The following is a 144,179-nucleotide window of genomic DNA, read 5'->3' as shown; positions in this document are numbered from 1 at the left end:
ACTTCTACTCTTTTGGCCCCCACGGCCTTTGCTAATCTCAGCCCTGCTATCAGGGCTTCATACTCGGCTTCGTTGTTTGAAGCTGAGAAGTCGAACCGTAGGGCTGCCTGGAGTCGAAGTCTGGTCAGGGATATCATTGCAACCCCCGCTCCGGATCCGTTTTCGTTGGAGGCTCTGTCCACGAATACTCTCCATGTGGGGACCGATGGTACTGGTGCGTTCGCAGTTGCCTCGGCTTCATTACATTCAGTGATGAAGTCCGCCAACGCTTGTCCCTTTATAGAGATGCGGGGTATGTAGTGTAAGTCGAATTGACTTAACTCCATCGCCCATTTGAGGAGCCTTCCGGACGCCTCTGGCTTTTGCAGGACTTGCCGGAGTGGGTGATTGGTCAACACCTTGATTGGGTGCGCTTGGAAGTACGACCTTAATTTTCTTGAGGCCATTAGGAGGCAAAAAACTAATTTTTCGATGATGGGGTACCGTGTCTCCGCCCCTATCATGCGCTTGCTAACGTAGTACACGGGATGTTGAGTTTTCTCTTCTTCCCGGACTAAGGCCGCGCTGACTGCGTGCTCGGAGACGGCCAGATATAGGAACAGGTCCTCTCCGAGGACGGGTTTTGACAGGATTGGAGGCTCGGCCATGTGCTCTTTCAGTTTTTTGAATGCCTCCTCGCACTCATCAGACCATTCAAACTTCTGGCACTTCTTTAGTATGTTGAAGAAGGGGATGCACTTGTCTGTAGACCGGGAGATGAAACGGCTCAGGGCAGCAACCTTTCCGGTTAGGCTCTGCACATCTTTATGCTTCTTGGGGGATGGCATGCTCAGGAGAGCCTGAATTTTTTCTGGGTTTGCCTCAATCCCCCTCTGGCTAACGATGAAGCCCAGGAACTTTCCTGATTTGACCCTGAAGGTGCACTTCTTTGGGTTGAGCTTCATTCTGTATCTCCGGACTACTTTGAAACATTCTTCTAAGTCGTCCGCATGGCTATTGCACGCTTTAGACTTGACCAGCATGTCGTCCACGTACACCTCCATGTTTCGCCCCAAGAGGCCTTTGAACATCTGGTTGACCATTCTTTGGTAGGTCGCACCAACGTTCTTCAGTCCGAAAGGCATGAACAGGTAGCAGTATACCCCTTTATCGATTCTGAAGCTAGTGCACTCTTGGTCCGCCGTGTGCATCTTTATCTGGTTGTACCTAACGTATGCGTCCATGAAGGATAGTAGCTTGAATCTGGAAGTGGCGTCTACCATCTGATCGATCCTGGGCAAAGGGAAACAGTCCTTCGGACAAGGACCGGATTGGCTAACCATTCCGGATAGTATATGTCGCGGATCATGCTGTTTGTTAAAAGCTTATCCACCTCTTTCTCTAAGGCCTCGGCCTTTACTGAATCGAGGGGGCGTCACTTTTGCTGGACTGGTGGCATGCCCGGGTTGACATTGAGGACATGGGTGATCACATGGGGACTTATGCTAGTCATGTCCTCTTGGCGCCATGCAAAAATGTTGATGGCGCCCTTCAGTGTCTTTATTATTTTCTCTTTTTCCTCCGGTTCTAGGCTTTTTCCTAGCCGGAGTACCTTGGTGGAGTCAAGGTCGCACACTGATACCTCCTCAACATTCTCCATCGGTTCTACAATTTTCTCGGACCCCACGCGGGGATCCAACTCATCTTCTTCAGCCATTTCTGGCTCAATGGTTTCCCGGACCATCAATACGGGCAGGTGGGTTGCAACGTTGTAACATTGCCTCGCCTCCCCTTGATTTCCTCTCACCGTTCCTATTCCAGCTTCCTGGGTTGGGAACTTTAAGCACAAGTGTCGTATGGACGTGACTGCGCCGAAATCTACCAAGGCCGGTCGGTCGAGGATCGCGTTGTAAGCGGTTGGGCAGTTTACCACCACGAAAGTACAGTACTTGAACGTGCTCTGAGGGGTGTCCGGGCACAAGGTGACGGGAAGTCTCACTTTCCCCATTGGGATAAGTGTCGTTCCGTTAAACCCCGTGAGTTGGGAACCACTTGGTCAGAGGTCTCGGTCCGTCAGGCCTATTGCAGTAAAGGCCTCTTTGAAAAGTAGATTCACGGAACTTCCGTTGTCAATCAAGACTCTGGCCACCACTTTGTTGGCGATGGGGGTCTCTATGACCAACGGGTCATGGTGGGGAAAACGCACACTCTTGGCGTCTTCTTCCATTAATGTGATGGGTTGATCCATCAGCCAGGGCCTTTGAGCTGGGAGCTGAGTAACCTCCCAAACCTCATTGTGCTTCACGGCCCTCGCGTACCGCTTTAGTTCTTTGCGGGTTGTTCCTCCGATATGGGGTCCTCCTGAGATCATGGCCACTCTCCCATTAGGTCTGGGTGGCAGACCAGGGATATGCTGGGCATCTCCGGTGGGAGCAACTAGAGCCAATATTCCTGTCGCACTCCCTGGTGTTCCCTGTGGCAAAACTCCAGTCGCCGGACTTGGGTTGAGATGAGGCAACCGATTCTTGATCCACTCGTAGAGGTGTCCCAATCGGATTAGGTTTTCGATCTCATCTTTGAGATTCTTGCATTCATTGGTGCTATGCCCAATGTCGTTATGATACTCGCATCTTTTGTTGGGGTCCCTCCGGGAACTATCCTTGTACAGAGGAGGTGGTCTCCGGTAGTGTGTATTTTGCCTAGTAGCAAAGTACACACACTCTTGGGAGTCCGTCAACTCCGTGTACTAGGTGTATGGGCGAGTGTACCCCCTCTTTTGTCGCTTCTCCTCCGTCCGGGTGCTGCCTTTGGAGGATTTTTTACTCCTCGAGCCATGAGAAGGGCCTGCCAGGCTGGCAGTCGGAGTGGAGTGCGAGGGGGCTTGTCCATTCATACCCGAGGGATTTCCAAAATGGGACGATGCAGGGGCCAAGGCCTGGCCTTGACTGTATCTGGGAGTAACAGAGAATTGTATGCCGCTCATCGGTGGAGCCGCGGTCGGGACAGTACTCGACGGCTAGGCTCCGGGCATATACCCTGCTATCCCGGTGGGATAATATCCTCCATAGGCCACTATTTGGGCCTCTTCAAGATTGATGTATTTTTGGACTCTCTTTTGGAAGTCCTGAAGGTTTGCAACTCCTTCTTGTTGTAGTTCGTTCCAGAATGGAGTCCCTGTACGGATGCCTGCCTGGAGAAGGGCAAGCTGTTGTCCGTCATCAACTTTCTTGGTCTTTGAGGCTTCCTCTCGGAACCTCTTTATATAGTTCTTTAAGGTCTCCGTAGGCAGCTGCTTGATGTTAGTCAAGGCACTGACCTCCAGGTTAACCTTTCTTGTGGCGACAAAGTGTCTCCGGAAGTTGGTCTGTAACTTATTCCAATAGCCCACGGATCCTGGCTCCAGTTTCTTGAACCATTCCTCTACGGACCCGCTTAGAGTAAGCGGGAAGCACAGACATTTTGCGTCATTGCTGACTCTCATGACCGTCATGACACGGTTGAACCGCGACAGGTGGTCGCTTGGATCGGAGTTCCCGGTATAAGCTGCCATTTCGGGTATCTTAAAGTTCTTGGGGAGCTCTGCTTCCAAGATGTGCTTGGCACATCGCTCCCGGTCCTCACAGTTGGAGTGAGAGTCGTCGCCTTTCTGTCTCAGGGAGACTCGGGCGATATCTTTTCGGAGTATAGCGAGTTCCGCCATTATTCCTTCATTTAACGTTCCCGTGGAGACTGCAGGTCCGTATCTCTTTTGGTCAAGGTGATCCCGGAGGTCACCTTGATTCCCATTGTTTTGATCTCTCAGATCGACGGGGGGACATTTCTGTCGTCTCCTTCCTCTACCTCCGGGCTCCTAGTGCACGGAAACGCTTTTTCGGTCCTCTCGATCCTGAGGGCCAAGACTCCATTGTTGGAGTTTGCCCCTCTGCGGACCATTCCCTTTCGGGAAATCTGAGCGGACCTTTCGCGGATCCAGCGCCTTTTTCTTTTTCCCGGGGGTAGAAGTAGGGTTTTTCTTTTGGTTCCCTTCAGCGGAATACCTTATAGGGCTTGGTTCCCTAGATTTTTGCCGTTGGATACTTGGTGAGGATTCCTCTGGTTCCTTTCCAAGTCCGGCAGACATGGCTTTGGGATGCACGTGGATGCCAGCTGCCTCCATGGCTTTTTGCATGGCCAGCATTACCTCTTGCATCTTTTGGTTTTGTGCTTTTTGGGCTGCGATCTCAGCTTCATGATCGATAGCCTTTTGTCTTAGAAGCACCAACTCTGAGTAGCTACCGTCATCGTAGGCGTACTCATCGAGGTTTCCCTCGTAATCATCATCAGGAATTCCTTCTTCTTCCTCGGAGCCCTCAGCTGCTCTTGAGGCTACGTCTTCCTCATTTGGATCTTGAGCATCTTCTAGAAGGCGAGGTTGGCGAGTGCTTCGAGTCTCCACCATTGTTGTAACGTGTTGTGGGTTTACAGAAGCTTTCTTCAGCTCTCAATGAAAGCACCAAAATGTTGACCGAGGTTTTCGGCAACCAATAAAATAATAATAGATTAAAGAGTTGTAAGAAATTAAGAGAAGGATTTTTACGTGGTTGGGGCGTTAATGAGCCTTAGTCCACGAGTTTGTATATTTATGAGTGTATTTAATACAGAGTATGTTCTTGGTGAGTCTTTACTCTTCTTGCACTTATGCAACCCAAAATTCTCGACCCCCATTAATGAGCTTTGAGGGGGTATTTATAGTGTTTTTGTGGGGTGATTCCAAAAATTATAGTACAAGTATTTCTGTGACTATCAATAAAGTTGGGTATTCCCAATGAATATACCATGAGTAATGCATGGTCAAATCCCTAGGTGCTGTAGGGATTTTATGTGGAATGTCCTTATTGCCTTTTGACTGATGTGACTCTTCACAGTGTAGCCGTCATTAGACTTAAGTGATCATAGCTTTGTAGGTGCAGATCGGGGGTTGTGTCGTCAGACTTTATTGCGTGTGGCAGTTCCAACACGTTTCCTCCCATGCGGCATTAAATGCGAGATGACTTCTCAGAGGAAGCCTGACATCTCCCGGAGGTGCTTGGATATCACTTAGGCCTCCGGGAGCATAGGAGGCTTTGTATGCCTTCTCCGGGAGGTAACTCCCGGATAACATATTTCTTCACAAAGACTTAGCCATTAATTTGAATGTTTAAGACCTTCGTGTCCACGTGTCCCTGTCTGGTTGGTCCACGTATATTGGGCAAAATCAGGGGCAACAACTCATATATATAAATATTTACATATATAACATATAAAAAATAGTATTTCAAGAATACTTACTCTTAATATAAAATTAATTTGTGTTGTTAATTGATCCAATAATATTGACCAATATTCAGTATGATTTTCTCTATTTATATACATATCACTTTGAATGATTAGCAATTATAAAGTATTTATTAATTATATTAATTAATCAAAAAATAAAAAATTAGGAGAATGAAAAAATTGTAGGAACTCAATAGATAAAAAAAAATATAAATAGTAGTTAATAAATTTTTCATTAATTTTGATGGAAGTAGAATATGTATAGGATATTAATTTAGTTAACTGTATAAGTGAGGTTTGAGTGTATATTTAATTCAGATATTACAAATTTTTTATTAATATTATTAAATGAAAAAATTATAGAAAAACTACAAAATAAAGTAGAAAATTAGAAAGAGATGAAGTCACCTCACTTATTTTTGTTTCAGGATTATATGTAGATATAAAAATTTATAAATAGAGATAACTCAAAGTGTGTTTTTGCAAGGCCGGTTGATCTCGGGCAACATCATGATTGCTTATGAGATTATGCATCACTTAAAGAGGAAATGAAGAGGGAGAGATGGTTATATTGCACTCAAACTAGATGTTAGTAAAGCCTATGACAAGCTTGAGTGGGGTTATCTCCGAGCTATGATGGTAAGGATGGGCTTTGATGGTCGTTGAATTAATTTAGTTATGCAATGTGTATGTTCTGTTTCCTATACCATTTCACATGGTGGGAAGGAGTTGGGGCCCATTGTTGGTCAAAGAGGGTTGCGCCAAGGCGATCCTTTATCACTGTATCTGTTTATTCTTTGTGATGAAGGTTTCTCTAGTTTGTTGCAGAGTTATGAACAAAGTGGCATACTCACGGGGTGTAAAATTGCTCGATGTGCGCCGGTAATCTCTCAAAATGAATGAAACTTGCTAAAACCAATCGAAGAATTGGAAGAGGTTATTCTCGACCCAGAAAATCCCTTAAAATGTGTATACATTGGGAAGAACCTGGATGAGCAGCTCAAATAGCAACTAATAAGCTTTTTGAAGGCGAACCGGGATCAATTTACCTGGAGTCATGGGGATATGATAGGGATCGACCCTAAGATTATCTGCCATCACTTAAATGTTGATCCAAACTACCCGACAAAGAGACAAAAAAGGAGGCCCCTAGATTCCGAGAGGTAAGGGGCACTAAAACAAGTTGTTGACGAGTTGTTAGTCAATAATTTTATACGTGAGGTGTTTTATCCCTCGTGGATAGCCAATCCTGTTCTCGTCCCGAAATCTAACGGAAGTTGAAGAACTTGTATTGACTTCTTTGATCTGAATAAAGCGTGTCTAAAAGATTTTTCCCACTTCCCCGGATCGACTAGTTAATAGATGCAACTGCTGGGCACGAGCTCATGTCATTTATGGACGCATATTCTGGATATAACCAGATAAAGATGTACGTCCCAGATCAAGAACATACAAGCTTCGTAACCAACATGGGACTCTATTGTTATAAAGTCATGCTGTTCTAACTAAAGAACGCTTGGGCAACGTATCAGCAATTGGTAAACAAAATGTTCGCAAACCAAATAGGGCGAAACGTGGAGGTTTACGTCGATGATGTGTTGGTAAAATCAATAAAAAAGTAAAGATCATACCTCAGACCTCGCGAAATGCTTTAAAATATTAAAAAAGTATAACATGAAGCTAAACCCGAAAAAATGTTCCTTTGGAGTCTCCTCGGAAAGTTTTTGGGATTCATAGTTAACGCGAGGGGTATTGAGGCAAATCCTGAAAAAATTAAGGCATTAATAGTTATGCCATCACCCACAAAGCCTAAGGAAGTACAGGCCCTAACAGGAAGAATGACGGCACTTAACAGGTTCATTTCGAAGTCAACTAATAAGTGTGTGCCGTTCTTCAACATATTGCGAGGCAACAAAAAGTTCGAGTGGAAAAAAGAGTGCAAAGAGGCCTTTCAAAACATAAAAAGGCATCTAGTAACGCCTCTAGTTTTGGCAAAACCAATAACTGGAGAGACGTTATTTCTCTGTTTAGCCATCTCGAAAGATGCGATTAGTGCAGCTATAGTGCGAGAAGAGGGCAAGCACCAGCAACTTGTTTACTATGTAAGTAAAAGGTTACTAGGGGAAGAATCCAGATATCCCCCTCTAGAAAAACTTGCGTTGTGCCTAGTCCATGCATCTTGTAAACTACGACCATACTTCTAGGCTCACCCTATAAAAGTTTTAACCGATCAGCCCTTGAGACAAGTTTTATCAAAACCAGATGCTTTTGGAAGATTGATTAAATGGTCGATTGAACTGGGGCAATTCGTCCATCAAGGGCCAAGCTTTAGATGACTTCTTGATAAAAGGTATAACTCCAGAAGAAATTCCACCTGATCAGCGAGACGCGGAAGCCTGGAAGTTATATGTGGATGGCTCATACAACAAATAGGGTTTGGGTGCAGGGGTAATATTAATATCACCAAAGGCTTTAAGTTTCACTATGCTCTGAGATTCCAATTGGAAGCATCTAATAACGAGACTGAATATGAAGCCTTGATCGTCGGCTTAAAGATAGCAGAGGCATTGAAAGTCAAAAATCTCATTTGTCATAGTGATTCGCAGTTGATCGTGAACTAGGTCCTCGGGGAATACCAGGCCAAGTATGGCAAAGTATTTAGAGAAAGTTCAAAAGAACTCGAAAAGGTTTGATTACTTTAAAATCAAAAAAATTCTAAGAGAACAAAACTCCAACGCCAATGCCTTAGCAAAACTGGGCTCGCAGAATGACCTGGATGAATTGAATCTAGTCCCAGTGGAGATGCTGAGCGAGCCAAGTATATGTGAAACTGAAGAGGTCGAGATGAAGATAGCTCTCCAACATGGATGACACCTATTATCAATTATTTACTCAATGGACAACTTCCAAATGACAAAAACAAGGCGCAAAAACTATTGTATTTCGTGCCTCCCTACACAATGATCGAAGGCAAACTATGTAGAAGAGGATATTCAATGCCCCTGCTTCGGTGTGTTCTCCTCACAGAAGTAAACTAAATCATTAGAGAAATTCATGAAGGCTTCCGTGGGGATCATGCAGGTTGGCAAAGTCTGTCTAAAAAGATCATTAGACAAGGATATTACTGGCCAACGATCAATAAGGACACACACGATTTTTTCAAGAAATGTGATAAGTGTCAGAGTTTTTCACATATATTCCTCGCGTACCGCCAACAAAACTTAGAATGATGACCTCACCCTACACATTGGCTAAATGGGGGATTAACCTAATTGGGGCATTACCCACTGGGCGAGGAGGAGCTAAGTATGCGGTAGTAGCAATCGACTTCTTCACTAAATGGATAGAGGTCGAGCCCCTTGTTTCCATAACCTGCAAGAAATTCATTGACTTTGTTGTTTAGAACATTATCTGCAGGTTCGGAATCCCCATGAAGATAGTATCCGATAATGGAACCAAATTTGATGGCGACTTGTTCACTAAATTCTGCGAGAGGAATAAAATAATTAAAAACTTCTCGTCAGTATCTAGGCCTCAGGCAAACGGACAAGTGGAAGCCGTTAATAAAACCCTAAAGGATACTATAAAGAACAAGCTAGTGTTGGAAATTATTTTACTAGGATCTTAGATCTACTCACAAGTATGTTGATTAACACCCTAAATATGAACTTCTAAAACGATTATAAATAAACACATATAAAGTATGAGAAACCTTACATTGGGTGCAGCAGAATAATATGTCTTCTTCCACTCAGATGTCTAACCCTTGTATCCTTTCTGTCGCAGAGTATTATCAAGATCTGAGCCCGAATGTCCTTCTTGTTGAATTTCTTTCTTCACGATCTTCCACACTATGATTGAGGTACTACTTGCTGTGTGTGGGCACTACTCTATCACTAAGAGGGTTCGAAACAATCAATGAAGAAGAAGAAAGGAGAGTGGCGGCTAGGTTTAGTGTGATGGCTCGGGTTTTTCTCTGAAAGGAATAAGATGCAAAAGTTACTTTTTCCTGAAGCCATCACTATCTATTTATAGCATGCCACATAGGGTTAAGTTTGAATTATTTGGCATTAAAATAATGAAAATATTAAATGATAAAGCTTACATAAGTGGCCGGCCATGGCTTAGTGGATTTGGGCCTCACTTTTCCAATTTTGATGTTTTATCATTTCTGCATCTCATTTTCTCAAAATTGCCAATTTTCAAATTCAACCATTTAAATGTCAATTTCAACTGTTTAATAACTATAAATAATTATTAAATAATATTGTCATTTATCATATTTATTAATTAGACCAAAAAAAGTATCTTAATTAACAAATATACCCTAAAAACTCTTTCTTTACAGTTTCACCCTTGCTTAGTGAAAAATTCACAAATAGACATAGTCTAATTTGAGAATTACAATTGATTAATCAAAACCAATTAAATGAGTCTTACAAGTAGTATTGTCTCAACTAGTGTGGGGACCATGGGTCTATATATCCGAGCTTCCAATAAGCAGATAAAGAATTTACATCCTAAATTCACTGACTTATTAATTCTTCGTTGAATCCACGCATAGAACTTAGAATTACACTCTTAGTATATAGAACGCTCTATATGTTCCACCATATAGACACGTCATTTGTTATCCATTTTTATAATCCTAATTTTATCAATGATCCTCTATATAGATGATCTACACTGTAAAGGGATTAGATTACCGTAACACCCTACAATGTATTTTATCCTTAAAACACTTAACCCCGTATAAATGATATTTCAGCTAAGTGAAATGAGTACTCCACCATTTATTTTTGTAAAGTCCTTTTTTGGCAAGTTAGTTGACAAAATAATTTTTCCATTTATGGTAAGATTGTTGAGCATTCATATTCGATTTCTTGCCTTATAAATTCGGATTGTAGTTGCCTTTTTCCTTGTTTGAAAAGTTGCACTTTCAGCTGAACTTTCCTTTGTTGAAAAACTTCTCAAAAGAGAAGGAATTCTCTTTTGGAAAGTTGTCTTTTTTAGGGAAACTTTGATTATTGACTTTTCCTTATTGATTTCGATTGTATCTTGATACAATCAGAATATCTAATCTGTTTTTGGCAGGAATCAAGCATTGATAGAAGATCGGACCCGATTTTAGCAACTTTCCCGTTTCTGGTCAGATCTGCTGCGTCAGCAACTGAAGCTGATGTAGCAGATCGTGTTTCTTTAGGAAAGTTCTTGTACAACTGTAGATTCAAACTTGTGGTTGCCTCTTTGGTTTCTATGTTCTATAAATAGAGCCTAGAGAGCAACCATTCGAATTACCTCTTCCATTATTCATTTTTTGCATTTATCTTTCGAGAGAAGAGAGTGTTTCTTTGTTTTGTGAGAGCCTAGTTGTTCATCTAGGTTCTAGTTGTTCTATTTCTGTTCTTACTCTGTCCTAGAGGTTGTGAAGAACTAATTGACTGAACAAGAGATTGGTCTTCGGGAGAAGACTTAATAAAGCCTTACTTCGGGAGGAAGTAAGCACTTGGTCTTCGGGAGAAGACTTGTTGAAGCCTTACTTCGGGAGGAAGTAAGCACTCACACTTCAAAGACGAAGGGAGTTCGGGCTTGAAGGTGTTTCAAGAAGTCAGATTCATAAAGTGGATTACAAAGGATTGCGGCAATACTTTAGAGGGAGTCTAAACTTGTTTAAGTCAATTGTCTTTGTAATTTTGATACTTTATTAATTGATTTCATTCTCTGGGCGTGGCCCCGTGGAGTAGGAGTGTTCGAGAGAACACTGATACAACGTATAAATCTCTTGTGTCAAGTTATTTATTTTTCTGCAAATATTTTATATTCTGTTTGTTCAGTTTTGCTGTAGCAGAATTACTTTCTGCTGGTGCAAACGCTTACAGTTTTTATATTTTCTTATATACAACTGACATTTGCAAAAATAGGGTTTTTCATTTGGTATCAGAGCGGGACACTAAACTCTTAGTGTGGTCCTATAACGTTTTTGTGTTAAAATGTCATTTTTTTGCAGAAGGAAGTTCTATTTCTAGACCACCGTTGCTTAATGACTCTAACTATCCTTATTGGAAAGTTAGAATGAGGGCCTTCATCAAATCTCAAGATGAGAAAGCTTGGAGAATGGTTCTATCAGGTTGGTCTCTTCCAGTTGAGACAGATTCTTCAGGTAATACTACTATAAAATCTGAACTGGAATGGTCTATTGAAGATGATAAACTTTCTACCTACAATAGCAAAGCCTTCCATGTTATTTTTAACGGTGTAGGTGAGGGTTACATTAAACTTATATCATCTTGTGTTTCTGCTAAGGAAGCTTGGGAGATCCTTCAAACTCAGTTTGAGGGAACTTATAATGTGAAAAGATCTAGATTTATCATGCTTCAAACTAAATTTGATGAGCTTACAATGTCTGATAATGAAACTTTAACTGAATTCTATGAAAAATCATCTGACATTGCTAATGAATATTTTGCTCTTGGTGAAAAGCTTGATGACTCTGTTCTTGTGAGAAAAATAGTTAGAGTACTTCCAGAATGGTTTGATATTAAACTTTTGGCAATGGAGGAAGCTAAAGATTTTAGCACAATGAAGGTGGAAGAATTGATGGGTTCCTTACGTACTTTTGACTTAAATCAACAGATTAAACAAAAGGACAAACCCAAATCCATTGCTGATAAAGGTAAAAGTATTGCTTTGAAAGTTGCTGATAATGAAAATTCTGATAGTGAATGTGATGATGAGATTGCTTTATTAACAAAGAATTTTCAGAAATATATGAAAAAGATGGGAAATAAAAAGAATATTTCGAAAGTTTCAAAAGGTAATACTTTTATTAAACCATCTGTCTCTAACAAAAAGGGAATTCAGTGCAGGGAATGTGAAGGTTTTGGGCATATTCAAGCTGAGTGTGCAAACACCTTGAAAAAGAATAAGAAAAGTTTCAATGTCACTTGGAGTGATGATGAAACCGAAAGTGATGAAGATAATTCTGAAAATGTTGCCCTAACCTCTGTTATGACTAATGTGTTGTGTGATTCACAGGTGAAAGCTAGATTGGTATGTTTGAATAATACCACCGAACAAGAGGAATCAGATTCAAATGAGTCTGAAATCTGTGAAGAGTCTATTGCTGAATCATACAAAGTCATGTATGAAAAATGGATTCAGGTTGCTTCTGAAAATAGAGAGTTGAATAAATTGAATAAAAAATTGTCTCATCAAATTGAAATGTGTGAATTGAAAATAAAAGAGTATGAGACAAGTGTTTGTGATAAAGATGAAAAAATCACTCTCTTAAAAAAGGAACTTGAAAATTTTAATAAAAATGTTCAAATGCTTAACCCTGGATCTTCTATTTTTGAAAAAGCTCAGAATGCAGGTCAAAGAGGTTTCGCAGGCATTGGATCAAATGGGATGGAAAGTTCTGGAGTCACGAAGTTTGTAAAATCTAGTGTTCCAACGAACCACTCTGAGGCTACAAAGTCTGCTGCAACAGTTTCACAGCCTGTTGTAGCAAGAGCTGTTTCTGATGTCGCAAAATATCCAGGATTTTCGAAAAGAGTAAGATCTCAGGTAAAAAGATTTGTTCCCACCTGTCATTTTTGTGGTAGAAAAGGACATATCAGACCTAAATGTTTCACGTTGAAAAATATGTTTAAAACAAATTATTTTGATAATTTGGAAAAATCTCAAAAGAAACATAAAGGTTTGAAACAAATATGGGTGAAAAAGAATTGTCTAGCTGGTTTTTTTGATAAAACTGCTGCATCTCAAATGTGGTATTTTGACAGTGGTTGTTCTAGACATATGACAGGTGACAAGGACTTTTTGACTAACATTCGTCCTATGCAATGTGGAGAAGTCACTTTTGGTAATGGCTTATCTGGAAAAGTTGTTGGTATGGGTACTCTAAATTTTGAAGGGTTACCTAGACTGAAAAATGTGATGTTAGTTGAAGGATTGAGGGCTAATTTACTTAGCATTAGTCAAATTTGTGACCAAGGGTTTACTGTGTCATTTGATAGTGATCATTGCTATGTTCTTAATGATGATAATGAATGTATCTTGCAAGGATTTCGATCCAATGATAACTGTTATACCCTAACCCCTGTGTTTACTTGTCATTCAGCTATCAACAACACCACAGATTTGTGGCATGCCAAGCTTGGGCATATTAATTATAAAAACCTGAAAAAATTGTCAAATGCAGGTATTGTTCGAGGACTTCCCAAGCTTGGTAAGGAAAGTGTTGGTAAGTGTCAACCGTGTCAACTTGGGAAGCAATTAAAAATCACTCACAAGCCTGTGTCTGATATCAATACCTCAAAAGTATTGGAATTGCTTCACATGGATCTTATGGGTCCAATCCAAGTTGAAAGTTTGAATGGTAAACGATATATCTTTGTTTGTGTTGATGATTTCTCTCGTTTTACTTGGGTAGATTTCTTAAGAGAAAAGTCTGACACTTTTGATGCCTTTAAAACTGTTTGTTTGAGATTAAGAGTTGAGAAAGGTTGTAATATTGGGAAAATTGTTCGAATTCGAAGTGATCATGGTAAGGAGTTTGAAAATTCTGTGTATGATGATTTTTGCAAGTCTACAGGTATAACTCATGAATTTTCAGCTCCCAAAACTCCTCAGCAAAATGGAGTTGTTGAGAGGAAGAATCGAACATTGCAGGAAATGGCAAGAGTGATGTTAAATAGCAAGAAGTTGACAAAGCGCTTATGGGATGAAGCTATTAACACAAGTTGTTATATTATAAACAGAGTGTTTATTCGTCCAGGTACCTCAAAAACATCTTATGAAATCTGGAAAGGTAAACGCCCCAACGTAAGTCATTTTCATGTTTTTGGATGTGTGTGTTATGTTTATAGAGATCGTGAGCATATTGGTAAATTTGATGCTAAAAGTGATGTTGGTGTGTTCATTGGATATTCCTTAAACAGTAGAGCTTATCGTGTTTATAACATGAGAACTCAAACTGTTTTGGAATCAGCTAATGTGGTTGTTGAAGATTTTAAAGATTTTTCAGAATTTTCCACAGAAGCCAAGATAGATAGTCTCATGGATGCTCCTCCAGAAGCAGCAAAAGCAGATCCTGATGCAGCAGAACCCATTTCTGATACTGCGAATGACGAATTTGCTGCTGCAACTGAGACTGGAGAACCAGAACCGTCTATCTTGACTCATCCAAACACCATCACTGACTCTATTCAGAAAGAACCAAGCACCAGAGTCAAATTGAATCATCCAAAAGATCTCATTCTTGGAAATCCTGAAGAAAGCATGGTAACTCGCAGAAGGTATGTTAATCTGATCAGCTTTCTTTGTTTTGTTTCTCAATATGAACCGAAAAATGTGAAGGAAGCCATGACCTTCGAGGAATGTCTGAATGCAATGCAAGAGGAACTCAACCAATTTGTTCGCAACAAGGTATGGATTTTGGTCTGAAGACCAAAAGGTATAAATATAATTGGAACAAAGTGGTTATTTAAAAATAAAAGTGATGAGTTCGGTACAATTGTGAGAAACAAGGCTCGTTTGGTGGCACAAGGGTACACACAGGTAGAAGGTATTGATTTTGATGAAACTTTTGCTCCTGTTGCAAGATTAGAATCTATTCGTTTACTTTTGTGTATTGCTTGTATTTTGAATATTAAATTGTTTCAAATGGATGTAAAATCTGCCTTCCTAAATGGTATTTTGAATGAGGAAGTTTATGTTGAGCAACCAAAAGGATTTGAAGATCCTCAATTTCCAGACCATGTGTACAAGCTTGTGAGAAAAAGCTTTGTATGGTCTGAAACAAGCTCCTCGAGCTTGGTATGAAAGGTTAACTCAATTTTTACTTTCTCATGATTATCAAAGAGGTAGTGTGGATAAAACTCTTTTCATCAAGCATATAAAATCTGATTTTATCATTGCTCAAATTTATGTTGATGATATAGTTTTTGGTTCTACATCTAACCATGAAGTGCAGGTTTTTGTTGATCAAATGAAAAGTGAATTTGAAATGAGCATGGTTGGTGAGCTTACTTTCTTTTTGGGTTTTCAAGTGAGACAAATGGAGGGAGGTACATTTGTATCTCAAAGTAAGTATGCTAAGAACCTTGTCAAGAAATTTGGTCTTGAATTGGCTAAGCAGGTAAGTACTCCAATGAGCACCACATTAAAATTGACAAAAGATGAGAATGGAGTAAAGGTAGACACTACACTTTATCGTAGCATGATTGGAAGTCTTTTGTATTTAACTGCTAGTTGTCCTGATATTTGTTACAGTGTGGGAGTTTGTCCTAGATAGCAAAGTAATCCTATGGAATCTCATGTATCAGCTGTAAAAAGGATTATTCGATATGTTAATAGCACTCTTGATTATGGAATTTGGTACTCGAAAGATACTAATTCTAATCTTGCTTGTTTTAGTGATGCAGATTGGGTAGGCAATGCTGATGATCGAAAGAGCACAAGTGGAGGGTGTTTCTTTCTTGGGAATAATCTAGTATCTTGGCATAGCAAGAAACAAAATTCCATTTCTTTGTCCACTGCCGAAGCTGAGTACATAGTTGGCAGTTGTTGTACTCAACTGTTATGGTTGAAACAAATGTTGATTGATTATGGATTTGAATTGGGTGTTTTGACTATCTTCTATGATAACACTAGTGCCATAAATATTTCCAAAAATCCTGTTCAACATTCCAGAACAAAGCACATTGATATAAGGCATCACTTTATCAGGGAACTTGTTGAAAATAAATCTTTGCAATTAGAATATGTTGATACTGAAAAACAATTAGCTGATATTTTCACAAAGGCCTAGATTCAAGTCGCTTTGACTCCGTCAGAAAGTCTTTGGGAGTTTGCATTGTTTAAATCTCTCTTGTTCATATTTTTGTACAATATTGTTAAGTGATTCTTTTCTAGCATTTAATCTTCTTTCATTGTAATTTGCAAATCATGTTTATGCGTTTGGATTATAATTAGTTAGGATCTCATTCTTATCATACTTTGTGATGTTGTGTTAAAAGGTTCGTGTTACTCTTTATTTGTGTCTAGGATTAAATAATGTACTTATACAGAGTTGAGCAATTTTTGTTTCAGACTTGTCAGGCCCCTTGCTGGAATAGAGCTACCCATACTGAGGTGTGAAAGCCATCTTTTGAGTAAGCTGGAACATTGTAATTAGCAACTATGATGAGGATGCACTACCATAGAAAAGGGCTACCTTCAGTATGGTGTGATAGCATCCAGTTGCGGGATCAAACTGAAAAAGGCGAAAATGAAAAATCTTGCCAAGGACAATGATCCTATTTTCACTGCACACACTTATGTCTGACAAGTGTGTTCAAATTTGTAAGTCTCCTGTAATGACCGCTCTAGTAATTTTTGATTAGTAAAGGCAATTAGCATTAATTTTTATGATTTTATTATTATTTGTAAATTAATTTAATTGTGGACCCTTATATTTAGAAATAAATATTAGAGTTATAATTTCTCAATTCCGGAGATTTTATTAAACTCTAGGGGTATTATTTAGCTTATATGTGTAATATGTTATTTTTGTAATTTTTGCTCGGCGACAACGGAAAATGCGATGGATGGCTAGATTGATCACATGGGTAAGTTTAGAACCTTATTTTATGGTGGGAAATATTTTAGAGAAAATAAATTATCGGGGTTGAGCGGGGTTATGGATTTTGACCATTTTACCGCTAGCTTTAGAAAAACCTTAGTATTGGGATAAAGGGCATTTTAGACATTTAATTAAATGGTGGGATAGGTGGCAGCCAAGTTTTGTGACACCTAGTATACTAAATATTCAGCAAAGAATAGAAAATCCTTTATGCATTTTAGGAAAAAGAAAGAAAATAAAGAAAAGTCATAAAATCAAGAACTCTCCTTTCCCTCCCTCTCTCTCTTCGAACCCAGCAGAAGCAAAGGAATTTTGGAGCTAAAATTCTGTGTTTTCTTCAAGGAATTCAAAGGAAATCAAGCTAAGATAAGCCCTAGTCTTATCCCTCTCTAGCTCTTGAATTTTATGGAAGGTTGAATATGAGATTTCTAGGTTTAATGGCTGTTAGGCTTTTATGTGCTTAGGGTTCAATTTCTAGGGATAGTTTGAGTTAATTTAAGTCCCTAGCAGCTGGTTTTGATGCTTGATATTAGTTTTAAGCAAGCTTGAGTTTTGAAACTCAAGCTTTGAGATTTAATGGCAACTTGAGTATTGGTGATTTATTCTGTGAAATACTGGCTGGGTTTTATTGTTTATGCATTGAATAGGTGCTCTGGAAGGTTTCATGGCAATTGGTGGAAGATTGAGCAACAAATGAAATGCTTTGGGGAAACTGGTGCAAACCGGCTAGCCGGTTTGCAGTGCCACAAAAACTGGCTAGCCAGTTTTGGCAGGGTTCCCCGGGCCTTTCATTTTCTCAATTTTTGCCATTTCGATGCCTCGGTTGGGTGTTTCCCCATTTCCAGAGTTAGAATAACCCTTTAAGAGCATAGCAGAACCTAAGGTTTTGGTTTTGGATGTCCCGGGATTAGGGTTCTAATCGTGTGACTTACCCGGTTTCAATATGTGATTAGGGCATCCATCTAGCACGAGAATTCCGTCCAGATCGGCCAACACACTTGAATTCGAAAAACAGGTAAGAACTGTGTATAATGTATGATGTGATTATCTGAATGTATGTATGTGTTAATATGTATACATGCTTATTTGTTGTGATTCATACACTACCAACACTTGTACGGTTGCGGTACGGAGTGCATTGGTAAGGTGTATGATGTTTGGAAGTACAACATAGTGTTACTAGCACTTGTACGGGAAGGTACAAGGTGTCTGTGGTACAACACTAGATAGTACTCAAGGTGCGGTCATACCTTACCCACACTAATACGAGGGTATACCGAGTGCATGTGGTACATGGTACATGGTCGTATCTTAGTTAGAACGTTCATACTCATCTGTTAAGCTCTGTAAATAGGTGTATGGGCGCCTATTTACAGGTCGGAAATTATATGATATGTTATATGCATTTTTTACTGAGTCTGTTGACTCACAGTTTCTGCTTCCATGTGTAGGTAAAGGAAAGGCGAAGGCTGAACAAGAGTGAACCTGAGCTCGGGTGAGATTGTACATGTCATGCAGCGCGACCTGGAGTGTTCGGTCTCGGGACATCTGGGAGTTGTATTTTGAAAATCGCTGTGCGACTAGTAAATTTGTGTATTTTGGAATGTATATTTTGAAAAGTAAATTTCACAAAGTTTGAAAACGGGATCCCGGAATTTGTAAATATATTATTATATTACAAAGTTTAGTATTTAATGCAAAAGTTTTAATTTGTCACGTTTTTTGAGAAATTTCTTTGATTAGCAAAGATTGCACAATAATTGAAAAAGCACTGTAGCGTGCCTTGGCATTCGGGCGTTACAATTTTGGTATCAGAGCCGCCAGATTTGTCTACCGAAGCTTGCTATGACATGTACAATCTTCATCAGAGAAAGCTCGGTTCACGGTTCAGTAAGCCCGTACTTGTTTAGTACTTTATATAAATGTAAATGTGAAAGTATGTTAGGAAGCATATTAGATTTCAATTAAATATATTTCTTTAAAAAGAAAAGAAAGTGTGATGCCTTTTAAGTTATTAAGAGCGGTGTTAAGTTTTGATCGCTGTCTAACCTGCCTGGCTTATGGATTCGCAGGCTAAGTCCTATTAAATGGACGCCCCGCGAAATACAAGTCAGGGTGATATGGTTGAGACCGGAGGCGGTCAGAGCAATCCCCAAAATCCTCGTGGCCGCGGCCGTGGCCGTGGCAGAGTTCAGGGTGGTCGCCCTGTAAATCCATCTCAAGCTCCTCCTGATTGGGAGCAAAGATTTGCGAAGATGCAAGATAGAATCCGCCAACAAGATGAAGAGATCCAAAGATTGAGGCAGCAGGGTCCTCCTGCTGTGCCTCCTCAAGTGGTTCAGGCCGTTGCAGTTCCTGCGGTGCCAGCAGAACAACCTGTTGTTGGTAACCGTATGGAGCCGTTGTATGAAAGATTCCGGAAACAGGCACCTCCAGTGTTTCCGGGAGGTCCTGATGTGATGAAGGCCGAGCAGTGGCTTTCAGTGATTGAACACATCCTCAATTTTATGGGAGTGGTTGGAAATGACCGGGTGACCTGCGCCACTTTTCAGTTTCAGGAAGACGCTCTCGTGTGGTGGGAGTTGATAACTCTCACTCGAGACGTCACGCTGATGACCTGGGAAGAATTCAAGGAGTTGTTTAACTCCAAGTATTATAACGAAGCAGTCCGCAGTGCAAAGCGGAAAGAGTTCACCAAATTGGTTCAAACTGAGGGAATGTCGGTTACTGAATATACGACAAAGTTTGACCGGTTGGCCAAGTTGGCAGCGGGAATTGTGCCAACTGATTTTAGCAAGAAAGAAAATTATTTGGCGGGTTTGAGTGCAAAGATTCGGCATGATCTAGTGATTACTACCACTGAAGCAACCACGTATGCAGAGATGGTTGAAAAGGCTTTGAGAGCCGAGGGTGCAGTGAAATTCCTTCAGGAGCCCCGGGTGACTCCGAGTGTTGGTGGAACCCCCACTGTTCCTACTCCTGTTTATGGTAGGGATGGTGGTGACTCCACCACCGAGCAGAAAAGAAAAGTTGTTCTAGCTTCTGGTGGCTCAGGGCAAAGTAAGCGGTTCCGTGGGAACCAAGGCAGAGGAGGACGCCAGGGTTACTCTTACCCTGAGTGTCCACGGTGCAAGAAACATCATCCGGGAGAGTGTAACTGGAAGACATGCTTCCTGTGTGGCATGGTGGGGTATTTCAAGAAAGATTGCCCCCAGGCAAAGAAAGAGGAGCCGAAAGCTGAGGTGAAACTGGTTCCGGCTCGAGTGTTTGCCATCACCCAAGCTGATGCTGCAGCCAGTCCTTCTGTTGTGACAGGTCAGCTTCCCGTCAACAACTTATTGTTTACAGTATTATTTGACTCGGGAGCTACACGTTCATATGTAGCTACAAGAGTAATTGATCTTTTGGGTAGGCCTTGTGATATTTTAGAAAGAGGGTTTGGAACCCTAATGCCTAGCGGGGAATTGGTTATCTCTAATAGGCGTATTAGGTCTATGCCAATTAGGATCGAAGATAGAGAATTGAGTACTGACCTCATAGAATTGAAATTAACTGAGTTTGATATTATACTGGGAATGGATTTTCTATCCAAGTATTCGGCCAGTATAGATTGTAAGCGGAAAATGGTAACTTTTCAGCCAGAAGGTGAAGATCAATTTGTTTATGTTGGATCAGTTCAGGGGTCTCGGATCCCGGTTATTTCTGTATTAAGGGCTAGGGATTTACTATGCAGTGGCTGTGTAGGATTTCTAGCGGTGGTTTTTGACTCCAGCAGACCTGAAACATTTGGGCCTGAGGTAGTCAGAGTGGTGAAAGATTTTCTTGACGTGTTTCCCGAGGAGTTGCCGGGATTGCCTCCATAGTGAGATATTGACTTTGTAATTGATCTGGCACCTGGAGTCGAACCTGTTTCTAAAGCTCCATATAGGATGGCTCCAGCAGAACTCAAGGAGCTTAAGTTGCAGCTTCAGGGGATGCTTGATATTGGGTTTATTCGACCCAGTGTATCGCCCTGGGGAGCTCCGGTTCTCTTTGTGAAAAAGAAGGATGGTTCCCTCAGAATGTGTATCGATTATCGGGAACTTAATAAGTTGACGATTAAGAACAAGTACCCGTTGCCCAGAATCGACGATTTGTTCGATCAGCTTCGGGGAAAGACAGTGTTTTCGAAGATTGATTTACGGTCTGGTTATCATCAACTCAGAATTCGGGAGGAGGACATACCAAAGACTGCTTTTAGAACCAGATATGGGCACTAAGAGTTTCTGGTAATGTCATTCGGATTGACTAATGCTCTTGCAGCCTGTATGGATCTTATGAATAGGGTATTCAATGATTTCCTCGATAACTGCGTTATAGTGTTTATCGATGACATTCTTGTATACTCTCAGTCAAAAGAGGAGCACGAGTATCATCTCTGAATGGTATTGCAGCGACTTAGGAATCACAAGTTGTATGCAAAGTTTAAAAAGTGCAAATTCTGGTTGTCCGAGGTGTCCTTTCTAGGTCATATTGCTGGAAAGAATGGAATTATGGTTGATCCAAACAAGGTAGAATCAGTGAAGAATTGGCCGAGGCCCTCTGTGACGGAAGTTCGAAGTTTTCTCGGGTTAGCAGGGTATTATCGACGTTTCGTCGAAGGATTTTCTAAACTTTCTATGCCCCTAACCGAATTGACCAAGAAAAATCAGAGATTTGTATGGTCAGATAAGTGTGAAACAAGTTTTCAGGAGTTGAAGCAACGTTTGATAACAGCTCCGATGTTAGCTTTGCCATCAGATCAAGAAAAATTTGTGGTTTATTGTGATGCTTCCAGACAGGGTCTGGGATGTGTTCTGATGCAAGCTGACAGAGTCATAGCCTATGCCTCTCGTCAATTGAAAGATTATGAGCAGCGTTATCCAACTCATGATTTAGAGCTCGCTGCTATGGTTTTTGCTTTAAAGATATGGCGACATTATCTTTACGGTGAAACGTGTGAAATTTATACAGATCATAAGAGTCTCAAATACTTTTTTACCCAGAAAGATCTGAATATGAGGCAGAGAAGGTGGTTGGAGTTGGTTAAAGATTATGATTGTGAAATACTGTACCACCCCGGGAAAGCCAATGTTGTGGCCGATGCTTTAAGCAGAAAAGGTCCCGGGCAAGTTTGTACTACAGTTATGATAGCCCCTCAACTAGCCTCGGAAATGGTTAGTGCAGGGATTGAGTTTGTGGTCGGGAAATTACATAATTTAACACTCCAATCTGATCTGTTGGAGAGAATCAGAAAGGCACAGCTGGAAGATCTCGAGCTAGTCAAGGTTCGAGACGAAGTAATGGCTGGTCGGCCTAGAGGCTTTTCAGTCTCGAACAGTGGAATGTTGTTATATAAAGCTCGAGTTTGTGTTCCTAGTGTTGATGAGCTTAAGAAAGAAATACTGGATGAAGCTCACACCACGCCTTATTCGTTGCATCCGGGAACCACCAAAATGTATCAGGATTTGAAACCCTACTTCTGGTGGTATGGGATGAAAAGAGATGTGGTGGACTACGTGTCCAAGTGTTTAACCTGCCAGCAAATTAAAGCTGAACATCAGAGGCCGGCAGGGTTATTGCAACCTTTAGTCCTTCCAAAATGGAAGTGGGAGGACATTGCAATGGACTTTGTAACTGGTTTGCCTAGAACTACGGGGATGTATGATTCAGTATGGGTCATCGTAGACAGATTCACAAAGTCGGCTCACTTTCTACCAGTGAAAGTTACATATTCAGTGGATCAGTACGCTGAATTGTATGTGAAGGAGATAGTTCGTCTCCATGGAGCTCCTAAATCTATTGTGTCAGATAGGGATCCAAAGTTCACATCGAAGTTTTGGGTGAGTCTTCAGAAGGCTATGGGTACCAAGTTAAAGTTTAGCACAGCCTTTCACCCTCAGACCGATGGTCAGTCAGAAAGAACTATACAGATTTTAGAAGACTTACTGCGAGCCTGTGTCATGGACTTTGAGGGTTCATGGAGTAAGTACTTGCCTTTAATTGAATTCTCCTACAACAATAGCTACCAGAGTACAATAGGGATGGCTCCCTATGAGATGTTATATGGTAGAAAATGTCGTTCTCCTATTCATTGGGACGAGACGGGAGAAAGGAAATACTTGGGTCCAGAATTAGTGCAGAGGACCAATGAGGCTATTGATAAGATCAAGGCTCGGATGCTTGCAGCTCAAAGCAGGCAGAAAAGTTATGCTGATCCGAAGCGTAGAGATGTTACATTTAAGGCAGGGGAACATGTTTTCCTGCGGGTTTCACCAATGAAGGGTATTAGACGCTTCGGGAAGAAGGGTAAGTTAAGCCCTAGGTTCATTGGGCCATTTCAGATACTCGAGAAGGTCGGGCAGGTAGCGTATCGGCTAGCCTTACCACCAGCATTATCGGCTGTTCATGACGTATTTCACATTTCCATGTTAAGGAAATACGTGTCGGACCCGACTCATGTCTTGAGTTATGAAACCCTTGAATTGCAGCCAGACTTAACCTATGAAGAACAACCTGTACAGATTTTGGATAAAAAGGAAAAATTTCTTCGGAACAAGACTATTGCACTGGTTAAGGTGCTCTGGAGGAACAGTAAGGTGGAAGAAGCCACCTGGGAATTGGAGTCAGATATGAGGACTCAACATCCAGAGCTATTTAGGTTAGATTTCGAGGACGAAATCCTATTAACGGGGGGGATAATTCTAATGACCGCTCTAGTAATTTTTGATTAGTAAAGGCAATTAGCATTAATTTTTATTATTTTATTATTATTTGTAAATTAATTTAATTGTGGACCCCAATATTTAGAAATAAATATTAGAGTAATAATTTCTCAATTCCGGAGATTTTATTAAACTCTAGGGGTATTATTTAGCTTATATGTGTAATATGTTATGTAAAGCCCGCTTAGTTAATTTGGAAATTAGCAGTTGTTTATGTTTAATTATGAAATTATTTATAGATATTTAAATAATTTATTATTGTTATTTACGGAATTCAGAAATGCATGATTATGTCATCAGTAGTTTTTATATTTCGCATTTCCGGTGTCCGGTATTTTGGAACTCGGCGTTTGGCTCAGTAGAAATCACAACTTAGTATGTTAGTAGTTTGGGGACGGGTTTTAGACATTGGGAATGTTGGGAATGGCCGGGAATTTAGAATTTCCCAAAAATACCCCTTTAGTATGATTTATGTGATTTTATGGTTGAGGGGCAAAATGGTCTTTTTGCCCCAATGACTTTTTGTCTTTTAGTGACTTTTATTTGGAAATTAAATGTTTATTTTAATTGTTTTGTGGCTGAAATAAATGAGATAAATGACTTTGTTTTATTCTCCAATTTTTACAAAATTTGGCTAAGTGTTGAAAAGAAAGAAAATTTCAAAGAAACACTCCCTTTTCTCTCTCTTTTTCGGCTGAAACTTGGGGTTCAAGAGCTGGAATTTTTGTGGTGATTCAAGCTTGGATTGCAAGCTCTAGTAATCCTTTGTTGAGGTATTTCTTTATATAATTTCTCTACCTTGTTTTCTTGAGTTTGTTTGATGAAAAAGTTGAGAAAATGCATGTTAATTTGAAGTTCTTGCTGCTGTGTTTAATTGTTGTTTCCAGTAGCTTAATTAGGTTTTAAATGGTTGGATTATATAGGTTTTAATGCATGCTAGTGGTGTTGTTTAAAGCTTTGAATTTCCTATGCAAATATGTGATTTTTGAGTGAAATGGTTCATTTTGTTTCTGTGAAATTCTTTGAGTGTTCTTGTATGTTTTCAGAAGCTTATTCATGCTTATTTGAGTAGAATTAAATAGGTTTGGATGCATGTTAGTGGATTTAACCAAGTTTGAGTTTTGGAACTCAAAGCTTGGTCTTTAATGGTGAATTTTGCCTCTGTGTTTTCTGGGTGGTTTTGAGGCCTTAGATTTGTTCTTTGGGGTGTTTAGAACAGTGCGGAAAGTTTGGTACCAATTGGGGTTGAATTGGTCGAGTTATGAGAATTTTAGTTGGCTGCACAGGAACCGGGCTCGGTTGTACATCCGGAATTCGGATGAGGGTTACGAATTTTCCCGAGCAGATTCCGATTGGGCAATTGGAGCAGCCTGTGCCGGTTGGGGAAAATTTAGGGACCCTAGTTTTCCTCGTTTTTATGTTTTTAGGGGTATTGCCATGCTTTTTATCGATAGGGAAACTTTTAGTTCCAAGTTTTAGTCCCCGGGAAGTGATTTAGCGTGTCACTTATAGCGTTGTGATTTTTATAGTTTAGGAGCCGATGTCCGCCGCTCGGCTTCGGTTCCGATCGGGTTGTTGGCACACACGAAATCGGAATCCAGGTAAGATTAGTATAACAGTATGCATATGTAGATTACATGTTTAGCATGCATGTAGGAAGCCTATTAGATTACATTAGATATGTATGTTGGCTTCGAACCATCCAACCCTATCACGTCGGTACAAATTTGGAGTATGACCAACGGCTGGAGTATGACCGAGTTCGGCCGTCAGTCGACATTTGGTTGGTGGTTCCGTACTATTGACGTATCCGTCGGTACAGTGAGTATGACCAACGGCGGAGGAGTATGGTAGTTCGACCGATCAGGAGGATATAGTAACACGTCGGTACAGGCTGGAGTATGACCAGCAGCCAGAGTATGACGGGTTCGACCGATCAGGTTGTTACGTGTCAATAGTACCGTCCCTGTAAAGCCCGCTTAGTTAATTTGGAAATTAGCAGTTGTTTATGTTTAATTATGAAATTATTTATAGCTATTTAAATAATTTATGATACTGTTATTTATGTTATTCAGTAGCTTGCATATTTTGCATTTCCGGTGTCCGGTATTTTGGAACTCGGCGTTTGGCTCGGTAGAAATCACAACTTAGTATGTTAGTAATTTGGGGACGGGTTTTAGACATTGGGAATGTCGGGAATGGCCGGGAATTTAGAATTTCCCAAAAATACCCCCTTAGTATGATTTATGTGAATTTATGGTGGAGGGGCAAAATGGTCTTTTTGCCCCATTAGTATTTTGTCTTCTAGTGAAATTATTAATGGAAAATAAATGTTAATTGTTTATTTTAATGGCTGAAGTAAAATGGTTTAAGTGGCTTATTCTTTTATTTTTCTCTCATTTCACACTTAGCAAAAATAGAATTTTCAAGAAAAAAGGAAACTCTCTCTTTCTTTCCCTTCCATTTTCGGCCAAGCTTTGAGCAGCAAGGAGGGGGTTTTCTCCTTTGATTTTGGCTTGTTTTTCATCATCTCTTAAGGTCCATTGCAAGCTAGGTTGGTTCTTGTCTTTCCCTCTTTAATTTCTTGAAAAAAATGTGTAAAAAGTGATAATGCATGCATGATTTTGGTATATGTTGCTGCTGTGATTTTGTTGTTGATATATGTGGTTTAAAGCATGATAATTGATATTAATTGAGCTATGTTGAAAGCATGTAGGTTAGATTGTTAAAGCTTTGAGTTTTCTTTGCAAAAGTTATAAATTTTTGAAGGAAATGGTTCATTTTGTTCTGTGATGTTGCTGTTGTTTCTAAATGTTTTCAGAGGTGATATTATGCTAGTTTAAGTAGATATAAGCTAGTGGAATGCATGTTTAGGTGGATTTGCTCAAGCTTGAGTTTGGAACTCAAAGCTTGAGCTCCAATGGTGATTTTGTGTATGTGCTTTCTGGGTGGTTTTGAGGCTTTAGATTTGTTCTTTGGGGTGTTTAGAACAGGTCTGGAAAGTTTGGTACCAATTGGGGTTGAATTGGTCGAGTTATGAGAATTTTAGTTGGCTGCTGCCGAGGCAGGAATTCCGGTTGTGCATCCGGAATTCGGATGAGGGTTCTGAATTTTCCGGAACCGGAATTCGAGCAGGGCAACCAGGTCTGGAGACAGGGAAAATTCGGGGACCCTAGTTTTCCTCGTTTTTATGTTTTTAGGGGTATTGCCATGCTTTTTATCGATAGGGAAACTTTTAGTTCCAAGTTTTAGTCCCCGGGAAGTGATTTAGCGTGTCACTTATAGCGTTGTGATTTTTATGGTTTAGGAGCGTAATCCGTAGCTCGGCTTCGGTTCCGGTCGAGTTGGCCAAGCACACCTGAAATCGGAATCCAGGTAAGATTAGTATAACAGTATGCATATGTAGATTACATGTTTAGCGTGCATGTAGGAAGCCTGCTAGATTACATTAGTTATGTATTTAGGCTTCGAACCATCCAACCCTGTCACGTCGGTCTGCAGTGGAGTATGACCGGCATTGTGGGAGTATGACCGGCAGTTCGACCGATCAGGGCCGACATTTGGTTGGTGGTTCGGTGCTATTGACCTATCCCGTCGGTACGATAGGAGTATGACCGGCGGAGTATGACCGGTTCGACCGATCAGGGAGGATACTTGTCAATAGTACCGTCCCTATGAACATTCAAAACTCGGTACCATGTTGGACATGGCAAGTAGTGGCTCATGTACCATGTTGGACATGGCGGTAGGCGGGACTCGATATCGTGTTGGACACGGCGGTTAGTTTTATGTATGATATTATTATGCTTTTCTTGCGAGTACGTCGACTCACAGTTTATGTTCATGTGTAGGTAAAGGCAAGGCTATAGCTGATGGACCGTGAGCGAGCTTATGAGATTGTACATGTCGGGCGGTTAGGCCTGGAGCGTACGATCCTCGGGACAGCAAGGCTGAGTTTTTTGTAACTGGTCGTTAGACGACCTTATTTTGATGTAAAAGTTAAACAGTTAAAACGTTTGTAAATGATTTTATAAATCGGGATCCCGAGACTTTTATAATATGGTTTATAAGTTTAATTAAAAAGCAAAATTTTAATTAATCACGTTTTCCATAAACCTCGTTGATTAGCAACGAGCTGCACAGTACGTTTAAAAATCACGTAATACGCCTAAGATAGTTAGGGTGTTACAGTCCCTATGAACGTTCAAAACTCAGTACCATGTTGGACATGGCAGTAGTGGCTCAGTACCATGTTGGACATGGCAGTAGCGGGACTCAGTATCGTGTTGGACACGGCAGTCAGTTTTATGTATGATATTATTATGCTTTTCTTGCCGAGTACGTCGACTCACGGTTTATGTTCATGTGTAGGTAAAGGCAAGGCTATAGCCGATGGACGTGAGCGAGCTTATGAGATTGTACATGTCGGGGCGGTTAGGGCACAGGAGCGTACGATCCTCGGGACAGCAAGGCTGAGATTTTTGTAACTGTCGTTAGACGACTTTTATTTTGATGTAATAGTTAAACAGTGAAACTTTTTGTAAATATTTTTATAATCGGGATCCCGAGTCTTTTATAATATATTTTACAAGTTTAATCAAAAAGCAAAATTTTAATTAATCACGTTTTTCCATAAACCTCGTTGATTAGCAACGAGCAGTACACGATACGTTTAAAAATCACGTAATACGCCTAAGGTAGTTAGGGTGTTACAATTTGGTATCAGAGCCGCCAGGTTGTCTTCCGAAGATCGTCACGACATGTACAATCATCATCAGCAGTTAGCTCGGTTCACGGTTCAGTAAGCCTTTATTGCTTTAGTAGTTTATTTTATTCAGTTATGAAAAAGAAAAGCCTGTTAGGAAGCATGTTAGTAGCCTGATAGTAGAATAGGCGCATGTTTCATTTCTAATTTCCAAATTAAGCGGCATTAGTAAGCTCGCCTTGAATACGACCTGATATGCCAACTCTTGGTTTCGCAGGCGGTTCTAATCGAGATGGACGCCGGGCGGACTACCGAGTCGGGGCAACTCCGGAGGGTCGAATCAGGGACAGGGAGCTCAGTTTCCCCCGCCACCGGGGGCGGGGGTAGAGGTCCCAGGCGGGCTCGTGGCCGGGGTGATGAGAACCCGCCACGGGCTGCCCGAGGCTCCCGCGGCCGATCGTGGAGCCCGGCCGGGAGTTACGGTTTGCGGAGATGCAAGCCGGATCGAAGAACAAGACCTCGAGATTCGAGAGGTTGAGACGGCAGTCTTTCCCGCGGTTCTGTGCCCGTAGTTCCGGTGGCACCTGCCCCCGCGCCTGGTGAGATAGTGGTGGCGGCCCATAGATTGGAACCATTGTATGAGCGGTTCCGAAAGCAAGCACCTCCGGTATTCCTGGGAGGTCCGGATGTAATGAAAGCCGAGCAGGTGGTGACGGTGATTACCGAATCTGAATTTCATGGGTGTCACGCAGATAACGACGAGTGGTGTGCGCCACGTTTCGGTTCAGGAGGACGCCACAGTATGGTGGGACATGGTGTCTCAGATCGATGACGTCACCACCATGACTTGGGAAAGGTTCCAAGAACTCTTCAACGCAAAGTATTACAATGAGGCGGTCAGAAGCGCCAAGAGGAAAGAGTTCGTTCACCTGACCCAGCGGGAGAACATGAGCGTCACTGAGTATACTACTCAGTTTGATCGGTGTGCGAGGTTAGCCTCGGGAATTGTGCCGACCGACTTCAGCAAGAAGGAGAAGTACTTGGACGGGTTGAATCCCAAGATCAGGCATGACCTGATGATCACCACCGACGACAGCACCACCTATGCTCAGATGGTGGAGAAGGCACTGCGAGCGGGGGCGCGGTGGGGTGCATGTCGAGAATCGGCTAGTACTCCGATTAGTGGCGGAGCTCCCTACCCCTCTGCATCAGGAGCTATAGCAGGGGAGTAGTGGTTCGGCCATTGATCGGAGGAAGAGGGCACCCAGCTGGCTTCGAGGCGGCTCGAGTCGAAACGAGAGGTTCGGGGGAACCGAACGAGAGGAGTCGTCCGGTGGTAATGAGACCCGATTCTCCTATCCCGAGTGCCCTAGCCGCAAGAGGCACCATCGGGGCGAGTGCAAAGGTCGGGGATGCTTTCATTGTGGCATGCCCGGACACTGAGGGAATGTCCCCGGCTCGGAGCCCGCAGGCACCAAGAGCTCGGCCGATACCCACTCCGGCCCGGGGTGTTCGCTATCACGCGGTGATACCGATGATGCTAGCCCATCGGTTGTTACGAATCGGCTTTTTATTAACAACTCGCTTTATTCAAGGTCTTTGTTTGATTACGGGGCTACACATTCTTATGTGGCGGCCAGGGTCTTTAGTAAGTTGGGTAGACCCTTTGATAGATATGAATCAGGGTTTGGAACCCCGTTACACAGCGGAGAATTGGTTATCTCCAATAGGTGGATTAGGTCTATGCCGAATCGGGATAGATGGTGTAGAGAGTTAAGCGGCGATCGATAGAGATGAGCTTAGTCGAATTTGATATTATTTTAGGAATGGATTTCCTATCTAAATATTCGGCGAGCATTATTGTAAGAGGAAGATGGTGGTCTTCCAACCGGAAAGTGAAGAACCGTTTGTATTTGTGGGTTCGGTTCAGGGATCTCGGATCCCGGTGATCTCGGCTATGTCAGCGAGAGAATTATTGCACGGCGGGTGCTTAGGGTTTTCGGCGCGTGGTGGTGGACACCACTCGGCCGGACACCGTTCGGCCGAAGGACATCGAGTGGTTCGGGAATTTTTGGACGTTTTCCCGAAGAACTTCCGGGGGTTACCACCTCGGCGGGAGATTGACTTCGTGATTGACTTGGCACCGGGGGTGGATCCGGTTTCCAAAGCCCCGTATAGGATGGCTCCGGCTGAACTTAAGGAATTAAAGATTCAGCTCAAGGGTTGCTTGACATAGGGTTCATTCGGCCCGGTGTGTCACCCCCGGGAGCCGGTTTTGTTCGTCGAAGAAGAAGGATTGGTCTATGAGGATGTGCATCGACTACAGAGAGTTGAACAAGTTGACGGTGAAGAATAAATATCCATTACCTAGGATCGATGACTTGTTCGATCAGCTTCAGGGGAAGACGGTCTTTTCTAAAATTGATCTCCGTTCGGGTTACCATCAGTTGAGAATCCGAGAGGAGGACATTCCGAAGACGGCTTTCCGCACTAGGTATGGACACTACGAGTTTCTGGTTATGTCATTCGGACTAACCAATGCTCCTGCAGCATTCATGGACCTGATGAATAGAGTATTCAACGATTTCCTCGATATCTGTGTGATTGTGTTTATCGACGACATCCTTGTGTACTCTCAATCAGAAGAGGAGCACGAGTTACATCTTCAGATGGTACTGCAACGGCTTCGAGAACATAGACTTTATGCCAAGTTCAAGAAATGTGAGTTCTGGTTGTCTCAGGTGTCCTTCCTAGGGCACATTGTAAGTAAAGATGGGATCAAGGTGGATCCCGGGAAGATTGAATCCGTCAGGGATTGGCGAGACCGAAGACGATGTGAGAGATCGAAGCTTCTTGGGATTAGGCGGTACTCTAGTAGGTTCATGGAGGGGTTCTCCAAAATTTCAATGCCCCTAACCGAGCTTACAAAGAAGAATCAGCGGTTTATCTGGTCAGATAAATGCGAAGCTAGTTTTCAGGAGCTGAAACAGAGATTGATTACTGCTCCGGTGTTAGCTTTGCCTTCGGACAAGGAGAAGTTCGTAGTCTACTGTGATGCATCCAAACAGGGTTTGGGGTGCGTATTGATGCAAGCCGATCGGGTTATCGCTTATGCCTCCCGTCAGTTAAAGGATTATGAACAGCGATACCCGACTCATGATTTAGAATTAGCCGCAGTGGTTTTTGCACTGAAGATTTGGCGGCATTACCTGTATGGAGAGAAGTGTGAGATCTATACCGACCATAAGAGCCTCAAGTATTTCTTTACTCAGAAAGATTTGAACATGAGACAAAGGCGTTGGTTGGAATTAGTGAAGGACTACGATTGCGAGATCCTCTATCATCCCGGAAAAGCCAATGTAGTTGCGATGCCACGAGCGAAAGGGTCCGGGCAAGTAGCTAGCATGGTTCGAGATCTCACCCCGGCTAGGCCGAGGATATGGTTAGATCCAGCATTGAGTTTGTGGTAGGTCAGCTTCACAACTTGACGCTGCAATCTGATCTATTAGAAAGAATAAAAGTCGCTCAGATGACAGATCCGGAGTTAGTGAAGATCCGAGATGAGGTACTGGCTGGTCAAGCCAAAGACTTTTCAGTGTCAGACAGTGGGATGCTTTTGTATAAAGCCAGGGTTTGTGTCCCGAGCAGTGTGGAACTTAGAAATGAGATCTTTGAGGAGGCTCATTCTACTCCATATTCTCTGCATCCCGGCACCACCAAGATGTACCAAGATTTGAAACCGTACTTCTGGTGGAGCGGTATGAAGAAGAATTTGGTAGAATTCGTATCGAGATGCCTCACTTGTCAGCAGATCAAGGCTGAACATCGAGAGACCGGCGGGGTTGTTGCGGCCTCTAACCCTACCGGAATGGAAATGGGAGGATATTACGATGGATTTTGTGGTCGGGTTACCCGGGACCACGGGTTTGCATGATTCCATGCAGGGTAGTGGTGGGCCGATTTACGAAATCCGCTCATTTCTCGCCGGTCGAACAACATTTACGAGTGGATCGGTTGGCGGAGTTATATGTCGGGGAGATAGTGAGACTTCACGGGAGTACCGAAAGTCTATAGTTTCGGACGAGGGATCGAAATTCACCTCCAAATTTTGGCAAAGTTTGCAACGGGCAATGGGTACGAAGCTGAAATTCAGTACAGCATTTCATCCTCAGACAGATGGTCAGTCCGAAAGGACAATTCAGATATTGGAGGATATGTTGAGAGCCTGTGTTATGGACTTTGAGGGTTCATGGAGTAAATATCTACCGTTAATAGAATTTTCATACAACAATAGTTATCAGAGTACGATAGGGATGGCACCCTATGAACTGTTGTACGGTAGGAAATGTAGATCCCCTATCCACTGGGATGAGACAGGGGAGACGAAATACCTAGGTCCAGAGTCAGTTCAGCGGACCAATGAGGCAATAGAAAAGATAAAAGCTAGAATGCTTGCCTCACAGAGCAGACAGAAGAGTTACGCAGATCCGAAGCGTAGAGATGTTACATTTAAGGCAGGGGAACATGTTTTCTTGCGGGTTTCACCAATGAAGGGTATTAGACGCTTCGGGAAGAAGGGTAAGTTAAGCCCTAGGTTCATTGGGCCATTTCAGATACTCGAGAAGGTCGGGCAGGTAGCGTATCGGCTAGCCTTACCACCAGCATTATCGGCTGTTCATGACGTATTTCACATTTCCATGTTAAGGAAATACGTGTCAGACCCGACTCATGTCTTGAGTTATGAAACCCTTGAATTGCAGCCAGACTTAACCTATGAAGAACAACCTGTACAGATTTTGGATAAAAAGGAAAAATTTCTTCGGAACAAGACTATTGCACTGGTTAAGGTGCTCTGGAGGAACAGTAAGGTGGAAGAACCCACCTGGGAATTGGAGTCAGATATGAGGACTCAACATCCAGAGCTATTTAGGTTAGATTTCGAGGACGAAATCCTATTAACGGGGGGGATAATTCTAATGACCGCTCTAGTAATTTTTGATTAGTAAAGGCAATTAGCATTAATTTTTATTATTTTATTATTATTTGTAAATTAATTTAATTGTGGACCCCAATATTTAGAAATAAATATTAGAGTAATAATTTCTCAATTCCGGAGATTTTATTAAACTCTAGGGGTATTATTTAGCTTATATGTGTAATATGTTATGTAAAGCCCGCTTAGTTAATTTGGAAATTAGCAGTTGTTTATGTTTAATTATGAAATTATTTATAGATATTTAAATAATTTATTATTGTTATTTACGGAATTCAGAAATGCATGATTATGTCATCAGTAGTTTTTATATTTCGCATTTCGTTAATAGGTATTTTGGAACTCGGCGTTTGGCTCGGTAGGAAATCACAACTTAGTATGTTAGTAGTTTGGGGACGGGTTTTAGACATTGGGAATGTTGGGAATGGCCGGGAATTTAGAATTTCCCAAAAATACCCCTTTAGTATGATTTATGTGATTTTATGGTGGAGGGGCAAAATGGTCTTTTTGCCCCAATGACTTTTTGTCTTTTAGTGACTTTTATTTGGAAATTAAATGTTTATTTTAATTGTTTTGTGGCTGAAATAAATGAGATAAATGACTTTGTTTTATTCTCCAATTTTTACAAAATTTGGCTAAGTGTTGAAAAGAAAGAAAATTTCAAAGAAACACTCCCTTTTCTCTCTCTTTTTCGGCTGAAACTTGGGGTTCAAGAGCTGGAATTTTTGTGGTGATTCAAGCTTGGATTGCAAGCTCTAGTAATCCTTTGTTGAGGTATTTCTTTATATAATTTCTCTACCTTGTTTTCTTGAGTTTGTTTGATGAAAAAGTTGAGAAAATGCATGTTAATTTGAAGTTCTTGCTGCTGTGTTTAATTGTTGTTTCCAGTAGCTTAATTAGGTTTTAAATGGTTGGATTATATAGGTTTTAATGCATGCTAGTGGTGTTGTTTAAAGCTTTGAATTTCCTATGCAAATATGTGATTTTTGAGTGAAATGGTTCATTTTGTTTCTGTGAAATTGCTGGGTGTTCTTGTATGTTTTCAGAAGCTTATTCATGCTTATTTGAGTAGAATTAAATAGGTTTGGATGCATGTTAGTGGATTTAACCAAGTTTGAGTTTTGGAACTCAAAGCTTGGTCTTTAATGGTGAATTTTGCCTCTGTGTTTTCTGGGTGGTTTTGAGGCCTTAGATTTGTTCTTTGGGGTGTTTAGAACGTGCGGAAAGTTTGGTACCAATTGGGGTTGAATTGGTCGAGTTATGAGAATTTTAGTTGGCTGCTGCGAGCCGGAATTCCGATTGTACATCGGAATTCGGATGAAAATTCGAATTTTCCGAACGGAATTCGGATTGGGCAATAGGTCTACGGTTGGGGAAAAATTCAGGGACCCTAGTTTTCCTCGTTTTTATGTTTTTAGGGGTATTGCCATGCTTTTTATCGATAGGGAAACTTTTAGTTCCAAGTTTTAGTCCCCGGGAAGTGATTTAGCGTGTCACTTATAGCGTTGTGATTTTTATGGTTTAGGAGCCGATGTCCGTAAGCTCGGCTTCGGTTCGGGTTGACGACACCTGAAATCGGAATCCAGGTAAGATTAGTATAACAGTATGCATATGTAGATTACATGTTTAGCATGCATGTAGGAAGCCTATTAGATTACATTAGATATGTATGTTGGCTTCGAACCATCCAACCCTGTCACGTCGGTACAGGCTGGAGTATGACCAGCAGCCGGAGTATGACCGGTTCGGCCGGTGACATTTGGTTGGTGGTTCCGTACTATTGACGTATCCCGTCGGTACAGGCTGGAGTATGACCAGCAGCCGAGTATGGCCGGTTCGGCCGTCGGGATGATATAGTAACACGTCGGTACAGGTGGAGTATGACCAGCGGCGAGTATGACCGGTTCGACCGATCAGGTTGTTACGTGTCAATAGTACCGTCCCTATGAACGTTCAAAACTCAGTACCATGTTGGACATGGCAGTAGTGGCTCAGTACCATGTTGGACATGGCAGTAGCGGGACTCAGTATCGTGTTGGACACGGCAGTCAGTTTTATGTATGATATTATTATGCTTTTCTTACTGAGTCTGTCGACTCACAGTTTATGTTCATGTGTAGGTAAAGGCAAGGCTATAGCTGATGGACCGTGAGCGAGCTTATGAGATTGTACATGTCGGGGCGGTTAGGCCTGGAGCGTACGATCCTCGGGACAGCAAGGCTGAGATTTTTGTAACTGTCGTTAGACGACTTTTATTTTGATGTAATAGTTAAACAGTGAAACTTTTTGTAAATATTTTTATAATCGGGATCCCGAGTCTTTTATAATATGTTTTACAAGTTTAATCAAAAAGCAAAATTTTAATTAATCACGTTTTTCCATAAACCTCGTTGATTAGCAACGAGCTGCACAGTACGTTTAAAAATCACGTAATACGCCTAAGGTAGTTAGGGTGTTACATGTTATTTTTGTAATTTTTGCTCGGCGACAACGGAAAATGCGATGGATGGCTAGATTGATCATTAGAACCTTATTTTATGGTGGGGAATATTTTAGAGAAAATAAATTATCGGGGTTGAGTGGGGTTATGGATTTTGACCATTTTACCCCTAGCTTTAGAAAAACCTTAGTATTGGGATAAAGGGCATTTTAGACATTTGGTTAAATGGTGGGATAGGTGGCAGCCAAGTTTTGTGACACCTAGTATACTAAATATTCAGCAAAGAATAGAAAATCCTTTATGCATTTTAGGAAAAAGAAAGAAAATAAAGAAAAGTCATAAAATCAAGAATTCTCCTTTCCTTCCCTCTCTCTCTTCGAACCCAGCAGAAGCAAAGGAATTTTGGAGCTAAAATTCTGTGTTTTCTTCAAGGAATTCAAAGGAAATCAAGCTAAGATAAGCCCTAGTCTTATCCCTCTCTTGTTCTTGAATTTTATGGAAGGTTGAATATGAGATTTCTAGGTTTAGTGGCTGTTAGGTTTTCATGTGCTTAGGGTTCAATTTCTAGGGTTAGTTTGAGTTAATTTATGTCCCTAGCAGCTGGTTTTGATGCTTGATATTAGTTTTAAGCAAGCTTGAGTTTTGAAATTCAAGCTTTGAGCTTTAATGGCAACTTGAGTATTGGTGATTTATTCTGTGAAATACTGGCTGGGTTTTATTGTTTATGCATTGAATAGGTGCTCTGGAAGGTTTCATGGCAATTGGTGGAAGATTGAGCAACAAATGAAATGCTTTGGGGAAACTGGTGAAAACCGGCTAGCCGGTTTGCAGTGCCACAAAAACTGGCTAGCCGGTTTTGGCAGGGTTCCCCGGGCCTTTCATTTTCTCAATTTTTGCCATTTCGATGCCTCGGTTGGGTGTTTCCCCATTTCCAGAGTTAGAATAACCCTTTAAGAGCATAGCAGAACCTAGGGTTTTGGTTTTGGATTTCCCGGGATTAGGGTTTTAATCGTGTGACTTACCCGGTTTCAATATGTGATTAGGGCATCCAGCTAGCACGAGAATTCCATTCAGGTCGGCCAACACACTTGAATTCGGAAAACAGGTACGAACTGTGTATAATGTATGATTTGATTATCTGAATGTATGTATGTGTTAATATGTATACATGCTTATTTGTTGTGATTCATACACTACCAACACTTGTACGGTTGCGGTACGGAGTGCATTGGTAAGGTGTATGATGTTTGGAAGTACATCATAGTGTTACCAGCACTTGTACGGGAAGGTACAAGGTGTCTGTGGTACAACACTAGATAGTACTCAAGGTGCGGTCATACCTTACCTACACTAATACGAGGGTATACCGAGTGCATGTGGTACATGGTACATGGTCGTATCTTGTTAGAACGTTCATACTCATCTGTTAAGCTCTGTAAATAGGTGTATGGGCGCCTATTTACAGGTCGGAAATTATATGATATGTTATATGCATTTCTTACTGAGTCTATTGACTCACAGTTTCTGCTTCCATGTGTAGGTAAAGGAAAGGCGAAGGCTGAACAGGAGTGAACCTGCGGGTGAGATTGTACATGTCATGCAGCGCGACCTGGAGTGTTCGGTCTCGGGACATCTGGGAGTTGTATTTTGAAAGTCGCTGTGCGACCAGTAAATTTGTGTATTTTGGAATGTATATTTTGAAAAGTAAATTTTACAAAGTTTTAAAACGGGATCCCTGAATTTGTAAATATATTATTATATTACAAAGTTTAGTATTTAATGCAAAAGTTTTAATTTGTCACGTTTTTCGAGAAATTTCTTTGATTAGAAAAGATTGCACAATAATTGAAAAAGCACTGTAGCGTGCCTTAGCATTAGGGCGTTACATCTCCTCTACTAAATTAAATTGATAATCCTTGTTCACAATCTTTAGTAACATGCATATCTTTTTCCTCAACATCAATTAAGTATGATTTGTTCCTGAGATACTAATTAGTTATTTTCTTTAAAAGCATAACATGTATTTTATTTTGTCAATTTTCAATGATATTTGATTACATTGCTTGTTTAGAATTTCATATATGTATTGTACACATTTTATTTTATTTTCGGTTTCTTAAAAATAAAAAGGAGAGGGAGGCGTGTGACTTGATTCATGGGCTAAGGAAATTTTGTGCTTAATTGGTAAGTATCAATATTTATTCTTCCTTGATTTATTTTTGATATGTTTCCATTTAAAGATTGATCTTTTATATGGTAATGTGTCTTTAATCTTGAAAGATTGACTTATTTTTGGAAATATTGTTGGTAATTCTAGTTTCCTTTTGTTTTTTTTTTTAAAAAAAAAGGAAAGGAGTTGCAAGAGAATGGGCGGTTTCCTTTTGTGTTCTTGGGCTGGTAGTTTATCTTTTTAAGTTGGTTTCCTCTTTTGATCCTCTCTCACATGATAATATAAACCAACTTCCTTTGTTTTTTATAACCTAGCTACCCGATCCCTATTTTTTGTGTTCTTGCTTCTTTGTTTCTCATTCTTACTTTTAGAAATTCATTGCTTCAACTAAGAACCTAGGGCATCCAAGGAAAATAGTGGAATCCGAACAAGCCCCCTCAAATGCTCTTCTTGCTGCTCCAATCGTCTTGCTGCCATGGAGGAGGTTCAACAAGAGATGTCCAAGCAGCTGTCCTCATTGATCAAGCTTTATAGGGCATAAGTTTTCTTTCTTTTTGTTTTTGTTGGACATATTTCTATATTTTCATTTCTTTTTGTCTTTGGCTCTTATAGATAAACAAAAAGGGGGAGTAATTGGGTTTTTAATTGTATACTCAACTGTCTAGGGGGAGTTGAGGTTTGTGTTTGTGTTTGTGTTTGTGTTCGTCTTTGGTCAAAGTTAGCTTTTTATTTTGGTTTAATGTTGTGCTTCTCAGGGGGAGATTTTATGTTTGTTTCGCTAACTTTGTTTTGTAGGTGTTTGTTAATTAATAATATTTTGATTATCTAAAGTGCCAAAGGGGGAGATTGTTAGGTCTTTTTTTTGGCAATTTAGTTGTCAAAATATTTTTTAATTAATGTGCATTTTATTGAGCATTCAATTTATTTTTATCAACTCTGGACCCTTTTTCCAGGGGGAGTTGTGTTTGGTACTTGTGAACTTATTTGGATTAAAAGTTAGCATGTTGTTTTGTTGTTTTACAATTTCGAGTGTGTTACTCAGGGGGAGTTGTTATTTGCTCTTGCTAACTTTAACTTGCAGGTACTTTGTGTTAAAAATTATTTTGTTCATCTAAAGTGCCAAAGGGGGAGATTGTAAAGTCCTTTTTTGGCAAGTTAGTTGACAAAATAATTTTTCCATTTATGGTAAGATTGTTGAGCATTCATATTCGATTTCTTACCTTATAAATTCGGATTGTAGTTACCCTTTTCCTTGTTTGGAAAGTTGCACTTTTAGCTGAACTTTCCTTTGTTGAAAAACTTCTCAAAAGAAGGAATTCTCTTTTGGAAAGTTGTCTTTTTTAGGGAAACTTTGATTATTGACTTTTCCTTATTGATTTTGATTGTATCTTGATACAATCAGAATATCTAATCTGTTTTTGGCAGGAATCAAGCATTGATAGAAGATCGGACCCGATTTTAGCAAGTTTCCTGTTTCTGGTCAGATCTGCTGCGTCAACAACCGAATCTGATGTAGCAGATCGTGTTTCTTTAGGAAAGTTCTTGTACAGCTGTAGATTCGAACTTGTGGTTGCCTCTTTGGTTTCTATGTTCTATAAATAGAGCCTAGAGAGCAACCATTCGAATTACCTCTTCCATTATTCATTTTTTGCATTTATCTTCTGAGAGAAGAGAGTGTTTCTTTGTTTTGTGAGAGCCTAGTTGTTCATCTAGGTTCTAGTTGTTCTATTTCTGTTCTTACTCTGTCCTAGAGGTTGTGAAGAACTACTTGACTGAACAAGAGATTGGTCTTCGGGAGAAGACTTGATAAAGCCTTACTTCGGGAGGAAGTAAGCACTTGGTCTTCGGGAGAAGACTTGTTGAGGCCTTACTTCGGGAGGAAGTAAGCACTCGCACTTCAAAGACGAAGGGAGTTCGGGCTTGAAGGTGTTTCAAGAAGTCAGATTCATAAAGTGGATTACAAAGGATTGCGGCAATACTTTAGAGGGAGTCTAAACTTGTTTAAGTCAATTGTCTTTGTAATTTTGATACTTTATTAATTGATTTCATTCTCTGGGCGTGGCCCCGTGGACTAGGAGTGTTCGAGAGAACACTGATACCACGTATAAATCTCTTGTGTCAAGTTATTTATTTTTCTGCAAATATTTTATATTCTGTGTGTTCAGTTTTGCTGTAGTAGAATTACTTTCTGCTGCTGCAAACGCTTACAGTTTTTATATTTTCTTATATACAACTGACATTTGCAAAAACAGGGTTTTTCAATTTTCATTTGGTCAAGCTCGAAGGAAATCATCCTTTACTTTCTATTTTCCAGATAGAAGCTATAGATTCCATATTTATGTTAGCGCTCCCACTCAATTGCACTACCGTGTTCCCAAAATGTACGTATCACCCTAACCCAAAAGTAGGCTTAACTAACAAATCAAAGAACACGAGTAACACTCTTGAGATTGAACCTAATCATATCAGGATTAAGATCGTTTGATCTAGGATCAACTAGGTGATATTGACTTGAATAGATATTACGGTAAGTTTAATAAATCTATGTCAAAGTTCAATATCGGTCCCTTCTGATGCATACTCCATGCATCCAACCCAAGCTTTACTTTAACCAATGCTCTGGAAAGAGCATAGCATTTCTCCAAATGCAAGTAAACTTTGTTGTAGATTGTCATATCAATAAAACTCCAGTGTTCTGATAAATCTAGGAATCTTTAATCACATAGTCATGTTTACTTTCCACTGTGTTGACAACACAATAAACAGGATCAAGTATGTGAAAAGGGTTTGGATGAATTTATAAATCAAGTAGACAAACAATTGATAAGATGAACCAAAACATACAAATGAATGAAAAATACTTCTGTTTCTTTATTGATATTGAATAAAATGGATTACATTGAAATGGAACCCAACAGCTAGACGCTGCCAAAGGCAGATGGGTTGACGAGCTATCTCAGGTGCTTTGGGCCCACAGAATTACCGAGAAGACAGCTACGGGACACACTCCTTTCTCGCTAGCATTTGGCTCGGAAGCAATGCTGCCTGTTGAAGTGAACATATCGACTCACATAAGAGAGATTTATAATCAAGTAGAAAACCAGGAACTTTTAAAATTGTCCTTTGATCTTCTTGAGGAAAAACGAACTGTCGCAAATCACCAACTCCGCATACCAACACCGAGTTACAAGATACTTCAACAAGAAAGTCAAGAAAAGACTATTCAATGTTGGAGACTTGGTGCTAAGACGAGTCTTTACAAATACAAGAGACGCATCTACTGAAGTGTTCAACCCGAATTGGGAGGGTCCATATGTCATCGAAGCAGTAGTTGGAGTCGAAGTTTATAAATTGGCTCGACTTGATGGCTCGCTAATAAAGAACTACTGGAACGTAGAACATTTAGGACCCTACTACCAATAAATAAATGATGTAACTCGCATTACTGATGTAAACTTTAAACTTCAGCTATGAATAAAGAGAATCATTTATATTAAGTAATTACAAAGTTTCCTTCTTTAAAAATTACTTAAGGGGCATTTATGTATGATTAACCAGAATTTATCTGGAAATACATTGTATAATGCAAACCCATCATTTCAATTTTTTTTTTTTTGAAATTCAAAGGTTCTCGACTAAACTTCTTTGACAAAAGTGGAGTCAAACTGTTATAACTCTCTGACCAAACTTTTTTGACGAGAGAGGGGTCGAATCGTTATAACATCTTGATCAAAACTTTTTCACAAAGAAAGAATTAAACAACTATAATTTTTGATTTATAACCTATCCGACAGGAAAGGAAAATCAAAAGTTATAACTCACGTATAAAACTGAATGCTACCGGTTCTCACGAGCTAGGAAAGTACAAAACGAGACATCACGATGCCTTGATAAAAGTACTTAAATCTAGAAAATGGATAGATCATATAACTATTTATACGAGCAAATTAAAAATATACAAAGTGATAAAATCCTTAAAGTGTATTTAAGTTTTCTTAAGGCAGATTATAACTGCTATAGCGAGGCAGAATTGACAACTGCTCGAAAATCAAAAAGTTTGGTAGATTACTGCAATGGAGAAACCCAAAAGTAATGTATATTTAATCAAAATATAGTTGTTTACATTGTGAATAAAAATGCAAGCAAACACAATTGTATTAAGTTCAAATGAAAACAGTACAAGACATTTAAGATAAGGAAAAACCTAAAACCAGTTACAACTTTGTCTTTACAAAAATGCCACTAGGGGCAAACCATTAAGTCATCTTCCTAAACCAAGGATGAGAGGGGAAGCCGATGAACTCGAGAAAGACCGTCTGCACATAGCTTGAAAAAGACCATCTACACGTAGCTCAGAGAAACACCGACTACACATAGCTTGAGAAAGACCGGCTACATGTAGAGAGCCTTAATCTCTGCACAGACCTCATTCCCCTCATCATCACAAGATCCCATTTCCTGAAGCCGAGATCTTTTTCCCAGCCTCAGGAAATTCCTCGATCCCAGAAAGAGGTTGGTACAAAGATCTTCTGGCGCAGGTTTGGGTCTTGGGTTGGTCGGATTCTCTGATAGAAACCAAGCTAGCTTCCTTCCCAAATTCATCTGCAACCATGCCAACCTTCCTCTGGAATTCTTTATCAGCCTGGGGTGGACCTTTTAAATCGCCCACAAGATCTATGATCACTTGTGAGGATTGCCCATGGCAGGCTATGGGGTTCCCATAGTTTGGATTGGTTGGAAGCTCCTCAGCCTTGGAACCCATCGTTTCCAGCTCCGATTGAGGCTTGAAGTCTGTAGGAATACATGGAAAATGGTTGGAGCATCTAGGTATTATGAGTTTGAAAGAATGAACTTCTGAACTCAGAAGGGACATTTTGGCAGGAAAGAAATGATCCATTATGAAAATGGATCTCACTAAAGAGCCAGAAGGTTTGTGAAAAATGACAAGCTTGAGCCGCCCTTTTATACACGAAGTCCAGTGACAAGAAAGCCAAATATTAAGAAATCTAACGGTTGGAAGTTGTGCAAAATATGAAGAGACGATTCATAATGACTCTCGAAATTGTACAACCGCCAGAGTTGAAGGATGCATTTTTCCAAGAAAAGATCTTGACAAAAATGCCCTCTATAATTATTAAAAAGCTCTTTTTACTAAAAAAGAAATTTTTAAGAGGCAGTTGTTATACTCGAAATTCGGATGGAGGACACGTGTCAAGATTAAGGGAATGAGAATCGGTGCAATATCTTTTTATGGAATAACTCATTACTTACGTAAGTATCAGAGTATATTTGTAACCCGCTGATTGTAAGGTCTTAGGCGAGGAATCAATGTACCAACTGGTACTTAGTGTATTAGCGAGAAACCATATGTCGCTGAATATGAATAGCGAAGCACCGAAGAAAGTGACACATACCAACTATAAAAGTCCTTAGCTTGCAATGAACAAACTAATTGTAAAAGTCGGATTGGCTCGAAGAGCAAGTAAGCGAGATGACCATCTCGCTATGAGAAGACTTCCTATAGCTTCATCCAACTAACAGGAGCGAGGCTTACAACCCTAGCGAGTTAGAATGACCTCTTCATAAATAACCGCAATCGACACAAGACATACATTGTTGACCTCGGAAGGAAGAATGGCCCTAGCTCGCTATTGAGATCACTATAATCAAGTTTCTGTCGAGACATCTCCAGATTCAACAGTTAAAGACGTGTTTAATACATGATAGTGTTAACCCAATAAAAGCTGTTGAATCACAACTATACGGTTTTCAAATCATAAACCGCATTTACACTACATAATATGTAATCAAATCCCACAATTTTAGGGATGATTGCTGTAAAATTATTTCGGTCAACTTTGTAATTAACGGCCCACTATGTAATTATATATAGTGGCAGAAAAATTTAAAAAAGGGACGAAAAAATTCATATGAAAGAGGCCCTGAAAAATACTCCGAAATTTGAATAAGATTGACTCGTGGATAATGCAGAATTTTAACTGCAAAACCACATAAAAAACCATGTGTTCATATTCTTTATTTTGATAGCTTTAATTTTTTCTGTGTGAAATCAATATTGTGAGGCTCAAATTTGGTTAACGAAAATCCGCGTTAACAATAACGACAAAAAAAAAAATCCCCACTCATATCGATAATCTATCGAAAACACGTTGATAATTAATCAATAATAACTAAATTCCAAGCTTTTTTTTAAAACTTGAACTATCGATAACTTATCGAGAACATATTGAAAAACTGTCGATAAATGTCTTCCCTGACCTTAAGATATTTGGATCGAGAATGTATCGATAAAGCATCGAGAAAATTACGCACACACTGAATACTCAAGAAAACTAGATCTCACGATTTCAACGAAGAATACATCAAAACTAAATAAATAAAAACAACACTATATAAATCTACTGAAAATAGAGTATACTTTTATAATTATTTTAAAAAAATATTTTATAAAACACTTACCCATTAAGTCACGAGCTCTGACCTCTGAACTTTGTGGTGGGACGTTTTGGGTCTTTGACGGGCTTCCATGGATGACCGGAGACCGAGGATGCTTCCATGACAGACATTTGGGCATCCACAGAGGACCGGGCGAGTTGAGGGCGGCGAGATCTTTGGGCGGATGAGAGGGATCTAGAGGAAGAAATAGAGGGAGAAGGTGGTGGCTCCTTTTGGATGGGATGATGAGAGAGACGTAGAGAGAGAAAAAACTTTTTTAGGTTTTTTAAGTTTTTGAAATAAAATAAATGAGAAGGGTTTTTTTTTGGATATAATGTATAATTATTAGAATAAAATGGTATAAATTTATTAGGAAAGTAATCTTTGTAAATGAGACTTTTTTTTTTTTTTTTTTTTTTTTTATGAATAGTAAATAAAATTTCCCTTTTAGAAATGTTAATAGCGGGAGCTCACTTCTCTGTTCGGCGAGTCAAGGGGGTCATCAAACTTAGAAAATGATAGAAGAAGAAGAAGTCCCTTTGCTTAAGTACCAGCAAGAACCACGAAGTGAGTATCTGGTTACACGAACATGGCTGGAATCAAAAAAGATATGGCAAATAGCTGGACCCTCCATCTTCAGCCGCCTTGCCATGTTCTCCGTCACTATAGTTACCCAATCATTCGCCGGACACTTCAGTGACGTGGATCTCGCTGCCATCTCCATCGTTACCACCGTCATCGTCGGCATCACATTCGGATTCCTGGTAATCTTCACTCATCAGTATGTTACTACGCGTTTACCCGTCTGTTGGTGTGCATATATTTGTTCTTAATTCTGGAACTGATCGATTATCGCCACGGGAATGGGAGTTTTGTTTTATTTAGTTAGGCATGGCGAGCGCGCTCGAGACTCTTTGTGGACAGGCTTATGGAGGGAAAAAGTACCATATGATGGGAATTTACATGCAACGTTCTTGGATTGTGCTCTTTATAAGTTCGGTTTTATTAGTGCCCATGTTTATATTTCCAGCTCCGATCATGAAGCTCATCGGTCAGACCGAGGCGGTTGCGGAGAAGACTGGTCTGGTGGCTAAATGGCTTATTCCGTTTCATCTGAGCTTTCCGTTTCAGTTTTCGTTGCAGAGATTCTTGCAGAGCCAGCTGAAGATGGCTCCGATTGCTTGGATTTCCGGTGGCGTTCTAGGGCTTCATGTTATTTTAAGTTGGGTTTTTGTGTATAAGATGAGGGTAGGTCTTGTTGGCGCTGCTTTGACTATTGACTTTGCCTGGTGGCTCTCGGTCTTGGGAATGCTTGGATACACTGTTTATGGAGGTTGCCCTGAAACATGGACTGGTTTATCAAGTCAAGCTTTTGTTGGGCTCTGGGACTTTATTAAGCTCTCTTTGGCTTCTGGGATCATGCTCTCGTATGTGTTTGCTCTATCTCTCAATCTCTTTTACTCATATTCTCTTATGGTGGATGAAATGTAAGCAAAGTGTTTGTAATATGTCAGGTTGGAGAATTTCTATTACAGGATGTTGGTCATTGTATCTGGTTATTTCCAAAACACTCACATTGCAGTCGATGCCCTTTCAATCTGGTTCGTTCAAATTCACAACCTTGTCCTTAACTATATTTTTTTAAATTAGTACTCTAATGCACCTCCTCTGTTTTTATGTAGTGTAACAATTTATGGTTGGGAGTCTATGATTCCTCTTGGATTTTTGGCTGCAACAGGGTAAGTTTCACTTACTTGTACGTTTCTATCTTTCATTTTGTGCATGAAGTACTATCATTGGTTAACCGGGCTGTTGAAGCTCTTCAAGATTTTCAAATGAAGGGTGGACCACTCCAATTTTTACTAACAATCATGAAGCGGTACCACATGGATGCACGAACATCAGTCATTCGCTCAATTGATGTTTCTCCCCTTTTTAATCTTCTTAGACTTTTATAGGAGAAACCATACACACAAATACGCAGCATCGCTTCCCTTGGTCTTTCTCCCATGGGAGAAATATAATTCAAATTCAGTTCGACATTGTCCTTTTTTGGCCCAACCTGTATTTTGTTCAAATGTCATCTTAAGAACTAGCAAATTTTGCTTTCTTGTTTATTGTCCTTTTTCGGTAGATCATTTAGGAAACCTATATATCAAGAGTATAATAAAAAAGGAACAATAGTCCTTATACCTTGTGAATTTGGTTGAGTTTACTGGATCATATTTTTTCACCGAGTTAGGGTGCGGGTGGCAAATGAGCTTGGTGCAGGAAATGCAAAAGGTGCAAAGTTTGCCACAATGATTTCAGTATTTACTTCCATATGCGTGGGACTTGGGTTTTGTTTAATAGTCGTGCTACTCCATGAAAAGCTGGCCATGATCTTTATGTCAACTCTTCCTGTTATTAAAATGGTCAATGAGTTAGCAATCATGTTGGTCTTCTCCATTCTTTTCAATTGTATTCAGCCAGTTCTCTCAGGTCAGAAAGTACATATCATTATTACACTAGTTTAATTTGCAAAATCTGAAATATAGTCTCATGTAGGGATTTAGGGCCTTGTATTTGTGAATTCCAGGGGTTGCTGTGGGATCTGGTTGGCAATCAAAAGCTGCTTTCGTAAACATGGGTAGCTACTACCTTGTGGGGGTACCACTTGGTGTATTTTTCGGGTGGTATCTGTCGTTGGGTATTATGGTATGCATGGTTGCCTCTTTCTGTGGAGTCTTTCCAATAAAAATGAACATGAAACTAATGCTAAAAGCCAACAGTTCTGAATGGGTTATCCAATTATTACGAGTTCTCTACATAAATTCCCTTGAGTTTCCATGAGCAGGGAATATGGGCCGGAATGCTTGGTGGAACCATTGTTCAAACCGTACTTCTCATAATCATCACTATGAGATGCGAATGGGAAAAAGAGGTAACAGAACTTCTGATATTAGGAAAGTTTATAGGAAAGTTTTGAAAATAATATCAAATTGTGGGGGTCATGTCATGTCACTAAAATGTGGATGTAGCAGTATACTGACATTCTCATGAATTAGAACACTGTTTAGACATTTAATATATTTGGAATTTGACTCGCAGGTGCAGAAAGCTTGGATGAATATCATCAAGGAAGCTGCGTCCAATTGTAACAATTAATTGGAGTTCAGAATAATGTTTGAGCATCATCATTTCATGTACATTCCAACCAAATTTGTCACATTGTCTTGAAAATTCATTTAGATGATTCACATCTTCCCTGATAATACCTCTGTCAAGCTAAGAGTAAAATGAACCTACATTTGGCTTCAGGTCGTTGCCTAGCCAGTACATACCAGGCCCCTGGGAAGGAAATATGAAGATTCATTTTGGTGGCCTATATATTGTTAATATGGTTCCTTCTATATTTTCATCTCTAATAAACTCATTTTGTTTTGTTTTTGTTAATATTTATTTTTGAAGGATAATATGTCATTTATTGAAATAAATTCTTCAGCATGAAGCAGATGATTATTACTCGAGCCTTAACATGGTAATTAATAATAATATCATAGACGTCTAATTTCGTATTTATAACTTTTGTTCAATTATAAAATCTTAATACAAGCTTAACTGCACCAGAATGTAAGTTTGATGCATTTACTTGCGGGATAGGTTGTGAAATTTAATATTGAAACAATTGTCTCGTTCCACTAACGTAGCTAAACAATTTATATGATAAGTCAATGTCATACATATGAAATAGTGCATTTAAATTGGGCGTCCTGAACTTGATTTATATTTTTTCATTTTTAGACTTTAAAATAGTATTTTTTTTTTTTTTTTTTTTTTTTTTTTTGTGTATTTTTACAGAATTCTATATAGAAACTCCTATTGCAACTAGCGTTACAACCACTTTAGAAACACAAACCGTAAATTAATTAAAATACTAGTTAAAAAAAAAAACAGTATATGGGGTAATTCCCCTTTACAAAATAAGTCGTGCTATGTTGTGCCTTAGAAAAACGTCCTAGTGCGACTATTTTTAAAGAGCAGGTCCAATATTTTTGTATCGTGTTCGAATTCGTGTTGTGCTTTGTTTGTGGTGATCTGTTTTTCCTAAACAAGCTAGATGGTTTTCATATCCATACTTAAATTCATGCTTTACTTTATATATACAGTAGAACCTCTATTCAAGAATACACTTGGGACTAAGTAAATTATATTCTAATTGAGAGGTTATAACTAAATAGAGATACACTAGAAAAAAAAATTAAAATACTAAAAAATATCAATGTAACAATAATAACAATAAATAATTATTAATACTATATTATAATAGAATTGTTTTAAAGTAAATATAATGTTAATACATATATTACAATTTGGAATAAAATTATTAATTTTATGTAAATAAATTTACAAAATATATGTATATATTTTATAAAGATATAATTATTCTTATATAGAGGTATACTTTGTTAATACGGGACTTAGAAAATGTTTAACTAATTACAATTTAGAGGTTATTCTTATTTATAACTGACCCAAATTGGGACTTGATTTTTTTATAACAAATTAGAGGTTATTCTTGAATAAAGTATTCTTAAATAGAAGTTCTACTGTAGTTAAAAAAAAAAAAAACAGTATATGGGGTAATTCCCCTTTACAAAATGAGTCGTGCTATGTTGTGCCTTAGAAAAACGTCCTAGTGCGACTATTTTTAAAGAAAAGGTCCAATATTTTTGTATCGTGTTCGAATTCGTGTTGTGCTTTGTTTGTGGTGATCTGTTTTTCTTAAACAAGCTAGATCGATTTCATATCCATACTTAAATTCATGCTTTACTTTATATATATATATATATATATATATATTTTATAATTAATAAGTTAATTACGTAACTATATGCATATTTAATAGTTTCAATTATATTCATATAATTTTTTAACAATATTTTATAGATAATCATATAAAAAAAATAATTAAATTATTAAAATTTAAATATTTACTTATAAAATCTCAAATTTTTATCACACTATAAATAAATTAATATAAATTTTAAATTATACTTTTAATAATTTTAATTATAGAATTACAATATTCAGTGTTATATTTAAGTTTTATTATTATTTTAATAAGTTAATTACTTAACTATATGTATATTTTATAGTTTCAATTATATTCATATAATTTTTCAACAATATTTTATAGATAATCATATAAAAAAATAATTAAATTATTAAAATTTAAATATTACTTATAAAATCTCAAATTTTTATCACACTATAAATAAATTAATATAAAATTTAAATTATACTTTTAATAATTTTAAGGGGAATTACCCCATATACTATTTTTCTAACTTTTCTTTTTTGAAATTTACAGTTTGGGTTTCTAAAGTGGTTGCAGCGCTAGTTACAATAAGGGTTTTTATATAATTTTTTTGTTGCAATTTAGGTTGCAGCGCTAGTTGCAATAAGGGTTTCTATGTAGAATTTCGTAAAAATGCAAAAAAAAAAAAAAAAAAAAAAAAAAAAAACTGTTTAAAGTGTAAAAATGAAAAAACTCCAAAAATTATAGAATTACAATATTTAGTGTTATATTTAAGTTTTATTATTATTTTAACTTGTTTATAATTGACAAGTACATATTATTATTAAATTATCAGCTGTTTTAATATTTCGTGTCGTGCTTTTTGGGTTTGTTGCATGTTGTGTCTTTTGAGCTAGTCTATTTATACTTACGTGTTGTGCCTTTCGTGCCGTGTCGTGCTTAATTACATACTTTCCATGCGGTGTTGTGCCAATTTATAGTATTGTATTGTGTTGTACCCAAGTCCATATTTTTCATGCCTAATTGTGCCCGTGCCTTCCGGGCTTGTAATGTGTCGAAAGTTCTACCCTTATTTACAACACTAATCTAAAATACTAACCAACTCTGGACGTCCAACCATTTGAATTTTATTGACCTTTATAAATGTCTCCCTTTTGAAAAAATATAGTCTAAGCATCCATGTCCATGGTGTCCATTTTATATTCCTTTCGACCTCATTAATCTCTTCTTGTTCTCAATACACTAAAATTGGCTTTTTATCGTCACTTTATGGATGTTGTGTTGGAATGCATGCCTTTTTATTTTCAATACTTTTTGCTTTTAAATCAGTCTTAGTGCAAATAGCTCAAACCTTTTTACTTAGACATGAATAAGACCTGACACGAACATGTTAGAGGCATCAAAATCAGAATCATAACACTTTCTGTTTGGGGCACCCGGGCCCCAGGCCATTTGGTGATGCACCTAATGCGCTTCCAACCATAATATTGACGAAGTATCCCGAGCATTTTCTTTGTATCCATAAAAAACGTGGAATCAAGTACTTTTGGAATAGAAACAGATCAACCTGGAGACCGAAACTGGGACCTAGCGACCAGGTTGACATATTGTCAACCTGGCCCATTTCCAACAATAGTTCAGATGAAAATCTTTTGAGCATATTCTCCGTTCTCGTCAACAATTAACATTTTGGTGCTTTCGGGAAACAAAAGGAGCCATCTAGGAACCAGAACTGGGACCCAACGCCCATGTTGATCTGGTGCTTAGTCTAGTGCCCAGGTTGACATATTGTCAACTTGAGCCATTTCTAAACATTCTCCCGAGAAGTCTTCCAGGCATATTCTCTGTTTTCACCAATAATTGAGATACTAGTGTTTCTAGGAATCAAACGTAAGCATATGATGGGAAATATTGGAACCAAGCGCCAAGGTTAACATTTTGTGAAACTGAGCCAGTTCCAAGTGTTTTCATCGAAAGTGTTCCGAGCATGTTTTTTGTTTTAAAAAATAACGAAAATACAAGAGATCTCGGGGGGCAAACAAGATTCTTTGAGAGCCAAAATAGGGCCCCACCACCTTGGTTGACATGGGCACTAGGCCCTGCACCCAAGTTGACATGCAACTTGGTTCGCATGTTTTCGGTCCTCAAATACAAATTCTACTATGGGCATTCTTCTTATTTTGGTAAAAAATGGGGTAGGAGACCTCATTTGCAATCTCAAATGCCATATAAGTATCAAAACAAGCCCCGAGAAACCCCCCAAAGAGCACCCAGTGCCTAGGTTGACGTATAGCTTGGTGCGCTTGTTGGTTTTGTGGAACTAAATCTAGTACACAGTAGAATAATATTTTCTGATTATCATCGTACCGCTATTGGTTTTATGGTACTAACTCAGGTACGCAATGGAATAATAATTTTCTGAATATCATTGTACCATAGTTCTAAGGATCTCTAGATGTATATACATTAAATCTAAAATATAAATTTGATGAAAGAAATAAATACCCCTTAATGGGTATCAGAGTATTCTTGAAACTTCTCGTAAGTTGGATCCAATAAATCTCACACCGTAGTCTTCCAGATCGATCCACCACATACAAGGAGTAGTGTGGGCTACTAGGATAAATAAAGTGTATATAAAGTTCTTGTATAAATCTTAACACATGAGCAAGAACAATTTCTTATGTGATAAAGAGAAAAATATTTACTGGTAAAACTCTTTTTAGGCTTTCAAAAAAGTTACCTACAAAATCTTTTGTCAGATCTTTGTTATGTGGTATATTTAAATAAACCCGTTGATCTCAAATTTGGCCAACCAATACTGAAGTCATATATATGATCAAAATCAAAAAGTGTAAACAATTAGAACAAGTAAATAAAAAGGGCCAACCAATGGTATATTTTTTTGTAGAGGTTCGACCTCCTTAGTTAGCAAGTAATGACCTACTCCCGTTTTGGTTGTATTGATATGAGAGATAATACAACACAGATCACAAGTGTTGTGTGTTTTAGAGTGGCTCTCTTTGTATTAAAATAGTGAGAATATGAGGCAAATCTTAAAGAAGAGAGATGAGGGAGACTTAGTCTCTACTACATTTCTAATGGCGTGTAGGAGAGAGGGTGAGCTAGGATTTTGAGTGCTTGAACTCAATAGCTTAAGGATGAGAACTTAGGAATCAGAATTTAAGGTTTAGAGCCTTTAGGTTTAGTTTAGTGCTCTTTATATAGGAGAGAGGTTACAAGAGATAGTAGGTTGATATCCCTTAAAATGAGGAGATATCACCTATTTATTACACATTAAATAAATAACAAAATAACTTATTAATTATACCTAAAGAATAGGTAAATAACTGAAGTTAAACCCCTATTTTTGTGGGTTGTTTGAGGCCAATTCGTAACTAAAAGTGTTGTTTAGGTTGAAAGGTGTAGAGGCACCAAAAGTGCCTACCAGAAGAGAGACTGGCCGGGCTACCCTTTGCTGGAGGCTGGCCAGCCTATGTTGGCACTAGGGCTGGCCAGTGGTGATTCGGCGAGACCCCTTTGGTTGGCCAATTCGTTGTCTCTTTGTCCTGATTAAGTATTTGGACTCTTCGTCAACTGGTACATTGTGCATGGTGACTTGAGCTTCTTATTGACAAGATGTACTCCATGTTGCATCAATCTTGCCTATATGGACATGCCACGTCACGTGGATAGAAATTTGGGATAACATTTTACCCCGAAGTCCCTGTGCGGACGTTTGTACGGATAAGGACTTTCAAACTTCAGTGAAAGCGATATCTAAGATTGGACTAAACAATTAGAGCTCGGGACTTGAGAGCTTAGGATCATCTTTTTGGACAACGTTTAACAACTTGAGAGAGGTGAGAACTCAACTTGATTATTGGACTTGATTTTATGTGTTGAAAAACATTATCCATATTCCAATTTTTATGATTTGTAAATTATTTGAAAAATTAAAAACTTAATCTGCATATTTTTCTGGACTTTTCTGGGGCACTTAGTGCCAAATATATTTTTGTACAAATATTTATGCAGGTTATAATTTTTGGGTTGATTCAAAATATAGTCGTTATGCTGCCGAATTTTCTAGAAAATAAAAAGGAAATATGCTCTTTTGTTTTCTTATTATTTTCCTGCTTTTGGTTATACTGATGAGAGTCATGTTGATTATGATTTGTGCATATTTTTGTTTCAAAACAAAATGAGGTAAAAAGTGATTCCTTGTCAAATGTACCTTTTTTCAAATACTATTAGAGTTTTACTAATTGTAGCTTTTATATAGTTAGACATAAATAATTATATAGAATATGATGATTAAATTATATAAATGTGTATATAATTATTTGTGTTATGTCACCTAATTTCTTACAACTAGCTAGTAATTAATTACTTATTTGTGCTATGTACTTTTCCTTTAATATTTATTTATTTTTAGTAAAATTTATCTTAATTCTACAGAAATTTTGGTAGCATAACGCATGTAATTGAACGTTCCCAAATTTTTTAAAAATATATAAAATAACAAATAAAACAAGTAAAACAATAAAAAACAAACAAAATAACATTAACAATACAAAATTTATCCACCCATCTAACCGCAGTACATGTTTTCGCAGAACCTACTTCGCTATGATTGGATATTTAAGATATTCAAACTCAACTGCCATGCATATTATTACACTCATCTGACTGTAGTATAATATATCACAGAACCTACTTCACTACAAATGAATATCTAAGATATTCAAACTCCACTAAGCATGCATTGATAATAAATTATAATAACAAAAAGTTAGTGAATGTATATACTTATAGCAAGTTAAAATCCGATCAACACTAAATTATTTGAAACCTTAAAAATTAGCTCACAACATACAATATAATGTGTTGCCCCTGATTTTGCCCAAAATACGTGGACCAACCGGATGATGACACGTAGATGGAAAGGGTTTAGCGTTAAATAAATCAGCTAAGTCTCTTTAACCAAAGGGATCAGCTTTAGACTTGCCTCTTGGAGAAGGCATGTAAGTCTCACATGCTCCCGGAGAGCAAGGCTGCAACAAAGCTTCTCCGGGAGGTGTCAAATCCTATCTGAACAGTCATCTCGCATTTAATGCCGCATGGGAGGAGGCGTATTGAAACTGCCATATGTCTTAAAGTCTGATGACACAACCCCCTCTCTGCAGCTACTATGCTATGATTAATGAGCCTAGTGACGGCTACTTTATGAGGACTCACTTCAGTCAAAAAGGATAAAGGACTACATCCATAAAACCCCTACAAAGCCTAGGGATTAGACCATGCATTTCCTATAATATATTCATTGAGAATGTGTGGCTTTACTGATAATTACAGATTGACATGTACCTCAATTCTAGGGATCACCCCACAAAAACTCTATAAATACCCCCCAAACTCATTAAAGCGGGGGTCGAGAATTCTAGGTTTCATAAGAACTAGAAGAGGAAAAATCCACCAAGAACATTCTCTCTAATAAATACTATCATAAATACACAGACTCGTGGACTAAGGCTCATTAACGCCCTAACCACGTAAAAATCTCTCTCTTAATTCCCTATAGCTCTCTTAACTACTATTATTATATTAGTTGTCGAAAACCTCGGTCAACATTTTGGTGCTTTCATTGAGAGCTGAAGGAAGCGTCTGAAAGTAGATCATACATTACAACGAAACAAAAATGGTGGAGACTCGAAGCACACGTCAACCTCGCCCTCTTCAAGATGCTCAAGATCCAAATGATGAGGACGTGGCCTCAAGAGCAAATGTGGGCTCTGAGGATGAAGAAGGAACCCCTGATGACGAGTATGAGGGAAACTTCGACAAGTCCCACGCCTACGATGAAGGCAGCTACTTAGAGTTGGTACTCTTAAGGCAAAAGGCTGCCGATCATGAGGCTGAAATCGCAGCCCAAAAAGAGCAAAACCAAAAAATGCAAGAGGTGATGCTGGCCATGAAAAAAGCCATGGAGGCCGCAGGAATCCACTTGCATCCTAAAGCCATCCCTGCTGAACTTGGAAAGGAACTAGAGGAATCCTCGCCAAGTACCCAAAAGCAGAGGTCTAGGGAACCTAGCCCTATAAGGTATCCCTCCGAAGGGAACCAAAAGAAAAACCCTACTTCCACTCCCAGGAAAAAGAAAAAGGTGCAGGATCCGCGAAAGGTCCGCTCAGATTTCCCGAAAGGGAAAGGTCCGCAGAGGGGCAAACTCCAAAAAGGGAGTCTTGGCCCTTAGGATCGAGAGGACCGAAAGAGCGTTTCCGTGCACCAAGAGCCCGGAGGGAGAGGAAGAAGGGGCCAAAGATGTCCTCCCATTGATCTGAGAAATCAGATTAACGGAAACCATGGTGATTTTTTGGGATCACCTGAACAAAAAGAAATACGGACCCGCAGTCTCTACGGGAGCGTTAAACGAAAGAATCATGACAGAGCTTGCCATACTCCGAAAAGACATCGCCCGAGTCTCCTGGAGACAGAAAGGCGACGACTCTGACTCTGACTGTGAGGATCGGGAGCCTTGTGCCAAGCACATCCTAGAAGCAGAGCTCCCCAAAAATTTTAAGATGCCCGAAATGGCAGCTTACACTGGGAACTCGGATCCAAGCGATCACCTGTCACGGTTCAACCGAGTCATGACAGTCATGAGGGTCAGCAATGACGCCAAGTGTTTGTGCTTCCCACTTACTCTAAGCAGATCCGTGGAAGAGTGGTTCAAGAAACTGGAACCAGGATCTGTGGATCGCTGGAATAAATTGCAAACTAGCTTCCGGAGACAATTCGTCACCGCAAGAAAAGTCAATCTGGAGGTCAGCGCCTTGACTAACATCAAGCAGCTGCCTATGGAGACATTGAAGAATTTCATAAAGAGGTTCAAGGAAGAAGCCTCAAAAACCAAGAAAGTCGATGACGGACAGTAGCTCGCTCTTCTTCAGGCGGGCATCCGTACAAGAACTCCATTCTGGAACGAGTTACAGCAAGAAGGAGCTTCCAACCTTCAAGATTTACAGAAGAGAGTCCAAAAGTATATCAATCTGGAAGAGGCCCAAATAGTGGCCTATGGGGGATACTATCCCACCGGGATTGCAGGATATGTACCCGGAGCCCAGCTCCCAGATACTTTGCCAGCAGTAGCTCCACCCATGAGCAGTATACAATTTTGCGCTACTCCCGGATATAGTCCAGGCCAGGCCTTGGCCCCCGCATCTTCCTACTTTGGGAATCCCTCGGGGATGAATGGACAGGCCCCGTTGCACTCCACTCCCGCCGTAAGTCTAGCCGGTCCTTCTCAAGGCTCTCGGAGCAAAAGGTCCTCTAAAGGCAGCAACTGGACGGAGGACAAGCGGCAGAAAAGGGGGTATACCCCCCAATATACTCAATACACGGAGTTAACGGACTCCCAAGAACGTGTATATTTTGCTACTAGGCAAAATACACACTACCAGAGATCGCCTCCTCTGTATAAGGACAACTCCCGCAGGGACCCCAGTAAGAGATGCGAGTACCATAACGACATTGGGCACAACACCAACGAATGCAAAAATCTCAAGGACGAGATCGAGAACTTGATCCGATTGGGACATCTCTACGAGTGGATTAAGAACTGGCTGCCCCATCTCAATCCGGTTCCGGCAGCAGGAACTCTGCCTCAAGGGGCGCCAGAGGTGCAGCAGGAGCTTTGGCCCCAATTGCTCCCCTCGGAGATGCCCAACATATTCTTGGCCTACCGCCAAGACCCAACGAGAGAGTGGCCATGATCTCGGGAGGACCTTACATCGGAGGAACTACCCGTAAGGAGCTCAAGCGATACGCAGGGGCCGTAAAACACGATGAGATTTGGGAGGTTACTCAACTCCCAGCTCAAAGGCCCCGGCTAATGGACCAGCCCATTACATTCATGGAAGAAGACGCTAAAACAGTGTGTTTCGCTCACCATGACCCTTTGGTCATAGAGACTCCCATCACCAATAAGATCGTGGCTAGAGTCTTGATCGACAACGGGAGTTCTGTGAATCTATTATTCAAAGAGGCCTTCACTGCAATAGGCTTAATGGACCGAGACCTTTCACCAAGTGGTTCCCAGCTCACAGGGTTTAACGGAACTACACTTATCCCGATTGGAAAAGTGAGGCTCCCAGTCACCTTGTGGGCGGACACCCCCCAAAGCACCTTCAAATACTGCACGTTTGTGGTGGTGGACTGCCCAACAGCTTATAATGCAATCCTCGACCGATCGACCCTGGTAGATTTCAGTGCAGTCATGTCAATAAGGCATTTATGCTTGAAATTCCCCACCCTGGAAGCTGGGATAGGGACCGTGAGAGGAAACCAAGGGGAGGCCAGGCAGTGTTACAGCGTTGCTGCCCACCTACCCGTCTTGATGGTCCGAGAAGTTATTGAGCCAGAAATGGCGGAAGAAGATGAGTTGGATCCCCGCGTGGGATTCGAAAAAATTGTAGAACCAATGGAGGACGTCGAGGAAGTGTCGGTGTGCGACTTGACTCCACCAAAGTCCTCCGGCTGGGAAAGAGCCTAGAACCAGAGGAAAAAGAAAAAATAATAAAGACGCTAAGGGGCGCCACGGACATTTTCGCGTGGTGCCAAGAAGACATGACCGGCATAAGTCCCCACGTCATCACCCATGTCCTTAATGTCAACCCAGACGTGCCACCAGTCTAGCAGAAGCGACGTCCCCTTGACTCAATAAAGGCTGAGGCCTTAGAAAAAGAGGTGGACAAGCTACTAACGAATGGCATGATTCGAGATGTCTACTACCCAGAGTGGTTAGCCAATCCTGTACTGGTGCCAAAGCCCAACGAAACATGGCGGGTTTGTATAGACTTTACCGATCTAAACAAAGCCTCCCCAAAGGATTGTTTCCCTTTGCCAAGGATCGACCAGATGGTGGATGCCACCTCCGGATTCAAGCTATTATCCTTCATGGATGCATACGCCGGTCACAACCAAATTAAGATGCACGTAGCGGATCAAGAGTGCACTAGCTTCAGGACCGATAAGGGGGTATACTGCTACCTAGTCATGCCTTTCGGACTGAAGAATGCTGGTGCAACTTATCAAAGGATGGTGAACCGGATGTTCAAAGGCCTCCTGGGGCGAAATATGGAGGTATACGTGGACGACATGCTAGTAAAGTCAAAAGCGTGCACTAGCCACGCGGACGACCTAGAAGAATGCTTCGAAGTGGTCCAGAGATACGGAATGAAACTCAACCCAAAGAAGTGCACTTTCGGGGTTAAGTCAGGGAAGTTTCTGGGCTTCATCGTCAGTCAGAGGGGAATTGAGGCAAATCCAGAAAAAATTCAAGCTCTCCTGAGCATGCCTTCCCCAAAGAAACACAAAGATGTCCAGAGCCTAACCGGAAAGGTTGCTGCCCTGAGCCGTTTTATCTCCCGGTCCACAGACAAATGCATTCCCTTCTTCAACATCTTGAAGAAGTGTCAGAAATTTGAATGGTCCGACGAGTGCGAGGAGGCATTCAAAAAACTGAAAGAGCACATGGCCAAGCCACAAATTCTATCAAAGCCCGTTCTCGGAGAGGACTTGTTCCTATACTTGGCCGTCTCCGAGAATGCGGTCAGCGCAGCTGTTGCGAAAATTATTAATTACTACGCAAGTGCACGCAATCAAGTAGTATACTCACGCAAGTGAGGTCGAACCACAGGGAATTGGATTAATTACTACTAAACTATACTTATAATTCTATTTGGCAAATCAAAAGTATTTATGATTGAAAAAGGAAGAAAGAAATTCAAGAAACTTAAAGAAACAAGTGAATATTAATCAAGATGAGAGAATAGGGAGACGAATCCTGCTGTTAAGTTACCAATGTTAATGTCTAATTGCTATCCTTCTCTTGAAGTGAATGACAGATTATAAATTAACCTAGGTCTTTTCAGATCTTCTAGGTTCTAAATCTCATGTTCTCTAATTAATCTCTTAATTAAACTAACATGAAATCAGCATTAAGCAATAATCTAATTGTCACAAAGGCTATGTAAATACTTTCGTTTCACATCAAAACCTAGACTATCCAATTTTAGCATTCTCAATTCTCACTTTTCAGATTTCGAATTGAGATCATAAAACATGTAAAAGGTGATCAATCTTGCACATGAAAATTAAACACAAATATGAATAGTGTTCACAATCAAGATGGAGGAATGACAATTATTTATTAACTAGGAAAAACTTAAACAACATTCATCATTCTCCCTAAATAGGAGTTTAGTTCAAAACATCCATAATCAAATCCATAATTAACATTGAAACAGAAAATAGCATAGAAAAATTAAAGAGAAGAGAAAGAACTAGTTGAAGCAATTGATCCGGGTCGCCACAAGCCGCTCTTCTAGCCTCCTCCTTTGTTTCTAGGGCTCCAATTCTGAATGAACCCTAATTTCCACGAACTCCATCTATTTAAACCAAGTCTCATCCTTAAAATTCGTGAAATTACAAAACTGCCCAAAAATCCCGTCACTGGGTCCCCGTCGCGACTGGCAAAGCTCCCGTCGCGACGGGATTAAACTTTGAAACTTCAAGATCCTCTTTGCCAGTTCCCGTCGCGACTAGCAAATTCCCCGTCGCGACTGGAACAGGCAGCGACACCAATCTTGGATTTTCTTCTCGATTCTTTCACAACTTTTCCTCAATTCTTGAACATACTTTCTTTAAATGCCCGAGGACCTGAAACCAAAGAATCAAGCGTAATATAGCCCTAAAACTAGAAACAAAGAGTGAAAACTAACCGAAAATATGACCCAAAACTTAGACTAATTTTAGCCTAACAAATTCCCCCAAACTAGATTCTTACTCGCCCTCGAGTAAGATAAATACTACTAACTAGTAATCTACTAACTACGCTAAGAGATAATCACAATACTACTGCTCATGTGTTGTTCTCTTTCATTGCCCAAACTAGAATTTCAATTCCACCAACTCTAACAATTAATTTCGATGCTCAGTTTATCACATACTGCACAAACACAAGATGACTTCACAATCGAAACAGTGTTATAATGGTTTTACTTTTTCCATCCATTCCACTACCCGATAACTCATATGCTTGCATCCTTACCTCTCTCCACTAATGTTGACAACATCCTTTCGGAATCAATAGGACGTTTTGAGGTTTAGAGAGTATGGTTTAGATCTTTGGAAAATGAAAACAATTTTGGCTAAAGATATCATAAGCACAAAAATAACCCCCAAGCTTCTTCTAATTTCAAATTTCCCAAAGTATTCCCACAACTCGCCATGATTGAGAAAAATTATTTTCCTTCTTATCCTCAACGTCACTGAATTTTATTATTTTTCCTGAATCATATTTTTTTTCCTTTTTTTTTTCTTTTCTTTTTCTTTTTTTTTTTCTTTTCTTTTTTTTCAGTGATATTGATCTTACAACTTATATTTTTTTTCTCAATCTTGCACGTTTTTTTTTCTATCTTCTCTCACACCATGCATTTTGCTCCCCCAAACTAATTATATAGCTTATGATATCATTGATAAAATAGTGAGGACAAAATTTAACAGGGTGGATACATATTTCGGTTCAACAGGTGAAGAACAAAACAAGTTTAGGCTCAAGAGGGTTAACTAAGGATAATCATTTCATGGTAGGCTTGAAAGGCTCAAACTATCCAACAAATGCCTAAATCATATTCCTATTGAATGTTGTCAAGGATTTCGCCTCAAAAGAATAGGACATGCAAGTTCTAAGCTATTCAGTCAATCTTACCACAAACCATAGTAAAACAATTATAACATATTTCACAGATCATCAATTGCATTCTTACACATGTTATACAAGCATCCAAACTAATCCAAAGAGTTAAGAGAATTAAGCACACAGTTATTTTGTAATTTCAGAGCACATTATATTAAACAGCAGCACACAATTATCCTTTAGCTTATTGCCCATTCCTAACTAAAACAAAAAAAAAACTAAAACAGATAATTAAAATGCAAAAATTAAAGTGCAGAATTTAAAAATTTTAAGTCTCTCCCCCCAAACTAAATATGACATTGTCCCCAATGTGCTATTATACTCAAGGTGAGAAGGACTTACCTGAACCCCCATCAGAAGGGGTTGGGCGGACCCTTTTCATCCAAAAGAGCCCTCGTACTAAATGAAGAAAATTTACCACCAATCGTGTTGATTTCAGAGTTTCGCACAAGAGTAAGCTCACCTTCAAAACTACCACACATCAATATTTTCCAATGACGCCGAATCGTTCGAAGTCGCTCTTTAGGCTTTGCTTTCTTCTTATCAGCTTTAACAAAAGAACCCTTCACCACCTCAATCTTGCAACAGGTAGGAATGTCGGTTGGGGCAAAAACATTAAAATTGACCTCTTCATCTTGCACTCTCAACTTTAACTCTCCCTTTTGAACATCTATTAATGCTCGGCCTGTGGCTAAGAATGGTCTTCCCAAAATAATGGGAATAGTTGAATCTTCCTCCATATCAAGAATTAGGAAATCAGTAGGGAAGATAAACTTACCAACCTTCACCAGTACATCTTCAATTATCCCACGAGGATGAGTCAAAGAACGATCCGCTAGTTGTAAAGTCACTGTTGTGGGCTTTGCTTTTCCCAATCCTAGCCTTTTGAAGACAGACAAGGGCATTAGATTAATGCTTGCTCCCAGATCACATAGAGCTTTAGTTTCCACCGAACCCCCTACAGAGCATGGAATATTGAAACTACCCGGATCTTTAAGCTTGGGCGGTAGTTTCTTTTGCAAAATGGCGCTACACTCTTCAGTTAATGCCACTGTTTCATAGTCCTCCAATTTTCTCTTCTTAGACAATGTCTCCTTCATGAACTTCACATAACGTGACATTTGTTCCAAGGCTTCAGCAAAAGGAATGTTGATGTGTAGTCTTTTAAAGACCTCTAGAAATTTTGTGAACTGCTTGTATAGATTGGTCTTTCGGAGTCTCTGAGGATAGGGTATTTTTACATGATGATCAATACTGATTGGTGGAGACTGCTGTGATGGTGCTGGACTATCAGTAATCTTCTTATCTGATGATGCTTGAGTTGATGTTCTTTGATCTTTAATCTCTTCATCCACTGGTTGTATCATCTCAGGCCCATCATATTTCTTTCCACTCCTTAAGGAAATTGCTTTACATTGCTCTTTTCCTTTTGCATCATTAGTGCTAGGAGAATTTCCTTGAGCTTGTTTTTCCACTTGAGTAGCCAATTGTTCCATTTGAGTTTCGAGAGTTTTAATAGAGGCTCTAGTTTCCATCATGAATTGGAGCAATAAATCAGCTTGGATAGTGGAGCCTCCACTAGAACTTTGTTGTTGCAGCTGTTGTTGGTTTTATTGGGGCTGGTTTCTCTGCTGGTAGAACCCCTGTTGGTTGTGCCCATAATTATTGTTTTGGGAATAGTTTCCAATGGCTTTTGCTTGATCCATTGGTAAATCATCCACATCTGCCTGACACTCAGAAAAGTGATGGGGACCTCCACATATCTCACAAACCACTTGAGCTTGTTTGGCTTGCACTGCGATCAGCTTTGTTAGGGCCTCAACCTTAGCTGTCAGCTTTGTAATGGCATCCACCTCTAGCACACCAGCTACCTTCTTAGTTTGACTCCTTTCAGTTGGCCACTGCTCATTGTTTAGAGCCATCTCCTCCAATAGATCATAAGCCTCATTAGCACTCTTTCTCATAAAGGCTCCACCAGCTGCTGCATCTATCAGGGTTCTAGTGTTACCAACCAACCCGTTATAGAAATTATGAACCAACATCCACTTCTCAATACCATGATGAGGACACTTTCTGATTAAGTCCTTGAACCTCTCCCAAGACTCATAGAGAGACTCATTCTCTTGTTGACAAAAATTGTTGATCTCTCCTCGCAGCTTAGTAGACTTTGCTGGGGGAAAGAACTTAGATAGAAATTTAGTTGCTAAGTCTGTCCATGTTGCTATGGAATTTGGTGGCAAGGAGATTAACCAGCCCTTGGCTCTTTCTCTAAGTGAGAATGGAAACAGTCTCAAACGAATGGCATCATCACTAACTCCATTGACTTTAAAAGTCTCACAAAGTTCCATGAAGTTCGAGAGATGCAGATTAGGATCTTCAGAAGGGAGGCCACCAAACTGAACTGAAGACTGCACCATTTGAAGTATGGGAGGTTTGATCTCAAAGTTATTCGCATCCACTGCCGGTGGCCTGATACATGACTATACTCCCGTCAGAGTAGGGAGAATGTAATCTCTCAAGCTACGACCATTAGCTTGGTCTTCCATGGCACAGCCATTATTGCCGTTATTTGCAGCATTCACATTCACATTAGTAGCAATGATTTTTGTTGTTTCAGCAGTTGCTGAAACTCCTTCTTGCCTCATGTTCCTTCGGTTTCTCCTACAAGTTTTCTCAATTTCAGGGTCGATGGGTAGTATAACTGCTTGCCCTTGGCGGCGCATGCACTCAAAATACCTGAAATAGATAAGAACAGTTTTTTTTTTTTTTTTGCAAGAGAAAGGTTAGAAAATCAGCAAGAGAAAATATACCAAAGTAGAAATTAGTATAATTTTGTGTAATATTAATCTTTAAACAATTCCCCGGCAACAACGCCAAAAACTTGTTGCGAAAATTATTAATTACTACGCAAGTGCACGCAATCAAGTAGTATACTCACGCAAGTGAGGTCGAACCACAGGGAATTGGATTAATTACTACTAAACTATACTTATAATTCTATTTGGCAAATCAAAAGTATTTATGATTGAAAAAGGAAGAAAGAAATTCAAGAAACTTAAAGAAACAAGTGAATATTAATCAAGATGAGAGAATAGGGAGATGAATCATGTTGTTAAGTTACCAATGTTAATGTCTAATTGCTATCCTTCTCTTGAAGTGAATGACAGATTATAAATTAACCTAGGTCTTTTCCGATCTTCTAGGTTCTAAATCTCATGTTCTCTTATTAATCTCTTAATTAAACTAACATGAAATCAGCATTAAGCAATAATCTAATTGTTACAAAGGCTACGTAAATACTTTCGTTTCACATCAAAACCTAGACTATCCAATTTTAGCATTCTCAATTCTCACTTTTCAGATTTCGAATTGAGATCATAAAACATGTAAAAGGTGATCAATCTTGCACATGGAAATTAAACACAAATATGAATAGTGTTCACAATCAAGATGGAGGAATGACAATTATTTATTAACTAGGAAAAACTTAAACAACATTCATCATTCTCCCTAAATAGGAGTTTAGTTCAAAACATCAATAATCAAATCCATAATTAACATTGAAACAGAAAATAGCATAGAAAAATTAAAGAGAAGAGAAAGATCTAGTTGAAGCAATTGATCCGGGTCGCCACAAGCCGCTCTTCTAGCCTCCTCCTTTGTTTCTAGGGCTCCAATTCTGAATGAACCCTAATTTCCACGAACTCTATCTATTTAAACCAAGTCTCATCCTTAAAATTCGTAAAATTACAAAACTGCCCAAAAATCCCTTCATTGGGTCCCCGTTGCGACTGGCAAAGCTCCCGTCGCGACGGGATTAAACTTTGAAACTTCAAGATCCTCTCTGCCAGTTCCCGTCGCGACTGGCAAATTCCCCGTCGCGACTGGAACAGGCAGCGACACCAATCTTGGATTTTCTTCTCGATTCTTTCGCAACTTTTCCTCAATTCTTGACATACTTTCTTTAAATGCCCGAGGACCTGAAACCAAAGAATTAAGTGTAATATAGCCCTAAAACTAGAAACAAAGAGTGAAAACTAACCGAAATTATGACCCGAAACTTAGACTAATTTTAGCCTAACAGCAGCCTTAGTTCGGGAAGAGGAGAAAACTCAGCATCCCGTGTACTATGTCAGCAAGCGCAAGATAGGAGCGAAGACTCGATACCCAGTGATTGAAAAACTAGTTTTTTTGCCTCCTTATGGCCTCGAGAAAGTTGAGACCCTACTTCCAAGCTCACCCAATCAAGGTATTGACCAACCATCCGCTCTGGCAAGTCTTGCAAAAGCCAGAGGCATCCGAAAGACTCCTAAAGTGGGCAATAGAGTTAAGCCAATTTGACTTGCACTACATTCCACGCATTTCCATAAAGGGGCAGGCGCTAGCAGACTTCATCACGGAGTGCAATGAAGCTGAAGCTACCGCAAACATACCCACACCATCAGTCCCAGCGTGGAAGGTATTTGTAGACGGAGCCTCCAACGAGAATGGATCCGGAGCCAGGGTCGCAATGATATCCCCGAATGGACTTCGACTCCAAGCAGCCCTACGGTTTGACTTCTCAGCTTCTAACAAGGAGGCTGATTACGAAGCCTTGATAGCAGGGCTGAGATTAGCAAAAACTGTGGGGACTAAAAGAGTAGAAGTCTACAGCGATTCCCAACTGGTAGTGAACCAGGTGTTGGGAGAATATCAGACACGCGGAGAAAGAATGGCCGCGTATGTAGCAATAGTCCGTGAACTGCTCCATGAGTTCGCGGACTATAAAGTGGAAAGAATCCCCAGAGAAAAGAATGCTCACGCGGACTGTGTGTCTAAGTTAGCTTCAGACAGCGAAATTGAGAAACTAAGAGTTGTACCTGTGGAACGCTTGGAATAGCCAAGCATAAAAATAAAAGAAGCCATAACAACGGTTGGGCAAGAACCCAGCTGGATGGTCCCCATCATCGACTACATAACAAAAGGTGAGTTGCCCCAAGAAAAGGCACTGTCCAGAAGGATTCAGTATCAAGCTCACCGTTATGTGATGATGGACAAAATTCTCTATCGAAGAGGACTCAGCATGCCTTATTTAAGGTGTGTATCGGACCCTGAAGCTAAGAAAAACGTGCTGGAGGTCCATGAAGGGTTCTGTGGAGATCATACAGGAGGACCAAGTCTCTCAAAGAAAATATTGAGACAAGGGTACTTCTGGCCAACCATGAAAAGAGATTGCGTAGACTACGTCTAGAAATGTGATTCGTGCCAAAGGTTCGCGAACATACCGAGAGCTCCTCCCAATGAGATTACCCTGATGACTAGTTCCTGGCCCTTTGTGGTCTGGGGAATAGATCTTATTGGGTCCCTGCCAACGGGAAAGGGAGGAGTAAAGTATGCAATAGTAGCTGTAGACTACTTCACCAAATGGACGGAGGCTGAGCTGATGAAGACTATAACTGCTAAAAAAGCACTAGACTTTGTTATTAAAAACATAGTGTGTCGATACGACTTGCCTCACAAAATAGTCTCTGACAATGGAAAGCAATTCGATTGCGAAGAATTCACTGACTTTTGCAACCAACACGGAGTCATTAAAAGCTTCTCTGCGGTGGCAAAGTCGCAAACAAACGGAAAAGCAGAAGCAGTCAACAAAATCCTAAAGGTCACCCTAAAGAAAAAGCTACTGGCCTGCAAAAAGAATTGGCCTGAAGAATTTCCAAGAGTGTTATGGGCCTACCGGACGACCCCAAGAACTACGACCGGCCACTCGCCTTTTTCAATGGCATACGGTTGTGAAGCAATGGTCCCGGTGGAAACGTGATTCCCATCCCACAGGAGAACAACCTATGATCCAGCTACAAACCAAGCTTTATTACAGGAAGCGTTGGATCAAGTTGAAGAGCTCCGGAACGAGTCTTAAATACGAATGGCAGCTTATCAAAAGAAGGTGACTAAGTACTTTAACTCTAAAGTTAAAAATAGAAAATTCACTATTGGGGATATGATCTTAAGAAGAGTCTTCCCAGCCACCCAAGAACCCGGAGTGGGGGTACTTGGGCCAAATTTGGAAAGGCCATATGAAATTGAGGATGAGATCGGCTCTGGAACCTATAAGCAAAAAAGGATGGACGAAACAATTGTGCCAAGGGCTTGGAATGTCGATCATCTCCGGAAGTATTACCAATAGTCCAAAATGTAAACTTAGGCCTTGTTAAAAGAATTTGTACCGTAAAAGTGTATGTAACCTCTAAATTTCAAATAAAAACTGAGTGCCTTAAAAACAAAGTTTTCATGCCACTCAGGGGGGTACTAAGACATATCACACGGACAGACATAAAGCAGGCTAAAAGTAAAAGCAAAGTCAAAAAGAATATGTATCAAAGTGATCATATATATATTTAAAATATCCTGACCCAAAGGGCAGGTCCAAAAAGAAAAAATATATAAAGGGCCTGGGGACGGGCCATAATAACTGTCTCCCCTTAGAAAATAAATAACTAAATTAAAATTTTCTTAAAGGAAAGAAAAATGGCTGTAAATAAAAAAAAAAAAGAGACATGATTATAATGCTGAAATGGGTTGGACTCCGCAACCTAGTCAATACGAGGAGGAAGACGAGGGCCCCGACGCGCTTCAAGCAAAGCATCAAGCCTTTTCTTCTTCTCCCGAAATTTAGCAAGAGCCTCTTCAGGCTTGGGATAGAATTCAAGCTTAATACTTTGGCCATTTGACTGCCAGGCCATGTAGACGTCGTCGTCAAAGCGCTTGGCGCAATGCTTGCAGGAGACGGGGTTCAGGAGCTCATCTCTTTTAGCCTTCTTCAAGGCCTGGTCTCTGAAGTCCCTTAGCTCCTTCAACTCCACGGTCAGGTTGGCCTTAGACTGCAAGTCTGCCTGGTGCAACTCCTCTAGGGACTTCACCTTGGCAGCCATTTCGTCCATGGCTTCCATGGCCTCCCGAAGCTCGCGTCTAGCCATAGCCACGACCTCGCCCTCCACCTTGAGCACCTCCTGGTGCCTCGCCTCCACTTCAGCCTCCCTCTGCTTGGCCTCCTCTCGAAGCTTTGCCTCTGCAAGGGCCTCCCTCCGTTGAGCCTCCTCCTGGAATGCTCCCCTTTCGGTAGACAAGTCTCGAAGGATCCTCACGGCCTCGTCTATGGCCCCAAATTCGGACATGACGAAGCCATGGTCAATAAGAGTCTTGGAAAGGTGGCCGGTCTCAGCAGTAATCTGAAAAAGAGACAAGGATGAGATCAGATGCCTTAGACGAAATATCAAGGGATGGAATAAATTACAAAGTACTCACCGCGGCCATGGCAGAGCTAATGTGTTGGACCTGGTAGATAGAGTTCAGAGAGGCGCAAGCAGCATATCTCTTAGGCGGGAATTGCGTCATGTGGGAGACGAACTGGCTAGTCATCTCCGAGGCAAAGGGAGCCAAGGTGGGCCCGACGAAGCGGTTGAACCAGTCCGTCAGCGGATCCATGTTTAGGTCCCACAGATTCTGGAAGGATCCTCGTTAAGAGTGTTTTGCTGCTCCTCCCACAAAATTCTCTTCAAGGCCTCCACCTCAGCATGCCCCCGACTGTACTCGTCAAGGGCGTAGTTGTGTTTGGCCACTCAGAGATTCTACCTCTCCTCATCTGCAGGAACCGGGGTTAACACTATGCCGTATGGCACAGTGTATTCCTCCGCCTCGGAAGGTATCCCGGAGTCGTTGCTTGGTGCCGGAGTGTCCCCCCTCTGAGTCCGCTTAGAAGGTTCCGCCTCTACCATTTTGCCCTTTCGCTTACGCTCCAGGGCGGTCGCGTCTGCCACTTTACCTTCTTCAACTTCCTCCTCCTCGTCCACCAAGATGATCGTGCCTGAAGGGGAGTTGGAGGAGGACCTCCTGGGAGTAACCAACTCGGAGGCAGCCGGAGGCAGAGAAGCATCGGGGCTGTAAGCCTCAGCAAGAGTAGCCAAGAGATCGTCCATGGGCCTGGCTGCTGCAACAAAGAAATAAGTTAAGCGTTAGGACATTCATGAGAACAGCATACACTTAGCAAAAAAGCAATAAAACTAGTCCTACCCTGACTCTCTAATTCGGCCCTAGCAAAGTCTCGAATCATGACGCTAGCTTCATCATCCCCGAGATAACTGTCCGAGGGAAGAAACCAGCTGGAAGATACGTAGGCTGAATGATCCAAAGGAATAGGCGCCAGAGGTCCAGAATCCATCCGGGACCGACCTAAATAATAGCCTAAGTGGGAAAAATAATACTCTTTTGCATGATTCCCCCACCGGGTAGAAGGCATTCTAAACCTACGGAGACTCTCATCGAAGCCTATAGGCCTAAGGCTGGTATACTCACGGACGGGAGGAACATAATGTATTGTTAAAGGGGACTTACCAGAACCCGAAGTGCTGGCATTGGGAGCTTCGGTATTTAGAACCGGGACCACAGGCTTGGGCCTACGGGTCCTCCGCTCCGCTAGAGCTTCCAAACGAAGAGTCCTCCCGACGGCCGTCTGGGCCTTGAAATAGGCCAGCTCCTGTTCCCTCTTAAAGAGGTACTTCTGGTACTTGAGATGTACCAGAATTTAGGATTAATTGAGATGTACTGATTAGTTTTATATTAGTGCAAGTGGGAGTTTGTTGGGTTTTATGCCCAAAATAAAACTCTGTTTCAATGTAATCCAGATTATTCAATATCAATAAAATAACAGAAGTATTTTTCATTCATTTGTGTATGTTTTGGTTCACCTTCTCAATTGTTTGTCTATTTGATTTATAAATTCATTCAAACCCTTTTCACATACTTAATCATGTTTATTGTGTTATCAACACAGTGGAAAGTAAACATGACTATGTGATTAAAGATTCCTAGATTTATCAAAACACTAGGGTTTTACTGATATGACAATCTACAACAGAGTTTACTTGCATTTGGTGAAATGCTATGTTCTTTCCAGAGCATTGGTTAAAGTAAAGCTTGGGTTGGATGCATGGAGTATGCATTGGAATGGACCGATATTGATTTTGATATAGATTTATTAAACTTACCGTAATATCTATTCAATTCCATATCACTTAATTGATCATATATCAAATGATCTTAATCCTGATATGATTAGGTTCAATCTCAAGAGTATTATTCCTGTTCTTTGATTTGTTAGTTAAGCCTACTTTTGGGTCAGGGTGATACGTACATTTTGGGAATACGGTAGTGCAATTGAGTGGGAGCGCTAACATAAATATGGAATCTATAGCTTCTATTTGGCGAATAGAAAGTAAAGGATGATTTCCTTCGAGCTTAACCAAACGAAAAATAAATGGTGGAGTACTCATTTCACTTAGCTGAAATATCATTTATACAGGGTTAAGTGTTTTAAGGATAAAATACATTGTAGGGTGTTACGGTAATTTGATCCTTTTACAGTGTAAATCATCTATATAGAGGATCATTGATCAAATTAGGATTATAGCAATGGATAATTAATGACGTGTCTATATGGTGGAACATATAGAGCGTTCTATATAGCTGAGAGTGCAATTCTAAGTTCTATGAGTGGATTCAACGAAGAATTAATAAGTCAGTGAATTTAAGATGTAAATTCTTGATCTGCTTATTGGAAGCTCGGATATATAGACCCATGGTCCCCACACTAGTTGAGACAATATTACTTGTAAGACTCATTAAATTGGTTTTAATTAATCAATTATAATTCTGAAGTTAGACTATGTCTATTTGTGAAGTTATCACTTATTAAGGGCGAAATAGTAAATAGAGAGTTTATAGGGTATATTTATTAATTTGGTAACTTTTATTAGTTTAATTAATAAATAAAATAAATGACAATATATTATTTAATAATTAATTATAGTTATTAAATAATTAGATTTGACATTTATGTGGTTGAATGAGAAAATTGGCAATTTTAGAGAATGTGAAACTAGAAATGATAAAATAGGAAAATTGCAAAAGTGAAAGGCTTGTTTCCACATTGCTATGGTCGGCCACTTTACTTGCCTTTTTGTCATTTATTTTTTCAATTTTAATGCCAAATAATTCAATCCTAACCCTATGTGGTATTCTATAAATAGAAGGTGAAGGCTCCAGGATTCAATGACACATTACTGCATTCTTTTCTTTCACACAAACACTCCTGAGCCGCCACTCACTCTCTCTCTCTCTCTCTCTCTCTCTCTCTCTCTCTCTCTCTCTCTCTTTTCTCTGTTTTCGAAATCCCTCTAAGTGATAGAGTAGTGCCACACACATCAAGTAATACCTCAATCATAGTAAGGAAGGTTGTGTAGAATTCAGAGTCAACAAAGAAGGACATTCGGGCTCAGATCTTGATTATACTCTACGACAGAAAGGACTCAAAGGTTAGAGATCTGAGTGGGAGGAGACATATTATTCCTCTGCACCCAATGTAAGGTTTATCAAACTTTATATGTGTTTAATTATATTCGTTTTAGAAGTTCATATTTAGGTTGTTAATCAACATACTTGTGAGTAGATCTAAGATCCTGGTAAAATAATTCCAACAACTGGCACCAGAGCCATGGCAATTGATTTGCTTGCAAGAAATTTGGACTTAAAACGATTTGTTTGTGATTTGGATGGTATCATGTTGCTTTGTATGTCATATTGATGTTTGATTGTTGTTTGTGAATTCTGGGAAATATAATTGATTTTCTGTTTCTGGAATTAATTTTATTGGATAGTATGGAAAAAATTAAGCAATTTACTTTTTTATAGAACTCGATTTCGATTTAATTTGAATTAGTTATGAATTTTTAAAAATCGGAAAAATTAGGATGGTGAGCCCTCTTCCCACGCACGCGGAATGGTATGCTATGCATACCATCCGTACTGTTCATCAATTTTTTTTCGTTTTCTTCGATTTTTCATGCTATTTCATGGAATTAACTTTCGATTTTTTGTGTAGTTTTGTATTTTGATTTTTAATTTTCATATTTCTAATCTAATTATCAGAAATAAATTAATTTATTTTTAAATTAATTTTAGATATTAGTGTAATTTGAATTTGAAAATAGGTAAGAATCATTTTTTGCTTACCTCTTTTCTTATTTTCTTTAAAATTTGATTATTTTAATCTTATTTTTAAGATCTAAGGTCAGATATTAAATTCTTTTTATAAAATATTTTTTTTAAGTATTTTGACCTTATTTAGATTTAAATAAGATACTATAATCATGAAATTTTAAAAAGGGAAATAAGATATTTTTGTTAACTTTTAAATTTTGTTATTTTTAGTTAAATTAAATTATAAAATTAGAAAAAGGGTATGCATTTATCTTTTTTTTTTTTTTATTGGATATTTAATTTTTTAAAATAACATGAAATTTAAAAGGTAAGTTAGCAATTTTTTTTGAAATGATATTTAGGTTACTTGAAACCTAATTTTTTAAAATTGTAGGTTTAATTTTAAATATTATTTTATTTCTTTTTTAAATCCGAAAATTTTTTTTTTACCATTTTCGAAATCAATATTTTAAATTAAATAAATCCTACATCCAACTATCCAAATCTAACTTGTTGAGGAGTATGTGTTTTAGATTGTTTGTAAGTTTTTCTAAAACCTATTATTGCTTGATCTAAATTGCCATGGTTAACTTGTTGATAGATCCAATGATCTGATTTTAACCCATGGTTCAATTGTCAATAGGTCAAGTAAATAATTTATAAAAGGTAAATTTTACATTCTTCTTTCATCTGTGTATGACCTAGTAACATGATAGGATCCATCCAAATTTGTGTGCCTGTGTGAGCCTATATGTTTAATTTCTGTTATAGACACATATAGGTTGTTGTTGCTAAATAAAATGTCATAACTTGATAGATTTTATTTAGGCTCATTTAGTTAATGGGCCTATTCAATTAATAATAGTTATTCATTTTAAGGTTAAATTCCTCTCTTTTGGGCCTTGTGTGAGAGATGGGAGCCATAGAAGTGGGTACGACATACTGAACCCAGCCCCCCCCTCACATGAACAACCCTAATTGTGAAGGCCCATTTGCCTGATTTGGATAATTGTGCTAGGTTAATTAAATTAGTTTAACCTAATAAAATTAATTAGCAACATAATCAATTTCATTTTTCCTTGAAATTAATTTAAGAAAAACATAGTTTGATGAATAATATTCCAGAAAACTATATGTATTTTTCTTGTATTTAATTAAATATAGAATTATAACCAACTAGATTCTTTCTGAAGCTTAATTTCATAATTTCATTAAATATTCCTATTTAAGTTGAAAATTTGTTATTTCTAACAAATCAACTTAGATTTGAATATCTTTTGAATTTCCTATTATAAAATGAAGTTGAGAAATTTTAGGAATTGGTTATTAAGATTCTTTGGGTATTTTTAAGTTGATATTTTTTTTTAAATATGGAAAAACTTAAAATAGAATATCTTCTAAATTAAGTGGTTACAACTTAATTGTTAATATTTAATTAAGTCATTGATTGAAGAATATTTAAGTTGGATATTTTAGATTTCTCTAAATAACTTAAAAATGATATTTTTCAATTTTTTATTCCATTTTTGAAATTTAATTAAAGTTGGATTTTTTTTATATATAATATTTTTTTTACTAAACAAACTTTAATTTGTAATGTTTCATTATTAAAATATGGAATAAAATAAATGATTAAATAAAATACATATTTTAAATAATGAGCTTTAATTAAGAGACATTCGATCTCCGTTGTTGGTTTTACATAGCTATTGTTTTAGTGAGTAATCCTCCCTAATGGAGGAACGTTCATTAGAAAGTTAGCGCCGTTTAATCTCGAAAGATAAGTATTCTTGTAAGTTTTTTATATTAGTATTGATCACCCTAATGGTGACGACTGTATAAGAGTTACAAGAGTATGAAACAATGGTGGAAGCTCATAAGATAGAATAGCCTTGACTCTCGCCTAAACGGGACAACGCTGGATTCCAATCTTGATCGAATAAAAGGTTGCTAGAATGTTTATCATTTTAGATGAATTGACAACTCTATTCAATGGATGATGCTTTGACTCTCGCCTAAACGGGACACTGTATCAGTTTGTTGAAAACCTTGGAAAATAAACTATGTTAGATTTAGTATTTTTATAACATATGTGATTATTTGTTATCTTTTGAACTTGTGTATATATTTATAGAACCAAGACCTTACTTCTGTTTATTGATATATTGTAGTGCCAAAATGAATAACCTCACCCCGATCCACTCTTAGTTAATATCTTAGCAAAAGAACTCAATAGTGTGAAAATGCATCCTGGTAGTTGCATTAACTCGCACCTATTGTTCATGAATCTGAAATTCCAAAAGGCAAATCTACTTGGAATTGAATTATCAAAGGAACAATGGGTACGACTCATTCTTAATAGTCTTCCTCCGGAGTATAATGGTTTTGTTTTATCTTACATGATCAACAATCCTCACTCCTCCGACATGGACAAACTCGAAGCTGAATTACGAGCCAATGAACGGAATTTGATTGCAATGGGACCTCCTGGTATTGCAAACTTTAATCAGAGGAAGAGGATTAAGCATGAAGGCTCTAACAAAGCTGCTTCTTCAAATACAATTATCAGACATCATGTTCTATGTGCGAATTGTAATGGAATGGGACATAAAGAAGAACAATGTCCCAGGCTTTTAAACAATTCAAACGAAGGTGATGCTTTTGTCTTTGAATCATGTGTTTTATAGAATGACAAATCCACTTGGAATGTTGATTCTGGATCTACTAACCATGTATGTGTTGGGTTTTATGCCCTAAATATAACTCATTTCAATATAATCAGATTTACTTATTAATATAGATCAGAAATAACATTTAATGTTGCATGGTTTACATGATTTATTTCATGATTATATGTACATAACGTATGAATTCATCTGAAACCTTTTTCACATACTTGGTCCTGTTTATTGTGTTGTCAACAAATTGGAAAGTAAACATGACTATGTGAATAAAGTTTCCTAGATTTATCAGACACAAGGTTTTACTGATATGATAATCTACAACAGAGTTTACTTGCATTTGGAGAAATGCTATGTTCTTTCCAGAGCATTGGTTAAAGTAAAGCTCAGGTTGGATGCATGGAGTATGCATCAGTAGGAACCGATATTGAACTTTGACTTAGATTTATTAAACTTACCTTAATATCTATTCAAGTCAATATCGCTTAGTTGATCCTAGATCAAATGATCTTAATCCTGTTATGATTAGGCTCAATCTCAAGAGGCTATTCGTGTTCTTTGATTTGTTAGTTAAGCCTACTTTTAGGTCAGGGTGATACGTACATTTTGGGAACACGGTAGTGCAATTGAGTGGGAGCGCTAACATAAACATGGAATCTATAGCTTCTATCTGGCGAATAGTAAGTAAAGGATGATCTCCTTCGAGCTTGACCAAATGAAAATAAATGGTAGAGTACTCATTTCACATAAGCTGAAATATCATTTATACGGGGTTAGTGTTTTAAGGATAAAATACATTGTAGGGTGTAACGGTAATATAATCCCTTTACAGTGTAGATCATTCATATAGAGGATCATTGATCAAATTAGGATTATAACAATGGATAACTAATGATGTGTCTATATGGTGGAACATATAGAGCATTCTACATACTGAGAGTGCAATTCTAAGTTCTATGCGTGGATTCAACGAAGAATTAATAAGTCAGTGAATTTAGGTTATAAATTATTGATCTGCTTATTGGAAGCTCGGTTATATAGACCCATGGTCCCCCCACTAGTTGAGATAATATTGCTTGTAAGACTCATATAATTGGTTTTGATTAATCAATTATAATTCTCAAATTAGACTATGTCTATTTGTGAATTTTTCACTAAGTAAGGGCGAAATTGTAAAGAAAGAGTTTTAGGGGCATATTTGTTAATTATGATACTGTGTATGGTTCAATTAATAAATATGATAAATGACAATATTATTTAATAATTATTTATAGTTATTAAATAGTTAGAATTGGCATTTAAATGGTTGAATTTGAAAATTGGCGTTTTTGAGAAAATGAGATGCAGAAATGATAAAACTGCAAAATTGTAAAAAGTGAGGCCCAAATCCATACTGTATAGGGCCGGCCACTTTTATAGGGTTTTTGATCTCATATTTTCATTATTTTAATGCCAAATAATTCAAACCTAACCCTAGTGGAATGTTATAAATAGATAGTGAAGGCTTCAAGAAATTTACAATTAACTTTCACACTTTTCCTTCAGAGAAAAACCTGAGCCTTCTCTCTCTATATCTAGCCGCCACTCCTTGCTCTTCTTCTTCCTTGAGATTTCAAAACACTTAGTGATTAGAGTAGTGCCCACACACAGCAAGTGATACCTCAATCATAGTGAGGAAGATCGTGAAGAAAGACTTTCAACAAGAAGGAGTTTCAGCACTAAAGAAGGAGAGAAAGAGAACCAGGTTCAGATCTTGATAATACTCTGCGACAGAAAGGATACAAGGGTTAGAGATCTGAATGGAAGGAGACATTTAATTCCGCTGCACCCAATGTAAGGTTTCTAATACTTTATATGTGTTTATTTCATAATCGTTTTAGAAGTTCATATTTAGGGTGTTAATCAACATACTTGTGAGTAGATCTAAGATCCTGGTAAAATAATTTCCATCAACTGGCCTCAGAGCCATGGTAATTGATTTGCTTACAAGAAATTTGGACTTAAAACGATTTGTTTGATGTTTGGATGGTATCATGTTGTTTTGAGTGTTGTTTGATGATTGATTGATGTTTGTGAATTTTCGTGAAAAATAATTGAATATCTATTTCTGGAATTATTTTTATTGGATAGTATGGAAAAAATTAAGCAAGCTACTGTTTTACAGAACTCAATTTCGATTTAATTTGAATTAGTTATGATTTTTTGAAGTTTCGAAAAATATCGGGATGGTGTCACTGCACCACGCGCGTGCGGAAATCATGCAGGACCCTTGCTACGCCGTGTTTCCTCGCCCAAGCACTCCCTTTCGCGCCCAAGCACTGTCCGTACAGCTCGCATTTTTTTTTCGTTTTTCTTCGATTTTTCATGCTATTTCATGGATTTAACTTCCGATTTTTTGTGTAGTTTTGTATTTAGACATTTACTATTCCTAATTCAATTCTAAATATCATAATTAAATTAATTAATTTTTTTTTTAAAATTAATTCATGATATTAGTGTAATTTGAATTTGAAAATAGTAAATATCTATATTTTTTGCTTAATTATCTATCTTATTTTTAAATTTGATTATATCTTATCTTATTTTCAAATTTAAGGTCAGATTTTAATTTTTTTTAAATTAATTTTTTTTAAATAATTTGACCTTATTTAAATTTAAAATAAGATAACTATAATCATGATATTTTAAATAGATGTAAGATATTTTGGTAACTTTTAAATTTTGTTATTTTATTTACTTAAATTAAATTATAAAATCTGAAAAAGATATTTATTTATCCTTTTTTTAATTTTTTATTTAATTTTTATCTATAAAATAACATTTAATTTTTTAAAAGTAGTTAGCAAATTTTGAAATGATATTTAGGTTAGTTGAAACCTAATTTTTCAAAATTGTAGGTTTAAGTTTAAATATTATTTTATTAATTTCGAAAATATATAATTTTATTATTTTAAAAAAAAATTTCGAAAATAATTTTTTTTTATTTTATTTAATTATTTTTTCGAAATTTAATTATTTAAAATTAAATAAATGCTACATCCAACTATCCAGCTAACCTTGTTGCAGGATATGTGTTTTAGCTTGTTTGTAAGTTTTTAAAACCTATTATTGCTTGATTGCAAATAGCCATGGTTAACTTGTTGACAGATCCAATGATCTGATTTTAACTCATGGCTCCCTTAGTCAAGTAAATAATTTGTAACAGGTAATTTTAACAATCTTCTTTCATCTGTGTATGACCTAGCAACATGATAGGATCCATCCAAATTGTGTGCATGTGTGAGCCTATATGTTTAATCTTGTTATAGATTTTTTTTTTTGAGATAATTAATTTTGTTATAGATGCATATAGGTTGTTGTTGCTAAATAAAATATCATAGTTTTTGATAGATTTTGTTTAGGCCCATTTAGTTTTTGGGCTTATTCAAATAATAGCAGTTGTTCATTTTAAGGTTAAATTCCTCTCTTTTGGGCCTTGTGTGGGGAACCATAGTAGTGGGTACGACATACTGAACCGAGCCCCCCCTCACATGAACTACCCCAATTGTGAATGCCCATTTGCCTGATTTGGATAACTGTACTAGGTTAATTAAATTAGTTTAACCTAATAAAATTGATTAGCAACATAATTAATTTCATTTATTTTGAAATTAATTTAAGAAAACCATAGTTTAAAGAATTTTTATTCTAAGCTAAACTATATGTATTTTCTTGTATTTAATTAAATATAGAATTATAACCATCTAGATTCTTTCTGAAGCTTAATTTAAATTTTTCATTAAATATTCCTATTTAAGTTGATATTTAGTTATCTATAACTAATCAGCTTAAATCCGAATATCTTTTGGATTTAAAATTTCAAAATTAAGTTGAGGAATTTTAGGAATTGGTTATTAAGATTCTTTAGATATTTTTTAAGTTGATATTTTTTCGAATATTAACTTAAAATGAAATATTTTCAAATTAAATGGTTACAACTTAATTTTTGATATTTAGTTAAATTTAAATTTGAAAAATATTTAAGTTCTAGATTTTTTCTAATACAACTTAAATTAGATATTTTTTCAAATTTTGTGGAAAAGATACTTAGTCAAATAAGATATTTTCTAGATATTTATTTCTAGACTAATTATTTATTTCTTTAATTTAATACATTTAATTAAATTGAAAATTAAATATCTAAGTTGATTTTCATCATGATACTTAAATATTTCTTTTTCATGACACTTAATTAAATAGAAAATTATTTTTAGTTGAAATTTATTTTTTCAACTAAATTTAAATAATTTTCAAAATATATTTTTTCTTAATTTTATTAATCAATTTTCGAAATTGTATTTCATAATGCAAGATGATTTTGAATTTATCTTGAAAAATAGATTAAGTTGTAAATTAATTATTTCTTTTTCAATGATTTTGAATTTATCTTGAAAAATAGTATGTTCTTCACTGCAGCTGCTTGAAACTTGGGAGAATCTTAACCCAGATGAGTTAAAGCTGAAAGTTGGAAATGGAAAGTTAGTATCAGTTAAAGCTAGAGGAACGGCCCGTATCAAGTTTCATACAAAAAGATTTTTACTTTTACAAAATATTTTATATATTCCAAACTTTAGTAGAAACTTGATTAGTGTTTCATGTTTACAAACACAATTTTATATATTGAATTTTTCAAGTTCAAATTGTTCAATTTCTCGTAATGGATTTCATATATGTGTTGCTAACATGGAACAAGGGCTTTATGTTCTAAGACCTAATACGCAAATCTCACTAAATACTGAACTTTTTAAGGTAGCTAGACCTAGAAGCCTTAAGAGAAAAGAGATTGATAATGATGATCAAACTTATCTATGGCATTAACGTTTAGGTCATATAGGTTTTGATAGACTCAATAGGCTAACCAAGGACGGTCCATAGAAAAATGTCGTCTTAGGTGAACTGCCAGTATGTGAGTCATGCCTAGAAGGAAAAATGACTAAACGTTCTTTCTCTGCAAAGGGAGAGCGTGCCAAACAACCCCTAGGGTTAGTGCATTCAGATGTTTGCGGACCTCTGAATGTAAAAGCCCGAGGTGGTTATGAGTATTTCGTCACTTTCATTGACGATTTCTCAAGATACAGTTTTCTTTACCTAATGCAAAAGAAATCTGAAACATTTGAAAAGTTTCAGGAATTTCATGCTCTGGCTCAAAACCAATTAGGTAAAACATTAAACATTTGAAAAGTTTCAGGAGTTTCATGCTCTGGCTCAAAACCAATTAGGTAAAACATTAAAGATCTTGCGAACTGATAGGGGTGGAGTATATATGGATATGCAGTTCAAAGATCATTTAATTGAACTTGGAATTTAATCACAATACACTGCCCCAAGCACTCCACAGCAAAATGGAGTTGCAGAAAGAAGAAATCGCACTCTCTTGGAAATGGTTAGGTCCATGCTAAGTTATTCAACTCTGTCTACTTCCTTCTGAGGATATGCTATTCAGATGGCAAATGACATTTTAAATGTTGTTCCATCTAAAGCAGTCCCTAAGACACCCGTCGAGCTATGGAATGGTCGTACACCTAGTTTACGCCATTATAGGATTTGGGGGTGCCCTGCTCACGTCTTGAGAAAGAAAGAAGGAAAAACTGGAATCGCGAACTGAAGTTTGCATGTTTGTCGAAAATTCTAAAGATACTAGGGGTGGACTATTTTATAGTCACAAGAATAGCAAAGTGTTTGCTTCTACAAATGCTACTTTTCTTGAAGGTAACTATATTAAAGACAACAAACCGAAAAGTAAAGTTGTATTAGAGGAAATGCTTACAGATATAGTTCCTTCCAATATTCCATCATCTTCCACTCAAGAAGAGGATAATCCCACTCCCTCAGTCGTAGCAACTGAGAAAACTACTACCAAAGCTCCTGTTGAGAAGATCACCACTCCTCGTCGTAGTGGGAGGGTTTCTACAAAACCGTCTCGTTATGGCTTGGATGGTGAAATCAATATGGTCGTTGGTGACGGTATTGAAGACGACCCATTAACCTATAAACAGGCAATGGCAAGTCCGCAACGGAAGCGATGGTCAGCCGGCATGGATTCAGAAATGGATTCCATGAAAAAGAACAAAGTCTGGGAATATGTAGATCCACCCGATGACTGTCGTCCAATCAGATGCAAATGGGTCTACAAGAAGAAAAGAGGCGCTGGAGGCAAAGTCGAAACTTTTAAAGCTAGACTGGTCGCCAAGGGTTATACCCAAAGAGAAGTGTGGACTATGAGGAAACTTTTAGTCCTATCACCATGCTCAAATCCATCTGAATTCTTCTCTCCATCGCATCTGCTTTCGACTATGAAATCTGGCAAATGGATGTCAAGACAACCTTCCTTAATGGGCTTCTTGAAGAAACAATCTACATGGAGCAACCAGAAGGCTATGTTCTTCCAGGGCAAGAAAATAAAGTTTGCAAATTACATTGGTCTCTTTATGGACTTAAGCAAGCTTCTCGCTGATTGAATAAAAGGTTTGATGAAATCATAAAAACCTACGGCTTTCATCAGAATGAAGGTGAACCTTGTGTTTACCAACTCAAGGAAGACCAAGTAGTAGTATTCCTGGTCCTTTATGTTGACGACATTTTGATCATTGGCAACAATATCAAGAAAATGACTCACATCAAGGAATGGCTAGACACTCAATTCGATATGAAAGATTTGGGTGAGGCTGCCTATGTTCTCGGTATTCAGATTATCAGAAACCGGAAGAACAAATCCCTTGCTCTCTCTCAAACAACTTACATTGACAAAGTTTTAGAGAGATTTTTCCATGACCAACACCAACGGGGCAAATATGCCTTCTAGATATGGTATCCGTCTATTTAAGAAACAGTGTCCTACTGATCCTCAAGAGATAGAGGACATGGAAAAAGTTCCTTATGCTTCTGCAGTTGGAAGTCTAATGTATGCAATGTTATGCACTAGACCTGACATCTGCTATGCAGTTGGAATCGTGAGAAGGTATCAGTCAAATCCAGGACAGGAACATTGGAATGCTGTTAAGTATATTCTGAAATACTAGAAGATTACAAGAGATTACGTGTTAGTCTATAAGGGTGGTGCTCTAAATCCCATAGGCTATACCGACTCAGATTTCTAGGCATGTCTTGAAGACAGGAAATCTACATCTGGGATGGTGTTTACTCTTGGGGGTGGAACAGTGGTTTGGAGAAGTGTGAAACAGACCTCGATTTCAGATTCTATCATGGAGGCAGAATACATAGTTGCAGCAGAAGCTGCTAAAGAGGTTGTCTGGCTAAGAAAATTCTTCACCAGTCTTGGTGTAGTGCCAGGAATGGAAAAGCCTCTAGTCCTACTTTGTGATAACAATGGAGCAATAGCCAACAGTAAGGAACCTCGAAGCCACAAGAGAAGCAAACATATAGAAAGAAAATATCACATCATCAGAGAATATGTGGCAAGAGGGGATGTACTGGTGGAAATAGTGGACACACAAGACAACTTAGCTGATCCATTCACCAAAGTGTTGGCAGTGACTGCATTTGAAAAGCACCGTCAGAATTTAGGATTAATTGAGATGTACTGATTAGTTTTATATTAGTGCAAGTGGGAGTTTGTTGGGTCTTATGCCCTAAATAAAACTCTGTTTCAATGTAATCCAGATTATTTAATATCAATAAAATAACAGAAGTATTTTTCATTCATTTGTGTATGTTTTGGTTCACCTTATCAATTGTTTGTCTATTTGATTTATAAATTCATTCAAACCCTTTTCACATACTTAATCATGTTTATTGTGTTGTCAACACAGTGGAAAGTAAACATGACTATGTGATTAAAGATTCCTAGATTTATCAGAACACTAGGGTTTTACTGATATGACAATCTACAACAGAGTTTACTTGCATTTGGTGAAATGCTATGTTCTTTCCAGAGCATTGGTTAAAGTAAAGCTTGGGTTGGATGCATGGAGTATGCATTGGAATGGACCGATATTGATTTTGATATAGATTTATTAAACTTACCGTAATATCTATTCAATTCCATATCACTTAATTGATCCTATATCAAATGATCTTAATCCTGATATGATTAGGTTCAATCTCAAGAGTATTATTCGTGTTCTTTGATTTGTTAGTTAAGTCTACTTTTTGGTCAGGGTGATACGTACATTTTGGGAATACGGTAGTGCAATTGAGTGGGAGCGCTAACATAAATATGGAATCTATAGCTTCTATTTGGCGAATAGAAAGTAAAGGATGATTTTCTACGAGCTTAACCAAACGAAAAATAAATGGTGGAGTACTCATTTAACTTAGCTGAAATATCATTTATACAGGGTAAAGTGTTTTAAGGATAAAATACATTGTAGGGTGTTACGGTAATTTGATCCTTTTACAGTGTAAATAATCTATATAGAGGATCATTGATCAAATTAGGATTATAACAATGTATAATTAATGACGTGTCTATATGGTGGAACATATAGAGAGTTCTATATAGCTGAGAGTGCAATTCTAAGTTCTATGCGTGGATTCAACGAAGAATTAATAAGTCAGTGAATTTAAGATGTAAATTCTTGATCTGCTTATTGGAAGCTCGGATATATAGACCCATGGTCCCCACACTAGTTAAGACAATATTACTTGTAAGACTCATTTAGTTGGTTTTAATTAATCAATTATAATTCTCAAGTTAGACTATGTCTATTTGTGAATTTATCACTTATTAAGGGCGAAACAGTAAATAGAGAGTTTATGGGGTATATTTATTAATTAGGAAACTTTGATTAGTTTAATTAATAAATAAAAGAAATGATAATATATTATTTAATAATTAATTATAGTTAATAAATAATTAGATTTGACATTTATGTGGTTGAATGAGAAAATTGGCAATTTTAGAGAATGGGAAACTAGAAATGATAAAATAGGAAAGTTGCAAAAGTGATTCCACATTGCTATGGCCGACCACTTTACTTGCATTTTTGTCATTTATTTTTTCAATTTTAATGCCAAATAATTCAATCCTAACCCTATGTGGTATTCTATAAATAGAAGGTAAATGCTCCAGGATTCAATGACACATTACTGCATTCTTTTCTTTCACACAAACACTCCTGAGCCGCCACTCTCTCTCTCTCTCTCTCTCTCTCTCTCTCTCTCTCTCTCTCTCTCTCTCTTCTCTGTTTTCAAAATTCCTCTAAGTGATAGAGTAGTGCCCACACACATCAAGTAATACCTCAATCATAGTGAGGAAGGCTGTGTAGAATTCAGAGTCAACAAAGAAGGACATTCGGGCTAAGATCTTGATTATACTCTGCGATAGAAAGGAATCAAAGGTTAGAGATTTGAGTGAGAGGAGACATATTATTCCGCTGCACCCAATGTAAGGTTTCTTATACTTTATATGTGTTTAATTATATTCGTTTTAGAAGTTCATATTTAGGTTGTTAATCAACATACTTGTGAGTAGATCTAAGATCCTGGTAAAATAATTCCAACACGTAAATCAGCTAAGTCTCTTTAACCAAAGGGATCAGCTTTAGACTTGCCTCCCGGAGAAGGCATGTAAGTCTCACATGCTCCCAGAGAGCAAGGCTACAACAAAGCTTCTCCGGGAGGTGTCAGATCCTATCTGAACAGTCATCTCGCATTAATGCCGCATGGGAGGAGGCGTATTGAAACTGCCATATGTCTTAAAGTCTGATGGCGCAACCCCCTCTCTGCAGCTACTATGCTATGATTAATGAGCCTAGTGACGACTACTTTATGAGGACTCACACCAGTCAAAAAGAATAAAGGACTACATCCATAAAACCCCTACAAAGCCTAGGGATTAGACCATGCATTTCCTATAATATATCCATTAGGAATGTGTGGCTTTACTGATAATTACAGAAAGACATGTACCTCAATTCTAGGGATCACCCCACAAAAACACTATAAATACCCCCGAAACTCATTAAAGCAGGAGTCGAGAATTCTGGGTTTCATAAGAACTAGAAGAGGAAAAATCCACCAAGAACATTCTCTGTAATAAATACTATCATAAATACACAGACTCGTGGACTAAGGCTCATTAACGCCTCAACCACGTAAAAATCTCTCTCTTAATTCCCTATAGCTCTCTTAACTACTATTATTATATTGGTTGCCGAAAACCTCGGTCAACATAATGAAATACAATAAAATTAGAATTTTAATTATTTAATTACCTACTAGTTATAAAAAAAATGTAACAAGTGGCTAGTTACTATACTATATACATTAACTTTTAAAAATTTTATATGTAGATACATATATAATAAATTATATCTCACACTAACAAAATTTTAAAAACTTTATTTCTAAACTAATTAAATCTCTCCTATCTCATTCTCGTTCACAATACATATCTATACATACATATATATTACTTAGAATATATACAATACAATTACAATATTTACATAAATAATATATACAAAATATGTACACACAATATTACTCATTAAGAAATCATCCATATATATATAAACACATGTTCAATAAAATACAAAATACATATGTGTATATATATTCTATATATTACGGTTTATATTTTTACCTTATAAGCACAATCCGATGACCAATTCATCAAAAAGTCCGGCCACTATGCACATACACAACAATAATGTTAATAATATGAAAAATCTTAAAAAAATTATAGAAAGAAAAAATAAACAATGTATGTTACTAAAATGAATAGAAATCATATTTATACATTAATGGACGTTGATATTCAACGTTTTCTCCACTAAAATTGGTGACCAGAGTTATAACTGCCACTTTCTATGTATGGGTTCAGTTTACAGTGAAATAGTGGAAAAATCAAAACTTTTTTCGTGTATGTGTTTAGGTATCAAAAATTGAAGATTTTTTTTTTTTTAAATAGGCTCAAATGGTGTAAAAATGAGGGAGATATTGGCTGTGGGAGAAGTGGTTGGGGAAGGTGGAGATGGTTTGGGGTTTGAAGGTTTGATGCTATGGTTTTGTGAGGAAGAAGGAGATGAAGAAGACTAAGCTAAAAAGGGTATTTTATATAACCTTATCCCGTTAGTTATTAGGAAATAACCGACGACATAGGGTACACATGTCAATTATCGCGTGTACCCTATGTCGTTGGTTATTTCCTAATAACCGACGGGATAAGGTTATTAAACCACTCCCAGAAATAAAAATCCGCCAACCAATGGTATAGTCTAATTATATACCTACAGTTTTTATAAAAAAAACTGCCTCTAAATATCCATTTTCAATACGTTGCTATTTTTACACCCTTTAGCTTCCCTTGTTATAAAACTTGTGGAAAGACCAACCTCTAAAAAGTTGTTTTGTAGTAGTGTGACCTTGTCTCTGTTGGGAATATTTTACCAGGGTCTAGATTTACTAACAAGTACGTTGATTAACATCCTAAATATGAATTCTCTAAAATAATGAAATAAACACATAAGGGTTTAAAGAAAACCTTACATTGATTGCAACGAAATATAATGACTCCTTCCGTTTAACATCTCTAGCCCTCAGGGCCGGCCCTGAAAATATATGGGCCCAAGACGAATTAAATTTTGGGGCCCTAAAAAATATCTAAAAAAAAATGTTATGGGATTTGAACCCATGACCTCGAACATTATGCCATCCACCTCAACCAACTAAGTTATGAATATTTGTTACTTATAATACACTTAAATTTTACTTAAATAAAAGACTAATAATTATTTTTTTATTTTTTATTTTTTTTTTTATTTTGGACTGCCAGAAAGTGGGGGCCCTAGGCACGGGCCTAGCCCGCCTATGCCTAGGGCCGGCCCTGCTAGCCCTTGATTCCTTTCTGTAGCAGAGCATTATCAAGATCTGAATCTGGATCTCTTTCTTTCCTACGAGTTTGGTTACCACAGTCTTACTCACTATGATTGAGTACTTGACTTGCTATGTGTGGGCACGACACTCTTTCACTGTGGGTTTCGAATGTGAAGAACAATGAAGGATGTGAAATCACTTAGGAAGGAACTCTCTCATCTAGGTTGGCTGAATAGTCAGGTTGACATTAGTTGGATGAGTGAGAGTATCGTGTTCCTTTTATAGTATTTCAACTAGGGCTTAGGGCTGAATTATATAGATTAAAAAAGAATAAAATATTGAGCAAAAATTCACTTATGGTCGTACACTATAATGGACCATTCTCTAGTTAGATTTTTGCCACTTTATTTCAATCACTTATTCTTCTTTTCAATAATACCATATTTTTTAATTCAATCCGATAAATGCCAAAACTATTTATTTAATAATTATAATTAATTATCAAATAAAAATTGTCATTTATGTAACCATACCAAGTCTCTTAAATAACATTGACCCCAAAACATATTTTCTTCACAATTAAGCCCTTGCTTAGTGAAAATTCATAAATAAGACATAGTCTAATTTTAGAATTATAATCAATTAAAATCAATTGACTGAGTTTGCAAGCAGTATTATCTCAACTAGTGAGGGGACCATGGGCCTATATAATCAAGCTTTCAATAAGTAGATCTAGAATTCACCAAGTAAATTTTCTAACTTATTAGTTCTGCCTTGCGCCACTATAGATTTGGAATTGAATAGCACTCTCGATTATATAGAACGCTCTATATGTACCACGATATAGATACGTTATGATTATCCATTGTTACAATCCTAATAGTCAAAGATCCTCTACAGATGATCTACACTAAATAGGGACAAATTTACCGTTCTACCCTTCAATGTATTTTATCCTTAAAACACCTAGCTAGCAACCTATAAATGATACTTCACTAAACTAATATAATTATTGAAATGAGGCCTCAATCATTTATCTTTATTCAGCTTACCTCGAAGGAAATCATCGTTTCACTTCTAAAGAATTATAGAAGCTATAGATTCTATATCTATGATCAGCGCTCCCACTAAATTGAACTACCATGTTCTTAATCTGTATGTCACGAGAAGATCCAATTGGTCGACTTTAACGAACAAATTAAAAAACATAAATAATACAACTAAGTTGAACCTAACAAAATTAGGATTAAGATCCATAGACCTAAGATCAACCATTGATATTGACTTAGAAAGATATAACGGTAAGTTTATAATATCTTATCTAAGATCAATATCGGTCCCTTCCAATGTATACTCCATACATCCGATACTGGTAAACTTTACCAATGCCCTGGAAAGGACATAACACTTATCCAAGGTGTAAGTATACCTTATCGCCGATTATCATGCCAGTCTAAATCCAGTGAATTGACAAATCACAGGAATTACACTTTTGAACATATAATCATGATTATATTCCACTGTGCTGACGACACTATAATCATGAACAAATATATACATATTTATATATATGTTCTGGACTTAATAGAATTTATATATTAAACATAATTATAAAATAAATCATGTAAACCATGCAACATAAAATACAATTTCTGATCTTTATTAATTAGTAAATTTGATTATATTGAAATGGGTTTTATTTAGGGTACAAAACCCAACAGTCTCTGTGTCATCACAGGTAGATCAGTTGTGCACTCACCTGTAAGTGAAAGACCTAAAATCTATACATGGAGTGAATTAAATTTCAACCCCGCTATTATGGTGGCTATCGGGTTCGACTACCCAGTTTTTGGATGTCGCTTTCTATGATTGGTATTGAGAGCTAGGGGTTTAGTGAACAGTGTGATTCGCATTTGAAGCTTGATTTTGTGATTAGTTGTGGTCTCTCTATTTTGTTTATACACTTTGACAATGGTGATGAGATATTTTATTTTTAAAACCTAAGGATGCAGAAATTTTTATTAAACCAAGGATTCTTTGATATTATATTAGTTGATTTCTTACTAGGCTTTATAAGCTCACCCGCTATTTTTTCCCAATCTAGGAACTCAGTTTGATGCTAGTGGATGAGGATAGTACCGTTGAGGAAGAAAGTTGTTATTAGTTTAGTCTTATTCTACTTATCAAACTTTCTAATGAAACTGATTTTGTATTTAACCTTGAACGAATGGTCTAGATGACTTAAATTAACTATGTACTAGTTACAAATGAGGAATGACCGATACTAGATATTATTTTAGTACTTTACTGAATTATTAAATCTATCTATTCAATGACTAAACTGTAGGAATATTATTATTTTACAACTAATAATATTTTTTTATCGATATAGAAGTTAATTCACTTATTTTTAAATAAGTACTTTGTGATATAAGTTAAAAGATCATTTATAAGAGTTATTTTCTTATAAGAGTTAAAGTGTGACTTTTGACCACATTACATATCTATCATGGCTTAAAAATAAATAAATGAATAGATGTTATGAGTTTAAAATGACATTTGATAAACCAGATATAAGTTTTTGTTATGTATTGCTACAACAACAAAAACTAAATGTCGTGCAACCAGCTAAAACGAATCTAGGATTTTTTTATTTTCTTTTAAAAAAAGAAAGAAAATAAGTTACAACGAACAATACGACAATTTGCTTAATTAGCATCCAAATCTTAAAATCCCATACCGGCTAGCTCTCAAGCAAAGTTCTTATTGCGTTGCATTACTCATCCAAGAATCTTAGAATTTAGCTCTAGGTCGGCCTTGCCCACTTCTTACTCTCAAGTCAACCCCACTAATAACTCCAAAATAACTCTCATTTACTCGCGCGTCCTTCCACATTCCTTGCGTTTAGTTTTTTTTCGAAGGACAATATAATATTCTGAGGAAGACTTATTCCGGTGTTTGTTCTATAATTTTGTATTTATTTTATTTTATCCATCCTATTTAGTAGAATATATATATATTCAAAATCTTATCATATACTAATACAGCAACCAGCAAATACGACATCAAATATTTTAATATAGCTTTACAATTTCGCTACTTTTTTTTGAGTCGCCCACTATCCAAAGTCCAAACTAATATAATTATCAGCTTTGAGTCCCTTCAAAACTCATGAGCTTCTTATATATTTTTTTTTTATTTGCTCTTTTTTCATTTGGAATTTTGACAACCAAGACATATGATTACTAACAGAAAGTACGGAACATGGATTTTTGGATTCCAAAGATCGATTCATTATGGCCACGGAGGCAGCAAAAGGGCGGCGCTGGTCTTCCTCTTATTTCTAATCCTCACGTTCGTGTTTCCACGCGCCGCCGCACAGACCGGAGATCCTCCGCCTCCGTATTTATACGGCCCGACCCGACCTCAAAAAGTTGACCTCAAGATGGCAATCGTAATGGTTCTTCTAGTCACGGTCTTCTTCGTACTGGGCTTCCTCTCCGTTTACACCCGTCAATGCACTCAAGACCGGTTTCGAGGCAGCGACGAAATCACGCTCGGTTATGTCGGGAACTCGTCGAGGGGGCGTGGACTTGAACCAGAAATCATAGAGACATTTCCCACCTTCGTGTACTCCACCGTTAAAGGTCTGAAACTCGGGAAGGGATCATTGGAGTGCGCGGTTTGCCTCAACGAGTTCGAGGACAACGAAACGCTGCGTTTGATTCCAAAGTGCGATCATGTGTTCCACCCTGATTGTATCGACGCTTGGCTCGTATCTCACTCCACGTGTCCCGTCTGCCGTGCCAACCTTGTTCCCCAACCGGGCGAGACCCCACGACTAGGCTACACAACCCTCGCAGATGTCCTCAGCCCAGGCAACGAAGCGGGTCGATCCGAACCTAGACCAACACCCGATGAGCCTACACCGAATCCTCAAGTCTCAATACGGATTGTCACAGAATCACCAGAGATTACTTTGACTAATCCAACCCAAGATAGGGAGACGACTGAGGACCGTGCGCCGAGATCAAGATCAACCGGGTTCGGGGATCCGAGATCAAAGTCTAACGGTTGGGGGCTCGGCGGGATATTTCAAAGGTCGCACTCGACCAGCCGGTTGCTGGTTCCGCCGGGTGTGAGTCAGGAACGGTTCACCCTAAGGTTACCAGAGGAGATAAGGACCCAGCTTGTTAATTCGACACTAAACCGGACCAAGAGTACCAGCGGAACGGTGCTTCCAAGGGTCTGCAGTGCCAGGAAGGGTTATCGGAGTGTGAGCGCAGGGTTTGGTCGCTGGAAAGATAACGCTACATCTTACGAACGGTTTGAAAGTAGTGGGCGGCCGGAGCGGTGGGTTTTCTCGGTAGTACCGCCATTTTTTTCACGCTCGGGTTCAGCTACGTCATCCATGAAGGGTTCGTTGATAGAAGGAGGAGATGATATGGCAGCCCATTTGAAGGCGGCTTCGTCAAAATCGAAAGAACCACCGTCCGATCAGTTGTACAGAGGGAGGGACGACGTGGGTGAAAGGTCATCGGATCCGCTCCGGCGGTATGATTAAATTTAAGATTACGCATAAGGTACGTGAGCGTACGTACGCCACACTTGATTTATTAGTTCCAGGCTTTGTGTACAAAACAAGAAAAAAAAACAATTATATTTCAATTTAAATTATTCTTTTTTTACTCCTTATTTGTAATAAAAATCATCAGATTTGAAATTTTAGCACTTTTGTAATTTGGTATGAATTTAGTTTTGAGATGAGATCAGAAACCAGAAAGACAAAAGAAATACAATATCACATGGATTTGCAATTCAACTCCGCTGTCCTTTTCATCTTTCCCTCAATCTTTGTAATATTAATTAGAAAAAGAAGAATCATTTTTATTGATGAAAGAAACTGGAATGAATAATTAAACAGTAGAGGAGGTGAGCCTTTAAATAGGAGAACCTCAGTTTATAACCGAAAAAAAAAAGCTAACCAAAATAATAGAAAACTGTCTCAACAACAAAATAATTGATCCAACTAATTTGCCTTAAACTAGCTAACTAACTTACAAGGAAAAATAGAGAATCTTAATAGCTCTCCTCAAGATGAAGCTTATATGTGATAGACTGACATCTTGAATACATGAGAAGTATAGGAGAAGTGAGTGGTTTGGTGAAGGCATCCGCTAGTTGAAGTGAGCTGAAAATGGAAATGAGCCTTATTGAGCTGTTGTTAATTTTATCCCTGATGAAGTGACAGTCTAGTTCGATATGTTTCGTTCTTTCATGAAATGGTGGGTTGTTAGCAATATGTAAGGTTGAGTCATTATCACAGTAAATGAAAGCAGGATGAGATTGTGGTATGTGAAAATGATGGAGGAGATATTGTATAATCATGTAATTTCGCTTGTTGTGGCTGCTAAGGCTCGGTATTCAGCTTCGACTAAACTTTTGTAGATGGTTGGTTGCTTCTTTGTGTGACGGTAGATGAGGCAATCTCTCAGAAATATGCAAAAGCCAGTTGTAGAACATCTTGTAACAGGACACGACGCCCAATCAGAATCAGAGAACCCACAAAGGTGTAATGATGAAAACTTTGAATAGAGAAGCCCCTATCCAGGGCTTCCTTTGATGTATCGAAGTAGATGATTAATAGCTTGAGATGTGTAGTGTGTGGACTTGCCATGAATTGACTGAAGGAGTTCACGGCAAAATACTACTATAAAATTGGTTTTTCTTGAAGTTTTTAAACAGTTGTTTATAGTATTCCCGTCGGTTTTTATAACTGTCGCCTATACGATCGTCGCAAAATGGGAAAAATTGGCGACGGTTACAAAACTATCGCGAATGTGAACTTTCCGACGGTTTAAATAGTATAGGGCACGATTTAAAACCGTCGGGAATGTAAAAAAAGAAAAAAAAATACATATTTTCCCCCATTTTTTTCCTGCATTAGTTTTCTAATTTTACCTATATTAAAAGAAAACAACTAATAAATTTTATTACAATAACAACTAACTTTAAAACACAATAAATTTATACAATAACAAAATAAATATATATAGTAAATAAAAAAGTATATAAATAAATAAATGTATTTATACCGAGCTAGGAGAGAGAGGGAGACGAATGGTAGGTGGTGGTGGTCCGACGTATGAGACGGAGATGAGAGGGACATCGATAGGAGGTGGTGGTGGTCCAACGTATGCGATAGAGAGGAGAGGGAGACCGACGGGAGGAGGGGTGGGTGGAGATCGATGGACGAGAGAGACGAGAAGAAAGAGAGATCGAGAGGGGGAGGAAGACGGCGAGAGAGGAGAGCGATGGTGCAGAGGCATGGGTGGGGTTTTGGAGAGTTAAGATTTTTATTTTAGGGTGTGAGAAATGGAGAAGAAATAGGTGATAAGAAATAGGTGGGCATGTGGGAAATAGAAAAAAAGTAGGTGGGCACGTGGAAAATGTTGCGAGAAGTAGGTGACGATTTTTTAATGGGCCCTTATTCTCCTAAAAATTCGCATTTTATTAAAAAACGTCGCCTATTTTGTTCACTACGATTTTAAACCGTTGCGAATACTAAATTTTTCCTGACCGTTTAAAATAGTTACTTTATTCTTTTGGCGACGGTCCCGGAAAAAATTCATTTTTAGGACTGTTTCGAATTTCGATATTTGTAGTAGTGAAAGTTATGTCTGGCTTGGAAAATGTGAGATAAGGAAGCTTGGCAACAAGCTGTCGATAATGAGATGGGTTTTCCAATACTTCTCCATGTTTATTGTCGAGCTTGAGCTTAGGGTCCTAGGAATTTTACTGGGTTTACTGCCTACGTAACCAGAATCCTCAAGTAGTTGTAAGGTGTATTTTCTTTGAGAAAGAAATAAACCATCTTTGGCATGAGCTATCTCAAAACTGAGGAAATCTTTGAGGTTTTCAAGGGGGTTGAGTTTGAACTTGTGATGCAGTGAGTCTTGTAACTAGTGTAGAATAGAGATGTTGGGACCGGTGATGATGATGTCGTCGACATAGACAAGTAGGGAAATGAAGGTGTCTGCGGATCCTCTGGTGAACAGAGTGTAGTCAGCCTGTGATTGCTTGAATCCTTCTTGAAGTAGAGCATCTGAAAGTTTCCTGTACCATTGCCTGAAAGATTGCTTCAACCCATAAATAGACTTGTGTAGTTTGCACACTTGGTTAGTTTCTGCATTAAGAGAAGAAGGCAGAGTAAGTCCTTGGGGAAGTGACATATAAACTTCTTCATTAAAGTCTCGATTAAGAAAAGCATTATTAATATCAAGTTGTAAAGTGAGCCAGTTTTTGATAGTTGAAATAACAAGTAACAATTTAAGTGTAACCATCTTGGCAGCAGGGGAGAATGTATCAAAGAAATCTAGCCCTTCTTGTTGCATGTATCCTTGTGCAACAAGGCAAGCCTTGAATCGTTCTTTGTTGCCATCACTATTATACTAGATTTTGTAAACCCATTGACACCCTATGGTTCTTTTGTTTGATGGCAGGGGAACAATCGTCCAAGTTTTATTATCTGTGAGGGCTTTCAGTTCAAATTGCATGGCATTCAACCATGCTATGGTCTGTATAGCTTCAAAGTATGTTCGTGGTTCTTTGGCTAATGAAACTTCAAGAATAAAAGCCTTATGAGAACCAGATAACTTGTAGGAAGAAATAAATTTATCAATATTATGAGGTGTTGAAGAATTATCCTGGATGAGTGAATAACACTCAAAATCTCTTAAGAAGCTTGGTGGTTTAGATTGTCTATTTGATCTTCTTGGTGCATCTTGCATTGTTGTGGAGGTGCTGCAGATGCCATCGATGTTTCTGCAGGTGTAGGTAATTCCTGTTCTTGAGTGTCTCTTGCATCTGTTTCATGAACCTAAATTGAAGGATTTATTGTGGCAACAGGATCTGTGGGATACTCACAAATAGGAGTGTTAGTTATAATGGAATGAGGGAGAACAGTTTGAGTAAAGAGGTCTATGTCATTATCATCAATATTTAATTTTTAAAAAGGAAAAATATTTTCATGAAACACAACATTTCGTGAGATAAAAAATTGTTTGTTATTGATGTCATAGAGTTTATACCCTATAATCCCTTGGGATATCCCATGAAAACACAAGTACGAGCTCTTGGAGAGAATTTACTTCTATGAGTAGTTATGGTTGAAGCAAACACAAGGCATCCAAAGGAACGAAGATGGTAATACTCAGGCTGTTTGCCGAAGAGTAATTCGTAAGGAGTTTTGTTTTTTAACAAGGGAGTTGGAATTCTATTTATTAAATATGCAGCAGCCAAGTTGCATTCAATCCAGAATTTTATGGGAATCTTTGCTTGAAAGAATAATGATCGACAAACATTGAGCAAGTGCTGATGTTTTCTTTCAGTAATAGCATTTTCCTCAGGTTTTTCAACACAAGTGAACTCATGCATAATATCATGCTTGTAAAACAATTCCTTGAACACAAGTTCTGGAGCATTATCCGTTCTAAAGATTTTAAAAGTTTGATTGAACTGAGTTTGTATGTAAGTCAAGAATTGAGGGATAATGAAACTAACATCAGATTTTTGCTGCATTAAGAAAATCCATGTGAATCTAGAATGGTCATCAACCAAAGTAAGAAAGTATTTGTGATTTGTGTGTGAAACAATGTGATATGTGTTGGAATATCTTTTAGCAAGATCTAGATTTACTAACAAGTATATTTTTAACATCCTAAATATGAATTTCTAAAACAATAAAAAATAAACTCATAAAATGTATGAGAAACCTTACATTGGTTGCAGCTGAATTAAATGACTCATTCTGCTCAGATCTCTAACCCTTGTATCCTTTCTGTCGCAGAGTATCACCAAGATCTGAGCCCGACACTCCTTCAGTTGTTTGGATTCTTCACAGTCTTACACACTATGATTGAGGACTAACTTGCTATGGGTGGGCACACACTCCATCACTAATGGCTTGAAATTTGACAGTGAAGAAAGCTATAGAATTCGAAATTAGAAGAAGAAAGGAAGAAGAAGAAGTCTCATAAACCTAGTTGTCAAAGAGAAAGAAAACTAGGTTTTTAGCTTTTTAAGCATTTGTTGGATAATGAGACCATAACTTTCCTTTTATACTAATTTCTCTTAGGGTTAGGGTTGATTTATTTAGAATAAAAAATAATAAAAATGGAGAAAAAATACCCTTAAGTGGCCGGCCATTAGTGGGCCTAACACTAGTTAGATTTTTACCATTTTTCTCAACCATTTATCTTTTTTTCACAAATACCACTTTTTGCACTTTCAACCCTATAAATGCCAAAACTATTTATTTAATAATTAAAATATTCATCAAATAAAATTATCACTTAAAATATTTATTAATTAGACTCCACAAAGTCTCTTAATTAATAAATTAACCCTAAAATCCTATTTCTTCACAATCAAGCCATATCTTAGTGAAAATTCATAAACTAGACATAGTCTAATTTTAGAATTATAATTAATTAACTAAAATCAATTAACTGAGTCTTACAAGCAGTTTGTCTCAACTAGTATGGGGACCATGGGCCTATATAACCGAACTCCCAATAAGCAGGTCTAGAACTTACCAAGTAAATTCTCTAATTTATTAATTCCTTCTTGCACCACTATTGAATTTAGAATTACACTCTCAGTTATATAGAACGCTCTATATGTTCCAAGATATAGATACGCTATTAGTTATCCATTGTTATAATCCTAATAATGAATGATCCTCTATAGACGATTTACATTGAGTAAGGACAAAATTACCGTTACACCGTTCAATGTATTTTATCCTTAAAACACTTAGCAACCTATAAATGATATTTCGGTGAACTAATATAATCACTAAAATGAGCGCTCTATCATTTATCTCTATTTAGCCAAGCTCGAAGGAAATCATCGTTTCACTTCTATGTCCGGATAGAAGCTATAGATTCCGTATCTATGATTAGCGCTCCCACTCAATTGAACTACCATGTTCTTAACCTATACGTCACCGGAAGAACCATTTGGTCGACTTTAACTAATAGATTAAAGAACACAAATAATGGAACTGGACTAGAACCTAACTATCTCAAGATTGAGATCATTTGATCTAGGATCAACTAGGTGCTATTGATTTGAATAGAGATTAAGGTAAGTTTATCATATCTAGTTCAAGTTCAATATCGGTCCCTTCTGATGCATACTCCATACATCCAATCTAAGCTTACTTTAACCAATGCCCTAGAAAGGACATAACACTTATCCAAGGTGCAAGTAAACTACGTTGTAGATTACCATATCAGTTAAACCCTGTGATAAATCATAGGAATACATTTAATCACACAATCTTGATTACTTTCCACTATGTTGACAACACAATAAACAAGAATATCAGTGTGATAAGGATTTGGATGAAGTTATAAATCAAATAAGTAAATAAATGACCACATGAACCAAATAAAATATTAAACAAGTAATGAAATTAAATCTGTTTCTTTATTGATAATTGAATAGAAAAGTGTTGGGTTTTATGCCCTAAATAAAACTCATTTCAATATAATCAGATTTACTTATTAATAAAGATCAGAAATAACATTTAATATTGCATGGTTCACATGATTTATTTCATGATTATTTACATAATGTATGAATTCTATTTAAGTCCAGAACATATCAATTTGTTAATGATTATAGTGTTGTCAACAGAGTGGAATATAATCTTAATTATATGTTCGAAAGTTTATTCCCTAATTTGTCAGTTCACTGGATTTAGACTGACATGATAATCAGCGATAGGTATTCTTACACCTTGGATAAGTGTTATGTCCTTTCCAGGACATTGGCAAAGTTTACCAGCATCGGATGTATGGAGTATACATCGGAAGGGACCGATATTGAACTTTGATTAGATATATTAAAATTTACCGTAATATTTATTCAATTCAATATCACCCGTTGATCCTAGATCAAATGATCTTAATCCTGATATATTTAGGTTCGATCTCAAGAGTATTATACATGTTCTTTGATTTGTTAGTTAAGCCTACTTTTGAGTCAGGGTGATACGTACATTTTGGGAACATGATAGTATTATTGAGTGGGAACGCTAACATAAATATGGAATCTACAACTTCTGTAGGAATTTAGAAGTGAAACGATGATATCCTTCGAGCTTGGCTAAACAGAGATAAATGGTGGAGATCTCATTTCACTTCGCTGAAATATCATTTATACAGAGCTAAGTGTTTTAAGGATAAAATACATTGAAGGTGTAACGGTAACTTAGTGCCTTTTCAATGTAGATCATCTATTAGAGGGTCATTGATCACATTAGGATTATAACAATGGATAACTAATGACGTATCTATATCGTGGAACATATAGAGCGTTCTATATACTGAGAGTGCAATTCTAAGTTCTATGCGTGGATTCAACAAAGAATTAATAAGTCAGTGAATTTAAGATATAAATTCTTGATCTCCTTATTGGAAGCTCGGAAATATAGACCCATGGTCCCCATACTAGTTGAGACCATACTGCTTGTAAGACTCAGTTAATTGATTTTGATTAATCAATTATAATTCTAAAGTTAGACTATGTCTAGTTTATGAATTTTCACTAAGCAAGGGCGAAATTGTAAAGAAAAGAGATTCTAGGTTTATTTATTAATTAAGAGACTTTATATGTCTAATTAATAAATATATTAAATGACAATATTATTTAATAATTAATTTTTAGTTATTAAATAATTAGAATTGACCTTTAAATGGTTGAATTTGAAAATTGGCGTTTTTGAGAAAATGAGATGCAGAAATGATAAAACAGCAAAATTGCATAAGTGAGGCCCAATATCCAAAGCCCAGGCCGAACACTATTGTAGGCTTTTATCATTTATTTTTTCATTATTTTAATGCCAAATAAATCTAACATAAACCTAAGTGGTTACCTATAAATAGGTAGTGATGGCTTCAGGAAAAGATGATACAAAATCATTCCTTCAGAGAAAAATTTCTAGCCACCACCTTCTCTCTTCTTTTCTTCTCTAAATTTCGAAATCCTTGAGTGAATGAGTGAGTGCCCACACACATCAAGTGGTATCTCAATCATAGTGTGTAAGACTGTGGAAAATCAACCAACAAGAAGGAGAATCAGCATGAAAGGAAGGAGAGAAAGAGATCCAGGTTCAGATCTTGGTGATGCTCTGCTACAGAAAGGAATCAAGGGCTAGAGATCTGAACGGAAGGAGTCATTATATTCCGTTGCACCCAATGTAACGTTTACTAAACTTTATATGTGTTTATTTCATTGTTTTAGAATTCATATTAGGATGTTAATGAAACATACTTGTTAGTAAATCTAGATCCTGGTAAAATATATCCAATAACTGGCCTCAGAGCCATGGTAATGATTTACTTTCATGAAATATGAATTAAAACGATGTTTTGCATTGATTTGGATGGTTTCATGTGGTTTATGTGCTTATTTGATGATAGTTTAGAAATCGCAATATATGTTACTGAAATATTTTTTATTTCGATCTGGAATGATTTTTTTTAGAAAGTAGACGGAAAATTAATAAATTTAGGCTTTTACAAAACCGAATTTGGATTTTTTATGAAGTAGTTATGATGTTTTGAAGTTGAACGAAAATATCAAGATTTGAATCACTCACGCGCGCACACGGTGCTTGGGCTCGCTCGGACAAAAGCGCTTCAGACAACAAGCGTGTCCGAGCATCCTCGGTCAAATGGGGCTGCTTGCAGCCTCTATCCTCGGTGCTTCCCTTGCATCCGCTCGCGCAGGGGTATGCATTGCATACCCCTATGCCTCAAACTTGTTTTCGTCATAACTTTTGATTCAAAAATCGTTTTTCATTAAAACAAAAGCTAATTTTTGGTAGAATTTTGTGTAGAATCTGAATTTTCAATTAAAAACTAATTTTCAGAATAAAATTAATTTTTATTAATTTTTTAATTAATTAAAATTAGTTTCTGATATTAGTAGGCTTTGAATTTTGAAAATTTGATTTCTCACAAAGAAGTCTTATGGTTATTTTTGAAATTTTAGATTATTTTATTTATTTTAATTATAAGATCAGATATTATTATTTTTTAAATCTTAAATGATCTTACTTTGATATTAAAATATTATCTTTTAAAAATAATCTTGTACTAATTTCAAATTTTGTTAACCATAACATATCTTTTTTCAAATTAGTTATTTTTTGAAATATATTTTATTAATTAAAATTATAAGATTAGGAATATGTTAGGTTTAACATTTTATCTTATTAGACATTTTTTTATTAAAATTATATTTTGGCAAAAATAACATGAAGATTTGAAAAATTGGTTAGTTTAGTTTGAATAGATATTTTAGGGTTTCAAACCATAAATTTTTCAAAATTATTATTTTTTTATATTCTAACCATATAAAATATCTTATTTTTCAATTAGTTTATTTATGTAATATTTAAATTTATTAAATTATAAGACTTAGAATATAATAATGAAATATCTAAATTTTAAAATTCAAGATATTTTATTATATTATCTTATTAGAAATTTTAAATAAATTTAAATTTTGAATAAACTTGATATTTGAAAATTTGGTTAGATATTTTTGATTTTGTGTTAGACTTTAAGAAATTTAGGAGTTTGTTGAATTTTGAATTTTTTCAAATATTCTCTAACAACCTAAATTTGAATTCTAGTAAAGATATTTATTTTAAAATTTAATTTTATTTTAAGTTTTAAAATTGAGATATTTTAGCTTACTTTCCAGATATTCCAGATCAGTTATTATTGTTTGTATTGTTTGATTATATTATTATGTATTCAAAATTTTTTTTACAAACCTATTATTTATTTGATCTAAATTGTTATGATTAACTTGTTTACAGATCCAATGATCTGATTTTAATCATAGTCCAATTGTCAATAGATCTTATAAATAATTTGTAACAGGTAAATTTTTGCAATTTCTTTCATCTGTGTAAACCTAGTAACATGATAGGGCCCATCCAAATCATTTGACCTGTGTGAGCCTATATGTTTGCTATTGGGCTTAGATGCATATAGGAAGCCCATTTAAGTTTTACTAAGTAAATGGACTAGGTTGCTAAAATAAATTTTGACATAAGTAAATTTATTTAGGCCCAATTAGATTTGGGCTTATTCAATGAATAACAATGGTTTATTTAAATGTTAAATTCCTCTCTTTTGGGCCTTGTGTGAGAGTTGGTGGCCAATAGAAGTGGGTACGACATACTGAACCCAGCTCCCTGTTGGATTTTATGCCCTAAATAAACTCATTTCAATATAATCAGATTTACTTATTAATATAGATCAGAAATAACATTTAATGTTGCATGGTTCACATGATTTATTTCATGATTATATGTACATAATGTATGAATTCTATTTAAGTCCAGAACATATCAATTTGTTAATGATTATAGTGTTGTCAACACAGTGCAATATAATCTTAATTATATGTTCGAAAGTTTATTCCCTGATTTGTCAGAACACTGGATTTAGACTGACATGGTATAATCTGCGATAGGTATTCTTACACCTTGGATAAGTGTTATGTCCTTTCCAAGACATTGGCAAAGTTTACCAGCATCGGATGTATGGAGTATACATCGGAAGGGACCGATATTGAACTTTGATTAAATATATTAGAATTTACCGTAATATCTATTCAATTCAATATCACCTGTTGATCCTAGATCAAATGATCTTAATCCTGATATGATTAGGTTCAATCTCAAGAGTGTTATTCGTATTCTTTGATTTGTTAGTTAAGCCTACTTTTGGGTCAGGGTGATACGTACATTTTGGGAACACGGTAGTGCAATGGAGTGGGAGCGCGAACATAAATATGGAATCTATAGCTTCTATCTGGCGAATAGAAAGTAAAGGATGATTTCCTTCGAGCTTAACCAAACAAAAATAAATGGTGGAGATCTCATTTTGCTTAGCTGAAATATCATTTATACATGGTTAAGTGTTTTAAGGATAAAATACATTGTAGGGCGTTAAGGTAATTTAATCCCTTTACAGTGTAAATCATCTATATAGAGGATCATTGATCACATTAGGATTATAACAATGGATAACTAATGACGTGTCTATATCGTGGAACAGATAGAGCGTTCTATATACTGAGAGTGCAATTCTAAGTTCTATGCATGGATTCAACGAAGAATTAATAAGTCAGTGAATTTAATATTTAAATTCTTGATCTACTTATTGGAAGCTCGGATATATAGACCCATGGTCCCCATACTAGTTGAGACCATACTGCTTGTAAGACTCAGTTAATTGATTTTGATTAATCAATTATAATTCTAAAGTTAGACTATGTCTACTTTGTGAATTTTCACTAAGCAAGGGTGAAATTGTAAAGAAAAGAGATTCTAGGTTTATTTATTAATTAAGAGACTTTATATTTCTAATTAATAAATAAATTAAATGAAAATATTATTTAATAATTAATTTTAGTTATTAAATAATTAGAATTGGCATTTAAATGGTTGAATTTGAAAATTGGCGTTTTTGAGAAAATGAGATGCAGAAATGATAAAATAGCAAAATTGCATAAGTGAGGCCTATTATCCAAGGCCCATGGCCGGCCACACTTATAGGCTTTTATCATTTATTTTTTCAATATTTTAATGCCAAATAATTCTAACCTAAACCTCGGTGGTTACCTATAAATAGATAGTGATGTCTCTCATTCACACTTAACTTTGTCAGATGAGATTTGAGCCTCCTATTCTTTTCTCTATCGGCCGAACCTCTTCCCTTCTCTTTTCTTCTCTAAATTTCGAATTCCTTGAGTGAATGAGTGAGTTCCCACACACATCAAGTGGTATCTCAATCATAGTGTGTAAGACTGTGGAAAATCATCCAACAAGAAGGAGATTCAGCATCAAAGGAAGGAGAGAAAGAGATCCAGGTTCAGATATTGATAATGCTATGCTACAGAAAGGAATCAAGGGCTAGATATCTGAACGGAAGGAATCATTATATTCCGCTGCACCCAATATAAGGTTTTCTTAAACTTTATATGTGTTTATTTCATTGTTTTAGAATTCATATTAGGATGTTAATGAAAAATACTTGTTAGTAAATCTATATCCTGGTAAAATATATCCAACAACTGGCCTCAGAGCCATGGTAATGATTTACTTTCATGAAATATGAATTAAAACGATGTTATATGTTGATTTCGATGGTTCATATGGTTTATGTGCTTATTTGATGATAGTTTAGAAATCGCAATATATGTTACTAAAATATTTTTTATTTCGATCTGGGAGTATGTTTTCTGGAAAGTAGACGAAAAATTAATAAATTTAGGCTTTTACAGAACCTAATTTGGATTTTTTATCAATTAGTTATGATTTTTTGAAGTTGGACTAAAATATCAGGATTTGAATCCACACACGCGCGCGCGGACGCTTGGACAACTCCTTGTCTGAAGGGCAGCTCACGCCCACGTCCCAAGGTCAAATGAGGCTGCTTGCAGCCTCTTTGCTGGGCCAGACATCCCATTCCGCGCGCGCAGGGGTATGCAATGCATACCCCTGTGCCTCAAAGTTGTTTTCGTCATAACTTTTGATTCAAAAATCGTTTTTCATTGAAACAAAAGCCAAATTTTGGTTTAATTTTGTGTAGAATCTAAATTTTCAATTAAAAATCTAATTTTCAGAATAAAATTAATTTTTATTAATTTTTAATTAATTAATATTAGTTTCTGATATTAGTAGGCTTTGAATTCTGAAAATTTGATTTCTCACAAAATGAGCCTTATGGTTAATTTTGAAACTTTAGATTATTTTATTTATTTTAATTATAAGATCAGATATTATTTTTAATTAAATTTTAAATGATCTTACTTTGATATTAAAATATCATCTTTTTAAAATTATCTTGTACTAATTTCAAAATTTGCTAACCATATCATATCTTTTTTCAAATTTGTTATTTTCAAAATATATTTTATTAATTAAAATTATAAGATTAGGAATATGTTAGGTTTAACATTTTATCTTATTAGACAAATTTTTTTTAATAAAATTATATTTTTGCAAAAATAACATGTAAATTTGAAAAATTGGTTAGTTTAGTTTGACTAGATTTTTTAGGTTTTCAAACAATAAATTTTTCAAACTTATTATTTTATTATTATTTTTAAATATTCCAACCATATAAAATATCTTATTTTTTAATTAGTTTATTTATGTAATATTTAAATTTATTAAATTATAAGACTCAGAATATAATAAAATATCTAAATTTAAAATTCAAGATATTATATTATATTATCTTATTAGAAATTTTAAATAAATTAAAATTTTGAATAAACTTGATATTTGAAAAATTGGTTAGATATTTTTTGATTTTTTGTTAGAATTTAAGAAATTTAGGAGTTTCTTGAATTTTGAATTTTTCAATATTCTCTAACAACCTAAATTTGAATTCTAGTTAAGATATTTATTTTAAAATTTATTTTTATTTTTAAATTTTAAAATTGAAGATATTTTAGGTTACTTTCCAGATATTCCAGATCAGTTATTTGTTTGTAATGTTTGATTATATTATTATGTATTCAATTTTTTTTTTTACAAACCTATTATTTATTTGATCTAAATTGCTATGATTAACTTGTTCACAGATCCAATGATCTGATTTTAATCATAGTACAATAGATCTTATAAATAATTTGTAACAGGTAAATTTTTGCAATTTCTTTCATCTATGTAAACCTAGTAACATGATAGGGCCCATCCAAATCATTTGACCTGTGTGAGCCTATATGTTTGCTATTGGGCTTAGATGCATATAGGAAGCCCATTTAAGTTTTACTAAGTAAATGGACTAGGTTGCTAAAATAAATTTTGACATAAGTAAATTTATTTAGGCCCAGTTACATTTGGGCTTATTCAATGAATAACAATGGTTTATTTAAAGGTTAAATTCCTCTCTTTTGGGCCTTGTGTGAGAGTTGGTGGCCAATAGAAGTGGGTACGACATACTGAACCCAGCTCCCCCTCACATGAACTACCCCAATTGTGAAGGCCCATTTGCCTTATTTAAATAATTGTATTAGGTTAATATATTAGTCTAAACTAATTAAAATTGAATTAGCAACATAATTAACTTTTAAAATATATGAAATTTATTTTTTCATTCAATATTTTAAAGTTAATTTTAGAAAAACACTTAGTAAATGAAATTATTCTAGATAGTTATTTCTAGAACTAGTTATTTTTTCTAATATTTAATTAGGAAAATATCATAGATTGTGAAATTAATTGTTTAATAATTAATTTTGGTACAATCTAAGTTAAGTATATTTTTCCTAGTATTAAATTAGAATTAATAATTAAGTCTTCTCTATACTTAATAATTTATTTCTTGAATTTAATACATTTAATTAAATTGAAAATTTAAATATTTAAGTTGATTTTCATATTATTTTCATGTTATTTAATTAAAATTGAAAATTAGTTTAAGTTTTGAAATCTTATTTCATATAACTTAAATTTGAATAATTTTTAAAACATATTTTATTTTATTTTATTAATCTTTTTCCACAATTTCGAAATTGCATTTCTTAAATGCAGAAATTTCGAATTTTATTTGAAAAATAGATTAAAGTTGTAAATTATTTATTTTAATTTTGGACCAACTTAAATCAATGATTTTTTCATGTAATGATTAATTAAAGTAAATGAAGTAAAATATATTTAATTAGAAAATGAATTAATTAGTCCATGAAAATCTAGATAGATATTATCTGTTTTTGCTTGAAGTATTTTTCTAGTGTATTTAATTAAATAGAAAATTAGTATTTAAGTTGATTTTCATCATCATACTTAAATATTTGAAATTTTTCTTATATATTTAATTAAATAGGGAAATTATATTTTTTGTTGTAAATTAATTTTATTAATTAATTTTGGGCCAACATTAAATTAGAATAATTTTTCTAGGATTTATTTTTATTTTATTTTAACAAGCAATTTCGAAAATTGTATTATTAAATAATTCAATTTTTCGAAATGCAATATATATTTATAGAAAATTAAATTTGAGTTGTAAATTAATTTAAATTAATTTTGTAACAACTTAAATTAAATATTTTTCTAAATATTTATTGGAAATTATTACTAAGATGGAAATAATTCATGTTATTTTCATATCCATCTAAGTAAAATTTATAAATATTAAATTAAAATTTATATTTAGAATTTTTCATTCTAAATTGGAAATTTTAATTCAATAAATATATATTTAAAATAAATAGATTAAAATAAGTATCAAAGAAAATACAACTCTCTTTAAATAATGAGCTTTATTATAAGGACATTCGATCTCCATTGTTGGTTTTACATAGCTTTTGATTTAGTGAGTAATCCTCCCTAATGGAGGAACGTTCATTAGCAAGTTAGCACCGTTTAATCTCGAAAGATAAGTAGCTTTGTAAGTGTTTTATATGGTATGGATCACCCTAATGGTGGCGACTGTATTTGACTTACAAAATATGAAACAATGGTGGAAGCTCATAAGATAGAATAGCCTTGACTCTCGCCTAAACGGGTCAATGCTGGATTCCAATCTTGATCGAATAAAAGGTTGCTAGAATGTTTAACATTTTAGATGAGCTGACAACTCTATTCAATGGATGGTAGGTTTGACTCTCGCCTAAACGGGACACTGATATCAGTTTGTTGAATTGTATGTTTTAGTATTTTCACTTGTCATTCCTACTTGCTATATGTTTAATAATTTCTGAATTGTGTATAAATTTATATTGAACCATGTTATTTTCTGTTATTAAATTGTAGTTTAATTTCGAATCTTCATTGTTGGTCTAACTTGGTTTGTTTATCTAATAAGATAAATCCATAATGGATTTTCACCATAAGACATACATAATAGTGTTAGATCTCAAAAGATAAATATTGTATATGCAACATCTAGCTGTTCATCAATTGATGACACCTTAGACTAGTATTTTTACGATATGAAACAAGAAGATTGTATAAATAAGATTACTTTGACTTTCGCTAATCGAAGCATCTTTGGATTCTTATTTAAACAAAGAAATTATCCTAATTCCTCTTAGCTTATTCATTTCGAATTAGCTCAATAACATATCATTGGATGAATGGTCTATAAATTATTTTATGTCATTCTATTTTTTCTCTTCAGAAATTAAATGACGCATATGATTATAATCCTGAAATTCTATTTCAAAATGATATAAGTCCTCAATCTTAGAAATCTCCTACTTGTATGGGCAAATTTGACTTAGAGTTTAAACTAGTAGTGGTGGTTCAAAAAGAATTACTCATTATATTTGGTATAAATTTAAGTCTTTGACTTTAATTTTAGATTCCAAACAGAAATTTTCTTATATTTCTAATTCCAGAATACAATACAGTTACAATTTCACAAGTGTTTAATAACCATTTTCTATCAATGGATTCAAACTGTATGGAATGTGAGTTTAGTATTCTGTGACCAGGATCCACTTGCACTATTCTAAGAACTCTTTGATGTAACTAAACCTAAGTCATCAAAAAGACACAACCACATTTTTTTTAATCTATGGCATTTGTATCTTATTCATAGTGGTTTTTACAAGATCAATCTCTGCAAAGAGTTAATATGCCTATATCCACTGAAAGTTGTTCATCTCATTCGAAGATGAATGTACATTCAAGGGTGGATATGAGTTTTTCGTTGTATTCTTAAAACGATAACTCTAGATTATACCTTATGCAAAGAAATTTGAAATGTTTGAAAAATTTCTGATTTCTAGCAATGGTGATTAACCATTAAGGTAAGTGGTTAAAGATCTTGCGAACTGATAGGGGTGGAGAAATAGTTAGTAGATATGCAGTTCAAAGATCATTAAATTGACTTTTGAATTATATCCAAACTTACCTCCCCAGAAATTTCGATTTGCATATTGATGATTAGTTACTAGTTGTTGCCTAAGACCTTCTATGGTAATACAATTTCAGAATGATGTAATGGTTGTATACTTAATGTAAATCATTACTAGATTCATGGATGACCTAATCAAAATCTTAAGAAAAGCTAGAACTATTAACCATGGTTTGTTAGCTATTCTAAGTGATTAGGGCTGGACCATCCCATAGTCAATAGATAAGAAAATTTTCTGTTTAAACAAATACTACTTTTCTAAGAAAGTGACTAAGTCTGAAAATAAAGTACCAAATAAAGGAGATATTTATGATTCCAAAAGTGTTCTATCATCTTATTTGACATATGATGATCCCACTACCTCTGTTGTCTTGTCACAACCAAAGAGGTTAATACCATTTAGTTTTCTTAGACATAATTCACGGTACCTTGTCGTAGTGGGAGAGTTTCTAGGAACTTCACTTCTTATGACTTGGAAGACACTAGTGATTAAAATCCATTGTGAGTTTAAACAAGTAATGGATTGTCAAGATAAGAAACTAAGAAGAAAAGCCAATAGAACTATGGTTTGATCCATTCAGATGGAGTAACCTTAAATTTTTTTATTACAAGGACATAAAAGGAAATTTTCATTTATAAGTCTATTCAATGGACTTAACAAAACTTCCTGTTCCTAGTATTATAGGTTTGAGTTTATCTAAACCTATGGCTTATGGTATACTTGGTAATTAGTTACTCTAATGCAAGAAACTTACTTTAGTAAGATGCTGAAGCATTTTCTTTCTAATGGCAATCTATAGAAGCTTCACAACTTCTTAGACATAGATTTTATTTATCTAAGGAAAAGTCTCAACTATTCCAGAAAAGATAAAGTCATGAAAGAATTTCTTAAATCAACAGTAAGAGGTCTCAGATATGCTTTAGTATGCCTTAGACTAGACACCTACTGTTGAGTGGGAGTAATGAGTAGGTATCAGATTAAACCAGGAGAAGAACATTGGAAGACAATCAAGTAAATCTTAAGATTAAGAAGAGGAACTATATGTTAGTCAATAAGATTGTGTTTAAAACTCTTAGACTACACCACATCAGATTTCAAGACTTGCCTTTGTGTTAGAAAGTCTGCTGATAAGATGGTGATTACTCTGGGGGTGGAATAGTGATTTTGGAGAAGTGTAAAAACCTATCTGAAGTCTCTAGGTCTACCAGAAAGGGACTGAATGTTAAAGTTGCAGGAAAGGTACTTATTCAGTCTAAGGAAAGTTCTATACATTTGTGGCACCATTCCAAATTGCCTTAACTACTAGTGTTACTTCCTGAATAACCAAGAAGTAGTTGCCAAAGGTATAGAATCCAGTATCCCAAGAGAGTAGACATATAGAGAGGAATTTCACATTATTAATGATTTTGTGATTAAGGAAGAGTAATGGTGGAGAAAAGGTTGTGTTTAATTCAACCTTTCAGATCCTATTACGAGGAGTTTACTACTACTACACTTGGTTTGTATATGAAGGTGTTGAGATTATTTGAAATGCACATTTTGTTTTATATTAGTGCAAGTGGGAGTTTGTTGGGTTTTATGCCCTAAATAAAACTCATTTCAATATAATCAGATTTACTTATTAATATAGATCAGAAATAACATTTAATGTTGCATGGTTCACATGATTTATTTCATGATTATATGTACATAATGTATGAATTCTATTTAAGTCCAGAACATATCAATTTGTTAATGATTATAGTGTTGTCAACACAGTGGAATATAATCTTAATTATATGTTCGAAAGTTTATTCCCTGATTTGTCAGAACACTGGATTTAGACTGACATGGTATAATCAGCAATAGGTATTCTTACACCTTGGATAAGTGTTATGTCCTTTCCAGGTCATTGGCAAAGTTTACTAGCATCGGATGTATGGAGTATACATCGGAAGGGACCGATATTGAACTTTGAGTAGATATATTAGAATTTACCGTAATATCTATTCAATTCAATATCACCTGTTGATCCTATATCAAATGATCTTAATCCTGATATGATTAGGTTCAATCTCAAAAGTGTTATTCGTATTCTTTGATTTGTTAGTTAAGCCTACTTTTGGGTCAGGGTGATACGTACATTTTGGGAACACGGTAGTGCAATTGAGTGGGAACGCTAACATAAATATGGAATCTATAGCTTCTATCTGGCGAATAGAAAGTAAAGGATGATTTCCTTCGAGCTTAACCAAACGAAAATAAATGGTGGAGATCTAATTTCACTTAGCTGAAATATCATTTATACAGGGTTAAGTGTTTTAAGGATAAAATACATTGTAGGGTGTTACGGTAATTTAATCCCTTTACAGTGTAAATCATCTCTATAGAGGATCATTGATCACATTAGGGTTATAATAATGGATACTAATGACGTGTCTATATCGTGGAACACATAGAGCATTCTATATACTGAGAGTGCAATTCTAAGTTCTATGCGTGGATTCAACGAAGAATTAATAAGTCAGTGAATTTAAGATTTAATTCTTGATCTACTTATTGGAAGCTCGGATATATAGACCCATGGTCCCCATACTAGTTGTGACCATACTGCTGTAAGACTCAGTTAATTGATTTTGATTAATCAATTATAATTCTAAAGTTAGACTACGTCTACTTTGTGAATTTTCACTAAGCAAGGGCGAAATTGTAAAGAAAAGAGATTCTAGGTTCATTTATTAATTAAGAGACTTTATATGTCTAATTAATAAATATATTAAATGACAATATTATTTAATAATTAATTTTAGTTATTAAAAAATTAGAATTGGCATTCAAATGGTTGAATTTGAAAATTGGCGTTTTTGAGAAAATGAGATGCAGAAATGATAAAACAGCAAAATTGCATAAGTTAGGCCCATTATCCAAGGCCCATGGCCGGCCACACTTATAGACATTTATCATTTATTTTTTCATTATTTTAATGCCAAATAATTCTAACCTAAACCTAGGTGGTTACCTATAAATAGATAGTGATGACTCTCATTCACACTTAACTTTGTTAGATGAGATTTGAGCCTCCTATTCTTTTCTCTATAGGCCGAACCTCTTCCCTTCTCTTTTCTTCTCCAAATTTCGAATTCCTTGAGTGAATGAGTGAGTGCCCACACACATCAAGTGGTATCTCAATCATAGTGTGTAAGACTGTTGAAAATCATCCAACAAGAAGGAGATTCAGCATCAAAGGAAGGAGAGAAAGAGATCCAGGTTCAGATATTGATAATGCTATGCTACAGAAAGGAATCAAGGGTTAGATATCTGAACAGAATGAGTCATTATATTCCGCTGCACCCAATGTAAGGTTTTCTTAAACTTTATATGTGTTTATTTCATTGTTTTAGAATTCATATTAGGATGTTAATGAAACATACTTGTTAGTAAATCTAGATCCTGGTAAAATATATCCAACACTCCCCTCACATGAACTACCCCAATTGTGAAGGCCCATTTGCCTTATTTACATAATTGTATTAGGTTAATTATATTAGTCTAACCTAATTAAAATTGAATTAACAACATAAATAACTTTTAAAATATATGAAATTTAATTTTTCATTTAATATTTTAAAATTAATTTTAGAAAAACACTTAGTAAATGAAATTGTTCTAGATAGTTATTTCTAGAACTAGTTATTTTTTTTTTCTAATATTTAATTAGGAAAATATCATAGATTGTGAAATTAATTGTTTAATAATTAATTTTGGTACAATCTAAGTTAAGTATATTTTTCCTAGTATTAAACTAGAATTAATAACTAAGTCTCATCTATACTTAATTATTTATTTCTTGAATTTATTACCTTTAATTAAATTGAATATTTAAATATTTAAGTTGATTTTCATCATGATACTTAAATATTATTATTTTCATGTTATTTAATTAAAATTGAAAATTATTTTAAGTTTGAAATCTTATTTAAGAATAACTTAAATTTGAATAATTTTCAAAATATATTTTATTTTATTTTATTAATCTTTTTCCCACAATTTCGAAATTGCATTTCTTAAATGCAGAAATTTCGAATTTTATTTGAAAAATAGATTAAAGTTGAAAATTATTTATTTTAATTTTGGACCAACTTAAATCAATGATTTTCTCATTTAATGATTAATTAAAATAAATGAAGTAACATATATTTAATTAGAAAATGAATTAATTAGTCAATGAAAGTCTAGATAGACATTAGATGTTTTGCTTGAAGTATTTTTCTAGTGTATTTAATGTTGGGTTTTATGCCCTAAATAAAACTCATTTCAATATAATCAGATTTACTTATTAATATAGATCAGAAATAACATTTAATGTTGCATGGTTCACATGATTTATTTCATGATTATATGTACATAATGTATAAATTCATCTGAAACCCTTTTCAAATACTTGATCCTGTTTATTGTGCCGTCAACACATTGGAAAGTAAACATGACTATGTGAATAAAGTTTCCTAGATTTATCAGACATAGGGTTTTACTGATATGATAATCTACACCAGAGTTTACTTGCATTTGGAGAAGTGCTATGTTCTTTCCAGAGCATTGGTTAAAGTAAAGCTCAGGTTGGATGCATGGAGTATGCATCGGAAGGGACCGATATTGAACTTTGACTTAGATTTATTAAACTTACCGTAAAATCTATTCAAGTCAATATCGCCTAGTTGATCCTAGATCAAATGTTCTTAATCCTGTTATGATTAGGCTCAATCTTGAAAGGCTATTCGTGTTCTTTGATTTGTTAGTTAAGCCTACTTTTAGGTCAGGGTGATACGTACATTTTGGGAACACGGTAGTGCAATTGAGTGGGAGCGCTAGCATAAACATGGAATCTATAGCTTCTATCTGGCGAATAGTAAGCAAAGGATGATCTCCTTCGAGCTTGACCAAACGAAAATAAATGGTGGAGATCTCATTTCACATAAGCTGAAATATCATTTATACGAGGTCAAGTGTTTTAAGGATAAAATACATAGTAGGGTGTTACGGTAATCTAATCCCTTTACAGTTTAGATCATTCATATAGAGGATCATTGATCACATTAGGATTATAACAATGGATAACTAATGATGTGTCTATATGGTGGAACATATAGAGCATTCTATATACTGAGAGTGCAATTCTAAGTTCTATGCGTGGATTCAACGAAGAATTAATAAGTCAGTGAATTTTAGTCCTAAATTCTTGATCTACTTATTGGAAGCTCGGTTATATAGACCCATGGTCCCCCCACTAGTTGAGATAATATTGCTTGTAAGACTCATGTAATTGATTTTGATTAATCTATTATAATTCACAAATTAGACTATGTCTATTTGTGAAATTTTCACTAAGTAAGGGCGAAATTGTAAAGAAAGAGTTAATAGGGGCATATTTGTTAATTATGATACTTTGTATGGTTCAATTAATAAATATGATAAATGACAATATTATTTAATAATTATTTATAGTTATTAAATAGTTAGAATTGGCATTTAAATGGTTGAATTAGGAAATTGACATTTTTGAGAAAATCAGATACAAAAGGTGTTAAAATTGCAAAATTGCAAAAAGCAAGGCCCAATCCACTAAGCCATGGCCGACCACCTTTGTAGGCTTTTTAAGTTGATATTTTCATTATTTTAATGCCAAATAATTCAAACCTAACCCTAGTGGAATGCTATAAATAGATAGTGAAGGCTTCAGGAAAACACACTTCTTATTCAGAAAACCTGAGCCTCTCTCTCTACCTTGGCCGCCACCCTCACTCTCTCTTCTTCCTTGATAATTTCGACTTACCTTAGTGATTAGAGTAGTGCCCACACACATCAAGCAATACCTCAATCATAGTGAGGAAGATCGTGAAGAAAGATCATCAGCAAAGGAGTTTCAGCATCAAAGATTCAGAGAAAGAGATCCAGGTTCAGATATTGATAATGCTCTGCTACAGAAAGGAATCAAGGGCTAGATATCTGAACGGAAGGAGTCATATTATTCCGCTGCACCCAATGTAAGGTTTCCTAAACTTTATATGTGTTTATTTCATCGTTTTAGAAAGTTCATATTTAGGGTGTTAATCAACATACTTGTGAGTAGATCTAAGATCCTGGTAAAATAATTTTCAACATTTAATTAAATAGAAAATTAATATTTAAGTTGATTTTCATCTTGATACTTAAATATTTGAAATTTTTCTTAAATATTTAATTAAATAGGAAAAATTATTTTTTTTATTGTAAATTAATTTTATTAATTAATTTTGGGCCAACATAAAATTAAGATAATTTTTCCAAGATTCATTTTTATTTTATTTTAAAGCATTTTTTCGAAAATAGTATTTTTAAATACTTCAATTTTTCGAAATGCAATATATATTTATAGAAAATTAAATTTGAGTTGTAAATTAATTTAAATTAATTTTGAAACAACTTAAATTGAATGTTTTTCTAAATATTTATTGGAAATTATTACTAAGATGGAAATAGTTCATGTTATTTTCATATCCATCTAAGTAAAATTTATAAATATTAAATTAAAATTTATATTTAGAATTTTTCATTCTAAATTGAAAATTTTTATTAAATAAATATATATTTCAAATAAATTTATTAAAATAAATATTAAAAGAAAATACACTCTAAATAATGAGCTTTATTATTAGGACATTCGATCTCCATTGTTGGTTTTACATAATTTTTGTTTTAGTGAGTAATCCTCCCTAATGGAGGAACGTTCATTAACAAGTTAGCACCGTTTAATCTCGAAAGATAAGTAGATTTGTAAGTGTTTTATATGGTATTGATCACCCTAATGGTGGCGACTGTATTTGACTTACAAAATATGAAACAATGGTGGAAGCTCATAAGATAGAATAGCCTTGACTCTCGCCTAAACGGGACAACGTTGGATTCCAATCTTGATCGAATAAAAGGTTGCTAGAATGTTTAACATTTTAGATGAGCTGACAACGCTGGATTCCATTGTTGGTTTTACATAACATTTTAGTATTTTCACTTGTCATTCCTACTTGCTATATGTTTAATAATTTCTGAATTGTGTATGAATTTATATTGAACCATGTTATTTTCTGTTATTAAATAGTAGTTTAATTTCGAATCTTCATTGTTGGTCTAACTTGGTTTGTTTTTCTAATGAGATAAATCCCTAATAGATTTTCACCATTAGACATACATAATAGTGTTAGATCTCAAAAGATAAATATTGTATATGAAACATCTAGCTGTTCATCAATTGATGACACCTTAGAGTAGTATTTTACAATATGAAACAAGAAGATTGTATAAATAAGATTACTTTGACTCGCGTTAATCGAATCATCGTTGGATTCTTATTTAAAACAACGAAATTATCCTAATTCCTCTTAGCTTATTCATTTCGAATTAGCTCAATAACATATCATTGGATGAATGGTCTATAAATCATTTCATGTCATTCTATTTTCTCTTAAGAAATTAAATGACGCATATGATTATATTCTTGAAATTCTATCCCAAATGATATAAATCCTCAATCTTAGAAATCTCCTACTTGTATGGGCAAATCAAACTTAGAGTTAAATTAGTAGTGGTGGTCCAAGAAAGAATTACTCATTATATTTCGTATAAATTTAAGTCTTAGACTTTAAATTTTAGATTCCAAAAATTTTTACAATACAGTTTCACTTTCACAAGTGTTTAATAACCATTTTCTATCAATGGATTCAAACTGTATGGAATATGAGTTTAGTATTCTGTGACCAGAATCCACTTACACTATTCTAAGATTTCTTTAAAGTAACAAACCTAAGTCATCAAAAGACACAACCACACATTTTTTTTAATCTATGGCATTTGTATCTTGTTCATATTGATTTTGACAAGATCAATCTCTGCAAAGAGTTAATATGCCTATATCCACTGAAAGTAGTTCATCTCATTCGCAGATGGATGCACATTCAGGGGTGGATATGAGTTTTTCGTTTTATTCTTAAAATGACCACTCTAGATTTTACCTTATTCAAAAGAAATTTGAAATGTTTGAAAAATTTCATGAATTTCTACCAATGGGGATAAACCATTAAGGTAAATGGTTAAAGATCTTGCGAACTGATACGGGTGGAGAAATACTTAGTAGATATGCAGTTCAAAGATCATTAATTTGTTTTTTTGAATTATATCCAAACTTACATCCCCAGAAATTTCGATTTGCATATTGATGATTTGTAAAGCCCGCTTAGTTAATTTGGAAATTAGCAGTTGTTTATGTTTAATCATGAAATTATTTATAGCTATTTAAATAATTTATTACTGTTATTTATGGAATTCAGAAATGCATGGTTATGTCATCAGTAGTTTTTATATTTTGCATTTCCGGTGTCCGGTATTTTGGAACTCGGCGTTTGGCTCAGTAGAAATCACAACTTAGTATGTTAGTAATTTGGGGACGGGTTTTAGACATTGGGAATGTCGGGAATGGCCGGGAATTTAGAATTTCCCAAAAATACCCCTTTAGTATGATTTTCATGATTTTATGGTGGAGGGGCAAAATGGTCTTTTTGCCCCATTAGTGTTTTGTCTTATGTGAGTTATTAATTGGAATAAATGTTTATTTTAATTGTTAATCTTGGCTGAAATAAATGGTTTAAGTGGCTTTATTCATTACTCTTCTCATTTTCCATACTTAGCAAAAATTAAGAAAAAACTTTGAAAAGAAAATTCTCTCAAGCCTTCTCTCTATTTCGGCTGAGGCTTTTGGGTGCATGAAGCTGATTTTTCTCTTTGATTTCCAAGCAACTCTCATCCATTCAAAGCATTCTTCAAGCTAGGTTAGCTTCTCTTGATTTTCCTTCTTTGAAATTATGAAAAAAATGGTGAAAAGTGAGTAAAATGCATGCTTTTGTGGCTGTTATTATTGCTGTGTTTGGTTGTTAATTTCTGAGGTTCAAAGCATGTTTAATTGATGTTATTTGAGTTGTTTGAAGCATGTTAGTTAGGTTGTTCAAAGCTTGAAATTTTCTATGCAAAATGTGTGATTTTGATGAAATATTGTGTAATCTGTTACTATGTTGTTGCTGTTGTTCTTGTGTGTTTTCAGAAGCTTATTCATGCTTAGTTAAGTAGAATTAACCAGGTTTTATTGCATGTTAGTGGATTTAACCAAGTTTGAGTTTTGGAACTCAAAGCTTGGTCTTTAATGGTGAATTTTGTCTCTGTGAGTTCTGGGTGAATTTGTTGCCTTTAAATGGTTATTTGGGGCATATAGAATGTGTCCGGAAGGTTTGGATTGATTTGGGTTTGAATTGATCAAGTTAGGAATTTTTGAAAAATTCTGCGAGGAACCTAATTCCGGTTGTGCAACCGGAATTCCGGATGGGTGTCCGGTAATTCCGAACCGCATGGGTTGGGCAACCTGGTCTACCTATTGGGGAATTTTCAGAAACCCTAGTTTTCCTCGTTTTTATGTTTTTAGGGGTATTGCCATGATTTTTATCGATAGGGAAACTTTTAGTTCCTTGTTTTAGTCCCCGGGAAGTGATTTAGCGTGTCACTTATAGCGTTGTGATTTTTATGGTTTAGGAGCCAGTAATCCGCCACTCAGCTTCAGTTCCGGTAAAGTTGACGCACACCCGAAATCTAATCCGTAAGATTAGTATAACAGTATGCATATGTAGATTACATGTTTAGCGTGCATGTAGGAAGCCTGCTAGATTACATTAGTTATGTATTTAGGCTTCGAACCATCCAACCCTGTCACGTCGGTACAGGCTGGAGTATGACCAAGAATGAGTATGACCGGCTCGACCGATCAGCCGACATTTGGTTGGTGGTTCAAAGGCTATTGACCTATCCGTCGGTACAGGCCGGAGTATGACCAGTAGCCGGAGTATGACCGGTTCGACCGATCAGGAGGATACTTGTCAATAGTACCGTCCCTATGAACGTTCAAAACCCGCACCATGTTGGACATGGCAAGTAGTGGCTCGCACCATGTTGGACATGGCGATGGCGGGACTCAGTATCGTGTTGGACACGGCAGTTAGAATTATGTATGATATTATTATGCTTTTCTTACTGAGTCTGTCGACTCACAGTTTATGTTCATGTGTAGGTAAAGGCAAGGCTATAGGTGATGGACCGTGAGCGAGCTTATGAGATTGTACATGTCGGGGCGGTTAGGCCTGGAGCGTACGATCCTCGGGACAGCAAGGCTGAGTTTTTGTATTTGGTCGTTAGACGACTTTATTTTGATGTAACAGATAAACAGTTAAACTTTTTGTAAATATTTTTATAATCGGGATCCCGAGTCTTTTGTAATATGGTTTTATAAGTTTAATTAAAAAGCAAAATTTTAATTAATCACGTTTTTCCATAAACCTCGTTGATTAGCAACGAGCTGCACAGTACGTTTGAAAATCACGTAATACGCCTAAGATAGTTAGGGTGTTACAATTTGGTATCGTAGCCCGAGTTGTCTTCCGAAGATCGTCACGACATGTACAATCATCATCGGCAGCTAGCTCGGTTCACGGTTCCCGCAAGCCTTTATTGCTTTAGTAGTTTATTTTATTCAGTTATGAAAAAGAAAAGCCTGTTAGGAAGCATGTTAGTAGCCTGATAGTAGAATAGGCGCATGTTTCATTTCTAATTTCCAAATTAAGCGGCATTAGTAAGCTCGCCTTGAATACGACCTGATATGCCAACTCTTGGTTTCGCAGGCGGTTCTAACTAGATGGACGCCAGGCGGACTACCAGGAGTCAGGGCAACTCCGTAGGGTCGAATCAAGGACAGGGAGCTCAGTTTCCCCCACCTGCTAGGGGCCGAGGCAGAGGTCCCCGAGGCAGGGCTCGTGGCCGGGGTGATGAGAACCCGCCACAGGCTGCCCAGGCTCCCCCAGCCGATCAGGGAGTCCCGAACTGGGAGTTACGGTTTGCGGAGATGCAAGCCCGGATCGAAGAACAAGACCTCGAGATTCAGAGGTTGAGACAGCAGGGTGCTCCTGCAGTTCCTGTGCCCATAGTTCCAGTGGCACCTGCCCCTGCTGCCCAGGCCGAGATAGTGGTGGCGGCCCATAGATTGGAACCTTTATATGAGCGGTTCCGGAAGCAAGCACCTCCGGTATTCCTGGGAGGTCCGGATGTAATGAAAGCCGAGCAATGGCTGACGGTGATCACCAAGATACTGAATTTCATGGGTGTCACCGGTAACGACAGAGTGGTGTGCGCCACGTTTCAGTTCCAGGAGGACGCCCTGGTATGGTGGGACATGGTGTCTCAGATCCATGACGTCACCACCATGACCTGGGAAAGGTTCCAAGAACTCTTCAACGCAAAGTACTACAATGAGGCGGTCAGAAGCGCCAAGAGGAAAGAGTTCGTTCACCTGACCCAGCGGGAGAACATGAGTGTCACTGAGTATACTACTCAGTTTGATCGGTTGGCGAGGTTAGCCTCGGGAATTGTGCCGACCGACTTCAGCAAGAAGGAGAAGTATCTGGACGGGTTGAATCCCAAGATCAGGCATGACCTGATGATCACCACCGACGACAGCACCACCTATGCTCAGATGGTGGAGAAGGCACTGCGAGCTGAGGGCGCAGTGGGGTGCATGTCAGAATCAGCCAGTACTCCGGTGAGTGGCGGAGCTCCTACCCCTCCTGCATCAGGTTATAGCAGGGGGAGTAGTGGTTCGGCCATTGATCAGAGGAAGAGGGCACCCACTGCTTCCGGTGGCTCGAGTCAGAACAAGAGGTTCCGGGGGAACCAGAATAGAGGGAGTCGTCCTGGTGGTACTGAGACCCGATTCTCCTATCCCGAGTGCCCTAGCTGTAAAAGGCACCATCGGGGTGAGTGCAAAGGTCAGGGATGCTTTCATTGTGGCATGCCCGGACACTTCAAGAGGGAATGTCCCCAGCTCCGACCAGAGGCACCGCGAGCTCCAGCGATACCCACTCCAGCCAGGGTGTTCGCTATCACGCAGGCTGATGCAGATGCCAGCCCATCAGTAGTCACAGGTCAGCTTTCTATCAACAACTCGCTTTATTCAGTGCTGTTTGATTCTGGGGCTACACATTCTTATGTAGCGGCCAGGGTCTTTAGTAAGTTGGGTAGACCCTTTGATAGATGTGAATCAGGGTTTGGAACCCTGTTACCTGGCGGAGAATTAGTTATCTCCAATAGGTGGATTAGGTCTATGCCGATCAGGATAGATGGTAGAGAGTTAAGCGCTGATCTGATAGAGATGAGCTTAGTCGAATTTGATATTATTTTAGGAATGGATTTCCTATCTAAATATTCGGCGAGCATTGATTGTAAAAGGAAGATGGTGGTCTTCCAACCGGAAAGTGAAGAACCGTTTGTATTTGTGGGTTCGGTTCAGGGATCTCGGATCCCGGTGATCTCGGCTATGTCAGCGAGAGAATTGTTGCACGGCGGGTGCTTAGGGTTTCTGGCCGTGGTGGTGGACACCACTCGGCCAGACACCATTCGGCCAGAGGACATCAGAGTGGTTCGGGAATTTTTGGACGTTTTTCCCGAAGAACTTCCAGGGTTACCACCTCAGCGGGAGATTGACTTCGTGATTGACTTGGCACCAGGGGTGGATCCGGTTTCCAAAGCCCCGTATAGGATGGCTCCAGCTGAACTTAAGGAATTAAAGATTCAGCTCCAAGGGTTGCTTGACATAGGGTTCATTCGGCCCAGTGTGTCACCCTGGGGAGCCCCGGTTTTGTTCGTCAAGAAGAAGGATGGATCTATGAGGATGTGCATCGACTGCAGGGAGTTGAACAAGCTGACGGTGAAGAATAAATATCCATTACCTAGGATCGATGACTTGTTCGATCAGCTTCAGGGGAAGACGGTCTTTTCTAAGATTGATCTCCGTTCGGGTTATCATCAGTTGAGAATCCGAGAGGAGGACATTCCGAAGACGGCTTTCCGCACTAGGTATGGACACTACGAGTTTCTGGTTATGTCATTCAGACTAACCAATGCTCCTGCAGCATTCATGGACCTGATGAATAGAGTATTCAAGGATTTCCTCGAAATCTGTGTGATTGTGTTTATCGACGACATCCTCGTGTACTCTCAATCAGAAGAGGAGCACGAGTTACATCTTCAGATGGTACTGCAACGACTTCGAGAACATAAGCTTTACGCCAAGTTCAAGAAATGTGAGTTCTGGTTGTCTCAGGTGTCCTTCCTAGGGCACATTGTGAGTAAAGATGGGATCAAGGTGGATCCCGGGAAGATTGAATCCGTCAGAGATTGGCCGAGACCGAAGACAGTGACAGAGATCAGAAGCTTCTTGGGTTTAGCTGGGTACTACCGTAGGTTCGTGGAGGGGTTCTCCAAAATTTCAATGCCCCTAACCGAGCTTACAAAGAAAAATCAGAGGTTTATTTGGTCAGATAAGTGCGAAGCTAGCTTTCAGGAGCTAAAGCAGAGATTGATTACTGCTCCGGTGCTAGCTTTGCCTTCGGACAAGGAGAAGTTCGTAGTCTACTGTGACGCATCCAAACAGGGTTTGGGGTGCGTATTGATGCAAGCCGATCGGGTTATCGCTTATGCCTCCCGTCAGTTAAAGGATTATGAACAGCGATACCCGACTCATGATTTAGAATTGGCCGCAGTGGTTTTTGCACTGAAGATTTGGCGGCATTACCTTTATGGGGAGAAGTGTGAGATCTATACCGACCATAAAAGTCTCAAGTATTTCTTTACTCAGAAAGATTTGAACATGAGACAAAGGCGTTGGTTGGAATTAGTGAAGGATTATGATTGTGAGATCCTCTATCATCCCGGAAAAGCCAATGTAGTGGCCGATGCCCTGAGCAGAAAGGGTCCCGGACAAGTAGCTAGCATGGTTCAGATCTCACCTCAGCTAGCAGAGGATATGGTTAGATCCAGCATTGAGTTTGTGGTAGGTCAGCTTCACAACTTGACGCTGTAATCTGATCTATTAGAAAGAATAAAAGTCGCTCAGATGACAGATCCGGAGTTAGTGAAAATCCGAGATGAGATATTGGCTGGTCAAGCCAAAGACTTTTCAGTGTCAGACAGTGGGATGCTTTTGTATAAAGCCAGGGTTTGTGTTCCGAACAGTGTGGAACTTAGAAATGAGATCTTTGAGGAGGCTCATTCTACCCCGTTGCATCCCGGCACCACCAAGATGTACCAAGATTTGAAACCGTACTTCTGGTGGAACGGTATGAAGAAGAATTTGGTAGAATTCGTATCGAGATGCCTCACTTGTCAGCAGATCAAGGCTGAACATCAGAGACCAGCAGGGTTGTTGCAGCCTCTAACCCTACCAGAATGGAAATGGGAGGATATTACGATGGATTTTGTGGTCGGGTTACCTAGGACCACGGGTATGTATGATTCCATCTGGGTAGTGGTGGATCGATTTACGAAATCTGCTCATTTTCCACGGTTAGAACAACATTTTCAGTGGATCACGGGCGTAACCGTACGTCGTAGAGATAGTGAGACTTCACGGGGTACCGAAGTCTATAGTTTCGGACAGGGATCCGAAGTTCACCTCCAAATTTTGGCAAAGTTTGCAACGGGCAATGGGTACAAAGCTAAAATTCAGTACAGCATTCCATCCTCAGACAGATGGTCAGTCCGAAAGGACAATTCAGATATTGGAGGATATGTTGAGAGCCTGTGTTATGGACTTTGAAGGCTCATGGAGTAAGTATCTACCGTTGATAGAATTCTCTTACAACAACAGTTATCAGAGTACGATAGGGATGGCTCCCTATGAACTGTTGTACGGTAGGAAATGTAGATCCCCTATCCACTGGGATGAGACAGGGGAGAGGAAATACCTAGGTCCTGAGTCAGTTCAGCGGACCAATGAGGCGATAGAGAAGATAAAAGCTAGAATGCTTGCCTCACAGAGCAGACAGAAGAGTTACGCAGATCCGAAACGCAGAGATGTTGAGTTCCAAGTAGGGGAACATGTGTTTTTACGGGTATCTCCGATGAAGGGGATTAAACGTTTCGGGAAAAGAGGCAAGTTATGCCCTAGATTTACAGGACCTTTCGAGATTCTCGAGAAGATAGGTCAAGTGGCATATCGGTTAGCATTGCCTCCAGCCTTATCAGCAGTGCACAACGTATTCCATGTCTCAATGTTGAGAAAATACGTTTCAGACCCCTCTCATATACTCAGTTATGAGAGTCTTCAGCTTCAGCCAGACATGTCATATGAGGAACAACCAGTGCAGATCCTGGATAGAAAGGATAAAGTCCTTCGGAATAAGACCATAGCATTGGTCAAGGTTCTCTGGAGAAACAGTAAGGTGGAAGAAGCCACCTGGGAGCTAGAGTCAGATATGCGAGCTCAATATCCAGAGTTATTCAGGTTAGATTTCGGGGACGAAATCCTTTTAAGGGGGGAATAGTTGTAAAGCCCGCTTAGTTAATTTGGAAATTAGCAGTTGTTTATGTTTAATCATGAAATTATTTATAGCTATTTAAATAATTTATTACTGTTATTTATGGAATTCAGAAATGCATGGTTATGTCATCAGTAGTTTTTATATTTTGCATTTCCGGTGTCCGGTATTTTGGAACTCGGCGTTTGGCTCAGTAGAAATCACAACTTAGTATGTTAGTAATTTGGGGACGGGTTTTAGACATTGGGAATGTCGGGAATGGCCGGGAATTTAGAATTTCCCAAAAATACCCCTTTAGTATGATTTTCATGATTTTATGGTGGAGGGGCAAAATGGTCTTTTTGCCCCATTAGTGTTTTGTCTTATGTGAGTTATTAATTGGAATAAATGTTTATTTTAATTGTTAATCTTGGCTGAAATAAATGGTTTAAGTGGCTTTATTCATTACTCTTCTCATTTTCCATACTTAGCAAAAATTAAGAAAAAACTTTGAAAAGAAAATTCTCTCAAGCCTTCTCTCTATTTCGGCTGAGGCTTTTGGGTGCATGAAGCTGATTTTTCTCTTTGATTTCCAAGCAACTCTCATCCATTCAAAGCATTCTTCAAGCTAGGTTAGCTTCTCTTGATTTTCCTTCTTTGAAATTATGAAAAAAATGGTGAAAAGTGAGTAAAATGCATGCTTTTGTGGCTGTTATTATTGCTGTGTTTGGTTGTTAATTTCTGAGGTTCAAAGCATGTTTAATTGATGTTATTTGAGTTGTTTGAAGCATGTTAGTTAGGTTGTTCAAAGCTTGAAATTTTCTATGCAAAATGTGTGATTTTGATGAAATATTGTGTAATCTGTTACTATGTTGTTGCTGTTGTTCTTGTGTGTTTTCAGAAGCTTATTCATGCTTAGTTAAGTAGAATTAACCAGGTTTTATTGCATGTTAGTGGATTTAACCAAGTTTGAGTTTTGGAACTCAAAGCTTGGTCTTTAATGGTGAATTTTGTCTCTGTGAGTTCTGGGTGAATTTGTTGCCTTTAAATGGTTATTTGGGGCATATAGAACAGGTCTGGAAGGTTTGGATTGATTTGGGTTTGAATTGATCAAGTTAGGAATTTTTGAAAAATTCCTGCGAGGAACCGGAATTCCGGTTGTGCAACCGGAATTCCGGATGGGTGTCCAGTAATTCCCAAAACCGGAATTCCGGTTGGGCAACCGGTCTACCGGTTGGGGAATTTTCAGAAACCCTAGTTTTCCTCGTTTTTATGTTTTTAGGGGTATTGCCATGCTTTTTATCGATAGGGAAACTTTTAGTTCCTAGTTTTAGTCCCCGGGAAGTGATTTAGCGTGTCACTTATAGCGTTGTGATTTTTATGGTTTAGGAGCCAGTAATCCGCCACTCAGCTTCAGTTCCAGTCAGGTTGACCGGCACACCTGAAATCGGAATCCAGGTAAGATTAGTATAACAGTATGCATATGTAGATTACATGTTTAGCGTGCATGTAGGAAGCCTGCTAGATTACATTAGTTATGTATTTAGGCTTCGAACCATCCAACCCTGTCACGCTCGGTACGGCCGGAGTATGACCAAGCGGAGTATGACCGGCTCGACCGATCAGCCGACATTTGGTTGGTGGTTCGGTGCTATTGACCTATCCCGTCGGTACAGGTGGAGTATGACCGATGGCCGGAGTATGACCGGTTCGACCGATCAGGAGGATACTTGTCAATAGTACCGTCCCTATGAACGTTCAAAACTCAGTACCATGTTGGACATGGTAGTAGTGGCTCAGTACCATGTTGGACATGGCAGTAGCGGGACTCAGTATCGTGTTGGACACGGCAGTTAGAATTATGTATGATATTATTATGCTTTTCTTACTGAGTCTGTCGACTCACAGTTTATGTTCATGTGTATGTAAAGGCAAGGCTATAGCTGATGGACCGTGAGCGAGCTTATGAGATTGTACATGTCGGGGCGGTTAGGCCTGGAGCGTACGATCCTCGGGACAGCAAGGCTGAGTTTTTGTATTTGGTCGTTAGACGACTTTATTTTGATGTAACAGATAAACAGTTAAACTTTTTGTAAATATTTTTATAATCGGGATCCCGAGTCTTTTGTAATATGGTTTTATAAGTTTAATTAAAAAGCAAAATTTTAATTAATCACGTTTTTCCATAAACCTCGTTGATTAGCAACGAGCTGCACAGTACGTTTGAAAATCACGTAATACGCCTAAGATAGTTAGGGTGTTACATGATTAGTTACTAGTCGTTGCCTAAATCCTTCTATGGTAATACAATTTCAGAATGATGCAATGGTTGGGTACTTAGTGTAAATCATTACTAGATTCATGGATGACCTAATCAAAATATTAAGAAAAGCTAGAACTGTTAACCATGGTTTGTTAGCTATTCTAAGTGATTAGGGGTGGACCATCCCATAGTCAATAGATAAGAAAGTGTTTGTTTAAACAAATACTACTTTTCTAAGAAAATGACTAAGTCTGAAAATAAAGTAGCAAATAAAGGAGATATTTTTCTTGATTCCAAAAGTGTTCTATCATCTTATTCTTTACATGATGATTCAACTGCCTCTGTTGTCTTAACACAACCGAAGAGGTTAGTACCATTTAGTTTTCTTAGACATAATTCACGGTACCTTGTCGTAGTGGGAGAGTTTCAAGGAACTTCACTTCTTATGACTTGGAAGACACTTGCGATTAAAATCCATTGTAAGTTTAAACAAGTAATGGATTGTCAAGATAAGAAACTTAGAAGAAAAGCCAATAGAACTACAGTTTGATCCATTCACATGGAGTAACCTAAAGTTTTCTATTACGAGGACATAAAAGGAAATTTTTGTTTATAAGTCTATTCAATGGACTTAATAAAACTTCCTATTCCTAGTATTATAGGTTTGAGTTTATCTAAACCTGTGGCTTATGGTATACCTGGTAATTACTTACTCTAGTGCAAGCAGCTTACTTAAGTAAGATGCTGAAGCATTTTCTTTCTAATGACAATCTATAGAAGGTTCTCGACTTCTTGGCATAGATTTTATTTATCTAAGGAAAAGTCTCAACTATTCCAGAAAAGATAAATCCATGAAAGAATTTCTTAAATCAACAGTGAGAGGTCTCATATATGCTTTTGTATGCCTTAGACCAGACACCTGCTGTTGAGTGGGAGTAATGAGTAGGTATCATATTAATCCAGGAGAGGAGAATTGGAAGACAATCAAGTAAATTTTCAGATTAAGAAGAGGAACTATATTTTAGTCAATAAGGGTGTGTTTAAAACTCTTAGACTACACCACATCAGATTTCGAGACTTGCCTTTGTGCTAAAAAGTCTGCTGATAAGATGGTGATTACTCTGGGGGTGGAGTAGTGATTTTGGAGAAGTGTAAAAACCTATCTTAAGTCTCTAGGTCTACCAGAGAGAGACTGAATGTTAAAGTTGCAGGAAAGGTACTTATTCAGTCTAAGGAAAGTTCAATACATTTGTGGCACCGTTCCAACTTGTCTTAACTACTAGTCTTATTTCCTGAATAACCAAAAAGTAGTTGCCAAAAGTATAGAATCCAGTATCCCAAGAGAGTAGACATATAGAGAGGAATTTCACATTATCAATGATTTTGTGATTAAGGAAGAGTAATGGTGGAGAAAAGGTTGTGGTTAATTCAACCTTTCAGATCCTATTACGAGGAGTTTACTACTACTACACTTGATTTGTATATCAAGGTGTTGAGATTATTTGAAATGCACATTTTGTTTTATATTAGTGCAAGTGGGAGTTTGTTGGGTTTTATGCCCTAAATAAAACTCATTTCATTAATAAAGATCAGAAATAACATTTAATGTTGCATGGTTCACATGATTTATTTCATGATTATTTACATAATGTATGAATTCTATTTAAGTCCAGAACATATCAATTTGTTAATGATTATAGTGTTGTCAACACAGTGGAATATAATCTTAATTATATGTTCGAAAGTTTATTCCCTGATTTATCAGTTCACTGGATTTAGACTGACATGATAATCAGCGATAGGTATTCTTACACCTTGGATAAGTGTTATGTCCGTTCCAGGACATTGGCAAAGTTTACCAGCATCGGATGTATGGAGTATACATCGAAAGGGACCGATATTGAACTTTGATTAGATATATTAAAATTTACCATAATATTTATTCAATTCAATATCACCCGTTGATCCTAGATCAAATGATCTTAATCCTGATATGTTTAGGTTCGATCTCAATAGTATTATACATGTTCTTTGATTTGTTAGTTAAGCCTACTTTTGGGTCAGGGTGATACGTACATTTTGGGAACATGATAGTATAATTGAGTGGGAGCGCTAACATAAATATGGAATCTATAACTTCTATAGGAATTTAGAAGTGAAACAATGATATCATTCGAGCTTGGCTAAATAGAGATAAATGGTGGAGATCTCATTTCACTTCGCTGAAATATCATTTATACGGATCTAAGTGTTTTAAGGATAAAATACATTGAAGGTGTAACAGTAACTTAGTGCCTTTTCAATGTAGATTATCTATTAGAGGGTCATTGATGACATTAGGATTATAACAGTGGATAACTAATGACGTATCTATATCGTGGAACATATAGAGTGTTCTATATACTGAGAGTGCAATTCTAAGTTCTATGCGTGGATTCAACGAAGAATTAATAAGTCCGTGAATTTAAGATATAAATTCTTCATCTGCTTATTGGAAGCTCGGAAATATAGATCCATGGTCCCCATACTAGTTGAGACCATACTGCTTGTAAGACTCAGTTAATGGAATTTGATTAATCAATTATAATTCTAAAGTTAGACTATGTCTAGTTTATGAATTTTCACTAAGCAAGGGCGAAATTGTAAAGAAAAGAGATTCTAGGTTTATTTATTAATTAAGAGACTTTAGATGTCTAATTAATAAATATATTAAATGATAATATTATTTAATAATTAATTTTTAGTTATTAAATAATTAGAATTGGTATTTAAATGGTTGAATTTGAAAATTGGCATTTTTGAGAAAATGAGATGCAGAAATGATAAAACAGCAAAATTGCATAAGTGAGGCCCAATATCCAAAGCCCAGGCCGGCCACTATTGTAGGCTTTTATCATTTATTTTTTCATTATTTTAATGCCAAATAAATCTAACCTAAACCTAAGTGGTTACCTATAAATAGGTAGTGATGGCTTCAGGAAAAGATGATACAAAATCATTCCTTCAGAGAAAAATTTCTAGCCGCCACCTTCTCTCTTCTTTTCTTCTCTAAATTTCGAAATCCTTGAGTGAATGAGTGAGTGCCCACACACATCAAGTGGTATCTCAATCATAGTGTGTAAGACTGTGGAAAATCATCCAACAAGAAGGAGAATCAGCATCAAAGGAAGGAGAGAAAGAGATACAGATTCAGATCTTGGTGATGCTCTGCTACAGAAAGGAATCAAGGGCTAGAGATCTGAACGGAAGGAGTCATTATATTCCGCTGCACCCAATGTAAGGTTTACTAAACTTTATATGTGTTTATTTCATTGTTTTAGAAATCATATTAGGATTTTAATGAAACATACTTGTTAGTAAATCTAGATCCTGGTAAAATATATCCAACAAAAAGAATACATTGAAATAGAGTTTTATTTAGGGCACAAAGCCCAACAATATGGTCCCCAAACATGACAATGAATAAGATCAAAAAGTTTATCAAAAAATTTGTTATTACTTTGAAAGGGGAGTTTCCTTTATTTAGCAATAGGACAAACATAACATGGTTTATGCTTATGCAAATAAAAAATGTTACAGTTTAAAAGTATCTTTGAGAAAAATCAAGCACTTGTGAGACAAATTTCAAAGACGAGAGTGCCAGGTCTCAGCTGAGATAGAGAAAACTTGAGTGGAATTTGGTGTAGTATGAAGGATGCAAAGATCGTTGACAGTATTACTGTTGGGTTTTATGCCCTAAATAAAACTCATTTCAATATAATCAGATTTACTTATTAATATAGATCAGAAATAACATTTAATGTTGCATGGTTCACATGATTTATTTCATGATTATATGTACATAATGTATAAATTCATCTGAAACCCTTTTCACATACTTGATCCTGTTTATTGTGCCGTCAACACATTGGAAAGTAAACATGACTATGTGAATAAAGCTTTCCTAGATTTATCAGACATAGGGTTTTACTGATATGATAATCTACAACAGAGTTTACTTGCATTTGGAGAAGTGCTATGTTCTTTCCAGAGCATTGGTTAAAGTAAAGCTCAGGTTGGATGCATGGAGTATGCATCGGAAGGGACCGATATTGAATTTTGACTTAGATTTATTAAACTTACCGTAATATCTATTCAAGTCAATATCGCCTAGTTGATCCTAGATCAAATGATCTTAATCCTGTTATGATTAGGCTCAATCTTGAAAGGCTATTCGTGTTCCTTGAATTGTTAGTTAAGCCTACCTTTTGGTCAGGGTGATACGTACTTTTTGGGAACACGGTAGTGCAATTGAGTGGGAGCGCTATCATAAACATGGAATCTATAGCTTCTATCTGGCGAATAGTAAGCAAAGGATGATCTCCTTCGAGCTTGACCAAACGAACATAAATGGTGGAGTACTCATTTCACATAAGCTGAAATATCATTTATACGGGGTCAAGTGTTTTAAGGAATAAATACATTGTAGGGTGTAACGGTAATTTAATCCCTTTACAGTGTAGATCATTCATATAGAGGATCATTGATCAAATTAGGATTATAACAATGGATAACTAATGATGTGTCTATATGGTGGAACATATAGAGCATTCTATATAACTGAGAGTGCAATTCTAAGTTCTATGCGTGGATTCAACGAAGAATTAATAAGTTAGTGAATTTTAGTGCTAAATTCTTGATCTACTTATTGGAAGCTCGGTTATATAGACCCATGGTCCCCCCACTAGTTGAGATAACATTGCTTGTAAGACTCATGTAATTGGTTTTGATTAATCAATTATAATTCTCAAATTAGACTATGTCTTTTTGTGAATTTTTCACTAAGTAAGGGCGAAATTGTAAAGAAAGAGTTTATAGGGGCATATTTGTTAATTATGATACTTTGTATGGTTCAATTAATAAATATGATAAATGACAATATTATTTAATAATTATTTATAGTTATTAAATAGTTAGAATTGGCATTTAAATGATTGAATTAGGAAATTGGTATTTTTGAGAAAATCAGATACAAAAGATGTTAAAATTGCAAAATTGCAAAGCCCAAGGCCCAATCCATTAAAGGCATGGCCGGCCACCTATTGTAGCATTTTAAATTGATTTTTTCATTATTTTAATGCCATATAATTCAAATCTAACCCTAGTGGAATGCTATAAATAGATAGTGAAGGCTTCAGAAAAAATGACACTTTTCTTCTGACTTTTTCTATTCAGAAAAACTGAGCCTTCTCTCTCCCTATCTTTAGCTGACCACTCTCTCTCTTCTTCCTTGAGAATTTCGAAATCCTTAGTGATTAGAGTAGTGCCCACACACATCAAGCAATACCTCAATCATAGTGAGGAAGATCGTGAAGAAAGACATTCAGCAAAGGAGTTTCAGCATCAAGGATTCAGAGAAAGAGATCCAGGTTCATATATTGATAATGCTCTGCTACAGAAAGGAATCAACGGCTAGATATCTGAACGGAAGGAGTCATATTATTTCGCTGCACCCAATGTAAGGTTTCCTAAACTTTATATGTGTTTAATTTATCGTTTTAGAAAGTTCTTATTTAGGATGTTAATAAACATACTTGTGAGTAGATCTAAGATCCTGGTAAAATAATTCCAACAACTGGCCTCAGAGCCATGGTAATTGATTTACTTACATGTAATTTGGACTTTAAAACGATTGTTTGTATGTTCTTTGGATGGTATCATGTTGTATTGAGTGTTATTTGATGAATGATTGATGTTTGTGAAATTTTCGTAAAACGTAATTGTGATTTCGATTCTGGAATTATTTTTATCGGATAGTATGGAAAAAATTAAGCAAGTTAGCCTTTTACAGAACTCAATTTGGATTTTATTTGAATTAGTTATGATTTTTTGAAGATTTGACAAAATCGGGGCTATGCTGATAGTTTCCTGCGATCGCAGAACTGTCCGTACAGTTTCGAATTTTTCATTTTTTCTTCAATTTTTCATACTTTTTCATGGAATTAGCTTCCAATTTTTTGTATGGTTTTGTATATATACTATTACTATTCCTAATTCAATTCTAATTATCATTTTGAATTAATTTAAATTTTTTTTAAATTAATTCAAGATATTAGTGTAATTTGAATTCGAATAGAATTAGTATTTATCTTTTTGCTTAAAAATCTATCTTATTTTTAAATTTGATTATATTTTTTTTTTTAAATTTAAGGTCAGATTTTTTAGATATTTATAATATCTTTTAAGATATTTAAGATATTTTTAAAAATATCTTTTAAGATATTTATAAAATCTTTTAAGATATTTTAAAATATCTTATCCTTTAAGATATTTAAAAATATCTTATCTTTTAAGATTTTTTTTAAATCTTTTTAAGATATTTTGACCTTATTTAAATTTAAAATAGATATTTATAATCATGTAATTTTAAATAGATATAAGATAAAAAGTAGGTTTAATTTTAATTTTTTTTTTTATTTTCGAAATTTAATTTTAAATTCCGAAATTAATTTTTTTTTAAATTATTTTTCGAATATTAATTTTTTTTTAATTTAATTATTTATTTATTCGAAATTATTTATTTAAAATTAAATAAATCCTACTTCCAACTATCCAGCTAATTAACCCTGTTGCAGGAGTATATGTTTTAACTTATGTGTAAGTTTTTCAAAACCTATTATTACTTGATTGCACATAGCCATGGTTACCTTTTGCCAGATTTAATGATCTGATGGCTCCCTTGGTCAAGATAATAATTTGTAACAGGTATAATTTACAATCTTCTTTCATCTGTGTATGACCTAGCAACATGATAGGACCCATCCAAAGTGTGCCTGTGTGAGCCTATGTGTTTAATTTTATTATAGATGCATATAGGTTAATGTTGCTAAAATAAATTATCATAGTTTTTGATAGAATTTATTTAGACCCATTTAGTTTTTGGGCCTATTCAATTAATAACAGTTGTTCTTATTAAGGTTAAATTCCTCTCTTTTGGGCCTTGTGTGAGAGTTGGGAGCCATAGAAGTGGGTACGACATACTGAACCCAGCACCCCCTCACACAAACCACCCCAATTGTGAAGCCCATTTGCCTGATTTGAATGACTGTACTAGGTTAATTACACTAGTTTAACCTAATTAAAATTGATTAGCAACATAATTAATTTCATTTATTTTGAAATTAATTTAAGAAAAATATAGTTTAAAGAATTATTTTTTATTCTAAGCTAAACTATATGTATTTTCTTGTATTTAATTAAATATAGAATTATAACCATCTAGATTCTTTCTGGAACTTAATTTAAATTTTTCATTAAATATTCTTATTTAAGTTGATATTTAGTTATCTACAACTAACCAACTTAAATCTGAATATCTTTTGAATTCAAAATTTCAAAATTATGTTGAGGAATTTTAGGCATTGGTTATTAAGATTCTTTAGATATTTTTTTTAAGTTAATATCTTTTCGAATATTAACTTAAAATGGAATATTTTCAAATTAAGTGGTTACAACTTAATTTTTGATATTTAATTAAATTTAAATTTGAAAAATATTTAAGTTCTAGATTTTTTCTAATACAACTTAAATTAGATATTTTTTCAAATTTTGTGGAAAAGATACTTAGTCAAATAAGATATTTTCTAGATAGTTATTTCTAGACTACTTATTATTTCTAATATTAAATAGGAAAATATTATACATTGTGAAATTAATTATTTAAATAATTAATTTTGGTACAATTTATTTTAAGTATATTTTTCCTAGTATTAAACTAGAAATTAATAATTAAGCCTTCTCTACACTTAATTATTTATTTCTTGAATTTAATACATTTAATTAATTTGAAAATTAAATATCTAAGTTGATTTTATTATCATACTTAAATATTTCTTTTTCATGACATTTAATTAAATAGAAAATTATTTTTAGTTGAAATTTAATTTTTCAACTAAATTTAAATAATTTTCAAAATATATTTTTTCTTTATTTTATTAATCAATTTTCGAAATTGCATTTCTTAAATGCTAGAATTTCGAATTTTATCTTGAAAAATAGATTAAGTTGTAAATTAAATATTTATTTTAATTAATTCTTGGATCAACTTAAATCAATGATTTTTTCATTTATTGATTAATTTAAAATAAATTGAATTAAAGTATATTATTAGAAACTGAATTAATTAGTCAAAGGAAAATCTAGATAGGTGATATTTTTGCTTGAAGTATTTTTCTAGTGTATTTAATTAAATAGAAAATTAATATTTAAGTTGATTTTCATCATCATACTTAAATATTTGAAATTTTTCTTATATATTTAATTAAATAGGAAAATTATATTTTTTGTTGTAAATTAATTAATTAATTTTGGGCCAACATTAAATTAGAATAATTTTTCCAGGATTTATTTTTTATTTTAATATGCACTTTTCGAAAATTGTATTCTTATATACTTTAATTTTTCGAAATGCAATATATATTTATAGAAAATTAAATTTGAGTTGTAAATTAATTTAAATTAATTTTGTAACAACTTAAATATTTTTTTTCTAAATATTTATTGGAAATTATTACTAAGATGGATATAATTCATGTTATTTTCATATCCATCTAAGTAAAATTTATAAATATTAAATTAAAATTTATATTTAGAATTTTTCATTCTAAATTAGAAATTTTAATTAAATAAATATATATTTAAAATAAATAGAATAAATAAAGAGAATCAAAGAAAATACAACTCACTTTAAATAATGAGCTTGATTATTATTAAGATATTCGATCTCCATTGTGGGTTTTACACCGCGTTTGTTTTAGTGAGTAATCCTCCCTAATGGAGGAACGTTCATTAGCAATTTCGCACCGTTTAACCTCGCATGATAAGTAGTTTGTAAGTGTTTTGTATGGTATGGATCACCCTAATGGTGGCGACCATACTTGACTTGCAAATTATGAAACAATGGTGGAAGCTCATAAGATAGAATTGCCCTGACTCTCGTCTAAACGGGACAACGCTGAATTCCAATCTTGATCGAATAAAAGGTTGCTAGAATGGTTATCATTTTAGATGAGCTGACAACTCTATTCAATGGATGATGCTTTGACTCTCGCCTAAACGGGACAATCGTATCGCTTGTTGAAAAACCTTGGAAATTATTTAGGATTGTATGTTTTAGTATTTTCACTTGTCATTCCTACTTGCTATATGCTTATAATTTCTGAATTGTGTATGAATTTATATTGAACCATGTTATTTTCTGTTATTAAGTTGTAGTTTAATTTCGAATCTTCATTGTTGGTCCAACATGTTTGTTTATCTAATGAGATAAATCCCTAGTGGATTTTCACCATTAGACATACATAATAGTGTTAGATCTCGAAAGATAAATATTGTATATGCGACATCTAGCTGTTCATCAATTGATGACACCTTAGACTAGTATTTTTACAATATGAAACAAGAAGATTCATAAATAAGATTACTTTGACTTTCGCTAATCGAAGCATCGTTGGATTCTTATTTATAATCGAAATTATCCTAATTCCTCTTCGCTTATTCATTTCGAATTAGCTCCATAATATATCATTGGATGAATGGTCTATAAATCATTTCATGTCATTATATTTTCTCTTAAGAAATTAAATGACGCTTATGATTATAATCCCGAAATTCTATTCCCAATTGATATAAATCCTCAATCTTAGAAATCTCCTACTTGTATGGGCAAATCAGACTTAGAGTTATATTAGTAAGGCGGGTCCAAGAAAGAATTACTCATTATATTTGGTTGAATTTAAGTCTTTGACTTTAATTTTAGAATCCAAACAGAAATTTTCTTATATTTCTAATTCCAGATACAATACAGTTACACTTTCTCAAGTGTTTAATATCCATCTTTTATTAATGGATTAAAACTGTATGGAATATGAGTTAGGTATTCTGTGACCAGGATCCACTTGCAGTATTCTAAGAACTCTTTGATGTAACTATACCTAAGTCATCAAAACGACACAACCACATTTTTCTTAATCTATGGCATTTGTATCTTGTTCATAGTGGATTTGACAAGATCAATCTCTGCAAAGAGTTAATATGCCTATATCCACTGAAAGTAGTTCATCTCATTCGCAGATGGATGTACATTCAGGGGTGGATATGAGTTTTTCGTTGTATTCTTAAAACGATAACTCTAGATTATACCTTTTAGCAAAGAAATTTGAAATGTTTGAAAAATTTCATTAATTTCTAGCCATGGTTAAAACCATTAAGGTAAGTGGTTAAAGATCTTGCGAACTGATAGGGGTGGAGAAATAGTTAGTAGATATGCAGTTCAAAGATCATTAAATTGATTTTTGAATTATATCCAAACTTACCTCCCGTAAATTTCGAGTTGCATGTTGATGATTAGTTACTAGTCGTTGCCTAATTCCTTCTATGGTAATACAATTTCAGAATGATGTAATGGTTGTATACTTAATGTAAATCATTAGTAGATTCATGGATGACCTAATCAAAATCTTAAGAAAAGCTAGAACTGTTAACCATGGTTTGTTAGCTATTCTAAGTGATTAGGGGTGGACCATCCCATTGTCAATAGATAAGAAAGTGTTTGTTCAAACAAATACTACTTTTCTAAGATAATCACTAAGTCTGAAAACAAGTAGCAAATAAAGGAGATATTTAATTCTTGATTCCAAAAGTGTTCTATCATCTTATATAATATATGATGATCCCACTGCCTCTGTTGTCTTGTCACAACCAAAGAGGTTAATACCATTTAGTTTTCTTCGACATAATTCACGGTACCTCGTCGTAGTGGGAGAGTTTCTAGGAACTCACCTTCTTATGACTTGGGAGACACTAGTGATTAAAATCCATTGTGAGTTTAAACAAGTAATGGATTGTCAAGATAAGAAACTAAGAAGAAAGCCAATAGAACTATGGTTTAATCCATTCACATGGAGTAACCTAAAGTTTTCTATTACAAGGACATAAAAGGAAATTTTCGTTTATAAGTCTATTCAATGGACTTAACAAAACTTCCTGTTCCTAGTATTACAGGTTTGAGTTTATGTAAACCTATGGCTTGTGGTATACCTGGTAATTACTTACTCTAATGCAAGCAACTTACTTTAGTAAGATGCTGAAGCATTTTCTTTCTAATGGCAATCTATAGAAGCTTCACAACTTCTTAGGTATAGATTTTATTTATCTAAGGAAAAGTCTTAACTATTCCAGAAAAGATAAAGCCATGAAAGAATTTCTTATATCAACAATGAAAGGTCTTAGATATGCTTTTGTATGCCTTAGACCAGATACCTGCTGTTGAGTGGGCGTAATGAGTAGGTATCAGATTAATCCAGGAGAAGAACATTGGAAGACAATCAAGTAAATCTTAAGATAAAGAAGAGGAACTATATGTTAGTCTATAAGGGTGTGTTTAAAACTCTTAGACTACACCATATCAGATTTCGAAATTTTCCTTTGTGCTAGTAAATCTTTCTGATAAGATGGTGGTTACTCTGGGGGTGGAATAGTGATTTTGGAGAAGTGTAAAAACCTATCTGAAGTCTCTAGGTCTACTAGAGAGGGACTGAATGTTAAAGCTGCAGGAAAGGTACTTATTCAGTCTAAGGAAAGTTCTATACATCTTTGGCACCATTCCAAATTGCCTTAAACTACTAGTGTTAATTTCCTGATTAACCAAAAGTAGTTGCCAAAGGTATAGAATCCAGTATCCCAAGAGAGTAGACATATAGAGAGGAATTTCACATTGTCAATGATTTTGTGATTAAAGGAAGAGTAATGGTGGAGAAAAGGTTGTGTTTAATTCAACCTTTCAGATCCTATTACGAGGAGATTACTACTACTACACTTGATTTGTATATCAAGGTGTTGAGATTATTTGAAACGCACTTTTTGTTTTATATTAGTGCAAGTGGGAGTTTGTTGTGTTTTATGCCCTAAATAAAACTCATTTCAATATAATCAGATTTACTTATTAATATAGATCAGAAATAACATTTAATGTTGCATGGTTCACATGATTTATTTCATGATTATATGTACATAATGTATAAATTCATCTGAAACCCTTTTCACATACTTGATCCTGTTTATTGTGCCATCAACACATTGGAAAGTAAACATGACTATGTGAATAAAGCTTTCCTAGATTTATCAGACATAGGGTTTTACTGATATGATAATCTACAACAGAGTTTACTTGCATTTGGAGAAGTGCTATGTTCTTTCCAGAGCATTGGTTAAAGTAAAGCTCAGGTTGGATGCATGGAGTATGCATCGGAAGGGACCGATATTGAACTTTGACTTAGATTTATTAAACTTACCGTAATATCTATTCAAGTCAATATCGCCTAGTGATCCTAGATCAAATGATCTTAATCCTGTTATGATTAGGCTCAATCTTGAAAGGCTATTCGTGTTCCTTGAATTGTTAGTTAAGCCTACCTTTTGGTCAGGGTGATACTGTTGGGTTTTATGCCCTAAATAAAACTCATTTCAATATAATCAGATTTACTTATTAATATAGATCAGAAATAACATTTAATGTTGCATGGTTCACATTATTTATTTCATGATTATATGTACATAATGTATAAATTCATCTGAAACCCTTTTCACATACTTGATCCTGTTTATTGTGCCGTCAACACATTGGAAAGTAAACATGACTATGTGAATAAAGTTTCCTAGATTTATCGACACATGTGGTTTTACTGATATGATAATCTACAACAAGAGTTTACTTGTATTTGGAGAAATGCTATGTTCTTTCCAAAGCATTGGTTAAAGTAAAGCTCAGGTTGGATGCATGGAGTATGCATCGGAAGGGACCGATATTGAACTTTGACTTAGATTTATTAAACTTACCGTAATATCTATTCAAGTCAATATCGCCTAGTTGATCCTAGATCAAATGATCTTAATCCTGTCATGATTAGGCTCAATCTTGAAAGGCTATTCGTGTTCTTTGATTTGTTAGTTAAGCCTACTTTTAGGTCAGGGTGATACGTACATTTTGGGAACACGGTAGTGCAATTGAGTGGGAGTGCTATCATAAACATGGAATCTATAGCTTCTATCTGGCGAATAGTAAGCAAAGGATGATCTCCTTCGAGCTTGACCAAACGAACATAAATGGTGGAGTACTCATTTCACATAAGCTGAAATATCATTTATACGGGGTCAAGTGTTTTAAGGAATAAATACATTGTAGGGTGTAACGGTAATTTAATCCCATTACAGGGTAGATCATTCATATAGAGGATCATTGATCACATTAGGATTATAACAATGGATAACTAATGATGCGTCTATATGGTGGAACATATAGAGCATTCTATATACTGAGAGTGCAATTCTAAGTTCTATGCGTGGATTCAACGAAGAATTAATAAGTTAGTGAATTTTAGTAATAAATTCTTGATCTACTTATTGGAAGCTCGGTTATATAGACCCATGGTCCCCGCACTAGTTGAGATAATATTGCTTGTAAGACTCATGTAATTGGTTTTGATTAATCAATTATAATTCTCAAATTAGACTATGTCTATTTGTGAATTTTTCACTAAGTAAGGGCGAAATTGTAAAGAAAGAGTTTTAGGGGCATATTTGTTAATTATGATACTTTGTATGGTTCAATTAATAAATATGATAAATGACAATATTATTTAATAATTATTTATAGTTATTAAATAGTTAGAATTGGCATTTAAATGGTTGAATTAGAAAATTAGCGATTTTGAGAAAATCAAATGCAGAAAAGGTAAAACTGCAAAATTGCAAAAAGTGAGGCCCAAATCCACTAAGCATGGCCAGCCACTTTTGTAGGCAATTTAAACTGATATTTTCATTATTTTAATGCCAAATAATTCAAACCTAACCCTAGTGGAATGCTATAAATAGATAGTGAAGGCTTCAGGAAATTTACACACTAAAATTTTCTATTTTTCCTTCAGAGAAAAACCTGAGCCTTTCTCTCTCCCTATCTTTAGCTGCCACTTCTTCTTTCTCTTCCCTCTTGAAATTTCGAAATTTCTTAGTGTATGAGTAGTGCCCACACACATCAAGTGATACCTCAATCATAGTGAGGAAGATCGTGAAGAAAGATCATCAGCAAAGGAGATTCAGCATCAAAGATTCAGAGAAAGAGATCCAGGTTCAGATATTGATAATGCTCTGCTACAGAAAGGAATCAAGGGCTAGATATCTGAACGGAAGGAGTCATATTATTCCGCTGCACCCAATGTAAGGTTTCCTAAACTTTATATGTGTTTATTTCATCGTTTTAGAAAGTTCATATTTAGGATGTTAATCAACATACTTGTGAGTAGATCTAAGATCCTGGTAAAATAATTTCCAACAACTGGCCTCAGAGCCATGGTAATTGATTTACTTGCAAGAAATTTGGACTTTAAAACGATTGTTTGTATGTTCTTTGGATGGTATCATGTTGTATTGAGTGTTATTTGATGATTGATTGATGTTTGTGAAATTTTCGTGAAAAATAATTGCGATTTTATCTCTGGAATTATTTTTATTGGATAGTATGGAAAAAATTAAGCAAGTTAGCCTTTTACAGAACTTAATTTGGATTTTATTTGAATTAGTTATGATTTTTTGAAGATTTGAAAAAATGGGGGCTGTGCTGATATTTTCCTGCGATCGCAAATCTGTCCGTACAGTTTCGAAATTTTTTGTTTTTCTTCAATTTTTCATGCTTTTTCATGGAATTAACTTCCAATTTTTTGTATAGTTTTGTATTTATACTATTACTATTCCTAATTCAATTCTAATTATCATTTTGAATTAATTTAATATTTTTAAATTTAATTCAAGATATTAGTGTAATTTGAATTTGAATAGAATTAGTATCTATCTTCTTGCTTAAAAATCTATCTTATTTTTAAATTTGATTATATCTTATTTTTTTTTAAATTTAAGGTCAGATTTTATAAGATATTTATAAAATCTTTTAAGATATTTTAAGATATCTTATCTTTTAAGATATTTTTAATTATATCTTATCTTTTAAGATTTTTTTAAATCTTTTTAGATATTTTGACCTTATTTAAATTTAAAATAAGATATTTATAATCATGTAATTTTAAATAGATGTAAGATATTTTGCTAACTTTTAAATTTTGTTATTTTATTTATTTAAATTAAATTTAAAATCTGAAAAGATATTTCATTTATCTTTTCTAATTTTTATTTAATTTTTATTTATAAAATAACATTTAAAATTTAAAAGTAGTTAGCAAATTTTTTTTGAAATGATATTTAGGTTGGTTGAAACCTAATTTTTCAAAAATTGTAGGTTTAATTTTAAATTTTAATATTTTAAAAAAAAAAAAAAAAAAAAAAAAATTTCGAATTTTTCAAATTTTTTTTAAATTTTTCGAAAAATTATTTTTTTTATTTAATTAATTATTTTCGAAATTAAATATTTAATTTAAAATTAAATAAATCCTACATCCAACTATCCAACTAACCTTGTTGCAGGAGTATGTGTTTTAGCTTATGTGTAAGTTTTTAAAACCTATTATTACTTGATTGCAAATAGCCATGGTTACTTTTTGCCAGATCTAATGATCTGATGGCTCCCTTGGTCAAGTTAATAATTTGTAACAGGTAAATTTTACAATCTTCTTTCATCTGTGTATGACCTAGCAACATGATAGGACCCATCCAAAGTGTGCCTGTGTGAGCCTATGTGTTTAATTTTATTATAGATGCATATAGGTTAATGTTGCTAAATAAAATGTCATAGTCATTGATAGATTTTATTTAGGCCCATTTAGTTTTGGGCTTATTCAATTAATAACAGTTGTTCTTATTAAGGTTAAATTCCTCTCTTTTGGGCCTTGTGTGAGAGTTGGGAGCCATAGAAGTGGGTACGACATACTGAACCCAGCACCCCCTCACACAAACCACCCCAATTGTGAAGGCCCATTTGCCTGATTTGAATGAATGTACTAGGTTAATTAAACTAGTTTAACCTAATAAAATTGATTAGCAACATAATTAATTTCATTTATTTTGAAATTAATTTAAGAAAAATATAGTTTAAGGAATTTTATATTCTAAGCTAAACTATATGTATTTTCTTGTATTTAATTAAATATAGAATTATAACCATCTAGATTCTTTCTGGAACTTAATTTAAATTTTTCATTAAATATTCCTATTTAAGTTGATATTTAGTTATCTTCAACTAACCAACTTAAATCTGAATATCTTTTGAATTCAAAATTTCAAAATTAAGTTGAGGAATTTTAGGCATTGGTTATTAAGATTCTTTAGATATTTTTTTTAAGTTAATATCTTTTCAAATATTAACTTAAAATGGAATATTTTCAAATTAAGTGGTTACAACTTAATTTTTGATATTTAATTAAATTTAAATTTGAAAATATTTAAGTTCTAGATTTTTCTAGTACAACTTAAATTAGATATTTTTTCAAATTTTGTGGAAAAGATACTTAGTCAAATAAGATATTTTCTAGATAGTTATTTATAGACTACTTATTATTTCTAATATTAAATAGGAAAATATTATAAATTGTGAAATTAATTATTTATTAATTAATTTTGGTACAATTTATTTTAAATATATTTTTTCCTAGTATTAAACTAGAGATTAATAATTAAGCCTTCTCTACACTTAATTATTTATTTCTTGAATTTAATACATTTAATTAATTTGAAAATTAAATATCTAAGTTGATTTTTATCATCATACTTAAATATTTCTTTTTCATGACATTTAATTAAATAGAAAATTATTTTTAGTTGAAATTTATTTTTTTCAACTAAATTTAAATAATTTTCAAAATATATTTTTTCTTTATTTTATTAATCAATTTTCGAAATTGTATTTCTTAAATGCTAGAATTTCGAATTTTATCTTGAAAAATAGATTAAGTTGTAAATTAATTATTTTAATTAATTCTTGGATCAACTTAAATCAATGATTTTTTCATTTATTGATTAATTTAAAATAAATTGAATTAAAGTATATTATTAGAAATAGAATTAATTAGTCAAAGGAAAATCTAGATAGGTGATATTTTTGCTTGAAGTATTTTTCTAGTGTATTTAATTAAATAGAAAATTAATATTTAAGTTGATTTTCATCATCATACTTAAATATTTGTAATTTTTCTTATATATTTAATTAAATAGGAAAATTATATTTTTTGTTGTAAATTAATTTTATTAATTAATTTTGGGCCAACATTAAATTAGAATAATTTTTCCAGGATTTATTTTTTATTTTAATATGCATTTTTCGAAAATTGTATTCTTATATACTTTAATTTTTCGAAATGCAATATATATTTATAGAAAATTAAATTTGAGTTGTAAATTAATTTAAATTAATTTTGTAACAACTTAAATATTTTTTTTCTAAATATTTATTGGAAATTATTACTAAGATGGAAATAATTCATGTTATTTTCATATCCATCTAAGTAAAATTTATAAATATTAAATTAAAATTTATATTTAGAATTTTTCATTCTAAATTGGAAATTTTAAATAAATAAATATATATTTAAAATAAATAGAATAAATAAAGAGAATAAAAGAAAATACAACTCTTTTTAAATAATGAGCTTGATTATTATTAAGATATTCGATCTCCATTGTTGGTCTTACAAAAGTTAAATGTTTTCAATATAACCTCGAGACGCTAGACTTCGTCCCCCTATGGATGGTTATTCGTTGAACGCATTTAACACCGTAAGATTTCATTTGATAAGTGTTTTGTAAGTTTTCGTCTCTATTAGACTCTCCCCTACGGTGACTACTTAGAGATAAACTTATGAAACATGAAACAATGGTAGAAGCTCATAAAATGAGAATAACCTTGACTCTCGCCTACCGGGACAACGTTGGATTCTTATTTTGATCGAATAAAAGGTTGCTAGAATGGTTTTTATTTTAGATGAGCTGACAACTCTATTCAATAAATGATGCTTTGACTCTCGCCTACCGGGACACTGTATCAGTTTATTGAAAACCTTGGAAATTATTTAGGATTGTATGTTTTAGTATTTTCACTAGTCATTCCTACTTGCTATATGCTTATAATTTCTGAATTGTGTATGAATTTATATTGAACCATGTTATTTTCTGTTATTAAGTTGTAGTTTAATTTCGAATCTTCATTGTTGGTCTAACTTGGCTTGTTTATCTAATGAGATAAATCCCTAGTGGATTTTCACCATTAGACATACATAATAGTGTTAGATCTCGAAAGATAAATATTGTATATGCGACATCTAGCTGTTCATCAATTGATGACACCTTAGACTAGTATTTTTACGATATAAAACAAGAAGATTATATAAATAAGATTACTTTGACTTTCGCTAATCGAAGCATCGTTGGATTCTTATTTTAAACGAAATTATCCTAATTCCTCTTAGCTTATTCATTTCGAATTAGCTTTCAAATATATCATTGGATGAATGGTCTATGAATCATTTCATGTCATTATATTTTCTCTTAAGAAATTAAATGACGCATATGATTATAACCCCGAAATTCTATTCCCAATTGATATAAATCCTCAATCTTAGAAATCTCCTACTTGTATGGGCAAATCTGACTTAGAGTTTGTATTAGTAGTGGTGGTCCAAGAAAGAATTACTCATTAAATTTGGTTGAATTTAAGTCTTTGACTTTAATTTTAGATTCCAAATAGAAATTTTCTTAAATTTCTAATTCCAGAATACAATACAGTTACACTTTCTCAAGTGTTTAATATCCATCTTTTATTAATGGATTAAAACTGTATGGAATGTGAGTTAGGTATTCTGTGACCAGGATCCACTTGAAGTATTCTAAGAACTCTTTGATGTAACTAAACCTATGTCATCATAGACACTACCACATTTTCTTAATCTATGGCATTTGTATCTTGTTCATAGTGGATTTGACAAGATCAATCTCTGCAAAGAGTTAATATGCCTATATCCACTGAAAGTAGTTCATCTCATTCGCAGATGAATGTACATTCAGGGGTGGATATGAGTTTTTCGTTGTATTCTTAAAACGATA

General features: G+C 36.0%; 2 protein-coding genes and 1 non-coding gene across 4 annotated transcripts; all 3 read left to right on the top strand.

The window, feature by feature from the left end:
* The first annotated feature begins 44,815 nt into the window (after positions 1-44,815).
* Positions 44,816-47,908, top strand: LOC115712910 (protein DETOXIFICATION 27). 2 transcript variants are annotated; one of them, XM_030641338.2, is made up of 9 exons: positions 44,816-45,171; positions 45,293-45,834; positions 45,922-46,008; positions 46,090-46,146; positions 46,650-46,888; positions 46,986-47,104; positions 47,244-47,330; positions 47,498-47,592; positions 47,708-47,908. In XM_030641338.2, exons 1-8 carry the CDS (start codon positions 44,923-44,925, stop codon positions 47,552-47,554), a joined length of 1,437 nt encoding a protein of 478 aa, XP_030497198.2. In that variant the 5' UTR covers positions 44,816-44,922; the 3' UTR covers positions 47,555-47,592; positions 47,708-47,908. The 2 variants fall into 2 exon arrangements, with proteins under 2 accessions (XP_030497198.2, XP_030497206.2); XM_030641346.2 differs by having other exon boundaries at positions 45,035-45,171; positions 45,278-45,834; positions 47,498-47,908.
* Positions 47,909-63,021: 15,113 nt separating this feature from the next.
* LOC115703279 (small nucleolar RNA R71) lies at positions 63,022-63,128 on the top strand. Its single transcript, XR_004009056.1, has one exon. It is a non-coding gene; the product is annotated as a small nucleolar RNA R71 (small nucleolar RNA).
* A 26,181-nt stretch (positions 63,129-89,309) lies between these two features.
* Positions 89,310-91,302, top strand: LOC115712903 (RING-H2 finger protein ATL11). Its single transcript, XM_030641321.2, has one exon. It carries the CDS (start codon positions 89,719-89,721, stop codon positions 91,042-91,044), a length of 1,326 nt encoding a protein of 441 aa, XP_030497181.2. The 5' UTR covers positions 89,310-89,718; the 3' UTR covers positions 91,045-91,302.
* The last annotated feature ends 52,877 nt before the right edge of the window (positions 91,303-144,179 follow it).

Source organism: Cannabis sativa, chromosome X (assembly GCF_029168945.1).
Source record: "Cannabis sativa cultivar Pink pepper isolate KNU-18-1 chromosome X, ASM2916894v1, whole genome shotgun sequence".
Classification (NCBI taxonomy): domain Eukaryota; kingdom Viridiplantae; phylum Streptophyta; class Magnoliopsida; order Rosales; family Cannabaceae; genus Cannabis; species Cannabis sativa.
This window is presented reverse-complemented; position numbering and strand designations above follow the sequence as displayed.

What these genes read in the sequence shown, in the direction of transcription:
- LOC115712910 (XM_030641338.2), top strand. Translation starts at nt 44,923, where the DNA reads ATGATAGAAGAAGAAGAAGTCCCTTTGCTTAAGTACCAGCAAGAACCA. An exon ending in ATCTGTCGTTGGGTATTATG is followed by an intron (nt 47,105 to 47,243) that starts GTATGCATGGTT and finishes TTCCATGAGCAG; the next exon opens with GGAATATGGGCCGGAATGCT. An exon ending in GATGCGAATGGGAAAAAGAG is followed by an intron (nt 47,331 to 47,497) that starts GTAACAGAACTT and finishes TTTGACTCGCAG; the next exon opens with GTGCAGAAAGCTTGGATGAA.
- LOC115712903 (XM_030641321.2), top strand. Translation starts at nt 89,719, where the DNA reads ATGATTACTAACAGAAAGTACGGAACATGGATTTTTGGATTCCAAAGA.